We start from the raw sequence: 113,061 nt of genomic DNA on the forward strand, positions 1-113,061 counted from the left end.
TAAATCAAAGAAAAGGCTGAAATGAGAGGCAGTGTAAATTATAGCCCCACCGCCAGCCCTGAACACAGGTGTTTCTTTTCAGGGCCCAGAATAAAGATCTTGGGGTGCCAACCAAGAGCCAGGTGAGTGGCTTCACCTTCCTGTATGAGTGTCCTTTAGAGGCCTGGGTAGACTTAGCATTTCCCTACAGCCCTTACACCCTCCCCTCTCCCTACCATCTTGCCTGTATATATTGAGTTTCAAGCTTTTAAAAATAGCTACAAGCGCGGAGCTGTCTGTGAGCCTGGCTCCAAGCCCTGAAATGCAGACCTTGCTTGACCAAGAGCTGCCCTATGTGAGCGTAATTCTAGCTCCCGTTCTTACCTTTCACATGTCTCAGAACCTTCTCTCCAAAGTAGGCCTAGGTTGTCTGAAATACAGAGATGTGAGGCTCCTTCTTTGGCTAAGCCCTGACTCCCTTCACCTCCTTAATAATTCATCAGGCTTATCTCCAGGAAGAGTCTGATGGCATTGCTTTCACTTTCTTGCCAGACTCCCTTGAAACTACCCGAGGATGCCTGGACACCTCACTATGGAGGACCAGCCCAGCTCTCTGCAGTCTGTCTTGAGCCCCAGAGAGGAGGACGTGGCTGAAATGAGTCTCCAGAACTCCGAAGGCTGTCCTGGCCTGGGAAATAATGTGTTTGCTCCACAGAGCCCGCAAGGGGATGAAGACAGCAGGTCGGGAAGAAATTTCAGCACGTGTGAAAATACACAGGACCTGGAAACTGCCGAGCTCCCACCCCTGGTTCCCATGGCCCCTTGGGGCTCTCAGGTATGTCTGCATTCCTGGGGAGAGGGCTCCTGGTCCCTTCCCTGATCACCTGCATTGCCGCAAAGTAAAGATGTTGCGTTTTTGTTAATTCCTTTCTTTCCCTGAAGAGCCCTCCTCCCATGCCTGCCTATATTTACCTTCCCCCCACAACCCCCGCTCAAAAAAGCTGTTAACATCAACAGTGCTCTCTATGTGTCTGATACACTGCTAGGGAGGTATTAGTAGCTCCATTCGATGAAGAAACTGAGGCTCAGAGAGGTTAGGGAAATTTTCCAAGGTCACACAGCTAGGCAATGGGAGATCTGAGATAGAAGCTCTTTCCCTTAACATGATGTCGAGAAGTGTGAACAAGATCACACATTAAGGGACCTAGCAGAGCACTTGGCGTACAGCACCATCTTGCATAGTTGCATAGTCATAAGCATAATCACCTGCCACTCAGGTGTGTGGATGGAAGATACGATTTAGTCTTTGCCATGAGCCCCATCTGTTGGTCAGTGAAAAGAAAACCTTAATAAGCAAGTCTCATCTGGTCAACTTAGTGGGCTGCAAAAACTGAAGTGTCTTTAGGTGATTATCAGGCAATCCAGGGTCTGCCTCCCCAGCCTTCTGTAGCCTCCCAGCAATTAGGGGAGGGAGGGGGCAGTGTTCTGGTGCCCCCCAACCCCCCGGCTGCTATGGGCTCAGCAGCAATGCCAGGTAGAGCTCTGCAGGTGGTGAGCCTCACTTGCAGGATGTACTGGCCATGTTTCCTTGCCTCCTGGACCCCACACCCCTGTAGACTCCTCTGTCTGGCCCCTGACTTGGTGGGCCCACCCTAAGCCCTGACCAGGGGGTCACCTTGCCTGGGCCCAGTGGGCCCCATTTCATACCTGCAGCTCTCAGCATAGCCTCAACCACAGAAGGATACCGAGGGCCACTCAGGGGTCACTTTGAGGACTAAGGTGCCCCTGACCCAAGCCGTGGTATTTTCAATCACCTCATATGCATGTGAAAGCCGGACAATGAATAAGGAATACTAAAAAAGAATTGATGCCTTTGAATTGTGGTGTTGGCGAAGAATATTGAATATACCATGGACTGCAGGAGGAATGAATAAACCTGTCTTAGAAAAAGTACAACCAAAATGCTCCTTAGAAGCAAGGATGGCAAGACTCTGTCTCACATACTCTGGACATGTTATCAGGAGGGACTAGTCCCTGGAGAAGGACATCATGCCTGGTAAAGCAGAGGGTCAGAGAAAAAGAGAAGACCCTCAACGAGATGGATTGACACAGTGGCTGCAACAATGGGCTCAAACATAGCAATGATTGTGAGGTTGGTGCAGTACCGGGCAGGCAGTGTTTTGTTCTGTTGTGTACAGGGGCTCTGAGTCAGAATCAAACTTGACCGCACCTAACAACAACAATTCAGTGACACCAATTTCCAATTTTCCCATCACCATTAACAGATATTTACTACTTCCTAAACAATGATTGCCCTTCTCTCCCACCCCTGGGAGTCACTAATAAACTTTAGTCTCTACACATTTGCTTATTCTAGATATTCCACATAAGTGGGATCATACGGTATTTGTCCTTTTGTGACTGACTGACTTCACTCAGCATATTGTCAAGATTCATCCATGTTGTGGAGTATATCAGGACTTCATATCTCTTTATGGCTGAGTAATATTCCATTCTATGAAAGTTCCACATTTTGTTTATCCATTCATCTGTTGATGGCTGCTTTCTTGTTTGTTCTTGATATGCTGAAGGCGGAGATGGGAACGGAGACAACTTCTCCTGTCCACACTCTGCTTTCCTGCTCATTGCCTTGCTAAAGAGGTCAAGGGCCTGCCCATGCCTGCCTCGCATCGTAAACCTCCTGACTCACACTTAGAAGTGGCTAGCTGAAAAGGTACGGAAGCAGTAAAAACCTAATGGTTTGGTATCTGTAAAAGTGTTGTCTGCGTTAAAGTGGTAAAGATTGTGGACTTTGGAATCAGACCTGGGGGTGATACCTTGCTTGGTCATTTGACAGATATGTTCCTTATCACGTTAAACTTCAGTTTCTTCATCTGTGGAAAAACGCTGATGTGAGGATTAAATACCATGCTTACTTAGTGCAGTTCCTGGAACATGCTGGTCAATTGTTGTTGTTATTGTGACATTGTTATTATTTCCTCCTTCTAGACCCTCATCTTCAAGCCTGTCAGGGGGCAGGAATAAGGCTGTGTCCATAGCTCCTTGTCTCCAACTGCTTGAGGGGAGAACAGAAAGGATACATGGCTGGGGCATAAACAATCACAAAAAGACATCATATTTAATTTTCAGACAATTTTTTGTGGTAAAATACATATAAATAAAAGTTTGCTATTTTAACCATTTTTAATTATACAATTACCCAACACCTGACTTGTTGGTTAGCAGCCAAGCTCTTAACCACCCTGCCATCAAGGCACCAAGTGCAAAATTAAGTGGCATAAATTAAATTCATCACGTTGTGCAATCATCACCACTTTCCATTTCCACACATTTTTCGTCAAGGTTGGCAGTTCGAATCCACCGGCAGCTCCTTGGCAGCCTTATGGGGCAGTTCTACTCTGTCCTATGAGTCGGAATCGACTCGACGACAACAGATTTTTTTAAACAGAAACTCAGTACTCCTTAAGCAATAACTCCCCAACATTGTACTTAATTTTAATATTTTCATTATTATAGATGTAAAAGTAATTTCCAAATATGTTTGGAAAATAACAAGGGGGTGTCTACCATAATTTCATTAACCTACTGTATTTTCATTCAAATAACGCATGCCTTCTATGTTTGTGTGCTACCCTTCTCCTGGAGGTATTTTCCTGTGCACTGCTATGCAAATTTTTTTTACATGTTGCTATAAAAAAAATCAGGACACCTATGAAAATACCTCAAGTGGGAGGGTGATGTTGGCAAACAAACACAAGGTATGCATTATTTTTGTAAAAATACAGCAATTATTCCCTTTCAGCCTTTTTTCTCCTTAACGTTTATGTGTGTGTGCTGGTAATATTTATACCATATCTATGATCTAAAATTATAGTCATGGATGTTTTCCAGATTGCTATCTAAATTTCATAATTATCATTTCAGGGGTTGAACAATTTTTCATCTTGTGTATGTGCCATAATTTATTAAGATTTAATGACGAAATGTCATAGTTTTTTTTTTTTTTGGCTTTAACAAAGAGAAGTTTATTTTCTCACAGTGAAGTAGTCTAAAAGTCCAAATTTACAGTGTCAGTTCCAGGGGAAGGCTTTTCCTTTCTGTTGGCCTTTTCATCAATCTTACCCCGGCCTAGGAGCTTCTCTACACAGGGACCCCAGGTCCAAAGGATGCACCCTTCTCCCAGCACTGCTTTCTTGGTGGTAGGAGGTCCTTCTGTCTCTCTGCTCACTTTTCTCTTTTATATCTCAAAAGAAATTGCATCAAGACACAATCCAGTCTTGTAGATTGAGTCCTGCCTCTCTAATACAACTCCCACCTGTCCCCTCTCATTAACATCATAGAGGCGGGATTTACAACATATAGGAAAATCACACACTACTGGGAATCATGCCGAGCCAAATTGATACACACATTTTTGGGGGGACATAATTCAATGCATGATACCACATATCTGAAAAATATGAATTATAAGAGAAAGACAAGAAACTGAATAAATTATGCTTCAGAAAGCAGAAAGAACAGTACAAATAAATTTTTAAAAATTAATGAGCATAATAAACATCTTCAAGAAGATAAAGGAGGGTATCAATAAGATGAAGCAGGAGTAAGAAGTTATGAAAAAGAACCAAGTGAAAATATTGAGTATGAAATAAAGGACACAATGAACGGGATGATTAGCAGAATGGAGCTGGCTGAAAACTGCATTTGTGAGCTGGAAGATCATTTAAGAAACTCTGCCAGAAGATAGCAGAAAAGGATAAAGAGGTTAATATTTATAAAAGTTAAGTGTATATAGGTTAGAACTGGAAGTGCCATCCTTTAGATAATGGAAATACAACCCCCTCGAAGAAAAAAAAAAAAGAGGAGAGAGGTTTTGGGGGGGAAAAAACACTGATGAATTTCTTAGAATTAAAGAAAGGTGAAAAAACTTAGATTGAAAGAGCTAACCAGGAAAACAGGTTAGGTAAGGGAAGACCCATACCTACACAAACTGTGGCAAATTTTTAAAATTCTAAAAGTTTTCAGAGAGAAAAATCAGGTCACCTGAAACAAGAATCAGAGTGATACCAGACTTCCCTATAGCTACACTGATTATAAGAAGACAATGGAGAAATCTTTTTCATGTATTGCAGGAAAAGAAGTTGGAACCTATATATATTTTTTGCTGTAGGGATTTTTTTTTATATAATTTTTATTATGCTTTAAGTGAAAGTTTACAAATCAAGTCAGTCTCTCACATAAAAACACATATACACCTTGCTACATACTCCCAATTACTCTCCCCCCAATGAGACAGCCCACTCCCTCCTTCCACTCTCTCTTTTCATGTCCACTTTGCCAGCTTCTAACCCCCTCTACCCTCCCATCTCCCCTCCAGACAGGAGATGCCAATATAGTCTCAAGTGTCCATCTGATCCAAGTAGCTCACTCCTCACCAGCATCCCTCTCCAACCCATTGTCCAGTCCAATCCATGTCTGACAAGTTGGCTTTGGGAATGGTTCCTGTCCTGGGCCAATAGAAGGTCTGGGGTCCATGACCACCAGGGTTCTTCTAGTCTCAGTCACACCATTAAGTCTGGTCTTTTTATAGGAATTTGGGGTCTGCATCCCACTGTTCTCCTGCTCCCTTAGGGGTTCTCTGTTGTGTTCCCTGTCAGGGCATTCATCGGTTGTGGCCAGGCACCGTCTATTCCTTCTGGTCTCAGGATGATGTAATTTCTGGTTCACGTGGCACTTTCTGTCTCTTGGGCTTGTAATTACCTTGTGTCCTTGGTGTTCTTCATTCTCCTTTGATCCAGGTGGGTTGAGACTCATTGATGCATCTTAGATGGCTGCTTGCTAGCGTTTAAGACCCCAGACACCACTCTTCAAAGTTGGATGCAGAATGTTTTCTTAATAGATTTTATTATGCCAATTGACTTAGCTGTCCTCTGAAACCATGGTCCCCAAACCCCTGCCCCTGCTATGCTGGCCTTCGAAGCATTCAGTTTATTCAGGAAACTTCTTTGCTTTTTGTTTAGTCCAGTTGTGCTGATCTCCCTTGTATTGAGTGTTGTCCTTCCCTTCACCTGAAGTAGTTCTTATCTACTATCTAATTAGTGAATACCCCTCTCCCACCCTTCCTTCCTCCTTCCTCTCGTAACCACAAAAGAATGTGTTCTAAAATGTCATAGTTTTTATAGATGCTTTATTTTTCCAAATTTCCATGGAATTTTTCAGAAACTGGCCCATTGGACATTTCCCGAGACCTTTGTGAAGTATCTGAGCAAGCTAAAAGAATGACAGTCAGCTCTGCAGGAGGGTGTGTGATGTTGGGGAGTGTATGTATGGTGACATACATGATTGGGAGGATGTGTGCACATTTGGTGACAGCGGAGTCCACAGTTACTTACATCAAAAATTCTCAGCAAACCACAATGACCCACCAATCTTCTAATAGTTCTCATCTACCCACCATTTTGATCCTTGATGGGTTCTTCTCCAAGACCACCCCATTGGTTATGCCTTTGTCTTTCTAGGGCCCAATTAGAGGCTCCCCTTGGTGGGTAGCATAGTGCCATTCAGCAACATCTCTGCAAATATTGGCTTATCAGGTTAGCAGTGAGTCAGCTCTTGGAGTTACTGTTTCCTGCCCTGTGTTCTTATGTAACTCTTCATGTGGCTGGTCATGCCACATAAGAAGACCAGAAACACATCTAAAGCATATATTCACTCACTGAACAAATATTTACTGAGCTCCACTGGGTGCCTGGTACTACTCTAGGAGTAGGAGATAGAGCAGTGAGCAGGACAGACAAGATCCAGCTCTCTCAAAACTTGCATTTCAGTGGAGGAGACAATAAATATGACTAAAATGAGTAATAAATGAAAAATGAATACGTAAGTAACATAAAATGAATAAACAAATATATTTATTCTATTTAATCAAATGAATAAATAAATATGCCTGTTTCTGATATACATGAGTGCTATGAACAAAATCTGCGCTAGAGAGTGATTGGCAGTGGGGAGGGGACATCCGATAGGGTGGTAACATTTGAACTAAGATCTGCATGATGAGAAGATTCATGGAAGAGTGTTCCAGAGAGAGCAAATTCTACATGTGAAGGCACTAAGGTGGGCACAAGGTTGGTCTGTTCTAGAAACAGAGAAAACCAACGTGTCCAAAGAGCAGTCATTGGGGGTAGAGAGGAAGAAGTTAGTTGTAGAAGATGAGGTGAGAGCCATGCGCTAGGCAAGATGCTGCAGAAAGCAGCTTTGATTTTATTCTGAAGCACAGTGGACAGCCACTGGAGGGTTTTAACCAGCTTTAACAAATTTGTGGCTTACACAGATCACAGTGGCTGGTCTGTGGAGAATTGGATTGCCTGGGAACCGGGAAGATAAGTGAAGAGGCTTTTGATATAGTCCAGAAAGAGATAGGGAGGGCTTGATTGGGGTGGTGGTGGTAGTGGATGGTAGAAGTCAATGGATTCTGGATTTGTCTGGGGATAGAACTGACAGTGCTTGCTGATAGATTGGATATGGAATGAGAAATCAAAGATGCCTCCTAGGTGTTTGCCGTGGTAACTGGGAGGTATTCCTCACTCAGCTGGCAAAAGAGAAGAAATGAGTTGGGGTGAAGGGGACTGGAGATTTTTGTCTTGAACATGTTAAATTTCAGATGCCTGTAACGTAACTTCCTTGGAAACTCTATGGGGCGGTTCTATTCTGTCCTATAGGGTCGTTATCAGTTGGGATCGACTCGACGGCTCAAGTGGAGTTGTCAGGTGGGAAGCTGAAAATACAAGTCTGGAACTCAGGAAATAGGCTAGGGAGATAATACATTTTAATAAATAGGACTGCATATAGATGGTTTTTTAAAGCCATGGAGCTGCTGAGGCTACCAAAAGAAAGAGTGAAGGGGGAGAAGAGAAGGGGCTGAAGTCTGAGCTCTCCTGCTCTCATCTTTTAGATGCCCATCAAAGCCTAAGAACCATCAAAGGAGACAGAAGGAATAGCCAATGAAGTTGGAAGAAACCAAGAAGAAAGTAGTCCTTGAAGCCGCAAGACTTTATAAACATCCCAAATTACTATTATCTTGCTGAGCACAGAGTGGGTGGTCAGTAAATATTTTAAGGGAGCACATGTTTTGTGGTTGCTTATTCATGTTTTCCCAGCTCCTGGCACAGTACTGGAACTTTGAAAGTGGTTGACTGGACGGCTGCTGGCCCAAGAAGCTATAGGGTTTTCTACCCTCTCTGACATCAGACTGATACCCCTGCCTAGCTCCAGAGGCCCCAGGTCATTGGGCCCCACCCCAGCTCCTGCCCTACTCCTGTTTCACACTCTATGGCCCAACACACACCCTTCTCTCCTGGTAGATCTTGCCCTACTCTGAGCCACCTACATAGCATGAGGCAAGCTCATTCCTACCTCTTCACCTGGATTCTGATAATTCCTTCCTGGAATGCTCTCCCTTCCGTCTTCCCTGCTGCCTTTCCAAACCTTGCCCAAGTTGAAAGACCAGCTCAAGGCTCAGCTCCCCAGTTTCTCCCCATCTCTGTAAGTGGCACCTCCATCCACCAGGTTGCTGAAGTCCCCTGGACTCCTTCCACCTCGCGCTTCATGTCTATTCCATCACCAGATTGTATAGGCTGTACCTCAACATAACTCTTGAATCTGATCATTTCTCTCCATCTCTGCCCCTCACCCTGACCCAAGGCACCTTTTGTTTCCTGTCTGAACTACAACTATCTTCCCACCTCCAGTCTTGCCCAACCCATTCCCCACAAAACAGCCAGAGTGATCTTAAAAAAACAATCTACTCACATCATTTCTCAACTTAATACCCATCGATGACATCCAGCCCCTTAAGATAAAAGACTGATTCCTTACCATGGTTTCCAGCCCCTGTCCACATTCCCCGACATTTTTACTATTTACTCACCATGCCCCAGACACACTGGTCTTCTTTCAGTTCCTAAACATGCCAGCATTTCCCACCTCTCAGAGCCTTGCACATCCTGTACCCTTAGCCTGGAAGGCTCTTCCCTATAGCTAACTCCCATTCTTCCTTTAGGCTTTAGCTTAGAGGCTACTTCTTCTGAGAGGTTTCCCTGACTCCTCACCCAGTCTAAATCAGGTACCTTCTGTAGTTGTCTTTATAGCACCTTGTTCTTTCTCTTGATAGAACTTATCACAGTTTATGATTATAAATTGCTCTTTGTTTATTTGTTCATTATCTATCAACTCTACTCCACTGTAAGCTCCACTAGAGCAGGTACACATCTGTTTTGATACCCAGCACTATAGCATAGTGCCTAGCAGTTAGTAAGCGCTCAGAGGTCTTTGTCATGAATGAATGAAGCTTCCCCACACTAATATTTAGGCTCTTTGCCTTTCAAGTTCACTTACAGTTGCTTCTTCCCAAGTTATTTGTTCTGTAGCAAAAATAACTGGTTCTACAGCAATAGCTGCAATTTATTAAGGTTTATTTTATGCCAGACTCTGCACCAGTCATTTTATATATATATTATCTTTAGTTTCTACAGCAATCTTGTGAAACAGGTCTTATCGACCTCATTTTACAGATGAGGAAAATGAGTATCAGATAGATAAAGTAGTTGCCTAATAACTGCCTAGCTAGTAAGTGCCAGAGACAGGATATGAATCAGGTCACTCTGACACCCAAGCTCCTATTCTTTCCCCTACATTTATCTGCATGGGTCTCATCTCATCAGCTAGCCTGTAAGATCTTGTTGTTGTAAACTTTTTTGTTGCTGTATTTTTTGTTCATGTTTTGTTTTTTGATATCCTCCCCCTCCACACTGCAAAACCAAAAGAGCTAAACCCGTTGCCAGTGAGTCAATTCTGACTCATAGTGACCCTACAGGACAGAGTAGAACTGCCACATAGGCTTTCCAAGGAGCACCTGGTAGATTTGAACTGCTGACCTTTTGGTTAGCAGCTGTAGCTCTTAACCACTACACGTCAGGGTTTCCACATACAAACATCTGCCATTTGTGAGGGTGTATCAGTGGGCAGGTGACAGCCACACAGGACAAAATGTCCCGTGTTTCCATCAAAGTTGCCCTGTGAGATGAGTTCTAGGGTAGGTTCTAAGAAAGGCAGAGTGGATGGCCACTCATAGAAACTGACTTCTTGTTGTTAGCTGCCACTGAATTGATTCCAACTCGCGGAGACCTTATATACGATAGAGCCAAATGTTCCCAGGTCCTGCATCATCCTCATAATCACAGGCATGTTTGAGTCCATCATTGTGGCCATTGTGCTTTTAATCCATGTCACCCAGGGTCTCCCTCACCCTCGATGGCCCTCTACTTCACCAAACACCATGTCCTCCTCTAGCAGTTGATCCCTCCTGATGATGTTCCTAAAGCTAGCAAGTCAGACAATGTTCTGTTGTGATCCACAAGGTTTTCATCGGCTAGTTTTTGGAAGTAGATCATCAGGCCTTTCCTTCTAGTCTCTCTTAGTCTGAAAGCTCTGCTAAAACTTGTCCACCATGGGTGGACCCTGCCGGTATTTGAAGTATCTGTGACATAGCTTCCAGCATCACAGCAACACACAAGCCACCAAAGTATGGACTTGAAGTATGGATAGTGGGAACCCAACTTACGGGGTCCAAAGGCCCACCTTCCCCAAGTATCTCCCTTATCAGGCCAGGCTGGCCCTACTCTGACCACTCCCCCTTCCTGCTCAGTAAAATTTCCACTATTAGAGTCACATATTAGGCAACAAAGTTTGGCCTGGCTTCCAGGAGGCCACTCCCACAGGTGTCTCAATCAGCTGAAGGGATTAACAACTTCTCCTCCAGATCCAGGGGGCAGTGGGATAGAGAGTAATAGGAGCTCAGAGGTCACCTGGATTCTACAACAAACTCCTGCCCAGTGTGGGAACCTCCTTTGAACCTCCCGGGTAGTTACCTCTTGCATAATTCCAGCAATGGAAGCTCATTACTTCCCATGTGACCAAGTTCTTTCTCATACTGAGGTCCAATCTCATCACCCACGAAGGCCCTATTTCTACCATCAAGTGTGACACATATCGTCTAACTCCTTTCTACGTTTACAGCCCTTTTCATACTTGAATTTAGCTTCTGTACTTATCAGAGTTTTAAGACTGTATTGACGTGGGCTCCACTATCTCCTTCAGTCAAGTTTTCAATAGTCCATGGCTTTGTCCCCTTGCCCACTGGGTCGCTATTTCAGTGCAAGGGAAGAGGAGGATCCAGATGGTGGACAGTGATCCATCTGCTTGGTGGGAGGCAGGAAAGGCCTCCCAGCGCTCAAGAAGAAATTATTCCCCTGCTGGACCTGCCTGACCCCATCGTTGCACGATGCTTCCTGCTGCTCTCAGAGAAGAGGCACGAAGAATATGCTTATTTATAAACTTTCTAGAGTTGATGTATGCAAATACCTGGCCTGGTGGCCTGATACATGGGAGGCATGATATAGATGCTAGTTTTCTTTCCCTGTCTCAAAATACATTTTTTGCTTTGTTTATCTAAACCAAAAAAAAAAAAAAAAAAAAACCCACTGCCGTCGAGTCGATTCCGACTCATAGTGACTTTATAGGACAGAGTAGAACTGCCCCATATAACATATAATAAATACTTTTGTTCATTTTTTAAGAAACAGCATATAACATATAATGTGTTCAGTATAGATATTTTAGAAAAATTAAAAAATGTAGTAAAATAAACATCCCCAATAATCTCATCACATAGAGACGTCGTAAACACTTGATATATTTCATTCTGGTCTTTTTTCTAAGCACTTTTATCCATAGAAATCAATTTCTTTTATATGTCGTTGTTGTTAGGTGCTGTTGAGTTGGCTCTGACTCGTGGCCGCTCTATGTCCTGTGCCGTCCTCACAGTTGTTGCTATGTTTGGGATCATTGTTGCAGCACTGTGTCAATCCATCTCATTGAAGGTCTTCCTTTTTTTCTCTGACCCTCTACTTTACCAAGCATGATGTCCTTCTCCAGGGACTGGTCCCTCCTTATCACATGTCCAAAGTATATGAGACGTGGTCTCGCCATCCTCACTTCTAAGGAGCGCTCTGGCTGTACTTCTTCTAAGACAGATTTATTCATTCTTCTGGCAGGCCATAGTATATTCAGTATTCTTCGCCAACACCATAACTCAAAGGCATCAATTCTCCTTTGGTCTTCATTATTCATTGCCCAGCTTTCGCATGCATAGGAGGCAATTGAAAATATCATAGCTTAGGTCAGGTGCACCTTCTTCCTCCAAGTGACATTTTTGCTTTTTAACACTTTAAAGAGGTCTTTCGCAGCAGATTTGCCCAATGCAATTCATCATTTGATTTCTTGACTGCTGCTTCCACGTGTGTTCATATACACATATATTTATATATGTAGATTGAGCTCATATTGTAAAACTTCTCTCTTCCACCTAATAGTAAATAGTGATCATTTTCCCTTGCCATTTAAAAAGAAAGAAAGAAAGAAAGAAGGCTACATAATGTACCATCATACCATCTAGGTTGTTTCCAATTTTCGATACTCTTAATATTACCCAAAAGCCTAGAAAACATGTCATTAATACCCAAATTGCAATGCGTCTTGACAAATTGGCAGAGAATTCAGTATTTCCCAAGATTTCCCTCCAAATAGTCCAGAGGACTCACAAGACTGTTGCTCCTGTCCTTGGGGCAGTTCCCCTCACTTGTCTGTTGACTCTAAACTTCTCTGAAGCATCTGTGCTGATTTGTCCAGGCTAAGGAATGCACTGCCTTGTCGGGACCAATGAGAAGAGAGTCCTCCAGCAAAGCTACCAAGTTACCAACTATCACTCTTGGTAATCACATAGCTCTCTCAGTCCACACACACAGGGAGCCAGAATAGACCCATGGTAGAAAGACGAATGAGTGTAAAAGAGTTTCAGCATTATCCCTGTGCCTTAGCTTCCAATAAGCTTGTCGTTAGCTTCCACCCAGTTGGCAATTCCATTGTGATCTATAGGTTTTCCTTGGTTCATTTCCAGAAGGAGGCCACCAGGCCTTTCTTCCTAGTCTGCCTTAGTCTGGAAGCGCCACTGAAACCTGTTCAGCATCATAGCCGCACCTAAGCCTCCACTGACAGAGGGGTGGTGACTGCCCATTGGCAGGAAATGAAACCTGGGTCTTCCTGCATGGAAGCTGAGAATTCTACCACATAGCCAGCACTGCCCCTACAATAAGCTAACCCCTAACCATCCAGATTCCCTCTTCCTTATGGCAGATTTCTGCTCTGGGACTTCCTTGCCACTCGACCTCAGTCAGGGTCTCCTTAGCCTATCATACACAGTTTCAATAACTTGAATTCCCAATGGGAAGAAGTCAATGTCCCAAACTCTTTTTCTCCAGCCTCTTTGCTCTGCTCCTACACAATTTATGGATGCAGCTACATCCCTCAGGGAGAGTGCTGTCCAGCCCCAGTCAGCAAAGTCCAAGGCCCAAACATCATATCTTATTAGGAGAAGGGGTGACAGCTACCTCCATCCATCAACAGCTTCTAAGCCTTAGCCTTTGCTAAGCAAACAAAAAGCAACGACAAAGGAATAATGCCAAAGTGAATATTTTTGAATACGTATCTTTGAGAATTTGTGTAAGAGTATGTATGATCAATCCCTAGAAGTAGAATTGCTGGGTCAAAGGCCATGAAAGTTTTGCATATTAATAAAGATTACCAAGTTGCCTTCCATAAAGTTTGTTCCAGTTTGCATCCTACCTATGGTGTTCTGATGATGCCCACACCCTCACCAGCACCGAGTCATATCAATTTTTTTTCATCTGTGCCAATCTGATAAGTAAAAAATGGCATCTCTTTGTTTTAATTTATGTTCTTCTAATTATTAGTGCTAATCTTTTGTGGATCCCTGGTGGTGTATTGGTTAAGCATTTGGGTGCTAACCAAAAGGTCGGCAGTTTAAATCCACCAGCTGCTCTTTAGGGTAAGAGGCTGTTATATTAATGAGGAAGGACACAATCTAGGTTGTATCTTGAGTCAATCTCTTTTGAGATGTAATAGAGAGAAGCAAGCAAAGATGAGAGGGAACTCCTACCACCAAGAAAGAAGAACCAGGAACAGAGCACATCCTTTGCACCTGGGGTCCCTGCACTGAGAAACTCCTAGACCGGGGAAGATTGATGACAAGGGCCTTCCCCCAGAGCTGACAGAGAGGGAAAGCCTTCCCCTGATGCTGGGATCCTGAATTCAGACTTCTAGCCTCCTAGACTGTGAGAGAATAAATTTCTGTTAAAGCCATCCACTTGTGGTATTTCTGTTATAGGAGCACTAGATAATTAAGAAGGCAAGAAAGCAATCTCCTAGCCCTCAAGCTGTCTCCACCTCTCTTTTCCCTTCTCCCCGGCCATTCCGTGCCATGCTGGATACCTTTGGGCTAAAAGAATTTCCCAAAGGCCAAGTGTTGCTCTTGTTTGCGAATTCTTATCCAGACTTGCATAGGACATGAATTCCATTTCCTTATGGTCAGTTCCGTCACCTGCCTCTTCCTAAACTTCATCTCCTGTGCCTGCTCCATCCTGCCTGTGGTTCCCATCATCCACTGTTTGTGCATATTCATTCTATTCCATTGATCAGCCTTTACTCACTGGGAAAGGATGACTGCCCCTCCCCACCCCCTACAGGAAGGCAGGGGTGAATTTTCCCTCACCAGGCTCCAGGCAAGGACAGTAGCCAATCCACTTTACCTACCCCAGTTTATCAGGTATTAAATGGGGTAACTCAGGGGTTGGTTAGTCCTTCCATGACTGGAAGAGGGTTTCCCCATGCTGGGGAAGTCACAAGGGCAGTAAGCTATGTGTGCTGGCAGTGAAGGTATTATACTGTTGACTTCCAGAGTCAAGGACAAAGGAGAGACCTGAGCGGATCTTTGAAACAAGGGGAGGGATTGGGCCAGATGAACTAAAGGACTTGGGAGAGCTCTTACCTGACTCATCCCTTTGCCGTATCTTCTCCAAAAGAGGACCCCTGAAGGCAAGAGTGTAGGCACGTGCTCCCTCTCTAGATGTGCCCTGGAGGAGGCTCAGTTCAGGGGACAGGGTAAATCCACCACCCCCTGTCATCCTCCCTCCTTCCCTCTCCCCACCAGAGGGCCCAGAGTGGAGGCTCCTTCAGCCACAAGTGACAAAGTAATTAAGCCCAACTCGAATAAGCTCAAAAACCAAACAAAACCAAACCTGTTGCCTTTGAGTCGATTTCAACTCAAGCAAATAAGAAGTGTCTTCGTTGTCTCACGTAACTGGGAAATCCAAGGGGTATGTGGGCTTCAGACATAGCTGGATCCAGTGGGCCAGACCATGTCTCAGAACTTTCTTTTTTTCTCACCAACTTTCAGTTTTGCTTTTCTCTATGTCAGCTTCATTCTTTAGACTGAGTTCTCCTACATGGTGACAAAGATGGCAACCAATAACACAAAGCTTACACCTTTCGTAGAGTTCATAATCTAGAGAAAAGAGGATGCTCTCTTTCTCTCTCAACACCCATATAATGCTAAAAGAAGGAGGAAGGGGAGTGAGGGGGAAAGAGAAAGAAAAAAAAAATCTGTTATGAACCAATCAATGAGTCTAAGAGTGTGGGAATGCTGATTGGCCAGATGAGTCAGGGCCTTCTTTTGAGGGGAGAGGAAGATCCCCATGACTGACAGCTCCACAAGATCACAAAGGAAACGTCTATTTTCAGAGGAAGGAGAATGGGACACTGGGAGCCATGTATCCACTATGCTGAGACTCTACAAAGAGAATCAATCACCCTTCAGCCTCAGAATTGGCCTACATACTGGGAATTATCCTACATAGATTTTCCACATATTCACCAAAGTAAAATCAGAAAAATGTTACACTATCTTGCCTCAAATAATTATCTTCTTGGGGGCTATTGTAAATTGTACTGATTTCGTGATTTCCTCTTCGACGTTCTCCTTGTTGGTGTAGAGGAATCCAACTGATTTTTATATGTTTGCCTTGTATCCTGATACTCTGCTGAACTCTTCTATTAGTTTCAGTAGTTTTCTTGAGGATTCTTTAGTGTTTTCTGTGTATAGGACCATATCATCTGCAAATAGAGATACTTTTACTTCTTCCTTGCCAATCTGGATGCGCTTTATTTCCTTATCTAGCCTAATTGCTCTGGCTAGGACTTCCAGCACAATGTTGAATAAGAGAGTGATAAAGGGCATCCTTGTCTGGTTCCTGATCTCAAGGGGAATGCTTTCAGGTTCTGTCCATTTAGGATGATGCTGGTTGTTGGCTTTGTATAAATGCCCTTTATTATATTGAGGAATCTTCCTTCTATTCATATTTTGCTGAGAGTTTTTATCATGAATAAGAGTAAAAAAAAAAAAAGTGTTAGACTTTGTCAAATGCCTTTTCTGCATCAGTTGATAAGATCATGTGGTTCTTGTCTTTTGTTTTATTTGTGTGATAGATTACATTAATTGTTTTTCTAATGTTGAACCATCCCTGCATACCTGGTATGAATCCCACTTGGTCATGGTGAATTTTTTTTTTTTTTTTTGATATGTTGTTGAATTCTATTGGCTAGAATTTTGTTGAGGTTTTTTGCATCTAAGCTCGTGAGGGTATAGGCCTGTAATTTACTTTTTTCGTGGTGTCTTTACCTGATTTTGGTATCAGGCATATGCTGGCTTCATAGAATAAGTTTGGGAGCATTCCATTCTTTTCTATGCCCTGAAATACCTTTAGTAGTAGTGGTGTTAACTCTTCTCTGGGACTCTGACTGATCTAGCTCAACTTTTCATTAGCAAGCCCCAGAGAGGGGAAGCCACTGGTTATACCACAGAGCAGGGCTGAAACTGGAGCTCACAACTCCTCGCTCCCAGTCCAGTGCTCCGCCCACCACACCACACTGCTTTCCTGAACACAAATGAACTGCGGACCTTAAAACTTATAGGAAGCCAAGGCTTTCCTTGGCTCTGCTGGTCCCTATCAAACCCAGGACTTGGTACGAAGGTATTATCTGTGCACAAACCTTCCCAAGCCTGACGGCACCCTGTCCCATCTCCCCTGCCCTGTGAGATAGTAGGAAGGGGTCCTCAGGAAGTAACCTCAGAGCCATGGCTCTTGGTTTGGACCAAGTAGAAACAGTGGGAAATTATGTTCTTTTGCTAGAACGTAGCCAGATTCAAATTCGGTCAAAAGGCAGAGCACCAGTGAATGGGATAGACTAGAACCAATCTGATTTTTTAAGGAAACCAAGACAAACTCAGCTTTGTCAAATTACCTCAGAGTCAAACTTTCTAAAGACCTCCTCGACCCTCTCCCTGTGGAGTCTGGAAGTCTTCCAGCGGCACCCTGGTAGTGAGCAGATGTGAGGACTTTTGGCAGAATATGGTTGGGGTGATTGGTGAACTGGCCTTGGACCAAGCAGGCACGAGGGTTTGTGGGGGAACCCAGGAGCCTGCCCCCTTTGCCTTCCCTTTGGGTTCCCTCAAGCTTGGCAGGAGATGCCCGTGGGGTGGGAAAGGCAGAAAGGAAGCCAAAGAGAGAAAGAGGAGGATAAGAGAAGAAGAAGAAAGGAAAACAAAAGAAAGGAGGGAGTGTGGGGAAGTGGTGAGGAGAGAAGGTGCTGTCCAAGGGGCTGGGGTTGTCAGATGAGAGCGGATATGGTGTCACACTCAGCTCTGGGCCACTTTGTCATAAATCAAGCAGACAAAGCCATTCCTAGTTATCTACTCCAGAGAAATGAAGACATATGCCCACACAAACATCTGTGCAAGAGTGGTCATAACAGCTTTATTCTCAGTAGCCTCGAACTGGATACAACCCTAGTATCCTTCAATAGGTGAGTGGATAAACAAATTGTAATATTTGTACTATGAAACACTATACAGTAATGAAAAAGAATGAACTCTTGATACACACAACAACGTGGATGAATCTCAACGTTTTGCTAAGCAGAAGAAGCCAGACACAGAAGACCAACTGCTGTACGATTCTATTTATAGAAAAGTCTAGAAAAGACACGTTTCGTCTACAGCACCAGAGAGCTGCTCAGTGGTTCCCCAGGGCCCATGGAAGAAGGGGGTTGACTGAAAAACCCTATGAGGTAAATTTTTTTTTGTTGTTTAAAAATCAATATTTGGAGGAGTTTTAATGTAAGTTGTATATAACCTAATCTTAATAATTAAACATTAATTTAGAAAACTTTTTTGGCTTATTTTATAATCCACAAAAGGTACTGGCACACGCACTTGAGTTCCTCGGAAGCACGATTCTGCTGAGCTTTACTGCCCTGAAACTTTTGTTATAATTTATATCATCAGACTGGATTCAGGACCTGGTATTTGTGGGCATAAGCTCTTTAGCAGTACTCCTTAAACTATTTCTTACCCATTGATGTATACAGACAGATCTTTTTAATGGTTGTTTATTTCATGTGTATTACAAAAAGGTAACTCATCAAAATCCTTGTGCTTAGGGTAAATCTAACATAACAAAAATTATGACAGCTCAAATAATGAGGAATTTACAGTAGTGTGTTCTGTAGACCAAAAGTATAGGACTCACCTGAAATGCTTATTTAAATGTAGATTCTTCTCAGATCCACAGAATCAGGATTTCTGGGATATTTCTCTGCATCTTTAACAAGATCCCCAGGTGATCCTTATGCACACTAAAGTTTGAGAACTGTTACTTGTCATCTTAGTTACCTAGTGCTGCCGTAACAGAAATACCACAAGTGAGTGGCTGAACAAACAGAAGTTTATTCTCTCACAGTCTAGTGGGCTAGAAGTTCAAATTCAGGGCATCAGCCCCAGGGGAGGCTTACTCTCTCTGTTGACTCTGGAGGAAGGTCCTTGTCATCAATCTTGCCCTGGTTTAGGAGCTTCTCAGCACAGGGATCCCGGGCCCAGAGGATATGCTCGGCTCCCAGCACTGCTTTATGGTGGCATGAGGTCCCTCTGCCTCTCCACTTGCTTCTATCTTTTATGTCTCAAAAGAGATTGACCATGAGGTAAATTTTGAGGTGAGGAAAAAGATCTATGTCTTGATTGCGGTGGTGGCTACACAATTGTATATATTTGTCAGCACTTATATCTCAATGAAATTGATTTTTAAAGTTAAAAAAAAAAAAATCAGTTCACCAAATGACCAGTTTGCCCAGAGTACAATCGTTCTACTGTGCTCATTAGTAACGCCCCCTCAAGTGCCGTTCACTGAGTTAGAGCCTCATCTTCCAGCCACCTCCAGCTGAGCAGCTGTCACTATCGGCTTGCCCAGCCGGGATCTGCCGCAGACCCACAGCTCTCTTAAATTCATGACCCCTCAAGGCAGCCTGGGAGAGTCTCAGATGTATCCCAAGACAATCTTGGCCTCGCAGGCCTCTGTGATGCAGCTGCCTAGGCCTTTTCCCTCTACTCTCTGACGGCATCTCTGTGAGGCAGCGTCCATCTCCCAGAATGCAGTGGGAAGCAGAACATGAGTGCACTTGGCTCTGGGATCCCTAGAGTCTCCATTATACCACTGTTGTTTGATGGTGGAGGTAGAGGCACACAATAGGTTCAGTGACTAGCTAAGGATTTTTCCAAATCTATCATTTACAGGAAAACTGAGGTCCAGGGGAGCTCAGAAGCCACGATTTAACTGCTGCCTCTCTTTGTATTCTAAAGACTACATCCTCCCTTGGGACAGTAGAGGTCAAGGGCCAGTTGAAGACAGAAAGTACCCAAGGGACTGCAGGAACAAAAGCGCAGACAGAAACCCAAAAAACTGTGTAGGTTAACACGTTCACGTTTCATCTCTCTCTCTCTCTTCTTTTTTTTTTTTAATTTTTTGGTAACTCTTTGATTCCCAGAGAGAATATTTCCTAACTAAAGGGTCCCACACTTACAAGAAATCTCTGTTCAGAAACAGAGCCCAGTGCTTGGCACAGAGCGAGTGCTCAGCAAACGTTCTCCACTCATGTTACTGTTGGCCCCGTGCTGTTGTCAGCTGCCACTTAGCAAGGCCATCTGTTGCTGTCATCTGGCTCCCTGTGGGCCCTGTGGCCAGGTAACTCCTGCCCAGCCCAGCCTCTGTAGAAATCAAGCCTTGTGTACAGCAAGAAGCTCTTCCATCCCCTTAAAGAAGCCAGATGGAAAGGCAGTGCCTGTAGTGTAGACTTAGTCGAAACTGGACACTGATCAATCAGGGGCTGCTCTGGCATGGCCTGAGCTGGCTGGCGACAAAGTGAAGAAACTGATGAAGCCTGCCATCCTGGCCTCCCACCATCTCCCTCTGACACAGGCCCTGCACCACATTCCTCCTCCTCCTCCTCCACATACTGTAGATTTCTCTTTCCTGAGTCCCATCTTCTCGGGGCCCTGAGTGACAGCTGCATAGTCTGAGCAAAGCCTGCCCTGCGTTGGGAGACTATGTACGCAGAGAGGACTAGACCCCACTGGCCAAGCCTTGGGCTTAGAAGAGAAACGCCTTTTTCAGAGGCCTTCTGCAGGCCATGGTTTGCCCAAAGAAGTGGCTCTAATGAGGGATATTGCTGGATCCACACTGGGCTGACGAAGGAGGCACAGCTGCTCCCAGCTCACTCAAACCACACAGGGCTGATGGTCAGTCACCTGCCCTACCCGTAGAAGTAAGATTTGCTCTCTTTCTTAAACACTCATTGCTCAAAAACCTTCCACAACTACCAACAAAAGAAAGACCAAGTTTCTGTCACTTGATATGCCTGACCCTCTGTAATCTCCTTTGCTCACACTGTCCTTCCTGACGAAAATGTCCTTTATTCGAATCTTCATTGTCTGGTCCTGCTTCCTTCAAGGAGCCCTGGTGGTGCAGTGGTGAAGCTCACTTGGCTGCTAACCAAAAGCTTGGCAGCTAAACCCACCAGCCGCTCTGCAGGAAAAAGACCTAGCAATCGGCTCTGGTAAAGATTAAAAAAGGAAACCCTACAGGGCAGCTCCATTTGTCGTATTAGGTTGCTATCAGTCTGAATCGACTCTACAGCACGCAATCACAACAACCCTTCCTTCAAGGGCAAGTTCAAGTTCCTCCTACTCCAGATGACCTCTTCTAACCTTCCCAGCCTTGGGTGACTATGCTTTCTGAGCACTTTTTATGTCTCTTTCCTCATACTCACGTATGATCAACCTAAAACTATTTGTGCAGCCTTCCTGTCTCACCCAACTAGGTTGTCAATCTTTGGGGAGGAGATTGTGCTTTTGTGTCCCTGGTGTTACTATACTGTGGCTCACAGCACTTATAGTGGGTCTTCCTAACTAGGAGCCTTGGTGCATAGGGGTTAAGAGTTCGGCTGCTATCCAAAAGGCAGTTCAAACCTACCAGCTGCGCTTGAAAACCGTATGGGGCAGTTCTACTCTGTCCTATAAGGTCACTATGAGTTGGAACCAACTCAATGGCACCTAACAACAACAATGAACTAGATTAAGTGTTTGACTACTAGCCAAAAGGTTTAAACCCACCCAGAGGTACGTAGGAAGACAGATTACAGTCTTGAAAACCCTATGGAGTAGTTCTACTCTGCATACATGGGGTCACCATGAGTTGGAATAGACTTGACAGCAACTAACAGCAACAACTAAAAGGGTTGGCCATGCACCAGGCACTGTACTAAGCGTTTTATCTCGAGTCTTCACAACCATTCTATGAGGTAGAAACTATTATGCTTCCATTTAATAGATGGAGAAACTCATGTTTTGAGAGGTCCACCTGCCAAAGTTCATGCAGCTAATATGTAGCAGAACCAGGGTTTGAGCCAGGTCTGTTAAACTTCGAAGTCTTAGATCCATAGCCACTACACCGCTCAATCAGGTTTGAGACAATGACAATGTTGTCCCCAACTATGTCCTCACCAAAGTGACTGGTGACAAAGAGCAAATCCGGTGTTCGAAACTTCCTGACAATCTTATTATGTGAGCAAGAAAGTCAGGAGCTCTACCATCCCACAGAAACCAGAGATCACAAGATTTTTTTTTTTAATTGTACTTTAGATGAAGGTTTACAGAGCAAACTAGTTTCTCATTAAACAATTAATACACACATGTTTTGTGACATTGGTTGCCAACTCCACAACATGTCAACACTCTCCCCTTCTCAACCTTAGTTCCCCATTACCAGCTTTCCTGTCCCTTCCTGCCTTCTCGTCCTTGCCCCTGGACTGGTGTGCCCATTTAGTCTAGTTTTGTTTTATGGGCCCGTCTAATCTTTGGCTGAATGGTGAATGTCAGGAGTGACTTCAGTCCTGAGCTATAAGGGCATCGAGGGGCCATACTCAGGGATTCTCCAGTCTCTGTTAGTCCAGTAAGTCTTGGGTTTTTTTCGTGAGTTGGAATTTTGTTCTACATTCTTCTCCAGCTCTGCCTGGGACTCTCTATTATGATCCCTGTCAGAGCAGTCAGTGGTGGTAGCCAGGCACCATCTCGTTGGGCTGGACTCAGTCTGGTGGAGGCTGTGGTAGTTGTGGTCCATTTGTCCTTTGGTCTAATCTTTTCCTTATGACTTTGCGTTTCTTCATTTTCCCTTGCTCCAGATAGGGTGAGACCAGTGGAGTATCTTAGATGGCTGCTCACAAGCTTTTAAGGCCCCAGACACTACTCACCAAAGTAGAATCTAGAACAGTTTCTTTATAAACTGTGTTATGCCAGTTGAGCTAGATGTTCCTTGAGACTATGGTCCTCACAGCCCTCAGCCCAGTAATTTGGTCCCTCAGGGAGTTTGGACATATCTATGGAGCTTCTGTGACCTTGCCTTGGACAAGTTGGAAGTCGCAAGTTTTAACAGCTGGAACTTCATGAGATTGAGAAATTTTGAGCTGTGGATACAAGGGTGCTGAGAATGCAAAACACTGAGCTGACCCTTAACATCTTGTTATAAAGATAAAGGAGGACAGAAAATATTCAAGAACCAGATCCATTGATGACATTGAGAATACAAAAATTACCTAGGTTAAGATGAAGGTCCTTCCTTGTCAGATTTACACATATTTTGAACTAGTCATGAAACAGTCATGTCTAATTTGTTGGCCAGAAGTCCTGAGACATCTTGACATATTAACTTCAATGGTTGATTTTTTTATTTCCCCTGACCTAGCAACTATAATGTTTGTTTTACTTTATGCTATGGCAATTATATTTACTTAACGTAGATTCATTTTTGGAAATCAAAATTTATTTATCTATAGAGAAGCATGGGAGCATAAAAGAAGCCTTCTAAAAACATACTGCAGTTTTTCAGTATGAGAGTTTTTATGTTGTGTCTGTGCTTCTCCCGTGAGGCAGTGTGTCTAGTGGCTAAAGGGAGAAGTTCTGTGGCCAGACTGACTTTCCTCCTAGCTCTGGCACTTACCAACATGCAACCCTGAGCAAGTTGCTTATCCTCTCTCTGTTTCAATTCTTCTTCTTTAAAATGAGATAATAATAGTACGTGCTTCATGGGCAATGTAAAGCACTTAGTCCTTGCCCCTTTGTAAACATTTATTAAATGCTGGCCACTTCTTTCTTGTAATATTCCAGCGTGTGAAGGGGCCATAACTCATTTGACTATCCCTGACTGACAGCCATTAGTTGTGACCAGTTGGTGAACAAAACGAGCCATGTTCCTGCCCTAAAGAGGGTTACAATTCATTGGAAAGAGTCAAAAAGAGTAAATACACAAGAAAACTCATGTTGTGATACATTACATTAAATAACCAGAGTGGCACAAAAACATAGGCAGGCTAAAGGTACACGTGTTATGAAGGATAGCCAGCGAAGGTCTCTTGAAGAAAGGGACATCTGAGCAGCACCACGATGGATGAGAAAGAGCCAGCCATGTGAAGAGTGGGGCCAAGAACTTTAGGTAAGTGCAAAATCCCTGAAGTGGGATAGAATTTGGTGTGCTTATGGCACGGAAGGGCCAGAGTAGCCAGAACCTCTGTGTGTTGGAAGGAGTAGACCCGTTGTGATGAGCCAGACCATGTAAGACCTTTTAGAGCCATGGTAAGAAGCAAGAGCAACAAGAAACCACAGAAGGCTATGAATCAGGGCAGCCCCATAATCTAGCTTATGTTTTTAGGAGTTCACCCTTGCTCTTCTACAGAGAATGATTTATAGGAAGGCAAAAGTGGAAGCTGGGAGACCAGTTAGGCTAATGCAGGTGAGATAAGATGATGGTTTGGACTAGAGCAGTGGCAGTGAAGCTGGGGAAAAGCTGGAAGGAAGAAAACCTTAACCTCAGGTGCAGAGGGTTGAGTTAATCATATGTTTCAGGTCATCATTAATATCATCACCGGTCCTTGTAAAGCCTCTCTCTTGTTTTTTTTGATTGATAGCTATTTCCCTGTATCCACATAACCTTCCCTAAACTCTACTCCCAGAAAGGCAACCATTTTATTGTGTTCAATACAGATTTTATTTGAATGCATGATAATAACTATATTTTAATGTATGTAAAGGTATTGGGATAGAGATATTGTGTTTCTTACTTTTTCTTAATTAACACAGCTTTTCAGATCCATTATATTACTATGTGTACATCTCTCTCTTCACTTCCTGTCTTCCCATCCTACTTCCCTTATCCTAGATGGTTCCCTCCTAGCCTCCTAACTGTTGCTTTAAACTACTATGTAACACTCCATGTTGTGCATCCTTCACATTTTCCTGCCTACTCTCCCAGTGACGGGCACATAGTTTCTTTCAAATTTCTGGTACCACGAGTGATGTGGAGTGTATTCCTTCACACACGCCTTTTTATGAACTTCTGAGAGACTTTGCCTGGAATTTATGTACCCAAACCAGAATTGCTGTATGAACATTCTTACTTTGAGTAAGTAGTGCCAGATTGCCCTCCATGACTATATTAATCTCCCCTTCCACAGCAGAGCATGATCCTGTCTCTGTGCCCACTGACATTTGTCATTATCTAAATTTGTCATTATCTAAATTTGTCATTATTTTCCACTTTAAATAGGTGTAGTGAAATCTCATTGTTGTTTAATTTCATTTCTTATAAATTGGCACTTCTTATCATTGCTATATTTTTATATTAGCATGGCCATCTTTTTCTAGTGGCTTATGTAGGAATTCTTTATATATACTAGATATTAATCCTTTGGTGGTTTGCAAATGCAAAAACTGTCATTCTGTCAGCTATCTATTAACCTCTTCCACTGTGTTCTTTGTTGACAGAAATCTTTAATTTTTATGCAATCAAACTTATAAATATTTTGCCTGTGGTTTGTGGCTTCAAAATGTTGCTTAAATTTTTTTTCCCCAGCCCTAGATCACAAACATATCCTTCTATACTCTCTTCTATTAACTTTACAGTTTTCCCTTTCATGTGTTGATTTTTAATTCCTTTATAGCCCACCTTTTTATATGGCGTTAAGTGGGGATACTGCCTTATTTTATTCTATACAGCAAGCTGCTTTTACCCATATCATCTATTATACAGTTAGTTCTTTTCCTATTGATTTGTGGTATCAGTTCTATCATATATCAAGTTCCTTTAAATATCAGGGGCCTTTCTCTAATCTTTCTGTTTTATTCCATTGGTCTATGTATCTATTCTTGTGGCCAAAAATACACAGTTTGTATACTGTAGCTTTGTAGCATGTCTTAGTATCTGGTAGGTCAAGATCTCCCTCTTAACCATTATTTTTTAAAAGTGATTTTGCTATCCATTGATACTTAGTAAGAGGAGGAAATCTGAGAAATATTTTGGAGGTAGAACTGTGCTTATTGTCTTTAGCTTTACTTAAGCTTTTAATTTCTATGTATTCAAATTTGGCAATAATTTTCCATATGGCTTCTAGACTATGCCTTTTTTAGAAAGAGCCTCCTCACCCGGAACATTATGTAAATAGTCTCTAGTATTTTATTTTAAATCTTCTATAGCTTTATTTTAATGGTTGGTTATATATTTGATCTGTCTGGGATGTATTTTTGTGTAGTTATGAAGTTAGGATCTAGCTTCCACTCGCCGCCAAATGATAAGCCAATTTTTCCAGTGTGAATAGCCAACGCTTTTACCACTGATTTGTTTCTGGGCTCTACTTCATTATGGAAGGAGGTGGAATCCAGTTTGTTGGAAAGAGTGGAAAAGCATTGGATGCATTTGAGCAGAAAATACAGGCTGAAGGGAGGGGGCAATTACAAAGCCAGGTGAATCTGTGAGAGGCAGAAATGAGGCTGCAAGAGACAGACACAGCTGACAGAAGGTGTGGGAAGAAAGGAAGGGCAGCTGAGGCATCTTGAAAGAGGAAAGGTGAGGAATTCAACCCTGCTGGATCCTCAGAGGATGATGGTTGAGCCGCTGAAAGGAATGTCATTTTCAATGCTGGGTTACTTGAGGCCAAGCAGCTACTGGCAAGAGACAGGTAGTAGCCCTGATGGGGGTCAGTTAACAAGCCTCGGAGACCCAACTGGGGACAGAGTCCGCTCGGAAGGTACAGAGGAGGAATCCCCTACCTCACCTTCCGTTTGCCTTCTCTTCATTTTTTGTTTCATTCAACTAAAACGAGTAAGTTGAGGCCCAGCTCTTTGTGAGAAAAATACATGGGTTGGAGACCTAGATTTTTGTGCACCACCTAGACTAGATGGGGCAGCATGGTTGGGTGGGGGGTGGGGACTATAGCTGACCTAGAAGAGGACCAGAAATGCCAGGCCTTGAGGAATGCTCTGGAGCTTTTGGCTTGCCCTGGGTCTCTCTGATGGGGTGTTGGGTAGGGGGAGTGAAGAGGATGGGAAAACAGGTGGGTTCCTCAGGGAGATGATCTCCTGAGCTTCCAATCACCACACCCCTCTACCTGTCATCACTCTCAGGATGGTGTAGCACTGTGGGTTGCATTACTGCAACAATTCCTGGACTCATCTCTTACTGCTCTCACCGCCGTCTCTTCCTTCACTTCCTATCTTCTCATCCTACTTCCCTATCCTGGATGGTTCCCTCCTCACCTCCTAACTGATTCACTGCTCGAACATCAGTTGGCATTGTGTTCTTAAGTTTAGTTTTGATCATGTCACTCCCCTGGTCAAAAAGCTTCAATGGCTCCCCATTGGTTAGAGACTACATCTGAATGTACAAGCATGGCCTTTGCAACCTAATCTATCTTTCTAGGTTTAGTCCTTTACAAAGCCTTCCTTCTCCCTGCCCAACTTCCCCTCCCCCTTGTGCCCCTTTTTCTGTCCCCGCATATCTTCTCCCATATAATTCACTACTCAGGGACCAACAACTTGCTGTTCCCTGAGGAGCATACCCTGATTTTTGACCTCCCTGCCCTTGCTCATGCTGTTCCTACCTCCTAAGATACCTTTGCCTCCCATCATTAGCTGTTGAAATTCTATCCACCAGCCAAAGCTCATTTCAAGTGCCACCTCCTCCATGAAGCCTTCTCAGATCCACTCCTTCCCTCCCCTGCTGAAATCCACTTCCCATCGTCCGTGCTCCCTGGCTTGTTATTAGTTGTGTGACAAAGCCCAATAAACCACTTATAAATGGGAAGGATTTTTCTTGAGCTTGCAGGACACCCCTTTCCCCCTGTAACAACAGAGAGACTTAGGGCTCTGAGTCTCCGAGGGGTTGGATGCATTTCTCTCCCCATCTAGAACGTCAGCAACTTTAAGACCAGGATCTTCTCTCTTAGTAGCATGTATACAGTAGATGCTCACTAACTACTATGTGAGCTAAGTTGGACTTAGTTGAGTCCACTCAGGGTGTGAGTGTGGAGTGTGGCAATGGTGTAGATGGCAAAGGAGGAAAAGATCCCAGCTGGGAGGTGCCAGGCCAATCTTCTCTCTGGAGGATCAGGCAGGCAAAGAGGAGTGGACTAGGGACGTCCTCTCCCTGGAGCGTGACAAGGCCCCACAGGTTCCACCCCTGCATTCGGGCCCAGACAGCCCTGTGTTCAGATCTCACCCTCAATTTCATAAAATCACTTCCATCTACGGGCCAGAAAAGCCGGTTGTGGGGCTCAGGCAGGAAACTCCCAGTGCACCCAGCCAGGCAGCTGGGTAGGCGTGGGGCCTGACGAGGGCCTGACTGGTGAGCCAGCTGCAGGCCTGAGATAGGGATCAGCTGGGTGGGTGTGCATCCTCTAAGCTGTCCTGAGACTGGCAGGGGCTGGGCACACCCTCTCTCCACCTGGCCTCCCAGGACGGAAGGCAGGGGGCAGTTGCCCTTAATCCTCTTCTCAGCGAAGATTGGGACAGTTATTTCCTTTCTTCACCCTCTAATTCTGGGGGCCCCTAACCATACCCCTTGCCTCCTTTGAGGTCCCTGCCCATAGCACCTGGGGCACCAAACCGTAGGGCTGAAGTGAAGTTAAAAGGGAGGGCACCATGCCCCCAGAGGGGCATCTATGGGCCATGATATCTATAAGCTGAAGAGATAAGTCTTCCCAAATCTTACCGAGATATTCCTAAGGCCGTGAGGGTCTAGCGTCCTCTCCTGCCACCCCCGTTCCCTCGGAGGTCCTGGTCCTTCTGAGCTGCTGGGGGCTGCAGACCACTATGCCAAAGGCCAGAGCCCCTGCTGGTCCCTGCACTTGCAAGGCCAAGACATGAACACCTGAGGTCCTCTTAATCCTGAGGGGCCTAGGCCTGGACACCCCATCTGTTCTCCCATCTTAACCACTCCTTGGGCAATCCCAGCCACTGCCAAGAGGCAGCCAAGAGGGCGGAGCTCTGAGTCAGAGTATAAGTTCCTAATCTTGCCACCCAGCTGGAAAACCACCAAGATGCTCCAGAGGAAGATGCCCGCCTGGGTCTCCCATGACCTGCCAGACCCATGCACAGCAAAAGACAGCAGACCCTCAACCACCTGTGCCCCAGAGGTGAACGAGCAGGGCTGGATGGTGGGGCTGGGGGGCATGGTGAGAGGCTGGCCCTGAGAGCTGAGGCAGGAGACAAGCCTGGGGGGAGGAGGGCATTGTAGATGCAGACACTAAGCCCCTCAGCTCAGAAAGTCTCTACCTAGCACCTGAGAAGGGAAATGGTCTAGGCCCAGCTGGGGCCAGGTTCCCTGGCTGGCTGCCCAGCTGATGGTCCCTATGAGCTTGACAAGGTCCAGTGGCTCAGGGCCGTCCTGGGCTAGTCCAGCACCAGGGCAGAAAATACTTGATACTGCATGGGTGGGTCCACGTTAGGCCTACCTTAGTGTCGAGTGGGGTTTACTCTGCAGTTATCCTAACCCTCGAGCTACGTGGGCACGTGCTGTAGTGTGGGCGCGTGCTGTAGTGTGGGCGCGTGCTGTAGTGTGGGCGCGTGCTGTAGTGTGGGCGCGTGCTGTAGTGTGGGCGCGCACTGTAGCGTGTATTGAGAATTGTGGCATTGCTAGCCTGTCACCTTCAGCTGAGAAGCTGCCCACCTGGGTTTGTGGTCAGGGCCCTTGGGTTCGTCCAGCTCCTTGAAGCCTGGCTTTGCAGGTCAGGGGGCCAGTGTTCTAGACCACCCCAGACTTGGTATCCCCAACTAGGTAAGAAAGAGGGGAACTCAATCCTCCAATGTGCTGTGGGGATGCCATGGGGAGGATTGTTCGCTAGCTCCTCAAGGGCAGCAACTTCTTTCTCACCACCCTCTGCAGCACTCCCTCCTCCTGTCCACACTAACTTGCTAAACGAGATGGGTGATGCCCTGAAAGTGGGGTGCCCAGGATATGGGACATCTGTTTTCTCTCTGAAGAGTCTGAGGAGAGGGGTGCTCTGGTGAATGGGAACTGGTCCCCTGTGGCCTGGCCAGGTTAGAAATTGCCTTTTGGGGTGCACCCGGGTCTCCCCACAGTGCTTGAATGGGTGGAGGGGCTGCAGATAGCACTCAGTCTTGCCTCTCTGGTTTCAGGGAGCTGCCAGGAACCTAGGCTGGGAGACAGCTTCCACAGAGGGGATCCAGTTTACTTTGCAGAGGGAGTTAAGCAGCTGGGAGCTGAGACCCAGAGTGGGGGCTTCCAGAGCCCCTCCATAAGCTGCACCCCCTGTCCCTCCCAGGTCCTGGAGGGTCCATGTGACTCAGGGCTGGGACTTGTTGCCCTGACTGCTCACTCAGCCTGAGCAATAAAAAGGAAACCAGCTGTGGTGGCTCCTCCCAGGTGGCCCCTAGACCGGGGGCATTCCTCGGGCTGGCTGGGAAATGCCCTGGGTGCCATAAAGTTCCCACTCTAATGGCCTCCTGTTAGGCGGGGCCCATGTATCCTGGTGGTATCACTGGGCTGTCCTAAGCTCTGACACTGATGTTGCAAGGATCTGGTGGCTACACCCAGCTCTCCAGAGAGGAGGAGGTGGCATCACCAGCCAGGCCTGCCTGAGAAGCCCTGGGCAGGGGAGTTCCCACCAGGCCCCCTGGGGCTGTCTTCCCTCTCCAGGTATCTGGTCTGGGGCTGGTCATCAGACCACCCCCCGTAGAAGCCTGACCCTGGGAGCCTATCTGTACCCAGGTATTCTTCTGACTTAATTTGTGGTGACAACTAGACTCTTGCGTAGAGAGAGCCCTGAGTTGGGAGCAGATGGCTTACTCCTGCGTCTGCTGTTAACATCCTAGTACATGACCTGCAGCCCATCTCACAGGTGCTTTTGTTCATCCACGTGGGGTCAGCCTCCAGCTATGATAGAAAGTGCAATAGGTCTGGAGGAAGGTGGGTCTGCATCTGAGCCCTGGTGCTGCCCCTTCGGGGTTATGTGACCTGTGTGAGATGTAATCTCTCTAAACTCAGCCTTCTTCTCTGTAAAGAAGGGGCAGTAATACCTTCCTTGGAGGGTGGTTGGAGGGCCAGGTAAGAGAGTATGTAACCTACAGAGCACAGTTCTGCTCTGATGCATATGGAGTCACCATGAGTCGGATTCAGCTCAATGGCAACTGGATGGTTCAGTGTACACAACACAAAGCCAGTGCGGGGCACATAAGAGGACGGTGATACATTTTGTTCCCTAGCCACCCGCCCAAAAGGTCCTCTCCATAAAACTGGAGGGTAAAAGGGATGGTATTGAATTACACCATAGCTAATCCTGAGATTCAGAGACTGCATCTTTTCCACATGAGCTGGCAAGGTCCCCCATCCTGAGAAGGTCTCAAGGGGAAAGTGAAGTCCTGACTTAGAAAGGGAGCTAGAACCCACAGGGCATTCCTCCTGGGGACACGGTGAGGCTCACGAGGTTGTCCTGACAAGACTAACCCCTGGGACAGAGGCGGAGGAGGCACACTGGAGCTGAGTGTGTCTGTAGCCTGAGCAACACAGTCTCCCAAAAACTGCCATTCGGCCTGTCCCCGCTGGGACAGCTGTACTAGTAAAATATCTAAATCTACTTCTATAAAAAGCTTGGCAAATAGTTCCTGCCCTGGGCCCTGACCCCGAGTATTCCCCAGAACCCTCCCAATGCCCCCGCAAACTAGTATCTGAAAGATTCAAGCCTGTCCCTGGCCCAGGACTACAGCCCAGCAGGCATGGTGCCTATCTATGTCTGCTGTTAAATATTTTGATTTTCACCCCGATAGCCCCAGCCAGGGCACCCTCTCATAAGGATGGCCTTGTCCAACTCCCCAATGTTTTGACCCTTTCCATGACATAAGCTAGCCCATGAACTTGAGTTCCATAATCTCACTGGTTTCTGGTTACCATTGCATAGTTGTATGCTTTTTTTCTATTATGTTTCCTACTCTATGTCAGTCACCTCCAGGACCATGACATTTACTAATCTCTAGCAGCGCTGCAATTGAGCTGATTATATTGGGAGCAAACTATGTGCATTCATTGTAATCCAAGAAGGCCATTTTTCACGGACCTGGTTCCTGGGTCCCATGTGCCTGCTATCTTCCTCCCACTGGGTCCCTCTGTGGTATCTCTCAAACCCCCTTCCAGGTTCTATCTTCCTTCTGGCAAAATGTAGGAGCACTTTGGGATTGAAGCTGTCCTGGAAACTCCTGAGCTAGTAGGTATGATCTGAGGCTGAAGGTAGACCACAAAGGAGGCCCCTGTAGCTACTAGAAAATGGGAACTTCTCCAAAGACCCTCACAGCTCTGATGTGTTGTGAAGTTATAACGTGCTGACTGTCAAAAAAGGAAAAGAAAGTGTTTGTGGAGTGTATCAATAGAAATGTATCTAGTAAAAGTGCTACAGGTAGAAGGACTGCCAGAGTTTGGGGGTTACTTCTGAGCTTTGGGAAGAATTCAGGGTGAAAAGAAGAGGAATCTGTCAGGAAAACGTGTTCTCAGTAAAGAAGTCCAAGGAAGAGGAGATGAGGGCAAACAACACCTGTCTTCATGTTGGCCAAGGATTATTTTCAACTAAGGCAAGGTCATAGACATGATCATGAACACAGGTTTGAGAATTAGAATGGATTCAAGCTTGGGCTCCTGTGATTCTAGTTGAGTGACTCAGGAAAAGGACTTAGCGTCAGATTCTCCATCTGCAAAGCAAGGCTAATAACAACTGCTTCAGGTGTTGTTGTAAGGTCTAAGCAAGACAATAGAGAATGTGGACACAGCCCCTAGCACATGGCAAGCACTCAGCAGATGGCAATGTCATGTTATCAATGCTGAGTAGGAAGAAATAGTCAACATCACCAGAAGGTATCAGAGTTAGATGACAGGAGAGAGGACAGGAAGATCTCGAGTGAGGTCCTACAAGAAGTTGGACCTTCCCTGGAAAACTTCTGGAATAGATACTAAGGGAACCGGGCTGGTAAACGGCAGCCCCTCCTACAGGCAGGAGAAGGGCTGTGATGACCTGAGAGGACTGCAGGTCCTGGTTTCAAAGCCCTTGTTGTTAGCTACCATCCAGTTGCCCCTGGCTCCTGGTGACCTCATACATAACAGAAGGAAATGCTGCCCAGCCCTGTGCCATCCACGTGATCAGTTGTGGATTGAACCATTTTCATCAGCTGGTTTTTTGCAAGTAGATCACCAGGCCTTCCTTTCTAGTCCATCTTAGTCTAGGAAAAAAAAAAAAAGTCTAGAAGCTCCGCTAAAATCTGCTTATCGTCATAGCAACACTGACAGACGACAGACATGGCTGCATACGAGGTGCACTGTCTGGAAATCGAATCCAGGCCTCCCTCGTGGAAAGCTGGAATTCTACCACCGAAACGCTAATGGCCCCCCTCCCCATGCTAGAGCCGTTAACTAAACTCCATGAAATATCCCTAAGGAGCCCAGCCCCGTCCAGGCAAAGACCTCTAGGCACTCCCCCACTTAGACTCTAATTGTTCTCTGAGAAAGTGGAACAAGTGAGAACAGGACTTTGCCACATCTGCTCTCCTGGGTGTGAAACCTGACTCCTGCCTCCTCACCAGGTCAGACCAGGACACCTGCTCTGCCCAGGGAATGGGCAACAAGGAGCCCGCCATACCCAGAAGGGGGTCTGGCCAAAGATCACAGCCATATTTCTAGAACCAAGTAGGGGAGCAGTGTATGCCATTTTTTGGCCTAAGTTACAAATACCAAAACAGAATGTTGTTACAGCAAGTCATTGGCCAAGTAAATATTTGATTTTTCAGAGTTAGTCTTACAAAAGTAATTATCAGACCTAGTTTAGATTTTCGTTTTGATTTCAAGGCAGTTGTTGGGGAGAAGGGAAGAAGAGACTCTAAAATTTACTTACATGTCTGTCTCAGAGAATAAGCAGCTTAGCCTTCCCATAGTTGTCGTTCTGTTACTGCTGGTTAGAATAAAGCCCCAGAAAAGGCTGAAGGACCTGCGTCACAAAGATTACAGCGTTGTCTCTGAGTGGTAGGACTATGGGTACGGTTATTATTGTTTTTCCATTCTCTCATTCCCCCCCCCAAAACCCCAATATTGTTTTAAGGAATGAAGAACTGCATACTTTAAAAAAGGTATAATGTGATTTTAGCAGCATTATAGTGCACGTGCAACACGTGCAACATTATAGCAGCATTGTAGTGATGTGTGCAACATTATAGCAGCATTGTAGTGGTGTGCAACATTGTAGCAGCATTGTAGTGGTGTGCAACATTGTAATAGCATTGTGGTGATGTGTGCAACATTGTAGTAGCATTGTAGTGATGTGTGGAACATTATAGCAGCATTGTAGTGATGTGTGCAACATTATAGCAACATTGTGGTGATGTGTGCAACATTATGGCAACATTGTGGTGATGTGTGCAACATTATGGCAACATTGTACTGGTATGTGCAGCATTGTAGTGATATGTGCAACATTGTGGCAATACACGCACACATTGTAGCGATACGTGCAACATTATAGCAACATGTGGGGTGATGTGAAAAGGGTTCTAGTTCAAAAGCCTCTTATACATGTAGAAGTTTGGTGGGTTCAAGGAGTCTGATGGCACCTGCCATGGGAATGAGCTGGGAGTGGACGATAACAAAGGTTCAGCTAATCTTGGGTAAAACCCTCATGGAAGGGGCTTCAAATTCTGGGATTCAAACAGGAAAGGCCTCAAGGGCTGAGCAGACACAAAACTGCTCTCTCCCAGAGTGTGCTGGCTCACAGTGGTGTGGGGAAAGGGCTCTCACCCAGCCTGCCTTGGGTCCCCTAGGGACCGAAAGAGTCCTCCAGAGCTCCATAATCTACACAGACTGGCTATGAGGAGGCTTCTCCAGCCAGGGAGAGCCCTACAGCTTGGCAGTGGGAGCCCGTGGCCAGCTTGAGTGGCTCCGCCTGTCAAGGCCACCTGGCATCATTGCCTTCAGCCTCTCCTCCGTCATGTGTGCACTCCTGACTCCCAGCATCTAGCGTAGGGCCTGGCACGTAATAGGTGCTCAGAATTTACAGCTGGCAGGCAAGGTAAGTGCTGGATGTCCTGGGCTGGAGCTAAGTCACTCAGTAGAGAGTGGAGGGGACCTGATATAAGGACTCCCAGTGACTAGGCATCCCAGCTTCATCAGTATCCGTCACTCCCTGAGCCACACAGTGCCTGCCTCCTGAGAAAGCTTGGGTGGGTGAGGGAAATTTCTCGGCATGTGGGGTGGGTGGACGGGAGTGCCAATAAAAAATTATTCAGTGAAGAAAGGAGAAGGGAAACATCTCAGAACTCCCTTGTCATGAGCATTTCTTCTGCACTTGGGCCTAGAACACCCATTCATTCATTCACTCAGTTAACAAGCATTTATTGAGCAGTTTCTATATACCAGCATGCTGTAGGTACTGGGAATATAAAGATGAAAAGTCAGACAGGGTCCCAGGTTCCCAGGGCTTTCTAGGACCTTCCAGGCTGGAGGGAGACAGATACCCAAGCAAACAGAGAACAACATGCGGGTTGCTGTAATGCAAGTCAGCAGGTTTGGGAGGGTGGTGGAAAAGTCTCTCCAGGTCCACTGGCTTTGCGGTAATGCTGGAAAGTTGAGTCCACTGTTCTCTCAATCCACAGGAGGGACTGTCTCCATGTCACCTGCTGACAGTGAGGGTCATCCGGATGAAAAATGTCCGTCAGGCTGACGTGTGTGAGTATCCTCCCCCTTCCTTCCTTCTATTAATGGGGCCGGAATGGAGACCCTGGCTGGAGAAATGGTCAGAGGGGTGCGTGTGCATGTGTGCACATATGTGTGTGCCTGTGTGCATACGTGTGTGTGTTCTACACCGAGGTTGTATTTTGGCCTTCAGTAACTTGGGGTTTATACACATTTTTCCAGGCTCGTACTCCCTACCCCCACTCTAGGTGTAGTCAGGGCACTACCAGTCCCTCTGCGTATGACAGCCTGGCTCACCCCACTCTCTCCTCCCCCTTCCCTCCCTAGTACCCATTTCCAGGATCACCAGCCTCTCCCACACTGGGAATCCCTTGCTCCTCTGTGATTTTAGGGGCTACTAGGGATTTTAGGGGAAACCCTGATGGCGTAGTGGTTAAGCACTACAGCTGCTAACCAAAAGGCTGGCTGTTCAAATACACCAGGTGCTCCTTCGAAACTCTATGAGGCAGTTCTACTCTGTCTTATAGGGTCACTATGAGTCAGAATTGACTCAACAGCAATGGGTTTTTTTTTTTTTTTTAGGGGTAAAGGGGAAGGAGAGGCCCTTAGGCATCATGGAGCCAGCAGGCAGCCAATCCCAGAGCCCCTTTTCATGACATTGGTCGCAAATTGGGCTCTGGGCTCCCTACCAGGTATCTATAGCACCCTGCTCCCCAGTTCAGCCTCACAGAGTTACTAGGGTTGTTTGTGGTGTTTGCTTCTCGCCCTAACTTCCCCTTCATCTCAGCTCCTGCTGTATTCTCAAGCTGCTAGGGCCAGGAAGCCTCTGGCTTCAGGCAAAAATGGTGGCACTGGGTGGGAGGAATATCCTCCGTGCCTGCCTATATTTGGGGTGGCATGTCTAAAGGTCAGGAGACCCAAAAGCCCCTCCCCATGCTGTCCACACCTTCTTGTCCCCCAAGTAGGAGAAAGCTATGTGGTTCTTGTCCCTTCTTGGGGTCCATGCCCTATGGCTATGTGGGTGTCTCCATTCATAGGTGGCTACACAGGAATGGCCCAGCAGCCACCAGGGTTCCCCAAAGCTCTGCTATAGTCCCATTGCTGTCATCATGGAATTCAAAAAGATCTCCAGGTGGCACAAAGGGTTTGCACTCACCTATTAACCTAAAGGTGGGTGGTTTGAACCTCCCCAGCAGTGCCATGGTAGAAGGGCCTGGCAATCTGCTTCTGTAAAGATTACAGCCAAGAAAACTCTACGGAACAGTTCTACTCTTTAACACATGGGGTCACCATGAGTTGGAATTGACTCTGCAGCAATGGGTAGAGCCTAAGTGGGGCAGAGAAGACACGGAAGCTGCGAGACTGAGTGCACATTCTAATGAGGAGACACCTATGTCCAAAGTGGGCATTGAGCATCAGAAGATGGCATACTAAGCTTGCCACAACAGAGTTTAGAGCTGGGGAAGACACTGAGTGCTGGGAGAGGCCAAGGAAGGCCCCACTGAACGCTGGGGTCTGAGAGGGTAGAATGTGAGCCTACTCTAGGGGGGTGCCCTGAGGAAGGGAGGGTCCCCCATCTCCTGATACCTGCTGTGGGTCAGCCTGGGGTCCAAATACCATTAGGTCCTCCCACCAGCCTGAGGGATAGTACTATGAGGCCCATCTGACAGATGAGGGTCAGTGGTTGCCAAGGCAGAAGTAATGTTTGATCCCAGCTCTGGTGAACTAGGACGGAGACTGGACAAGCCAGGAGAAGGAGGTTGGGCCACTGGTGGCAAGCTGGGTAGCTGGACAGAGGAGGTACCGGGCGCCTATGTGCTGGGCGGGACTGGACTGCTCAACTTCCTGAGAGCGTGTGCAGACTGTGCTCCAGCAGAGGTGGGGAGAGGCTGAGAAATTGCTCGGAAGCAGTTGCTGCAACCCAGGGATGAGTGTGGTGGGCCGGAGGAGGGCAAGGCCCTGGAGCACCAGCAAAAGCAAAGGGATTGGTCAGGATTCAGACCTCTACCCCCCAGGAGCCCAGGTGTGGTGCCCAGAGTCCAGGCCGGTGGGAGTACTCCCAGCAAGCCCCAAATTTGGGCTTGTGTCTGCCCAGAGACCAGCAAGAGGGCCGGGGACTTCTCCTCGGACTTCTCGGGGCCTTCCCAGCCCACCAGTGCCCGGGAGGAAGTAGCTGATCTGAGGAGTCTGGAGTTTCCCCTGTTCCTGGGAACATGCCACGGTGGGTCACTCAGATGCCTCACCCTCTCTTAGGCAGAGTTCACCTCATTCCCCTTGGGGATGATGACACCCGCCTGCAGCAGGACTTGCCCTCCTCTGACTCCTCTTAGGTGTGTCTATCCCCAGCCCTCAAATCACCGGGCCGCACACTCCCACACGCTCTGCGTGCCTGCACCTGCTGCTCAGATCTTCCCATTGTCTAGGCCTTTCTTCTGTCTTCTCTCTGCTACACCTGTCATCTAGGATCCAGGCAGAAGGGAGGGGAGGGCAAGCAGCTCGAGAAACGGACTCAGGGCTGGTTCTATTACCCTCTCCCTCCCCTTCCCCACACGCCCCTCTGGCACATAGACTACCTTTTGGGGTTGCTGGGTCCTCTTCAGGGACCTCCTTGTTGTTAATGTTTTCCTCCCAACCCCAGTCCTCAACACCAGCCAAATTGTGCCTGGACTCCACAGTCCTCAAGGGCTAGACCTGACTGCTGATCCTTTTGGGTCCCGGATTACCCTCACCCCAACTTGTTCCCTTCTAGTTTGAGTAAAAAAATGAACCCCTCTCTGAGTTAGTCCTCTACCAGGACCTAAGGTTCCTGAGGTTTTACAGAGGCTGCAGGGCTGTGACTACAGGGACTCCCCAGCCGAGAACTAAAGGTGTGCTCTGCCTAGCCCTAGGTGAGTACTGGGAGGGAGGCCCAGGAACCCAGAAACCTCCCTGCCATTGGGAGCTTATATTCCTCTTGGGGAAAACAAATTAAAACCCAAACCAGCACCCCAAGGGATGTCAGGCAGGTGTCTCCAGAGGTATTAGGGAGATAATGTCCTATCATCTGTAGAGATAATTGTGTCATCTTTGCCACCCATGCTCCAGGAAAGGAGACGTGTCATTTGGATGACCAAGCCCTCTGTCACCTCACCAGGAACAAGGACTAGGAGCTAGCTATGCCAAGGAAATCCCCTTTAGTGCATGAAATTCTCAAAATTGGGCCATCGTTGCTTAACCACTTTTCATTGTCAACCATGGCAGTCACTATCCTTATGGCCAGCTAATGATACCTGCCTCAGATTGTCACTTAGGTCCCGCTTGACCTTCTTCCAGCATCCCCCTCGCGAGAACCACCCCCTTGGGCTGCAGTCTCCTTCTTCCCAGCCTTTGGCAAACAAAGAAACCCATTTCTGTAAAGGAACTGAAAAACAAACAAACATTTGAAGTGTGGGTGGTGTCTGATTAATCCTGTCACTTCCAGGAGTATTTTTATCTTAGCCAGAGACTTAAGTCAGAGGTCAAATATACTGAGATTTTATTTAATGGGAGAATTCAGGCATGGACCGATGACAGGAAAGCTATTTTAGAGGGAAAAGAGCTTTCACAGGGTCCATCAAATCATGCTAACCAAGTGTTGCTGAGCCAGCGGGCGTCGAGTCGGAGGGCGCGGGTCCCTGTCTGCAGGCTCCTAGAATACAGGAGACACACCTGAGGAGAATGTTCCAGGCCCAGGAGGAGGAAAGGCCTAGGGAGGGGTCCAAGAGGACTGAGGAGGCACCTGGTGAGCCTTCCTATCAGTATAGCAACTAGACACGCCACCCAGCTTAACTACATCTGCAGTGACTCAGCCCAGAATTTCTGGGGCTACTGATACAGACTAGAGTGGAAAGTCAGGATTTTCCAGTCATTCATTTATTCAGCAAGTATCTAGTGAGTACCTGCTATGCATCACCCAGCCCCCACAGTGCTCGCAGAGTGTTGGCAGAGACAGACAAGTCACCCTGCCGTGGGTACAGTGTAGTGCTGCTCAGCTACAAGAGCAGAGTGCTCTGGGATGAGGGCACCTGATCTAGACTTAGGAGTTCAGGGAAGGCTTCCCAGAGAAAGTTCCTTCCGAAACCTGAAGGAGTCAGCCAGGAGAAGGGTGGGGTGAAAGAAAAGAAGGGTCTTCCAGGCCGAAGGATGGCACATGCAAAGGCCTGAAGGCAAGACAGCATGGCACCTCCTAAGACCTACAAGTGATTGAGTTGGGCTGGGATATAGAGTGTTGGGTTCTGGTCATTCTTTTGTTTGAATTAAATGACCATGCCCCCTGGTGCCCCGGAGTCAAGGACAATGCCCTGGCCCTTCACCTCCTACCTCCTGCTCTCCACTGTAACCAGACAGTCATGGCATCTCTCCCTGCGTCCTTTCTCCTTTCTCCATCTTGGGAGGCACTTTTAGGGACAAAGCCCTTGTTTCTCCTGCAGAATACATCCTGCGACATCACATTTGGGCTGTTCACTTAAAATTTTAAAAAAGTACTTAGCCACATATGTGAGGGCTTTTGGCCCCCAGAGTTCATGCTAGGAGTCCAGGATAGGTATGAAGAGCTCGGCAGTGCATTGAGGCATTAAGATGTATGTAGATGGTGGTCCCTGCTTCTGGACTCTGCTGAGTAGCTTGTTCCCCCCACCCTCAAGCTCTTTTCCACTGGGGTTGTTCTTAGCCAACTCACAGAAGACTGTACTCCCTTCCTAATCCCTTTTTCTCCTCAGCCCAGAGGAAGAGCTTGGCCCTATTTTGACTTTCCTGGCACCCTGAGCTGATCCTCCTAGGTCTTCACCTGGCAGAAGGGAAACTGGCCATACCTTGTCCAAAACCAGCAGATGTTTGCTTTAAGAACCAGGGTGCCTCTAATAAGAGCCAGCATCTGTGTCCAAAAGAATGTTCAGTGGGACCTGGGTCCCCTTCTGTGAACATATAACCTGCAGTACAAGACCTTCTCAAAGGTCTCTGGAGAGTCAGATCCATGAGTTGGGAGAGAACCTGGAGATGAGCTGTGGTCTTGCTCTGGAGGTGACTTATCTGAAGTTCCCTTTAATGCCACACTCTCTCCTCTCTGGACATGGACTGGTTCCTCACCTTTCCCTTCCCACCTTGTATTCCTTGGACAGTGAGCCAGACAGACTGCTTTGTGACCCTCTGGCTGCCCACAGCCTCTTGTGAAAAGCTGAGGACTAAGACGATCTCCAACTGCTCAAACCCGGAGTGGAATGAAACCTTCAACTTCCAGATCCAGAGCCAAGTGAAGGTAAGCTATGGAGGACTCCATTTGTCTGTCCACCCTGCATTCCTATTTGCCTCCTTGCCTGCTTGTCCTTCTCTTTGCTTATTTGTCCTTCTTATGCCTATTTGGCATTCTATCTGCCTACTTCTGATCCTTCTATCCTCCCACTCACTCACTACTTCCTTTTGCCTGTCTCATGTTTGCCGCTTTCTGCATCTACTTATCTTCTATCTTCCTTTCTGTCTCTCTTGTTCTTCTGTCTAAATTGTTGCTGGAACTGGGTGTCTCTTGATCAAAACAGAGTGTGTCTCCAGTATCTTCCAGAACACGCTCCAAGCAAGAGAATGCATGGAGCGGAAGAGCAATTCTATTCACCAGGTCCAAGGCCAGTCTTATTCCAGCCAGAGAATTTCTCTATCTTAAATCCTTTTTGGTTTGCTTTATCATTTCTATTTCCTTGGGTGTGTGCTCCTTCATTTGTTGAGTGGTTTTATGGTGATCGCCTCATTCAGCTGTATGGTGACTCTTGGCCAAGTTCTCACCTACTTCAGGAGAATTCTCCTTTGAGCATCCTGAGTTTTGACAGCCTGAGCAGAGTGGCCTTAGAACAAATTTGGCCTCATCATGGAGGTATTAGCCCCAGTCTTGGGGCACTGAGCTCTAGCTAACTGCTTCCATGTTTTAAGGATGCTTCATTTCTGGTTTACAAGGAGTGTTTTTTGTTTTCATGAAGGGCTTTATATTTATAATTTTAAAAAATACCTTTTCTATCATATATAGGGCTTGGGGATGGAGGGAGTACTTCAGTGTGGATTTAGTCTTAAAACCAGGAATTCGGGCTTCCTTTGTCTTAAGGACTGTGGGGCTATTGGGTTTGTTCTGAGACACACCTGATTTTCTAGTAATTATACAAGGTCAACAGGCCTCATTCAGTTGGGAACCCCAGAACCACTTTATGTCCACTAGATAGGGATCTAAGAGGCAAACCTAGCCTCAACCCACATCTCCGAGGATCCTTGGAATGAGAGGCCTTAGAAGCTAGTCCATTTCACCTGAGATCATTGACCTCATAAACTCTTGACATTCTGCTTTTAGGACAGAGTTCAAGCTCCTTTCCTCCAAGTATCAGAGCCCTTCTGATCTCTGCCATGTCACTGCCCTGCAGTGTTAAGACTTTAATCTACCTGATCTGGGTTTTCCAAAGAGGCATCCTTCAGCTCTGGGGCCCCAGTAATGGACACATTCTCTATCTTGGCAGAAGCCTTGCCTGTTCTGCCCTTTCCATCCTTCCTCAGGTGAAATGAAATCCCCCACACTTCATAGGCCCCTGCCAAGCTTGTAAAAGGGCAAAATTATGAGTAGGAGAGTCGGAGCAAAAGGGCAGGAGGGCTGAAAGTTGTTGGAAAGGAAGGAATAGACACTCATTTCTGGATAAATACCTTTCACACCTGAGCAGGGTCCTCTGTCCTAGTCCCTGAGCCCTCAGACCCACCTCCTCCCTAGGGCTGAGGTCAGGCTACTGCTCCTGGGAATGGGCCAGTGCAGCCATGGTAACCAGACTTGCACTCTCCCTTTCTCCCAGAACATTTTAGAGCTGAGCGTCTGTGATGAAGACACAGTGACGCCAGACGACCATCTCTTGACAGTTCTCTATGACCTCACCAAGCTCTGCTTCCGAAAGAAAACCCACGTGAAATTCCCACTTAACCCTGAGGTGGGTGCTGGTACCCAGGCCCTCAGCAGGCCCCAAGGAGCAGCTCGTTATTCCTCTGATGCCATTCAGCAGGCTCTTCTCTGTATATACAGCCACGTCGGGAAAAGATGGTGCTTCTGGTTCAAATCCCAGCACTACTGCCTACTGGGAACCCTGGTGGCATAGTGGTTAAGTGCTACGGCTGCTAACCAAAAGGTGGGCAGTTCGAATCCACCAGGCACTCCTTGGTAACTATGGGGCAGTTCTACTCTGTCCTATAGAGTCGCTATGAGTCGGAATCAACTCAATGGGAATGGGTTTTTTTTTTTTTTAATCACCTACTAGCTGTATGACCTTGTAAAAATTACTTAACTCCTCGGAGTTTTTGTTTTCTCATCTGTACAATGGGGATAATACTGCCTACCACACAGGGTGGTTGTCAGGCTTAAGTGGGAAATCGTAATTAAGGCACCTAGCACCATTCATGGTACAAAATGAAGATGCAGTGCACATTGGTTCCTTTTCCCCTTTTTCTCTCCTCAGACTCCTGCTGTTGGGGTGGTCCCTGGGGACAGAGGATAATGAGGGTAAAAGAAGGCAAATCTGCAAATCAGAGAAAGTCAGAGATGGAAAGGACCAGAATGTTATCTAGTCATAAATATATTCATTCAACAAATATTTGTGTACCTACTGTGAACCAGAGTCCTTGGGTAGTGCAAAAGTTGGTGGTTCAAGTCCACCCAGAGCCACCTCAGAAGAAAGGCCTGGCAATCTACTTACAAAAAATTAGCCGTCGAAAACCCTGTGGAGCACAGTTCTACTCCGACACACATGAGGTTGCTATGAGTCAGAGCCAACGTGTAGGCCCCTGGTTTTCTTTTTACTATGGACCAGGTACTGTTTAGGTCCTGGGGACACCATGGGGAGCAAACGTTCCTGCCCTTGTGTAGCTTACATTGCTGCGCAGAAATCAAGGTCCAGTAAGGTCCTGACTTGCTTAAAGTTACAAAGCAAGAGATGTGAAGGAATAGGGAAGGGAAGGGGTCTACCTTTTGGAGTTGAGCTTTCTGGAGGCAATGCCTCATTTCACCCTTGCCCCAGTCACTGAGCCCTTGGGAAGGTAGGAGAGCAGTGGAGGCTGGGGTGGAGGACAAAAAGAAAATGCCCCAGCACAGAGGAAGCTGCATGCTGGGCCTGGGGCTGGGGCTCAACTCCACATGCTCACCCTCCCCTGGGTTGTCACTGATGTTGCTGGAGACAAAGACTTGGGACCAGAGGGAGGCAGAGGGAGCAACAGGAGCCTGGAGTGGCTGCCGCGACTCCAGGACAGCAGAGTGACCTTGTGGGAAGGGCAGGGCCAGGTCCACAGGGTCTCCAGGGGTGGCAGGGGTGCTGGTCTGCAGAGACCTGCAGACACAGCTCTCAGCTGCCTTCCCTTCCTCCCCCTGCCAGGGCATGGAGGAGCTGGAGGTAGAGTTCCTGCTGGAGGAGAGGTGAGTAGGCCCCAGCCCCAAAGGGCTCGACCGAGGCCCTGACCTGTGAGTAGCTTCTGGGAACAGGCATTTCCAAGCTGGGCCTGCCCATTTGCTGTCCTCTCTCTTCTGCTTGCTCCCGGCACTAAGCCTGGACTCCTCACAGTACGTCTGAATCAGCTGGGAGCCTCTAAATTCTGCAGGTACTCAGCCACACCATAGGCTGTCCAGCTCCACTGACAGCAGTGTTGCTTTAAAAGGCCCCCAGGGGACTATAATGTGCAGCCAGGAGGAGGACTGCTGCTCAGGCTAGTCAGCCTGCCTCAGTTCCCCTGTACTCCCCAGGTGGCCTCTGAGAAGAATTCCTGCCACCATGATGTTGGGGACCTTGTTGAGGCCCAGCTGAGAAAAGAGGTCAGGACCAAGTGGTTTCCACCCTGACCCAGAACTGTTAGAAAAAACATCCCCAAACTTTGATCTAAAGCAGAGGCTGCCCCCTCAGTATTGGTTCTGGACCAAGTCAGGCCCACCCACCGGGTTATTTCTCATCATTTAAAGTTAGGGTCCTGGAGGTATGGCCATGCTGGGAACTGGAGAACTGGGTCACAGAGCCGGAGGATGCGAAGGAGAAGAGGACAAAGAGAAAAGGAAGGGAAAGTGTGGGCAGTGTGGGGAGGAGCCCCGCCCCAGAAGGGCAGTGTGCCTTGCGAGTGGGCCACCAGCTTCTCCCTCATCTTATCCATGGCAGGGCCCCGCTGTACTCTGATGGCCTGGGGCTGGGAGGTGGAGAGGCAAGAGATAGAACAAGAGGGCTGTCACATCCCATTGGAGAATCCTGTGCCAAGAAGTTCTTGAAACTATTTCAGGTGCCTCATTCCCCATCAACAGCTGATTGACACATTAAGGTCAACTTTATTTGTTTCACAGGGAAACAAACCTGGGGCTCTCTCCTCCAGTTCTTGGTTTGACAGAACTTTCAGGAGAGAAAATTCCTTGGCTGAATTAGAACGTGGCTTGCAAAATGAAATATGTCAGAATTGGTAATTAATCTGGGGACACAGTCACCTTGGGTTTGACTTTGGTGAGGGAGGCTCTGGACTTCCTGAGGCTAATTTCAACTTTGAAGTCCTATTTACTTGGCTTTATAACACAAGAACAGTTACCTCCAATACCCACCAGGCCCTTCTCTGCCTCTCTGGCTGGATCAGAACTGTTGGTAAATAAAGGGCAGAACGGGCCGTTTTTGTTATCAGAGCTGTTGCAGTCTGCTCTAATTGGTGGGCTCCATCCATTTCTTGTAACCTGCTTAGTTACACCTGGTTGGACTTAAAGAGAAAGAGAGAGAGTGAGAAATGAATAAAGAAATAGAGAAATCTCTACCCCTGCCACCCATAAATGTATTTTTTTCTGGACAGCCTATTTTAAATGTATGCCAGTTTCCTCCTTGACAACCCACAAGTCTATAAGCCAGTAGTTTTCATGAGGAGCAAGAAGGCATAGGCACTGCTATTGCACTATTGACTCTACTTTTACTCTTTATCACCTTCATGAGAATCAAGCGAAGAACAATATCACTGACCGGGAGTTCTCATTTTGTTTTTCAGTCCCTCTGCACCTGAGACCCTCATCACCAACGGTGTCCTGGTGGTAACTGTCCTTCTGGGTTCTTACAGCTCCAGAGGACACATCTGGCTGCTGTTCTCAGGGGAAACGGAACTGTGGGAGAGGACGTTGGGCCCAGCTGGACCCTTGTCAGACTCACTGAAGCTAGCCAAGTGGGGTGCAGTCAGGGGTGGGGCAGCAGCCTGGGCTGCTGCACCTGGGGAGGAGGTGGCTGAGACATCCCCTGGGCCCAGCACCCCATGCCCCACAAAGATGGCTCCCCTGCTTGGGAAACTCCGCGTTAACAGTGCCCACTAGAGGCAGCTTCCTCCCATACTCAGTCCTGTCGCCACAACCTCAGCCCTTCTTCACACACACTTCCAGTGTAAAACGATTTTTTAATTCAGCTGTTCATACAGCTACTTCAATTAAATGCATTCGATGCCCCAGGGTCCAAGGAGACTCTTCCCCAAAAATCAGAGTCTTTGGGAGTTTGTGGTGATGGACTGCGACCTGCCTCTGCGTCTTGAGAAGTTATTTCATTGGAAGTTCCCACTTTCCCAGCCCAGAGCTGAACATTCCTTCTTTTTGTTTTAGACTAAACCACTATGGCTCAAGTTTAAAGCCCTGACCTGCCCTGAAAACAGGACCCCCAGCAAATGAGGGCAGTCCTCTGGTGGTGCAAAGGTTTAACGTACTTGGCTGCTAACTGAAAAGTTGGGGGTTTGAGTCCACCCAGAGGCACTTTGGAAGAAAGGCCTGATGACTTACTTCTGAAAAATCAGCCCTTGAAAACCCTATGCAGCACAGCTCTACTCTGACACACATGGGGTCCCCAGAAGTCAGAGTTAACGTAACGGCTAATAGCAAATGGTGACTGTACATCCTAAATTTTACAGGGCAGCTTCATTTTCAAATATTCTATCTCTGAGTGAGATGGCGTGCCTTAGTTGGGTTCATAAAATGCGGTCAGGACCACCAGAGTCCCCTGGAGTCAACCCAAAGTCAGACCATGGCTGTATTTATCCTCCCGTGTTTCCTCACCTCTCTTTGTTCTGGAAGAACAAGGGGCCAGCTTGTGCTCAGAGTCTCAGTGCCCCTCCTTCCTTTGTTACAGTCCCGGCAAATCTCCCGTTTGGAGGTACACGCAGAAGCCAGGCGTCAGAGGAAGAGCAGGAAAAGTGAGCCGTTTACCGCCTGCTGGGGAGGAGGGGAGAGCTCCGTCCAAACCCTCCAACATAGTCAGCTGGCCCAGGGGTGCCAAAGCTTGAGGTTCCCCTGCATCTCCTCACCCTCAGGCACATAGCTCCTGGCCTCAGCTGTCTACTTCCCCCGTCTAGTTCCTCCAGGCACTAGAGCCCCCGGGCTCCCCAGGCCTGACAAGTGCCCAGAGGAGCACTGCCTAGGGTCTGTGCCCAGCCTCCAGCTGGGCTCAGAGGATCACAGGACCTAGTGCATGGGGATGGGTGGGCACTGACAACACTCAGGTTCCCTCTGGCTCTGTGCCTTCTTCTAGCCAGGTTATAATGCATAGAAATCACAGCATTTTCTAGCTGGAGCAACCTAAGCGATCCACACTTATGGGCCTCCCCGTCTCACGGCTGCCCAGCCCTCCCATGTGAGGTTTCCCGCCTTGTCCCTGGAGGGGAGCAGCACCCCCTGCAGAGACAGGGGTGGGTGAGGCCTCTACCCAAACTGGTGGTGTGGGAGGCCTGCTTTCTCTGCAGTGGGGGTAACTTTGGGCTGTCTCCTGGCAAAGCAGAACCAAGGAGCCCAGCCCAGAGGACCCCTCAGCGCCTCAGAAGGTTTTCTAGAGACCACATTTGTCAGCTCACACACAGCCCTTGGTAAAATGCAGACTTCTGGTCCCAGTCCTGACCTACAGAATGAGACTCACTAGGGGTAGGCCCTGGTCATCAGCATTTTAACCAGTGACCAGGTGGCTCTAAGCCCCTGTCCTGGGCACCTCCAGCTAGGCTTTTTGCTGGGCTAAGTTGGGGGTGGGGAGAGAGGCTACCTGGGCCCGGCCCCTAGGGTCTCAGCCCTCTTGCCCTCTCTTCCAGAGGAGGGCCTCTTGGTGACGGTGCACGAGTCCTTTGAACACACCCAGCACCTCTTGCCCTGCCTGGAGCCCTGCCACCCAGACCCTGCCTGCTTCCACTACCCCAAGTACTTCCAGCCCCGGATATGCGTGGAGGTGCCCAAGAGCCACTGGAGCTGTGGGGTAAGAGGTGGGGCAGTGGGGAGTGTGGGGACCATGGCAGGCAGGCCTGCCCAAGGGGCTCCTCACCCCTCTAACGGAGCCGGCCCCCCCCTTCCAGCTTTGCTGCTGCAGCGCCCGCAAGAGCAGCCCTGTCTGCCAGCCCCTGGACTGCCTTCCTGATGGCCATACCGTGACCCTGCCTGTGGTGAGGCCCAGGACTGGGAAGGGGCCCCTGAGCAGTTTCGTCTGGAGCTCCTGGGGCAGAGAGATAGGGAGACCCTGGGGGGTTCATGGGGGTCTCTCAGGCAGGATAGAGGAGTCTTGTGTGGGGCAGGAGGCCGAGGAGCTGCAGTATGGAGCCAAAGAGTGTGAGTGGAGGCTGAGTAGACAATGGTGGGGCAGATAACGTACAGGAAAGGGAAGTGTGTGCATGTGTGTGTGGGTATGTTTGTATGTATGTGCAACCATGCGTGCGTGTGTACGTGTGTGCACATGTATGTGCCTGTGTGTATGGGTAGATGTATGTGCAACCATGCCTGCATGTGTACACGTGTGCATATGAGAGTGTGTGCATGTTTACTTGCACATGTGTGAGCATGCAGGTGTGCAGAGTGAAACCAGAGGGTGGGCAGTGTGGTGAGTCTCTGTATCTTTGGTTGGGATCACTTGGGTCTGAGTGATCATCCCTGACAAGCCTTTCATGTCTCCGTCCCCAGGGTGAGAACTGTGAATTACACATGAAGTCTACAGACTGGTAAGGTAACCTCTAGCCTGCTGGTGCCTACAGATGGGCTAGAAAAGGAACCATAACTTTCCCATAACCTTCTTCCCTCTATATCCCTGCCCAGCTGCTGAAACTCACCTTCTCACAGCTGGGCCCCTAGTTCCTCCCCAATCACGGATTATGAGGAGAGGAAGGTGTAGAAGCCTTAGCGAGTTTTCTCCACCCTTCTCCATCCCATCTCAAACTTGCATCCGCTGGTAAGGCTCATGCTCCTGGGCCGAGCCCACAGGTAGTCATGTGTCAGAGTCTGGGTAGAAGGAGAAAGAAGCAGCTGGGTGACAAAGCACCACCATCCCTGCCAAGTCGAGCTCCCTCTGCATCCTTCCTTTCGCACCCTGCCTGGGTACCTCCTCTTGGATCCCAAGCAGTGACTCCTGCTGGTGCTGCTTCTACTCCACTTCCTTTCCAGACAAAGGCCAGGGATGAGGGCTTCTGGCTAAGAAGTGACATTAAGCAACGTGTTTTATTTCCTGTGTGGCCCTGAGCATAGACCAGCAGAACTGGCCCGAAATCAGGCCCCCTCCATATGCATCTTTGTTGCCCTTACCACTGGCCACTTTGGGGCCTGACCTAGGCTTGAGGTCTGCCACTTCTAATTTTTTTAAATAACAGCTTTATTGAGATATAATTCACATACCATAAATTCATCCTTTTATAGTGTATACTTCAGTGGCTTTTAGTACATTCACAGAGTCATGTAACCTTCACCACTCCCTAATCTGAGAACATTTTCTTCACCCCAGGATGAAATCCCATACCCATTACAGTCATTCCCCATTTTCCCCTTACTCCCCAGTCCTAAACCAAACCAAACCTGTTGCCATCGAGTCAATTTTGACTCACAATGACCCTATAGGACAGAGTAGAACTGCCCCACAGGGTTTCCAAGGAGCAGCTGGTGAATTCAAACTGCTGACCTTTTGGTTAGCAGCCAAGCTCTTAACCACTGCGCCACCAGGGCTCCCCCTACCCCAGTCCTAGGCAACCACTGATCTATTTTCTGTCTCTATGGATTTGCCTATTCAGGACATTTCATTTAAATGGAGTTGTACTATAGATGGTCTTTTGTGACTGGCTTAGGTCTGGGTGGTCCAACAGTTTGCATTCATCTATGAATCTAAAGGTTGGCAGTTCAAATCCACCCACTGGCACCATGGAAGAAAGGCCTGGCGATCTGCCTCCATAAACATTACAGCCAAGAAAATCCTATGAATCAGTCCTACTCTGTAACGCATGGGGTCACTGTGAGTTGGAATCAACTCAATGGTGATGAGTTTTGTTTTTGTTTTTCCTTTCATTCAGCCATAACGGTTTTAAAGTTCATCCATGTTGGCGTGTGTATCAGCACCTTGTTCTTCTTTATGAATGAATAATATTCCATTGTGTGGATATACCACATTTTATTTATCTTTTCACCATTGATCTACATTTGAGTTGTTTCTACTTTTTGACTCCATAAGTAATGCTTCTACGAACATTTGTGTACAGGTTTTTGTGCGGACATACGTTTTCAATTCCCTTGGGTACTAAGAAGTCGAATTGCTGGGTCATATGATACCTCTATGTTTAATTTTTGTGAAACTGCCAGACTGTGTGCAAAGAGATTGTACCATTTTGTATTCCCACCAGCAACGTATGAGGGTTCCAACTTCTCCGCATCGTCACCCACACTTGTTATTGTCTGTTTTGTTTGGTTTTTTATAGCCATCCTAGTGGGTGTGAAATGGTATCTCGCTGTGGTTTTGGTTTGCATTTCCCCGATGGCTAATGATGATGAGCATCTTTTTATGTGCATATTGGCCACTGGTGTGTGTTCTTTGGAGAAATGTCTATCCAAATCCTTGGCCCAATTTTAAATTGAGTTATAAGCATTCTCTGGATATTCTGGGTATAAGTCCCTTATCAGATACAGGCGTTGTAAATATTTTCTTCCATTTTGTGGGCTGTCTTTTCATTTTCTTGATGGTGTCCTTTGAAGGACAAAAGTTTGTGATTTTAATGAAGTCCAATTTATCTATTTTCTTTTGTCACTTGTGCTTTTAGTGTTTTGTCTAAGAAAGCTTTGCCTAACCCAAGGCATTTACTCCTTATTTTTTCTGTGAGTTTTATGGGTTTAGCTCTCACACTTATGTCTATGATCAACTCTGAGTTAATTTTTATATACAGCGTGAGGTAGGGGTCCAACTTCATTCTTTTGCATGTGGTTGTTCAATTGTCCCGTTATTTGTTGAAAAGATCATTCTTTCCCCCATTGTTTGGCACCCTTGTCAAAAACCAATGGACTGTAACTTCCACTTATTATTTGATTAGCTATTGGTCCTTGGACCAGTTATTAAACCTAAGTTCCAGGTTCCCTCATCCGTAAATTGGGATCAGTAACAAGAATACCACAGATTGCTGAGTTGCCTTAAGGAGCCAGAGAGATAACACATGGAAAGTACTCAGTATTCTGTCAGCAAGTGGGATGCTCAGCAAATGTCAGCTAATGTTATTATTATTGTTGTATGATTATTCATTCCTCGTTGAGGCCACAGAAAGAGTTATATGCCCTCAGCCTTGTCTGCAGTTCAGTGCTAGATGTATTGGAGACATGATGGGAGGAGCCCCAGGCCCCCCGTCAAGGAGACATGCCCTTGTTAGTGAGCCAAGACTACAGAAACCGTCCTGGTTGGTTGACCTGGAGTCACTGGGGAGCTGGGCCTTGGAGGATATGAGATGAGGGTGAGCAGAGGGAGAATGCTTCCGGGGAAGGCCACCCTGTGGGAAGCCCAGAGATGGAACTGCTCCTGGGGGCTCTGAGAGCCTGACAGGCCCTTCCAGAAGTAGTCAGAGGTGGGGTTGCACAGGTCAGGCAGGGTCTTGGAGGCCAGCCAGGAGTCTGGAAGTCTTCAGGGCAGGGATGTGATGGAAGGATGGTAAGTGTTGGTCATGTTGCGACAGCTCCTGCCCCACCTGCCTCACAGGTCCATGGGGATGGACAGGGATCTCAGGGATGTGAAGGGTTTTTGTCAACTGAACAAACGTATAGGAGGATCCCTATTCTGGGAGCAAGAATGTGAGATCCACAGAACCTCATCTTTATAGCTCAGAGGAGCCACATCCAGAGAATTTCCCAGGGTCCCTTGCCCACGTCTGGCCTCCGGCTGTAGAAGATGCCTAGGGGAAGACTTTCTGGACTTTCCAGAACTTACAGAGGAGGCAGAGGTTTCTATGAGCCCCTAACATAAGTACCAGCAGCATCTTTGGTTGAGTGCCTGCTTATAGTGTGCTGGTAAGCATTGTGGGCTTTGTTAGCTCATGCAGTGCTGAAGACGGTGCTGGAAGCTGGGCATGATTAGCCCCATTTTACAGGTAGAAAGCACAGACCCAAAGTCGCAGAGGTGGTACTTGGCAGAACCAGACCTCCAGCCTAGATCTAACCGACCCTAAAGCCATGTCTTCTCCATGGAGACGGCGTCCACAGGCACGATCAGCCAGGGTGTCTTCTCCCCACAGCCCCGACGTGCTGGACGTGCGGCTGGGCTACAGCCTGTGCCCGGCAGAGCTGGAGTTCCTGGAGAAGCGGAAGGTGGTGGTAGCTCGGGCGCTGAAGCAGGTGCTGCAGCTGGAGGAGGACCTGCAGGCAGATGAGGTGGGTGGGCAGAGCTCTGCCAGCCTGGGGTCAGTGCCCACTCGGAGCCAAGCTTGTCCTTCCAACGCCAGGCCCCGCTGGCCACCCCGAGCCCTTACCTGCCGCAGGGTGCCTCTGCACTGCTTTCAGGCTTGCCTTCACTGCTGAGGTTCCAGGTTCCTCGTGATTGAATGGCGACTCCGGGTTCCTCTCCCTACTAGGTGCTTTATCACTTCACACACGCAGACTACTCAAATAGCTTCTTTGCTCTTCTGTTTATTGCAAACATTTCAGAAAAACACAGAAAACATAAAGAAGGAAATAAGGCGAAGAATTACTTTAGCCCTACCCCTAAGAGCTAACCGTTGTTGGCATTTTGGTGACTATTCTTCCTGATTGAGATGTATTGACACAGTGGCTGCAACAATGGACTTGAGCATGACGATTATGAAGATGGCACAGGACCGGCCAGTGTTTCCTTCTATTGTACATAGGGTCACTATGAGTTAGAACTGACTCAATAGCACCCAACAACTATATATGTATACACAGAGAGAGAGAGCCCTGGTAGCGCAGCAGTGAGGTGCTCAGCTACTAACCTGGATTAATCACGGCTGGATTAACAGTGCTAAGTACTCTTCCAGCTGTGACAGTCTGTGATTTGCCAAACCCTGTGTAAGACTTTTTTTAGGCCCCTGGGTGGTACAAACAGTTTGCACTTGACTACAAATCTAAAGGTTGGCGGTTCAACCCAGGGGCACCATGGAAGAAAGTCGTGGCAATCTGCTTCTGTAAAGATTACAGCCAAAAAAACCCTATGGAGCAGTTCCACTCTGTAACACATGGGGTCGCCATGAGTCAGAGTCTGCTCGACAGAGGCAGGTTTGATTTTTTGGTTTGTCAGGCTTCAGAGCACCTTTGCTGACACCAGCCATTGGGTCTGGACTGAAAGGCTGACCCTAGACCAGCAGGTGGCCCACTGCGCTGCCAGTCTCTCATGGCCCACTCTTTGCTCTCTGTTCTAACCACTGTCTGTCATTCCAAGTCGTATGCCACCGCAGTCTCTGGAGCCCTCCCCAACAGCCTGCCTCTGTGTGCCCCAGGTACCGCTGATAGCCATCATGGCCACTGGGGGAGGGACAAGATCCATGACCTCCATGTACGGCCACCTGCTGGGGCTGCAGAAGCTGAACATCCTGAACTGTGCCACCTATATCGCCGGCCTGTCAGGGGCCACCTGGTAAGGAGCTAGGAGCCACCAACTGGTAGAGCCCAGAGCAAGCAGCAAACGGACTAGCCTGGGGTCTCTGGTGAGGTCCCCTCCCTCCCCCCACACCAGGCCCGGATTAAGGCATGTGAGGGCCCTAAACGCTAATCATGTGTGGTGCCCCCTCCTCTGCTTACTCACGCATTTGAACGGGGTGTGTGAGTTATATATATACATGTATATGTGTGTGTGTGTGTCTTAACTATCCATGATGTAACTTCTTTTTAAAAGGAACTATGTTATCAGCAATTTAAAGCAAAAGTGGCGTATGCCATTGTAGTGGAATGAGATGAACTGGATTATAAAATTTTTAGTGGGTGCGGGGTACTGAGATTTTTGCCATATACCACATTTTCTACAAAAAGAATATTCCACATATTCTACAACAAAGAAAATGGGTCAGTGAACTTGGTTGCTTCAACAATCAACGTAAAGTTTTGTTGATCACCGCCACCTTTGTTTAGTAGAAAGAAATAGTAAACTTCCAACAGACCGGCTAAAACAAAGAGTTGCAATTACATGGGAGGGACCGTAGGAGACAGATGGCAACGAAGGTGTTGAAGTGGTGGGGGCCTCATAGCTTAAATAACCATGTGTAGGGGCGTCCTCGTGACCCTGCGTGAAGTTTATCACCGGCTGGCACATTCTCACACGCTGAGCTGGTATCAGTTTTATTTAGCGCCTTGCCAGTTCCCTTCCACTGTGGCACTTGCTTTTCCTTGTGTCCTGTCTCCTTGGCATCGATGGGTCTTTGCTCTGGACAACAGGTGCCTCTGTTTTGTTGATGCCCTAAGCACATGTTTACCTTGCTCATTGTATAATCCATCCTTGCCCCGTATATTAGTTAGAGTGAGTCAGCCTGGGCAGCTCTGCCACTGACTGCTGTGTGACCTTGGGCTGAACTGCTCTGAGGCTTTGTTTCTGCACCTGTAAAGTGGGGCTAACAATAGCACTTACATCGTAGGGTTGTTGTGAAAGGCTCGCCTAGTACTGGGTAGGATACACTACACGTGGTGGCCATTACACATGTTACCATTTCTCTGGGGCTATGGCAGGAATGAAGGAGTGTGGTAGCCAACTAGGAGTGGACCTCTGGTGCCACTGACCCCAGCCTGCAGCCACCCACTCTCACAGCTGTACCAAGTCCTCCAGGATGGGTGGGGCTCTCCCAGCAGCTGCTCTGGCTGCCCACACTCTCATCATCCCTCTCCTGCCCACTCCCTGTGCCCTTCCAAGCTTCCTGGGCCAGCCTGCAGGAGAGGAGACAGGCCCCGCTGCTGGCACCAGCCTCCTCACTCTCCACTTCTGCCCCTGCTGGTGAGTCCAGGGTAAGGGTGTCTGACCACAGGAACACAGTGCCTATGGCCCTCAACACTGGTGTAGTAGGGACCCAAAAAATGTTTTAGTTTATTTTAAAATTGGAAGATAAAAGGAACCACTAGGTTGAAGAAAGGAAACCCTGATGACTTGGTGGTTAAGAGCTATAGCTGCTAACCAAAAGTTCAGCAGTTCAAACCCACCAAGTGCTCTACTCTGTCCTATAGCGTCGCTATGAATTGAAATCGACTAGACAGCAAGGGGTTTGGGTTTGTTTTTTTTTTTTTTTAGGTTGAAGAAAATGTTTTTGAATTGATTTATTTTTATTTGATGAAAATGTTTTAATAAATAGGACTAATATATTTGTCTTTATACCAATGCAGTACTAAAACGTTTTTCTTTTTTTTTAATTAATGAAGAATGGAGCTCATGAAGGCAAAGTGCCTAGGGCCCACGAAAGTCATAATGCGGGCCTGGTCCAGGATGGCTGGTGCCCAGAACCACTCAGGACCTCTCGGCCAAGGTTGAGCATTATTCTCTCCAGGGCTAATGGGCCTGTGAGCCCTCGAGGTCCCACGCTGTGCCCCTCCTGTGTCTCTCATCCTGGGTAACTGACTTGAGTAAGGGGATGGGAACTCACCCTAGGTAACCCAAGGGCTCCTGTTACCATGCCCACCTGTCAGGGGGCCGGGGGCTTCAGCCCAGGTGGGACAAACGGAGTGGCTGACAGTTATCATGCATTGACTCTGTGCCAAGCACAGTGGTGACTGCCGCCTACGAATCATCATTCTTCCTCACAACGACCTGTGAAGACAGTGTTAAGTTTATGCTTCTTTTATAGCTGAGGACACAAAGGTACAGAGAAGCAAACTAATGTGCCCAGAGTCACTCAGCTAATAAGTGGTAGAGCTGGGATTTGAACACAGGCCATTTGACACTAGGGCCCATGTTCATAATCTCCACATTAAACAGATGCCTATGGTGGGTAGGGCGTAACCTGCCTCCATCAGGGCCCAGGGGCATCTGCATCCTCCTGGCCTACTGCAGGGCCAGGCAGGAGATGGGGAGTGACTCAGGGCTGGCCAGGCTGAGGGTAGGAGGGTGGAGGGAAGCCCAGGGAAGTATTCTTTTTTTTTTTTTTTTTAATTAAACTTTAGATGAAGGTTTACAGAATGAACTAGCTTCTCATCAGTTAGTATACACATTGTTGTATGACATTGGTTAACAACCCCACGACATGTCAACATTCTCCCTTCTCAACCCTGGGTTCCCTATTACCAGCTTTTCTGTTCCCTCCTACCTGCCACAGGGCTAGTATGCCCCATTAGTCTTGTTTTGTTCCTTGGGACTGTTCAATCTTTGGCTGAAGAGTGAACCTCAGGAGTGGCCTCATTACTGAGGTAAAAAGGTGTCTGAGGGCCGTACTCTCAGGGTCTCTCCAGTCTCTGTCAGTCCAGCAAGCCTGGTCTTTCTTTTTGAGTTAGAATTTTGTTGTACATTTTTCTCCTTCTCTGTCTGGTACCCTCTATTGTGATCCCTGTCAGAGCAGTCAGTGGTGGTAGCCAGACACCATCTAGTTGTACTAGACTCAGTCTGGTGGAGGCCATGATAGATGTAGTCCATTAGTCCTTTGGACTAATCTTTCCCTTCTGTCTTTAGTTTTCTTCATTCTTCCTTGCTCCTGAAGTAGTGAGAACAATGGAATATCCTCACAGGCTTTTAAGACCCCAGGTACTACTCACCAAGGTAGAATGTAGAACATATTCTTTAGAAACTCTGTTATGATAATTGAGCTAGATATTCCATGAGACCATGGTCACCACAGTCCTCAGCCCAGCAACTTGGTCCCTCAGGGAGTTTGGATGTATCTATGGAGCTACCATGACCTTGCCTTGTACAGGTTGTGCTGGCTTCCCCAGTATTGTGTACTGTCTTATCCTTCACCAAAGTTACCACTTATCTATTGTCTATTAACTGTTTTTCCATCCCCACCCCTCCCCTCCATCATAACCATCAAATATTGGGGTTTTTTGTATTTAAATCTTTTCATGAGTTTTTACAGTAGTGGTCTCATACAATATTTGTCCCTTTGTGATTGACTTATTTCACTCAGCATAATGTCCTCCAGATGAATCCATGTTATGAGTTGCTTCACAGGTTCATTGTTGTTCTTTAGTGTTGTGTCTAACATTTTCTATGTTCCTCTTACTCTTCTGTGCTCAGTTCCTTTTGTTTGTGGATTTCTTTTTCATTTCTTTTGTTTTTGTAGATTCTGTTTTTATTGAGACTTTATGTTTTTTTGTCTTTATTTTGATGAGAGGTTTGTTAACTTTCTTTGTGGTTACCTTGAAATGTACCCTTATCTTCCTAGGTTTGAACCAGTCTCTTGTTACTTGGTATTGCCTCGCCTTCCTGTCCATCAGAAAGTTCTGCACTATATTGTTTATTCCCCCTTTTATTGTTCTGACATTGTTATCATTTACAGATTAAAGTACCTGTTCCCTGTTACAATTGTTTTGGTTTTGGATAGTCCTTGAGAGTTCATTTCCTAGGTTGGTATTTGGCTGGTATGATCTTGCACCCTAGATTCAGGCTGTGGTCTGATGTTGTTTGTTCTCAGACTGAAGGACTCCAGGGAAGTATTCTTACAGAAATAATAGCTTTTGAAGACTTCTGAAAGTATGAAAGTAACAAAGTGAACCTCATGAGAGCAGGGTGTTTTTTCTTGAAGGAATCTCTTGATTGTCCAAGCCCCACCTTCACCAACCAGAAATAAGTCCTGTTAAGGAAGAAGTAGCTGCTTAGGCAAATAGGTGGCCAAGACAAGTTATACTGTGGTGGGTGTTGGGGTTCTCAGGCACAGGTGCTGAATGAAAAGGGCCCCTTTCCTGTCCTGACATAAATGGAGAAAAGCCAAACCCAGGCAGAGGGGCAGAGAGAGGCAAACTCCCAGGGCTGGGGGCCCTCCATCTTCATTTCACTTTTTCCTACTCCCCACATATAATTAAGAAGAAGAAGGGAAAATAAACCTTTAGCCAGCATCCGTATTTATGGGAATTGGTGTGGCAAAGTAGGAAGAGTCCAGGATGTGGAATCAGGAATCCTGATATGGAATCATGTAAGCCTGGATTCAAATGCTCCACGACACAGCACTTATCTTGTGCCAGGCACTGTTCTAGCCACTTTACATTACATTAGCTCATTTAACCTTCTCAATAATGCCATGAGGTGGGTACTATTATCATAATTCCCCCCATTCCACAGATGTGGAAACTGAGGTGAAGAGAAGTTAAGTAACTTGCCCAAGATCACACAGCTAATGAGTAGCAGAGGCTAGTTTTGACCCTGGGAAGGTCTGGGTCCAGAATCCTCACACTTAACCAATATGCTATACCTGGCACACAGTAGGAATTCAAGAATTATAGCAATTGTTGTTATGAGTCATAACGTTCATTCCTCACCCACCAAGCCTCTGCCTCACTCCCTTTCCTCCCAGCTCCTCTCCTGCAACATCAGGGCTTCCACCGACCTGCCCACATTCTCTCCCAGCCCTATCAGCTGTGCCTTTTTCTCTCCAGGACCATGGCTACCTTGTACCAAGACCCCGAATGGTCCTCCAAAAACCTGGAGCCTGCTGTCTTCGAGGCCCGGAGGCATGTAGTCAAGGACAAGCTACCAGCTCTGTTCCCAGACCAGCTCCTTAAATACAAGGAGAAACTCCGGCAGCGTAGCCAGGAAGGCTACAGGGTCACCTTTAATGACTTCTGGGGCCTGCTGATCGAGGCCTGTCTGGGAGACAAGGTAGGTGCTCGGCTTCTTCAGGAAGGTCTGACTCAAATTGCAGCAGAAGGGAATTAGGTTAGACCTGCAGATGTGTCCTGAGTCTGAAAGCACCGTTAGGTGCCCAAATGCGTGATGGAGGAAGACGGCGGGATTGTCTTCCCGACCCTTCAGAGCACGTCTAGGGTCCTCATGTTGGGGGTAGCTTAAGTGCAAACCTGCATGGAGGAAGGGTGTCCCCTGAGAACAGATGCCAAAATGGCTTTAAACATGTAAAAATTCTGTTAGGGGAAACCTGCGAGAGAAAATGGGGCAGGATCTGGGGAAAGCTGCAGAGCCGTCAGACCAAGCGAGGGGAAAGTCTGACCCCAGGAGACCTCTGCTCTTCCCCTGCGGCCTAGGCCACAGCCTCTTGCTCAGGACCCTGGGCAGTAAGTGTGGGCTGGGCTCTTCCACAAGTCTGCAATTTCCTCCACTTTCAGGACCACCGGCTCCATGTAGCCCAGACCTCTGTGCCCTGTCATGACAGGCACCTCATTTGCCATTCAAAGGTGGCCCAAGGTTCAGCCCTCCACATGTGTTTACCATACTGCACAGGTCCCACGGCCTCGCACACTTGGGTAACCACGGGCAGTGGTCCAGCAGGCAGCTGTTTGGCCTGGGGTCGGAGCCTGGGCCTCTGAGAACTCAATTCTGCCTCATCTTCACTGGCTGCTTTGCTTTGGGAATGGCCTGTGGCCAGGCTGAGCTGCAGGGCTCCCCACTGTGACTACACAGCACAGTGCTCTAAAGCACAAGCAGTTAGAGGGACCTCGGATGCCATCTAGTGCTCTGGTTTCCAAGCCTTTTGTTAAAAAAATAAACTTTGAAGGAGTTTTATGAGGGAGTCCAACACGCCAAGCAGATAGAAATGGAGCTGATCCGGCTGACTGGGTAGAAGATATCGGGGATGAAGAGGGGCCTTCCCACCACAACCCCTTCATCTCTGCCCTCTGAGACCCCAAGGGGAGCCCTGGGACTCTGAAAGGCAGAGCCTATAGCCAGGGGACCAAGGCTGTGTGTCTGGGGTGGTGGATAGCCCAGCGATTCATTCTGTGGGTACATTTGAGTGTGAATTTGTACAGCCAAGGCTCACTTAGCACCCGAGTGGGCTCAGAGGCCAGGGTGGGGCTGCGGGGATCCAGACCATTCCCTTATCCTGAGCTGCCCCCCACCTCCACTGTTCGCCTGCTGCTTCTTGGTAACCATTTCCCTCCTCCACAGAGAAACGAATGCAAACTGTCAGAGCAGCGAGCCGCTCTGTGCCGAGGCCAGAACCCCCTGCCCATCTACCTCACCATCAATGTCAAGGATGATGTAAGCAACCAAGACTTCAGAGGTAACACTGCTGGCTAGTGACTAATGATGGGGTCCCTTCTCAGCAGGCAAAAGCACACAGTACCTCCAGATCTCCCGGGCCCTCCACGCCTTCACCAACCTCCACACCAAAAGGCAGTGGCCACAGCTGAAGAAGTCAGCAGCCCTGCCACATGGGGCAGGGCAGGGTCCAGGGACTTCCCTGAGCATGTGTTTCCCCATGCATGGGCTGGGGAAAACGAAAGTCATGAAGGGAACTCAAGCTGCATGAAGGGAAGGAGGGCTCTAGAGACCTGCCCTGCTTCAGGGTCAGTATTGGTCCCCATTTACTGGGCTTTGAGGAGCAAATTAGCCCTGCAAGGTACAAAGCTGTCATGCAGAGCAGACAATACTCTGTGAGCCCTGGGGGAGGGAGAAGAGGTAGTGCAGCCTTCCTGTCCCAGGCTCTCCAAGGCGGCAAGGAGGGAGGGCAGCTGTCCCTGGTTGGCACCCTGGATGGGGACTGACACCCTGACCTGCTGCTTCACACAGAGTGGTGTGAGTTCTCCCCCTACGAGGTGGGCCTGCAGAAGTACGGGGCCTTCGTCCCCACCGAGCTCTTCGGCTCCGAGTTCTTCATGGGGCGGCTGACGAAGAGGATCCCTGAGTCGCAAATGTGCTACATGCTAGGTGACTAATGGCTAGGGGACTCCCCTGGGCACCCTGTCCCATGCTGGGCAGGTGCCACCTTTGAGTTAGAGGACTGGCAGGGAGACACACTCAATTTCCCCAAGGTCTTGTCCCAGGTGCTGGGGCTGGTTTGGGGTTAGCCCTTGGGCATGGAACCCTCTAGACTTGCCACCATCAACTAATACCAGGTGAAGTTCCCAAACCCAGCCCCAGACAGGCCTCCAGAACTACCTCAATCTCCCTGCTTTGGGCCCAGAAGGACTTAGCAGGGGCTCCCAAGTCACTAGGAACCAGAGAAGACTTTCCCAACATCCTCGTCTCCAGTGGTCAGCCTGGGATAGGCTCAGAACTGGACTAGGAGTTGTAGGCTAAGATGGAAGCTTCTGTAACTCCCACCTCCACCCCCTCTGCCTCCAGGCAGCAGTGTGCTTATGTCCAGGGACCCACTCAGCCCCTGGGATCCAAGGAGCCAGAGGGGATCACTGGGTGAAGGGCAGAATCAATGGGGAAGCTGGGCCCAGCTCCCTGCCCCGTGCTCCCTGATCCTGAAGCCAGATCCCCTGAGTGTAGGGGCACGAACTATGTCTGTCAAAGGACAGCCTCAAAAAAGCAGACCCATCTCTACAGCCTTATTTAAACCTATGCCCTTATTTAAACTAGTTGTCCTGCACCCCTCACCCTCCATCTAAGGAGTCTTGGTGGCACAATGGTTAAGTGCTTGCCTACTAACTGAAAAGTCAGCAGTTCAAACCCACCAGCAGCTCCATGGGAGAAAAAACCTGGAGATCTGCTTTAGTAAAGATTACGGCCTTGGAAACCCTATGGGGCAGTTCTACTCTGTCCTATAGGGTCGCTATGAGTCAGAATCGACTTGACAGCACATAACATCAACCCTCCATCTATCTCACTCCAACCCATCCTAGGAAGTCCAGCTTAAACCCCACTTTCTCCATGAAGCCCACCTGAAAGCCCCCAGCCCACAGTGGCCCGTCCTTCCTCTGACCACCTCTGTATGCATCCCCTCCACTCACTGAGAGGTTAGTTCAGAGATCTGTAGTTAAGATACTTGGGCTTGACCCCTGGCTCCTAATTTATTAGCTGTGTGAGGTTGGCAAAACCTCAAGCCAATCTCTCTGAGCCTCAATTTTCTTACCTGTAAATTGAGCATAAGAGCAAACCCTACCTTTTAGAGGATCAAATGGGTCCATGTATGCCATAGCTCTTATATAAGGGTTATTATTAATGTTACCTTTTAAAATCATGATAATAAGAAGCCAAAAAAACTCCAAACGAGTTGCTATCAAGTCAATTCCGACTCACAGCGTCCCTATAGGACAGATTAGAACTGCCCAGTAGGGTTTCCAAGGAGCAAGTGATGAATTTGAACTGCTGACTTTTTGGTCAGCAGCCGAGTTCTTAACTGCTGCACCACCGGGGATCCATGATATAAGAGATAGCATTACTTTGTTGAGTGCTCACCATGTGTTTTGCCTTAAACGAGTGGTGGAGTCAGGACTTGAACTCAAAGCCCACTCTTTGTCCACATTAAGTCCCTGCTAAGGCTGTGCTTTATACATCTTTGTGTCCTCTCCCAACCATGGGCTGCCAAAAGAACAAACATATCTGTCTCGGAAGAAGTACAGACAGAATGCCTCTTAAAAGCAAGAATGGCAAGAGTGCGTCTCATGTACTTTGGACATGTTATCAGGAGGGATCAGTCCCTGGAGAAGGACATCATGCTTGGTAAAGTAGAGGGTCAGCAAAAAAGAGAAAGACCCGCAACGAGATGGACTGACACAGTGGCTGCAACAATGGGCTCAAACATAGTAGCAATTGTGAGGGTGGTGCAGGACCGGGCAGTGTTTCATTCTGTCCTATAGAGTGTCACCATGAGTCAGAGCCAGCTCAATGCCCCCTAACAACAACAACCCTCTCCCAGCACTGAGGAGAAGGAGGAGAAGTGCTGAGGCCAGGGATCAGCCGTCATCTGTGTGGAGCTGGCAGTCTCCGTCTCTCCCACCCTCTGAGCAGCCCGACTTGAAGGGGAAGCAAGGCTAAGACAGAACCAGTCAGTGTGCAGGTAGGGCCCGGGGCTCTTGGACAACTCCTGTCTCAGCTCTCACCCCTGGCCCACCTCCCTAGGTTTGTGGAGCAGCATCTTCTCCCTGAACCTGCTGGATGCCTGGAACCTGTCCCATACCTCGGAGGAGTTTTTCCACAGGTGGACGAGAGAGAGAGTGCACGATATAGGTGGGTGACCCACTGGCTGCCCCTCCTGGTTGGGCGATGGAGAAGTGGGGGGGGATCATGAACTGAGAGGACCAGTCCAACCTGCCGTATTTCAGCATAGACCCTGCAGCCCACAGAGATGGGAAGGCAGGTAGGGCTAGAGAGTCTTACCTGCCCAGAGGGGAGTGGTTGTAGGCAGAGACACCTGTCCCAGGGCTAACTGCAAGCCCGTGGGCCCAGCTCTGGTTTGATGGGGGAAGTGTGGAGCCAATGTGAAACAGAGGTGACAGAGCTGGCAGGGTGCCCAGGAGAGCTAAGAAGAGTGGGGATCAAAGAGCACAGTGGAAGGTCTCTCTTCTAGATGCCCCATCTTCCCTGGGACTCCTCCTTGCCTACCTCCCCTCTCTCCTCCTCCCCACTACTGGTCCCCTGTTCTGTGTCTCACACTTGGGTCCTGCCGGCTCCAAGGCCAGGAAAGGTGTGAACTAAACTCACAACTGGGATGCCACCCCATCCCCTAATCAGGACAGCCAGCTAGTGCTTTACTGGTCAGTCTGGGGACCCCAACTCTTGTGACCCATCCCTTCTCTCCCCTGCAGAAGATGAGCCGCTCCTGCCTGAAATCCCCAAATGTGACGCCAACGCCCTGGAGACCACGGTGGTGATCCCAGGGTCATGGCTGTCCAACACTTTCCGCGACATCCTCACCCATCGGTCCTTTGTGTCTGAGTTCCACAACTTCCTGAGGGGGCTGCAGCTGCACACCGACTACCTCCAGAACGGCCAGTTCTCCAAGTGGAAAGGTAACCTCACCCTGGGCTGCTCCCCCAGGGCTGCTCTGGTTGGAGGAGGGAGAAGGGGCTGTCCAGACTGCCAGAAAGAAAGGCCTAGAGCTCCTCAGACCACGGTAATTGGGTCGGGTGCAGACCGACCCAGTTAACATGGTCTGGGGAATGCACCACAGTGTATTCCACATTCGGTGGTGCCTGAACAGGGCATAGGTTTGGCGTCCGGAGCCATATAGGTACTTAATTAATTTGACTGTACAACAGCCCCGAGAGGTAGGGTAGGGATGGCCACATTTTACAGACGGCAGAACTGTCTCCATGCTCCAGGGGCACCGTTTCCATAGATTTAATGTGTATGGTGCCTCCTGGAGCTTGGCAGGATGACCCAGCTCAAGACCCGCAAGGGATAAGTACGAGAGCCAGGCCTTAAACCATGGTCTCACAGCTTCCGTTTAGCTCCTCGTCCCACCTCACTAACGCTCTGAGGTTCACTCCACCTTCTCTGGTATTTTATTGGCCACAGCCTGCAAAGGGCTGCTTGAGCCTGGCCTGGTAGCCCTCATCCTCACCATCTGGGGCAAACGTTTGTGCCCAGGGTTTGTACTAATTTATAAGACGTTCTTAAACCCACTAAGACTCTGTGACTGGTCATAGGGGGTTTTCTGTGCATATTCCATATAAGATTTGCTAAAGCCCCAAGATAATGTTATTCTTCATCTTCACACCCAGAGGGGCACCGGGACTCCCAGGAGTGTCCTGGCCAGAAGGGAGAGACCTGGCAGCCCAGGCTGAGGTGAAGGAGCTCTGTGGGGCACTTCATCCCTACCAGGTGCCTGTGACCCGCTGAGAGCAGGGCCTGGGGCATGTGGATAACTGGAAGTCTTGGCTTTCAGACACAGTTCTCGACGGCTTCCCAAACCAGCTGACGGAGTCCGTGAACCACTTGTGCCTGCTGGACACTGCGTTCTTTGTCAACTCCTGCTACCCACCCCTTCTACGGCCAGAGAGGAAAGCTGACCTCATCATCCACCTCAATTACTGTGCCGGGTCCCAGACCAAGGCAAGTGTGGCAAAGACAGGCTTTACCCTTAGTAAGAGCGCTAGGGGCCATGAGACTCGGGCGGTTTCAGCAGCTGTGACACAGGAGTGCTTGTGTGCGTGTGCTCCCACAGGCTCCAAGACTGCGCATCAGAGAAACCCCAGCCACGGCACTGACGTGCCATCATAACACCCAGACTTCAGAGGGGGCAGCCAGCTGGCCGTTACACAGTGGGGCCTGGGGTTTACGTACACTCAATCAGCACGTTCCAATTTTATTCTCGGAGCTGAGCTTCTACCACATTTAGCAATTCTTCAGAAAACTGCAAAAAAAAAAAAAAAAGTTTAAAAAAATAACCTTAACAGAGCCCAGTCATTTCTAATGCTTTCTACCAGTTCAAATAATCACACACTCACCCATACACATGCCCAGGGAGCACCATCCTCGTAATTTCTCTAATGAACCAGGACCAGAGGTTTTTATTTATTTTTTAATGTACTTTTGAAATGTTCTAGCCCCTTTTAAGGGAAAGAAACCATTTTTTTGGTCCAATTTAGAATAGTTCTACCCTGAAGCCCAGGAAAGGGGGTGTACAGACAGGTGATAAGGACCACAGCAGTGGTGATGATATAAGTTTGTAAGCCATTCTGACCCAGCGCACTTTCCCACACCATCATCTCATTTGATCATTGAGGTAAACAGCACAACAGCTATGACCCCATGTTACGTAGATGAGGAAACTGGCACAGAGAGGGTAAGTGGCCTGCAGAAGGTCACACAGCTAAGTGAGAAGTGCAATAGGGGCAGAACTAAGAGGCTTCTGACACTCTCAGTCCAGTGCTTTCTGTTAAATCAAATCTCTAAAGACACACTTTCAATGTCCTTTCCAGCCCTGTGCCACTTGAAGTCCATTTCAAAGTCCATGCATGTCTCACAGAGACAGCCAGCCATGGCTGTACACAGCCCGGCTCCAGCCACCCTCCCAGCCTGCTGTTTGTATCCACCCAGGTCTGTGTTTGCGTGAATGATTATGGAAAGGGCTTGTGCCCATTTCATTTGAGGAGGGAGCTTGAAGTAGGACCTGCACCAACCTGCTGCCTCAGACACTTTGTCCTGACCCGGCTTTATTCTAAAAAATACCGCAAATAGGCAAAATGTCTGGAGAGCTGAGCTGTTAGCTGGGGAAATCAGGAAGCTGGATCTAAGAGCCTATGTTTCTCCTCCCTCACCTGGATACTCACACACGTCCTCCTGTGTTTCTCTTCCCTCACCCGGCTACTCACACATGTTCTCCTGCATTTCTCCTCCCTCATCCAGATACTCACACATGCCCTCCTGTGTTTCTCCTCCCTCACCTGGATACTCCCACATGTCTTCCTGTGTTTCTCCTCCCTCATCCAGATACTCACACACTGTCCTCCTGTGTTTCTCCTTCCTCACCAGGATACTCACACATGCCCTCCTGTGTTTCTCCTCCCTCACCCAGATACTCATATATGTCCCCCTGTGTTTCTCCTTCCTTATCCGGATACTCACACATGTCCTCCTGTATTTCTCTTCCCTCACCCGGGTACTCACACATGTCCTCCTGTGTTTCTCCTCCCTCACCAGAACACTCCCACATGTCCTCCTGTGTTTCTCCTTCCTCACCCAGATACTCACACATCTCTTCCTGTGTTTCTCCCTCCTCACCCAGATACCCACACATGTCCACCTGTGTTTCTCCTCCCTCACCCGGATACTCACACATGTCCTCCTGTGTTTCTCCTCCCTCACCCGGATACTCACACATCTCCTCCTGTGTTTCTCCCTCCTCACCCAGATACTCACACATGTCCTCCTGTGTTTCTCCTCCCTCACCCGGATACTCACACATGTCCTCCTCCCTCACCCGGATACTCACACATGTCCCCTGTGATGTTCTAGCCCATGAAGCAAACCTGTGAGTACTGCACCGTGCAGAACATCCCCTTCCCCAGATATGAGCTGCAAGAAGACGACGACCATCTCAAGGAATGCTACCTGATGGAGAACCCCCAGAACCCCGAAGCCCCCATTGTGGCTTTCTTCCCGCTCATCAATGGCACCTTCCAAAAGTACAAGGCCCCAGGTAAGCTGCCTCCACCCAGGGTCCCCAGCACCTGCTGGCCTTGAAACAAGAGTCCTGTCTTTAGACTTGTGAAGTCTTCCCATAGCCTGCCTTCTAATAGCCTGCCTTGGCTCTAATAGCCTGCGTGCTAATAGCCTGCCTTAGTTCCAGTAGCTCACCTCAGCTCCAGTCCAGCCAGCCTTGGCTTTGGCAAGCAAAAGAAGACAGTCCTCATGTGGTGACAAATTGCACCCTACCCTTTTATTCATTCAACATTTATTGGCATCCAGCTACGTGCCAGGCACTGTGTTTGGCACTGGGGTAATCCTAAGAGGGATAAGATGCGTCCCTGCCCTGAAGAGCTTGGGGGTGTTGTGTGTGCACATGTGTGTGAGCGGGTGTGCAGCTATGTGTGTCTGTGTGTGCAGAGTGGGCCTCTGGGAGAGATACAGAAACAGGTCATTACAACCTAACATAGTCAGGATCTACAGCAAGTCCCTGTCACCTCCCAGGTGTGGAGCGAAGCCCTGAAGAGCTGGAGCATGGCCAGGTTGACATTTATGGTCCCAAAACTCCCTACGCCACCAAGGAGCTGACATACACAGAAGCCGCCTTTGACAAGCTGGTGAAGCTGTCTGAGTACAACATCCTGAACAACAGCGACAAGCTCCTTCAGGCCCTGCGACTGGCGGTGGAGAAGAAGAAACGCCTGAAGGGCCAGTGTCCCTCCTGAGCCCAGGGGAGCCTCGAGGATCCTGAGTCTGCTTCTGACGTCAGAGGCATGGGGCCCATCAGGGTCGGGCAGCCTGCAGCCCATCTGCTGTCTGGCAAACGGTGCGGATAGGCTGGCCTGGGCTTTTCATCAAAAAATTAAAACTTAAAATGAAATGTTGAGGGAGACAAAGACAGAGAGACAAAGGGAAAAACAAGGGGGAATGTATTGGGATTTTATATTCACTGGAGTTTTTTTTAACTCTTCCCTGCAGGGAAGGGAGTCTGATAGCCACCAAACCCACTGCTGTTGAGTCAATTCCGACTCATAGTGACCCTATAGGACAGAATAGAACTGCCCCACAGGGTTTCCAAGGCTGTAACCTTTACCAAAGCAGACTGCCCCATCTTTCTCCCCCAGAGTATCTGGTGGGTTCAAACCACCGACCTTTCGGTTAGCAGCCAAGCACCTTAACCAATGCACAACTAGAGCTCCTTCTGATAGCCACAGGCTCTCACAGATACTTAGGGTGAGGAGAGTTCAATCCTGGCCTGAGGAAGAGGCTGGTTCCCCAGAAACCTCGGACTCAGAGCTGGAGCGGGAGGCCCGCATGGCCCTCCTGTGTGCTTTCTCTCTGCCTCCTGACACGGAGCAATGCACTAGAGGGCCTGAGAAGCACTCTGGGTTTCTCTGGAAAAACAATTTTTTTTTTTTAATTTAAGGAGATTGTACTCCTGTGATTTTTATAGGCAATCATATTTTGTGGTTTTTATTTTTTATGAGTCAGGATATCAATAGGAAGCATGATGCTGGCAAATCTAGATGGAGCACTAGAGATACCCCGGTCTCTTCAACAATAAAGCCAGACAGGTGACCAGGTCTCAGAGACGCCCCTCCAGCTACTCACCCAGGACCAGTGATTCACATGATTCCCACCAAGTTGGATGCCAGTTCGAAGCATCCAGCTTCAATCGAATGCCCAAGTCTGCAGCTCAGGTTCACTGAACGAGCATCTGGGATGTAGCTCAGAGAGCTTTGGGTAAATGGACTCAGGCACCAGGGTATAGTGCGCAATGCTGCCAGGGCCAACCACTCCAAAAGGCCAATGTTCACTGACAAACCTGCTCCAGGAGCACTCCTCAGTTCTCTTACCTCTCTGGTTTCCAGATGAGATTATTTATTTTTAAATGTGATTCCTCTCATTTATCATGGAAACACTGTGGCCAGCATGCCCTAACTCTTGGTGAGTCACCCAGAGAGAAGGAGCAACCCAGAAAGGACTAAGTTAACCATCTGAGAAAGAAGCGCACCTTTGGAGATGATTTCCAAATGAATGGCTGGGAAAGACCTGGGTTACAGAGAATCAATGCATACAATAAAATCAGTACAATACTTTCCAAAACAATACACAATACATACAGACACAATACATACCATCAAGGTAACAGGTCTACCATCAGGCTGGAAAGTTAACTAAACAAAGTTGTAACCTAAGCTGTTGAGATGTCGAAGCTGGTGGAAGGCATAACCAGAAAGGCACGTGGTCCCTTTGAACCCAGTAAGCCTGGAAGTCCTGGCCCTCTGTGGAGAGCCACCATGCTCCTAAAGCAGTCCTTTGGTTGTTAGAAGATGAGTGGTGACAAGTGCCAAAAATATTTTTAAAAAATGAAATAAAATAAAAGGCCTCTGATTTACATTCTTGCTACCCAACGTATGGTGGGAAGCTGGTTACAAATGCAGAGACTCAGGCCCTCACCCCAGCCATACTGAATCAGAACCTGCATTTTAAGGAGAATGCCCATCTCTCTTACCCCTCCCAGGTGATTCCTATGCCCGTTAAGATTCGAGAGGTATAGATTTATGCTACTCTCCCCATGAGTTCAGTTAGCAGGAACCAATCAACTCGCTTGAGCCACTGTTAAACTATGCTTCAAAACTGCAAAACCGGTTCACATCCAGGTCATGCTCACCTGGGACACACACCCCCCACCCCCCCGAGAGCATCCAGCTGCCTCCACTTTGGCATCTTTCCAATAGCAACAGTCTCAAATTATCAGAGTAAGCCAAACAAGAAGAGCTGTTTGCTGTAAGGTATAGGCAGCTACACCTCGGATTCGTCAAAGTATGTAAAATGGCATTTATAAAACCATGGTATTATTATATGAGCATAGAATAAAATGGCTGGTCATATGGGTAAAACGCTTTTGACACTGCTTCTTTCATTATCAGATGTTGCAAAACACCTGCCCTCATCCATGTTCATCTTCCCACTCAGCTTCCTACTCGTCATTTCCAGAGGGTTACTTCTAAAGGATCACTATCACCCCATCCTTCCTCTCTGCAGAAGTCTTCATTTTTTACTGCAGGGGTCCCCACTTCTTGTGAGGAGACACTCCTCCTTTTTTTTTTTTTTTATTGTGGTGAAATACATATCACCCTTTACCATTTCAACCATGTTAGCATGTACAATTCAGTGATATTAATTAGATTCCCCATGTTATCTGACCATCACCACTATTCATTTCCAACTTTTTTCATAACTTTTAACAGAAACTCAGTTCCCCTTAAGCAATAACCTCCTCTTTCCCCTCCCAGCCACCCCTAGTAACCACTAATAAACTGTAGTCTCTATACATTTGCCTGTTCTTGACACTTTCTATAAAGGGGATCATACAATACTTATCTTTTTGTGACTGACTTATTTCACTCAGCATAATGTTGTCGAGTTTCATCCATGTCATAGCAAGTATTAGAACTTCATTTCTCTTTATGGCTGAACAACATTCCACTGTACATATATGTCACATTTTATACATTCATCTGTTGATGGATTCCACCTTTTGGCTATTGTGAATAACGCCACAATGAATATTGGTGTACAAATATCTGTTTGAGTCCCTGCTTTCAGTTCTTTTGGATATATACCTAGGAGCAGAATTGTTAGATTATATGGTAGTTCTGTGTTTAACTTTTTTAAGGAAGTGCTGTTCTCCACACTTACACCATTTTATAATCCCACTAGCAATGGATGACCAAAAAAAAAAAAAAACCGACATCAAAGAACCCATTGCCATCGAGTCAATTCTGACTCACAGTGATCCTATAGGAGAGGGTAAAACTGCCCCATAGGGTTTCCAAGGAGCAGTCGGTGGATTTGAAGTGCTGACATTTTGGTTAGCAGCCTGAGCTCTTAACCACTGTACCACCAGGGCTCCAGCAATGGAAATTCCAATTTCTCCAAATCCTTGTTAACACTGTTGTTTTCCATTTGTCAGACAGTAGTCATCCTTTTGGGGGTGAATGGTATCTCATTGTGGTTTTGATTTGCATTTCCCTAATCACTAATGACAATGAGCATTTTTTCACACACTTATTGGCCATTTATATATTTTCTTTGGAGAAATGTCTATTCAAGTTCTTTGCCCATTTTTTAATTGGATTCTTTCTTTTTGTTGTTGAGTTGTAGGAGTTCTTTATGTATTCTAGATATTAAGCTTTTATCAGATAAAATGGCTATCAAATATTTTCTCCAGCTCTGTAAGTTGTCTCTTTACTTTGCTGGTAAAGCCCTTTGGTGCACAAAAGTTTTAATTTTGATAAAATCTAATTTGTCTAGTTTGTCTTTTGTTGCTCATGATTTTGGTGTCATAGATAAGAATCCATGGCTGAAAATTAGGACCCAAAACATTGCTCCTATGTTTTGTTCTAAGAGTTTTGTAGTTTTAGTTCTTACGTGTAAGTCTTTGATCCATTTTGAGTTAATTTTTGTATATGGTGTGAGGTATGGGTCCAACTTCAGTCCTTTGCAGGTGTAGATACAGTTATCCCAGCACCACTTATTAAAGAGACTATTCTTTCCCCGTTGAATGGACTTAACAGCATTGTCAAAAATCAGCTATGGGTTTAATTTCTGGACTCTTGGTTCTATTCTATTGGCCTATGTGTCTGTTATTACACCAGCATCAGGCTGCTTTGATTCCTGTAGCCTTAGAGTATGTTTTGAAATCAGGAAGTGTGAGTTCTCCTACTTTGTTCTTCTTTTTCACTATCTCTTTGGCTATTCAGTGCCCCCTGCAATTCCATAGAAATTTGATGACTGGCTTATCTATTTATGAAAAGAAGGCTGCTAGAATTTTTGTAGGGATCGCATTGAATCTACAAATAATTTTGGGTATTATTGACTTTTTTAACAGTGTTAAATCTTCCAATCCATGAACACAGCTTGTCTTTCTATTTATTTAGATCTTCTTTCATTTCTTTCAGAAATGTTTTATGGTTTTTAGTGTGCAATTACCACCCTGCTTAAATTTATTCCTATAGCCTGCCTTCTAATAGCCTTTATTCTTTTTTTTTCATTTTATTCTTTTAGATGCTATTGTAAATGGAATTGTTTTCTTAATTTCCTTTTCAAATTCCTCGTTGCCAATGCACAGAAACTCAATTGATTTTTAGTTGTTGACCTTGTATACTGCAACTTTGCTGAATTAATTTATTAGCTCAAGTAGCTTTCTTGTGGAATCTTTGGGATTTCTATACAGAGGATCATGTCATCTGCAAATAGAGATAGTTTTAATTTTTCTTTCCTGATTTGGATACATTTTATATCTTTTGCTTGCCCTATTTTTTTATTGCTGCAGCTAGGACTTTCAGTACAATATTAAATAGTAGTGGTGATCGTGGGCATCCTTGTCTTATTCGCGATTTTTTTTTTTAACTTTTATTGTGCTTTAAGTGAAAGTTTACAAATCAGATCAGTCTCTCATACAAAAATTTATATACACCTTGCTATATACTCCTAATTGCTCTCCCCCTAATGAGACAGCACACTCCCTCCCACTACTCTCTATTTTGTGTCCATTCGGCCAGGTTTTAACCACCTCTGCCCTCTCATCTCTCCTCCAGACACCAAGTGCCAACATAGTCTCATGTGTCTACTTGATCCAAGAATCTCACTCTTAACCAGTATCATTTTCTATTCCATTGTCCACTCCAATCTCAGTCTGGAGAGTTGGCTTTGGGAATGGTTCCTGTCTTGGGCTAAGAGAAGGTCTGGGGACCATGACCACCAGGGTCCTTCCAGTCTCAGTCAGACATTAAGTCTGGTCTTTTTATGGAATTTGGGGTCTGCATCCCACTGCTCTTCTGCTCCCTCAGGTGTTCTCTGTTGTGTTTCCTGTCAGGGCAATCATAGGTTGTAGTTGGGCACCATCTGGTCCTTCTGGTCTCAGGCTGATGTAGTCTCTGGTTTCTGTGGCCCTTTCTGTCTCTTGGGCTCATAAGTACCTTGTGTCTTTGGTGTTCTTCTTTCTCCTTGGCTCTAGGTGGGTTGAGACCCACTGATGCATCTTAGATGGCCACTTGCTAGCATTTAAGACCCCAGACACCACCCCAAAGTGGGATGCAGAGTGTTTTCTTAATAGATTTTATTATGCCAATTGACTTAGATGTCCCCTGAAACCATGGTCCCCAAACCCCCACCCCTGCTACGCTGGCCTTCGAAGTGTTCAGTTTATTCAGGAAGCTTCTTTGCTTTTGGTTTAGTCCAGTTGTGCTGACCTCTCCTGTATTGTGTGTTGTCTTTCCCTTCACCTAAAATAGTTATTATCTACTATCCAATTAGTGAAAACCCCTTTCCCTCCCTCCCTCCCCCGGCTTGTAACCATCAAAGAATATTTTCTTCTCTGTTTAAACTATTTCTCGAGTTCTTATAATAGTGGTCTTATACAATATTTATGCCAAGAAATATGGAAGAGCTCTTCCTGACCAACTGACTGGAAAGAGATCCATATTTATGCCTAGTCCCAAGAAAGGTGATCCAACCGAATGTGGAAATTATAGAACAATATCATTAATATCACACGCAAGCAAAATTTTGCTGAAGATCATTCAAAAACGGCTGCAGCAGTATATCGACAGGGAACTGCCAGGAATTCTGGCTGGATTCAGAAGAGGACGTGGAACCAGGGATATCATTGCTGATGTCAGATGGATCCTGGCTGAAAGCAGAGAATACCAGAAGGGTGTTTACCTGTGTTTTATGGACTATGCAAAGGCATTCGACCCTGTGGATCATAACAAATTATGGATAACATTGCAAAGAATGGGAATTTCAGAACACTTAACTGTGCTCATGAGGAGCCTTTACATAGATCAAGAGGCAGTTGTTTGGACAGAACAAGGGAGTACTGATTGGTTTAAAGTCAGGAAAGGTGTGCATAAGGGTTGTATTCTTTCACCATACCTATTCAATCTGTATGCTGAGCAAATAATCCAAGAGGCTGGACTATATGAAGAGGAACGGAGCATCAGGATTGGAGGAAGACTCACTAACAACCTGCGTTATGCTGATGACACACCCTTGCTTGCTGAAAGTGAAGAGGACTTTAAGGACTTACTGATGAAGATCAAAGACCACAGCCTTCAGTATGGATTGCACCTCAACATAAAGAAAACAAAAATCCTCACAACTGGACCAATGAGCAACATCATGATAAACACAGAAAAGATTGAAGTTGTCAAGGGTTTCACTTTACTTGGATCCTCAATCAACAGCCATGGAAGCAGCAGTCAAGAAATCAAAAGAAATCAATCATTGCATTGGACAAATCTGCTGCAAAGGACCTCTTCAAAGTGTTGAAGAGCAAAGAAGTCACCTTGAAGACTAAGGTGCACCTGACCCAAGCCATGGTATTTTCAGTCACATCATATGCATGTGAAAGCTGGACAATGAATAAGGAAGACCGAAGGAGAATTGACGCCTTTGAATTGTGGTGTTGGCGAAGAATACTGAACATACCATGGACTGCCAAAAGAACGAACAAATCTGTCTTAGAAGTAGAACCAGAATGCTCCTTAGAAGCAAGGATGGTGAGACTGCGTCTTACATACTTTGGACATGCTGTCAGGAGGGATCAGTCCCTGGAGAAGGATATCATGCTTGGCAGAGTACAGGGTCAATGGAAAAGAGGAAGACCCGCAAGACGGTAGATTGACACAGTGGCTGTAACAATGAGCTCAAGCATAACAACTATTGTGAGGATGGCTCAGAACCAGGCAGTGTTTTGTTCTGTTGTGCATAGTGTTGCTATGAGTCGGAACCGACTCGGCGGCACCTAACAACAATGACAACATGAAATACTTGTCCTTTCACAACTGACTAATTTCACTCAGCATAATGCCTTCCAGATTGCTCCATGTTATGAAGTGATTCAGTTTCATCATTTTTCTTTATCGATGCATAGTATTCCATTGTGTGGATATACTAAAATTTATTTATTCATTCAACTGTTGATGATTCGTGTGTTGGTTGCTTCCATCTTTTGGCTATTGTAAACAATGCTGCAATGAACATGTGTGTGCATATATCTCTTCATGTAAAGGCTCTCATTTCTCTAGGATATATTCCAAGGAGTGGGATTGCTGAATCGTACTGTAGTTCTATTTCTAGGTTTTTTAGGAAGCAGCAAATCGATTTCCAAAGTGATTGTACCATTTTACATTCCCACCAGCAGCATGTAAGTATTCCAGAATGTCCACATCCTCTCCAATATTTATTATTTTGTGTTTTTTGGATTAATGCCAGCCTTGTTAGAGTGAGATGGAATCTCACTGTAGCTTTGATTTGCATTTCTGTAATGGCTAATGATGGTGAGCATTTCCTCATGTATCTGTTAGCTACCTGAATGTCTTCTTTAGTGAAGTGCCTGTTCATTTCTTTTGCCCATTTTTTAATTGGGTTGTTTGTCTTTTTGTAGTTGCGTTTTTGCAGTATCATGTAGATTTTGGAGGTCAGGCGCTGATCTGAAATGTCATAGCTACAAAACTTTTTCCCAGTCTGTAAGAAACCTTTTTACTCTTTTGGTGAAGTCTTTGGATGAGCATAGGTGTTTGATTTTTAGGAGAGCCCAGTTCCCTACTCTCTCTTCTGAATTGTTGGTAATGTTTTGTACACTGTTTATGTCATGTATTAGGGCTCCTAACATTGTCCCTATTTTTTCTTCCATGATCGTTATCATTTTAGATTTTATATTTCGGTCTTTGATCCATTTTGAGTTTGTTTTTGTGCATGGCGTGAGGTATGGGTCTTGTTTAATTTTTTTGCAGATGAATATCCAGTTACGCCAGCACCATTTGTTAAAAAGACTGTCTTTTCCCCATTTAACTGACTTTGGGCCTTTGTCAAGTATCAACTGCTCATATGTGGATGGATTTATGTCTGGATTCTCAATTCTGTTCCATTGGTCCATGTATCTGTTGTCATACCAGAACCAGGCTGTTTTGACTACTGTGGTGGTATAACAGGTTCTAAAATCAGGTAGAGTGAGGCCTCCCACTTTGTTCTTCTTTTTCAGTAATGCTTTACTTATCCAGGGCCTCTTTCCCTTCCATATGAAGTTGGTGATTTGTTTCTCCATCTCATTAAAAAATGTTGTTGGATTTTGGATCAGAATTGCATTGTATCTATAGATCACTTTTGGTAGAATAGACATTTTTTATAATGTTAAGTCTTCCTGTCCGTGAGCAAGCTGTGTTTTTCCACTTATGTAGGTCTGTTTTGGTTTCTTGCAGTAGTGTCCTGTGGTTTTCTTTGTATAGGTCTTTTACATCTCTGGTAAGATTTACTCCTAAGTATTTTATCTTCTTGGGGACGACTGTAAATGGCATTGATTTGGTGATTTCCTCTTTGATGTTCTTTTTGTTGGTGGAGAGGGATCCAACTGATTTTTTTTAAGTTTGTCTTATATCCTAATACTCTGCTGAACTCTTCTATTAGTTTCAGTAGTTTTCTGGAGGATTCCTTAGGGTTTTCTGTGTATAAGATCATGTCATCTGAAAATAGGGATACTTTGACTTCTTCCTTGCCAATCTGGATGCTCTTTATTTCCTTATTTAGCCTAATTGCTCTGAGTAGGACCTCCAGCACAATGCTGAATAAGAGTGATGATAAAAGGCATCCATGTCTGGTTCCCAATCTCAAGGGGATTGCTTTCAGGCTCTCTCCATTTAGGATGATGTTGGCTATTGGCTTTGTATAAATGCCCTTTATTATGATGAGGAATTTCCCTTCTATTCCTATCTTGCTGAGAGTTTTTATCATGAATGGGCATTGAACTTTGTCAAATGCCTTTTCTGCATCAATTGATAAAATCATGTGATTCTTGTCTCTTGTTTTATTTATATGATGGATTACAGTAATTGATTTTCTAATGTTGAAGCATCCCTGCATACCTGGTAGGAATCCCACTTGGTCATGGTGAATTATTTTTTTGATATGTTCTTGAATTCTATTGGTGAGAATTTTGTTGAGGATTTTTGCATCTAAGTTCATGAGGGATACAGGTCTGTAATTTTCTTTTTTTGTGGTGTCTTTACCTGGCTTTGGTATCAGGGATATGCTGGCTTCATAGAATGAGTTTGGGAATATTTCGTCCTTTTCTATGCTCTGAAATACCTTTAGTAGTAGTGGTGTTAATTCTTCTCTGAAAGTTTGGTAGAATTCTGCAGTGAAGCTGTCCAGGCTGGGCTTTTTTTTTCCTTGGGTGTTTTTTGATTATCTTTTCAATCTCTTCTTTTGTAATGGGTCTATTTAGTTGTTCTACCTCTGTTTGTGTTAGTTTAGGTAGGCAGTGTGTTTCTAGAAATTCATCCAATTCTTCTAGGTTTTTAAATTTGTTAGAGTACAGTTTTTCACAGTAATCTGATATGATTCTTTTAATTTCAGTTGGGTCTGTTGTAATATCGCCCATTTTGTTTCTTATTTGGGTTATTTGCTTCCTCTCCTGTTTTTCTTTTGTTGGTTTGGCCAATGGCTTATCAATTTTGTTAATTTTTCCAATGAACCAGACTTTGGTCTTGTTAATTCTTTCAATTGTTTTTCTGTTTTCTATTTCATTTAATTCTGCTCTAATTTTTATTATTTGTTTTCTTCTGGTGCCTAAGGGTTTCTTTTGTTGCTCTCTATTTGTTCAAGTTGTAGGGATAATTCTTTGATTTTGACCCTTCCTTCTTTTTGTATATGTGCACTTATTGATACAAATTGACCTCGGAGCACTGCCTTCGCTGTGTCCCAAAGGTTCTGACAGGAAGTGTTTTTATTGTCATTGCATTCAATGAATTTCTTTATTCCATCCTTCATGTCTTCTATAATCCAGTCTTTTGAGCAGGGTGTTGTTCAGTCTCCAAGTGTTTGATTTCTTTTCCCTGCTTCTTCTGTTATTGATTCCTACTTTTATGGCCTTATAGTCAGAGAAGATGCTTTGTAATATTTCAATGTTTTGGATTCTGCTAAGGCTTGCTTTATGGCCTAATATGTGGTCTATTCTAGAGAATGTTCCCTGTGCACTAGAAAAGAAAGTATACTTGGCTGCTGTTGGGTGGAGTGTTCTTTATATGTCTGTGAGGTCATGTTGGTTGGTTGTGGCATTTAGATCTTCCATTTCTTTATTGAGCTTCTTTCTGAATGTCCTGTCATTCACCGAAAGTGGTGCGTTGAACTGTGGAGCTATCTCACTTGTCAGTGCTGTTACAGTTTGTTTTATGTATCTTTCAGGCCCGTCACTGGGTGCAAAAAATTTATTATGGTTATATCCTCCTCTTGTCTATTGTCCCTTTAATCATTATATAGTGTCCTTCCTTACCCTTTGATTTAACTTTAGAGTCTATTCTGCCAGAAATAGATATTGTCACTTCTGCTCTTTTTTGATTGTTGTTTCCTTGATATATTTTTTCCATCCTTTGAGTTTTAGTTTGTTTGTATCTCTGAGTCTAAGGTGTGTCTCTCGTAGGCAACATATAGGCAGACCATGTTTTTTTTTTACCATTCTGTCACTCTCTGTCTCTTTATTGGTGCAATTAGTCCATTTACATTCAGCGTAATTATGGATAGGTATGAATTCAGTGCCGTCGTTTTGATGTCTTTTTTGTGTGTTGTTGACAGTTTCTTTTCCCACTTAATTTTTTGTGCTGAGTAGTTTATCTTTATATATTCTTTTCCTCTTTTTTGTTGTTGTTGATTTTGTTTCTACTGAGTCTCTATTTTTTTCTTGTATTTTATTTTGATATGTAGAATAACTAGCCTCCTTTGTGATTACCTTAATATTTACCCCTATTTTTCTAAGTTTAAAACTAACTTTTATTTCTTTATATCGCCTTGCCTTCCTCTCCATAGGAAGGATCTATGACTACATTTCTTAGTCCCTCTTTATTGTTTTAATGTTGTCTTCTTTTACATAATGACATCACTGTTTCCCTGTTTTGAGCTTTTTCTTATTTTGATTTATTTTTGTGATTTCCCTGTCTGGGTTGACATCTGACTGCTCTGTCCAGTGTTCTAGTCTTGATACCTGATATTATTGATTTTCTAACCAAAGAACTCCCTTCAGTATTTCTTGTAGTTTTGATTTGGTTTTTACGAATTCCCCAAACTTCTGTTTATCTGGAAATGTCCTAATTTCACCTTCATATTTGAGAGACAGTTTTGCTGGATATATGATTCTTGGCAGGCAATTTTTTTCCTTCAATGCTTTATATAAGTCATCCCATTGCCTTCTTGTCTGCATGATTTCTGCCGAGTAGTCTGAGCTTTTTCTTATTGACTCTCCTTTGTAGGTGACTTTTCATTTATCCCTGGCTGCTCTTAAAATTCTCTCTTTATCTTTGGCTTTGGAAAGTTTGATTTAATATGTCTTGGTGACTTTCTTTTAAAATCTACCTTATGTGGAGTTTGATGAGCATCTTAGATAGATATCTTCTCATCTTTCACTATATCAGGGAAGTTTTCTGTCAACAAAACTTCAACAATTCTCTCTGTGTTTTCTGTTATCCCTCCCTGTTCTGGTACTCCAATTACTCGTAGGTTATTACAGATTCCCACATGATTCTTAAGGTGTCTTCTTTTTTTTTTTTTTCACTCTTTTATCTGAGTTTTCTTTAAACATATTGGTGCCAAGTGCTTTATCTTCAAGCTCACCAATTCTGCCTTTCGCTTGCTCAGTTCTGCTTCTCTGACTTTCTATTGAGCTATTTCTGTAATTTTATTGTCAATCTTCTGAATTTCTGATTTCTGTCTTTCTATGGATTCTTGCAGCTTATTAAATTTTTCATGATGTTCTTGAAGAACATTTTTAATTTCTTCAACTGCTTTATCTTTGTGTTTCTTGGTTTGTTCTGCATATTGCCTGATCTCCTTCCTGATGTCTTGAAGCATTCTGTGTATTAATCTTTTGTATTCTGCCTCCAGTAATTCTAGGAAGGCTCTTTCATCTAGAAGATCCCTTGATTCTTTGTTTTGAGAGCGTGTTGAAGCAATCAGGGTCTGTTTCTTCATGTGATTTGATATTGACTGTTTTCTCTGAGCCATCTATAAGTTATTATATTAGTTTATTTTATGTTTGCTTACTGTATCCTAGCGTCTTGCTTTATTTTGTTTTGATATGCCCAAATAGGCTGCTTGAGTGAGCTAGCTTGATTATTTTCACCTTTGAAGCTCTGATGTCCTGTCACCAGATGGCTAGAGCTGTTATCAGGTATATCAGTCTAGGAGTCCATTCACTTTTCTTGTATGGATTCAGCTCAGGTATCCAGTTACCCAGTCATCAAGTGTGTGGTACAGGCTCTGCCCTGCAGTCTTAGAGGGGCAGGGGTGATTGGTGTAGGTGCCACTACCTGGTTGCAGCAGGGGCTCACACTCTGAACAAGGCAGGGGGCTGAGAATCATCCCCCAAGTGTCTCTGAGGAAAGCACATCACTCTTTCCTAGAGTGTACAGGTTGGTGGGTTCTGCAGGTGGACCATGGGCCCCCAATGCTTTTGGTTGTAAGGACTGGGAGGTACCAATTATCCTTGGACCCCTGTCGCAGGTGGCTGGGTGACCTGCGTGGAGCCACCAGTACTTAGGCCCCTGATGTGGGTAGGTGAGGACCCTGTTTAACAGGCAGAGCGGTGTCAAACACCAAACACCTACCTCTCCACTGCACAGCTGAAATAGTTTCAGACTGCCATCAGGGGCCTATTCTCCTGAACCAGGCCCTCACAGGTCCATGCAGGGAGGAAAAGTATTCAAAGTCTTTGGACTGTTTTATGCCCGGACAGGAACTACTTCTGTCCTGAGCTCCCCAGGTTAGCAGAGCTGGCAGTTTATCTTTTCCCCCAACTGCAAATTTATTCCTTCTCCAAGGCTGGGAGAATGGCTCCCAGTGCTCATCAGGACCTATCTCAGGCCCAGGGAAATCAACAGCCTCTGAAGCTGGCTTGGGGGTGGGGGACACAGTAAAATATATACAAGTACTTAGCTTTTGCCAAGAGAGCTGTTCTTCTCTGGATCCAGAGATGTGATGAGTAGGCTGTGTGGCTGGCTGCTTCTCCCTGAGGAAATAGTGGCCGAACACTATTACCAGCCCACTACAACTGCTCCCGGGAATGGTGCCTGAGGGATACTGACGATTCAGGTCTGGCACCTCCTCTCTGTTTCCGAACCATCTCTCCCTCCTCGTGCCGCTCAGTCCGTTTTCTAACTTTGCCTTTGATGTTCAGTGCTCCTAATTTGTCATAAACATAATCGTTTCACTTGTTTTTTCTGGTCTTTGTTGTAAGAGGGATTGCCAGAAGTGTCTGGCTATTCCACTATCTTGGCCCCACCTCTCCTTGTTCCTGGTCTTAAGGAGAAAGCCCTCCATCTTTCTGCACTGGGTATGGTGCTGTTGATGTTATTGTTAGGTGCCGTCAAGTCATTTCTGAACTCATAGCAACCCTATGCACAACAGAACAAAACACTGCCCGGTCCTGCGCCATCCTCACAATTGTTGCTACACTTGAGCCCATTGTTGCAGCCACTGTGTCAGTCCATCTTGTTGAGGGTCTTTCTCTGTTTCGCTGACCCTTTACTTTACCAAGCATGATGTCCATCTCCAGGGACCGATCCCTCCTGACAACATGTCCAAAGTACGTGAGATGCAGTCTCATCATCCTCACTTCTAAGGAGCATCCTGGCTGTACTTCTTCCAATATGGATTTGTTAGTTCTTTTGCAGTCTGTGATATATTCAATATTCTTCTCCAGCACCACAACTCAAAAGTGTCAACTCTTCTTCAGTCTTCCTTATTCATTGTCCAGCTTTTGCAGGCATATGAGATGACTGAAAACACCATGGCTTGCATCAGGGGCTCCTTAGTCCTCAAGGTGACATCTTTGGTTTTTAACACTTTAAAGGGATCTCTTGCAGCTGATTTGCCCAATGCAATGCATCTTTTGATTTCTTGACTGCTGCTTCCAGGGGTGTTGATTGAGGATACAAGTGAAATGAAACCCTTAACAACTTCAGTCTTTTCTCTGCTTATCATGATATTGCTTATTGATCCAGTTGTGAGGATTTTTGTTTCCTTTATGTTGAGGTGTAATCTCTACTGAAGGCTATGGTCTTTGATCTTCATCAGTAAGTCCTTAAAGTCCTCTTCACTTTCAACAAGCAAGGTTGTGTCATCTGCATATCACGGGTTGTTAATGAGACTTCGTCCAATTCTGATGCCCCATTCTTCTTCATATAGTCCAGCTTCTCAGATTATTTGCTCAGCGTACAGACTGAATAGGTATGGTGAACAGATACAACACTGACTCATACCTTTCCTGACTTTAAAACCTGCAGTACACCTTTTTTCTATTCGAACGACTGCCTCTTGATCCATGTACAGATTCCTCATAGGCACAATTAAGTGTTCTGGAATTCCCATTCTCTGAAATGTTATCCATCATTTGTTACGATCTGCACAGTCAAATGCTTTTGCATAGTTAATAAAACACAGGTAAACATATTTCTGGTATTCTCGGCTTTCTGCCAAGATCCATCTGACATCAGCAGTGATATTCGTGGTTCCACATCCTCTTTGAAATTCCGCTTGAATTTCTGGCAGTTCCCTGTCGATATACTGCTGCAGCCACTTTTGAATGATCTTCAGCAAAATTTTACTTGCATGTGATATTAATGATACTGTTCAATAATTCCCTCATTCGGTTGGATCATCTTTCTCGGAAATAGGCATAAATATGGATCTCTTCCATGTGGTTGGTAGCTTCTATTCAGTAGCTATCTTCCAAGTTTCTTAGCATAGATGAGTGAGCACTTCCAGAGGTGCATCTGTTTGTTGAAACATCTTAGTTGGTATTCCATCAATTACTGGAGCCTTGTTTTTCAATAGTGCCTTCAGTGCATCTTGGACTTCTTCCTTCAGTACCATCGGTTACTGAGCATATGTTACTTCTTGAAATGGTTGAACATTGACCTATTCTCTTTGGCATAGTGACTGTGTGTATTCCTTCTATCTTCTTCTGATGCTTCCTGCGTTGTTTGATATTTTCCATGTAGAACCCTTCAGTATTGCAACTCAAGGCTTGAATTTTTTTCTTCAGTTCTTTCAGCTTGAGAAATGCTGAGCATGTTCTTCCCTTTTGTTTTTCTATCTCCAGGTCTTTGCACATGTCATCATAATACTTTGTTTTCTCAAGCTGCTCTTTGAAATCTTCTGTTTATCTCTTTTACATCACCATTTTTCCTTTTGCTTTAGCTACTCGACATTCAAGAGCAAGTTTCAGAGTTACTTCTGAAATCCATTTAGGTCTTTTCTTTCTCTCCTGTCTTTATAATGGCCTCTTGCTTTCTTCGTGTATGATGTCCTCGATGTCATTCCATGACTCGTCCAGTTTTCAGTCATTAGTGTTCAACATGTCAAATCTATTCTTGAGACGGTCTCTAAATTCAGGTGGGATGTATCCAAAGTCGTACTTTGGTTCTCGTGGACTTGTTCTAATTTTCTTCAGTTTCTGCTTGAACTTGCATATGAGTAACTGATGTTCTGATCTGCAGTCAGCACCTGGCCTTGTTCTGACTGATGATATTGAGCTTTTCCATCATCTCTTTCCACAAATGTAGCCGATTTGATTCCCGTGTATTCCATCTGGCAAGGTCCATGTGTATAGTCGCTGTTCATGTTGGTGAAAAAAGGTATTTGCAGTGAAGAAGTTGTTTGGTCTTGCAAAATTCTGTCATGTGATCTCCAGCATCTTATTTCTATCACCAAGGCCATGTTTTCCAACTACCAGTTCTTTTTCTTTGTTTCCAACTTTCACATTCCAATCACCAGTAATTGTCAGTGCATCCTGATTGGCATGTTCGATCAATTTCAGACTGCAGAAGTTGGTAAAAATCTTCAATTTCTTCATCTTTTGCCTTACTGGTTGGTACTTAAATTTGAATAATAGTCTTAGTAACTGGTCTTCCTTGTAGGCGTATGGATATTATCCTATCACAGACAGCGTTGTACTGTCACGATGTTAGCATATGATGTTAGCAGTGAGTTTTTCATAAATGCCCTTTATCATATTGAGGAATTTCCCTTCTATTCCTAGTTTATTCAGTGTTCTATTTTTTATCATGAAAGGGCGTTGGATTTTCTCAAATGCTTTTTCTGCATTGACTGAGATAATCATGTGATTCTTTTCCTTTGTTCTATTAATGTGGCATATTACATTGACTGATTTGAACCATTTCTTGCTTTCCAGGGATAAATCTCCACTTGGCCAGGGTGTATATCTGTAGTATGTTTTGTGTGCTAGTATTTTGTTGAGGAATTTTGCATCTATATTCTTTACAGATATTGGTCTGTAGTTTTCTTTTTCTTTAGTGTCTTTTCTGGCATTGATATCAGGGTAATGCTGGCCTCAGAACGAGTTAGAAACTGTTCCCTCCTCTTCTATTTTTTTGAAATACTTTAGTAAAGGATTGGTGTAAATTCTTCTTTAAATGTTTGGTAGGATTCCCCAGTGAAGCCATTTGGTCCAGGTCTTTTTTTATGTTGGGAGGTTTTTGATTCCTGAACCAATCTCTTCACTTGTTATGGGTCTGTTGGGATTTTTCATTTCTTCTGGAGTCAGTGTAGGTAGTTTACATGTTTCTAGAAATTTGTCCTTTCATCTACCTTATCTAATTTATTGGCATACAACTGTTTTTAGGATTGCCTTCTGATTCTTTTTATTTCTGTAGGATTGGTTGTCACGTCCCCACTTTGATTTCTGATTTTAGTTATTTGCTAAGGAATGAGAGATAGTAACTGGTTGGTATACCTGGTTCACCTAGGAAAGATAAGCAGCTTGTACCTTCATCAAATGCTTCCCAGGTTGATTTAAGTGTTGGTTCCAGATTTCCAAAATAACTTGTTTCGATTGATCTTTCCAGTGCAATTATTTTGGTGGAGGAGCAGACCTCTAGAACTTCCTAATCCACCATTTTTCATACCTATGTGATGCTCTTCAAAGTTCTAAGTTTTGCAAGAAGCTCACACCAGCCCTTCTCCTCTGGCCCTTAGAAGCCTATTGTATGTTTCAATCATACTAATCTCAAATGATTCAGGGCAGCCACACAGTCTGTGGATGTTGCTCATTGCTTCCCCCCAGACCCGAAAGAGCATGGAGGGTGACTAAACTAGGAAGATGGCACCTTCTCAGTCCTTCAGGCAGCCCCCAGATGGATATGAGCAGTCACACACAGCAGTCCACCAGCAAAGGCTAAGTCTGTTCTGCACACCCTGGGAGCTCAGTTCACGGGTGCTGCTGGCACTGCCAGCACTGCCAAGCCCCTACTGCTGAGAAGGTGAAGAGCGGGAAGAGCATTTTCCTACCGCTTGAAAGTCAGCGTTATCTTCATTCGGCATTCACTTAGATGCTGAAACACTTTGGTTTCCAGAGATCTAAGACTGTTGGTTCCACCACTTTCCGCTTATTGTTTTCTAGTTTCGTTGTGGGGGACAGGACTGTGCAGGTGCTTAAGCCACCATCTTGCCTTTTTTCACTCCTGTTTTTATGAAGCCATGTAGAGCATCAGCTCATAATGATCCCTGCTGTTTCAAGCTCAGACCTTTTTCAGGAAACCTTGATTGGAGGAAGGAAAGGCAACTAGCACTCAACTGCATACCTCTTTGTGTGCAGCAGTATGTAAACAGTCTGCGTTTTCCAGAAACTTAGATCTCAGCTGGGAGAGAAAAACATGAAAAGGTTTTTGTACAGACATGAAAAATTAAATAGTAAATTAGCTACTAAAACAATGCTGGGGATGTTGTAGAGCAGGAGACAAGTTAGGGCCACACGGAGGATAAACATAAAAGTTTCATCAACTGCAAGAAAGGCAAGTACATGGTGTCCTACACAGGTCAGGAAGCTCTCTCTTAAGGTTCCCTGCTCTCTGCTTATAAAGTGATTAAACAGAAAAGATAAATAAAATGGCACCCTCTCTCTCTTTCTCCCCCTTTCCTTCCCAATACAGCAGCCAGCACACTACCCATAGCCACGCAGCCCAATAGTCTAGTCCAACAGCAGATGTTTTCTGACCCTACCTTTCCATGAAAACACTTCTCCCCAAGGTCACCAGTATCCCCATAATTGCCGAGTACACTGAGCCAAATGCAACTAGCCCTTTACAGGCCTTATCTTACTTGATCGTTCTCAGCATTTGGCACTACAGCCCACTCCCTCCTTCCTGAAACCCTCCCTTCCCACGACTTCCTTGCCAACAGCAGTTCAATTCTGTTCAGGTTATTTATTTCCTGCCCACTACATGCCAGTCACTGTTGTAAGCACTGGGACAACAAAGAGGAATAACAATTGGCCCCAAACTTCAAGGAGCTTCCTTCTGGCCCCATACTGGAGGACCATATGGAAACTGTGCCTTGAGATACAGACAGAAAGCGTCATGTTAGAGATGTACACAAGGGGCACACAGGAGAGGCTCATAACTCAACCACAGTGGACAAAGTCCAGACTCGCTATACTGCTTCTTTCCAGGATTTCTTCTCAACTTCTTAGCCTCTCATGTACAGGCCCCCTCCTCTGGCAACTTCCCAGCTCTTCTTTAACTGCTGGTATTCTTGGAGGTTCTTGCCTTAGCTTTTCCTTGTTATTACTCTATACTCTCTTCTTCCATCTTGTATCTGTCAGTTTGTTGTACTGTGGTGGCTTGTGTGTTGCTGTGATAATGGACCTTTGCCACTGGCATTTCAAATACCAGCAGGGTCACCCAATGGTGGACAGGTTTCAGCTGAGCTTCTAGACTAAGACAGACTAGGAAGAAGGATCTGACAGTCTACCTCTGAAAAGTTGGCTGGTGAACACCTTATGAATAGTAGCAGAATATTGTCTGATATAGTGTCAGAAGATGAGCCCCTCAGGTTGGAAGGCATTCAAAATACAACTAGGGAAGAGCTGTTTCCTCAAAGTAGAGTTGACCTTAATGACGTGAGTGGAGTCAAGTTTTCAGGACCTTCATTTGCTGATGTGGCATGACTCAAAATAAGAAGAAACATTTGCAAACATCCATTAATAATCAGAATGTGGAATGTACAAAGTATGAATCTAAGAAAATTGGAAGTTGTCAAAAATGAAATTGAATCCATAGCATCCATAAAAAAAAAAGAATATATCCTAGGCATAAAAACAAGTGAGTAGAAATGGACTGGTATTGGCCATTTTGAATCAGACAATCATATGGTCGACTATGCCAGGAATGACAAATTGAAGAGGAATGGTGTCACAAAAAGAACATTTCAAGATCTATCCTGAAGTACAAGGCTATCAGTGATAGGATAATATCCACACGCTTACAAGAAACAGCAGTTAATACTACTATTATTCAAATTTGCACACCAACCACTAAGGCCAAAGATGAAGATGAAGTTTTTACCAACTTCTGAAGTGTGAAGTTGATCAAACATCAGTCAAAATGCATTGGTAATTACTGGTGATTGGAATGCATAAGTTGGAAACAAAGAAGAAGGATTGGTAGTTAGAAAACATGGCCTTGGTGATAGAAATTACACCTGAGATCACATGACAGAACTATGCAAGATCAACAACTTCTTTATTGCAAATACCTTTTCTCAACAATATAAATGGTGACTATGCACATGGACCTCACCAGCTAGAATGCACAGGAATCAAATCAACTACAACTGTGGAAAAAAATTATGGAAAAGCTCAACATCATCAGTCAGAACAAGACCACGGGCCAACTGTAGAACAGACCATCAATTGCTCATATGCAAGTTCAAGTTGAAACTGAAGAAAATTAGAACAAGTGCCCAGAGCTAAAAGACAACCTTGGGTACATCCCACCTGAATTTAGAGACCATATCAAGAATAGATTTGACTTAAAGAAGACCGGACTTACCCTAGGGAAATAAGAGCCTTCACACTAACAGATATATGCACACCCATGTTTATTGCAGCACTGTTTACAATAGCAAAAAGCTGGAAGCAACCAAGATGTCCATTAAAGGATGAAAGGCTAAATAAATTGTGGTGTATTCACACAATGGAATACTACGCATAGATAAAGAACAGTGATGAATCTGTGAAACATTTCATGACATGGAGGAATCTGGAAGGCATTATGCTGAGCGAAATTAGTCAGAGGCAAAAGGACAAATATTGTATAAGACCACTATTATAAGATCTTGAGAAATAGTATAAACTGAGAAGAACACATACTTTTGTGGTTATGAGGTGGGGAGGGTGGGAGAGGGTTATTTACTGATTAGTTAGTAGATAAGAACTACTTTAGGTGAAGGGAAGGACAATACTCAATGCAGGGAAGGTCAGCTCAACTGGACTGGACCAAAAGCAAAGAAGTTTCCGGGATGAACTGAATTCTTCAAAGGTCAGCGGAGCAAGGGCTGGGGTTTGGGGACTATGGCTTAAGGGGACTTCTAAGTCAATTGGCAAAATAATTTTATTATGAAAACATTCTGCATCCCACTTTGAAATGTGGGGTCTGGGGACTTAAATGCTAACAAGCAGCCATCTAAGATGCATCAATTTGTCTCAATCCACCTGGATCAAAGGAGAATGAAGAACACCAAGGTCACATGATAACTATGAGCCCAAGAGACAGAGAGGGCCACATGAACCAGAGACTTACATCATCCTGAGACCAGAAGAACTAGATGGTGCCCAGCCACAGCCGATGATTGCCCTGACAGGGAGCACAACAGAGAACCCCTGAGGGAGCAGGAGATCAGTGGGATGCTGACCCCAAATTCTCATAAAAAGACCAGACTTAATGGTCTGACTGAGACTAGAGGAATCCCAGCAGTCAAGGTCCCCAGGCCTTCTGTTGGCCCAGGACAGGAACCATCCCCAAAGACAACTCATCAGACATGGAAGGGTCTGGACAATGGGCAGGAGAGAGATGATGATGAAGAGTGAGCTACTTGTATCAGGTGGACACTTGGGACTGTGCTGGCATCTCCTGTCTGGAGGGGAGATAGGAGGGTAGTGAGGGTTAGAAGCTGACAAAATTGTCATGAAAGGAGAGACTGGAAGGGCTGACTCATTAGGGGGAGAGTGAGTGGGAGTATGGAGTAAGGTGTACATAAGCTTATATGTGACAGACTGACTTGATTTGTAAACATTCACTTAAAGCTCAATAAAAATTATTATTTAAAAAAAAAAAGACCAGACTTACTGGCCTGACAGAGACTGGTGAAATCCCGAGAGTATGGCCCCCAGGCAGTCTTTTAGCTCAGTAATGAAGTCACTCCCAAGGCTCACCCTTCAGCCAAAGATTAGACAGGCCCGTAAAACAAAATGAGACTAAAGGAGCACACCAGCCCAGGGGCAAGGACTCGAAGGCAGGAGGGGACAGGAAAGCTTAATATGTGTACTAATTATTTAATAAGAAGCTAGTTTATTCTGTAAACCTTCATCTAAAGTATAATAATAAAAAAAAAATAGATTGAACACTTTGAACCCAAATGACCGGAGACCAGATGAGCTGTGAAATGACATCAAGGACACCATACATGCAGAAAGCAAGAGGTCATTAAAAACATAAGAAAGAAAGAAAAGACCAAAATGGATGTCGAAAGAAACTCTGAAAGTGTTCTTGAATGTACAGTAGCTAAAGCAAAAGAAAGAAACAATGAAGTTAAACAACTGAACAGAAGATTTGAAAGGGTGGCCCAAGAAGACAAAGTAAAGTATTATAATGACACGTGCAAAGACCCGGAGATATAAAACCAAAAGAGAAGAACATATTCGGCATTTCTCAAGCTGATAGAACTGAAGAAAAAATTCAGATATCAAGTTGCAATGTTGAAGGAAAATATCAAATGACGCAGGAAGCATCAAAAGAAAATGGAAGGAATACACAGAATCAATGTAACAAAAAGAATTGGTTGATGTTCAACCATTTCAGGAGGTAGCATGTGATCGAGAGCCAATGGTACTGAAGGAAGAGGTCCAAGCTGTACTGAAGGAAGAGGTCCAAGCTGTACTGAAGGCATTGGCAAAAAACAAGGCTCCAGGAATTGATAGAATACCAACTGAGATGTTTCAACAAACAGATGCAGTGCTAGAAGTACTCACTCACCTATGCCAAGAAATTTGCAAGACAGCTGCCTGGCCAACCAACTGGAAGAGATCCATATTTGCTCCAAAGAACGGAGATCCAAAAGAATGCAAAAATTATTGAACAGTATCATTAATATCACACACAGGTAAAATTTTGTTAAGGATCATTCAAAAAGGGTTGCAGCAGTACATTGACAGGGAACTGCCAGAAATTCGAGCTGGATTCCAAAGAGAACATGGAAAAAGAGATATTATTGCTGATGTCAGATGGATCCTTGCAGAAAGCAGAGAATATAAGAAAGGTGTTCACCTGTGTTTTTTGACTATGCTAAGGCATTCGACTGTGTGGATCATATCAAATTATGGATAATATTGTGAAAAAATGGGAATTCCAGAGCACTTAATTGTGCTCATGAGGAATCTGTACATACACCAAGAGGCACCCGTTTGAACAGAACAAGGGAATACTGCGTGATTTAAAGTCAGGAAAGGTGTGTGTCAGGGTTGTATCCTTTCACCGTACTTATTCAATCTGTATGCAGAGCAAATAATCTGAGAAGCTGAACTAGATGAAGAAGAATGAGGCATCAGGATTGGAGAAAATTCATTAATGACCTGTGATATGCAAATGACACAACCTTGCTTGCTGAAAGTAAAGAGGACTTGAAGTGCTTACTGATGAAAATCAATGACTACATACAGCCTTCATTATGGATGACCCCTCAACATACAGAAAACAAAAATCTCACAACTGCACCAACTAGTAACATCACAATAAACAGGAAAGATTGAAGCTATCAAGAGTTTCAAGTTGCTTGAATCCACAATCAATGCCCATGGAAGCAGCAATCAAAAAATCAGATGACAGATTGCTTTGGTCAAATCTGCTGCAAGAGCTCTGTTTAAAGTGTTAAACAGCAAAGATGTCACTTTAAGGACTAAGGTGCACCTGGCCCAAGCAATAGTATTTTCAATCATCTCATATTGTCAATGAATAAGGAAGACCGAAGAAGAATTGATGCCTTTGAATTATTGCGTTGGCGAAGAATATTGGCTATGCCATGGACTGCCAGAAGAATGAACAAATCTGTTTGGAAGAAGTACAGCCTGAATGCTCATTAGAAGCAAGGATGAAAAAATTTGTCTCACATACTTTGGCTATGTTATCAGGAGGGATCAGTCCCTGGGAAGGACATCATGCTTGGTGAAATAGAGGGTCGGCAAAAAAAGAGGAAGACCCTCAACGAGATGGATTGGCACAGTGGCTGCAACAATGGGCTCAAACATAGCAACAATTTCGTGGATGGTGCAGGACCAGACAGCGTTTCATACAGTCACTAGGAGTGAGAATCTACTCAACAGCACCTAACAACAACAGCTCTCCTCTTAGGCAATCTCATCTACACCCAGTACTTCAGCTCCTGCTTTTGTTTTGAAAAGGCCTCAAACTGTTAACTTTTGCTTAGCCGATCCCTTGAATTCCAGACTTATGTATTCAAATTTTACCAGTTAGCATGATTTTGGCTATATATTCAGAAAGATCTAAAGTTACAGTGGCTTAAACAAGAGAGAGGAAGCTTATTTCTCTATTTGTTGACCCAGGCTCCTTTCAGCTTTCTAACCATCTTTAAAATTGCCTTCTGGTCCAGCATTGCTGCTGGATCTCCACCCATCATGTCCACATTCCAGACAGCAGGGAAAAGAAAGGGTTATAGGGTCCTGCTGGCCATGAAGTCACTAAACCAACCTGTACTGCTTATTGCTGGACTTTTTTTCTAAGAAAGAGAGCTAAACTTTTATCTTAACAAGAGTCACTACCTGTCTTTACCTATTGTTGAGCAACAAAACTTCACAAAATTTAGTGGCATAAAATAACCACCATTTATTATGCCCACAGACCCTGTGGGTCAGGAATTTAGAAAAGACACAACAAGGATGACTCTTCTCCATGCCGTCATGTCTGGAGCCTCACCTGTGCTGACTCAAATGGCTGGAGTCTGGAACAGCTGAGACCAAAGACATCTTCTTCACTCACACTCGCATATCTGGTGCCTGGGCTGAGACGGTTGAAGGACGGCCTCAGCTGGGACAGTCAATCGGAACACTTTCATGTGGCCTTCTCCAGCAGGGAGTTCTTGGGGTAGTCAATCTTCTTAAATAGCAGCTCAGGGCTCTAACAGTGAGTGTTCCCAGACAATACAGTGGCAATTGCATGGCCTGTTATGACCTAGCCTCAGAAGTCACACAGCATCACTTCCATAGTACTCTTGGCCAAAGAAGTCACAGATTCAAGGAGAGGGGACCCAAACCCCACCTCTCATTGGGAGGCATGTCAAAAAATTTGTGACCATGTTTTAAATCCCAGCCTGTAATACCTGAATTTTTAATATTAACCTTCCTCTCTTCCCATGAAGCTAATGCCACATTTTAGATTCTCTTACTGAAAATCCCATTTCTGGTAATAAATTCAATGTTAGTTATGAATTCCTTTCATAACTGACTCTGGCAAACAAAGACTTGAAAAATAATGGGACAAACACACTCATGTAAAAGAATCCACACGGAGGTATTCCAAGTCTAGCAAAAGTGTTACATGGGAGGCGGGGCCAAGATGGCGGACTAGGTAGATGCTACCTCGGATCCCTCTTGCAACAAAGACTCAGAAAAACAAGTGAATCGATCACATACATAACAATCTACGAACCCTGAACAACAAACACAGATTTAGAGACAGAGAATGAACAAATACGGGGAAGCAGCAATTGTTTTCAGAGTATGGAGCCAGCGTACCAGTCAGGTAACCTGTGGCGCCTGATTTAGGGCAGAGCCCAGGGGAGCAGACGGCACAAACAAGGGGCCCAGCCCTAGCCCCCGAACTCACTCCGGGAGGGGGCCCAGCCGGTTTGCGCGGGCAGCGTGGCAACGCAGCCGGTGGGAGAAGTCCCCGGGAGGCAGTGACTGGTCTTGGAGTGGGGAGAGCAGCGTCCCACCTGGGGAACCGTCCAGCCGGGATTTTGACTGGGCGCAGGTACGGCATAAGCACAGAGAGCTGCTCCACCCCCCTGAACTAACCCTGGGAGGGGGCCCAGCCGGTTCGCGCCGGCGGCGTGGCGATGCAGCCGGTGGGAGAAGTCCCCGGGAGGAAGCGACTGGTCTTGGAGCGGAGAGAGCAGTGTCCCAGCCGGGACACGCGGTCACGGCACAAGCACGGGGAGCTGCTCCACTCACCAGAACTAACCCCGGGAGGTGGCCCAGCCGGTTCGCGGAGGCGGCACGGCGACGCTGCTGGTGGGACGAGAAGTCCCCGGGAGGCAGCAACTGATTTTGGAGTCGAGAGTGCACCGTCCCAGCAGGGGAACCTTGATGTTGGGCATGGGGCTGGCAGCGGAGGATCTGACCGTGACTTCAGCAGGCCAGACCCCCGGGGGCAATCTCCACACAGCCAGCACACATAGGCGACGTGCCCCGCGGGAATCTCAGATATAATAGTCATTCCAAGCAAGACAAGCAACTCTGACTATATTCTGAGGTGCTACTCTCCTATCTCTCTGATCCCTCCCCCACCCTCCCCAGGCGGCTTCATTAACATCCGAATTGCCTGAGCCAGAGGGAGAACTCTGATAGGGATCTGACTGCATTTTTTTTTTAGCGGATTTTCTGGAAAAACTAGTTTCCCAGTGATGGCTCGGAGACAGCAGTCCATATCAAACCACATAAAGAAGCAGACCATGACAGTTGCTCCAACCCTCCAAACAAAAGAATCAAAATCTTTCCCAAATGAAGATACAATCCTGGAATTATCAGATACAGAATATAAAAAACTAATTTACAGAATGCTTCAAGACATCACAAACGAAATAAGGCAAACTGAAGAAAAAGCCAAGGAACACACTGATAAAACTGTTGAAGAACTCAAAAAGATTATTCAAGAACATAGTGGAAAAATTAATAAGTTGCAAGAATCCATAAAGAGACAGCATGTAGAAATCCAAAAGATTAACAAAAAAATTACAGAATTAGACAACGCAATAGGAAGTCAGAGGAGCAGACTCGAGCAATTAGAATGCAGACTGGGACATCTGGAGGACCAGGGAATCAACACCAACATAGCTGAAAAAAAATCAGATAAAAGAATTTAAAAAAATGAAGAAACCCTAAGAATCATGTGGGACTCTATCAAGAAGGATAACTTGCGTGTGATTGGAGTCCCAGAACAGGGAGAGGGGACAGAAAACACAGAGAAAATAGTTGAAAAACTCCTGACATCATGAAAGATGAAAGGATATCTATCCAAGATGCTCATCGAACCCCATTTAAGATTGATCCAAAAAGAAAAACACCAAGACATATTATCATCAAACTCGCCAAAACCAAAGATAAACAGAAAATTTTAAAAGCAGCCAGGGAGAAAAGAAAGGTTTCCTTCAAGGGAGAATCAATAAGAATAAGTTCAGACTACTCAGCAGAAACCATGCAGGCAAGAAGGGAATGGGACGACATATACAGAGCACTGAAGGAGAAAAACTGCCAGCCAAGGATCATATATCCAGCAAAACTCTCTCTGAAATATGAAGGCGAAGTTAAGATATTTACAGATAAACACAAGTTTAGAGAATTTGCAAAAACCAAACCAAAGCTACGAGAAATACTAAAGGATATTGTTTGGTCAGAAAACCAATAATATCAGATACCAGCACAACACAAGGTCACAAAACAGAACGTCCTGATATTAACTCAAATAGGGAAATCACAAAAACAAACAAATTAAGATAAAAAAAAAATACACATAACAGGGAATCATGGAAGTCAATAGGTAAAAGATCACAATAATCAAAAAGAGGGACTAAACAGAGGAGGCATTGAACTGCCATATGGAGAGTGATACAAGGCGATATAGAACAATACAAGTTAGGTTTTTACTTAGAAAAATAGGGGTAAATAATAAGGTAACCACAAAAAGGTATAACAACTCCATAACTCAAGATAAAAGCCAAGAAAAACGTAACGACTCAACTAACATAAAGTCAAACACTATGAAAATGAGGATCTCACAATTTACTAAGAAAACGTCTCAGCACAAAAAAGTATGTGGAAAAATGAAATTGTCAACAACACACATAAAAAGGCATCAAAATGACAGCACTAAAAACTTATTTATCTATAATTACGCTGAATGTAAATGGACTAAATGCACCAATAAAGAGACAGAGAGTCACGGACTGGATAAAGACACACGATCCATCTATATGCTGCCTACAAGAGACACACCTTAGACTTGGAGACACAAACAAACTAAAACTCAAAGGATGGAAAAAAGTATATCAAGCAAACAATAAGCAAAAAAGAAGAGGAGTAGCAATATTAATTTCTGACAAAATAGACGTTAGACTTAAATCCACCACAAAGGATAAAGAAGGACACTATATAATGATAAAAGGGACAATTGATCAGGAAGACATAACCATATTAAATATTTATGCACCCAATGACAGGGCTGCAAGACACATAAATCAAATTTTAACAGAATTGAAAAGTGAGATAGACACTTCCACAATTACAGTAGGAGACTTCAACACACCACTTTCGGAGAAGGACAGGACATCCAGTAAGAAGCTCAATAGAGACACAGAAGACCTACTTACAACAATCAACCAACTTGACCTCATTGACTTATACAGAACTCTCCACCCAACTGCTGCAAAGTATACTTTTTTTTCTAGCACACATGGAACATTCTCTAGAATAGACCACATATTAGGTCATAAAACAAACCTTTGCAGAGTCCAAAACATCGAAATATTACAAAGCATCTTCTCAGACCACCAGGCAATAAAACTAGAAATCAATAACAGAAAAACTAGGAAAAAGAAATCAAATACTTGGAAAATGAACAATACCCTCCTGAAAAAAGACTGGGTTATAGAAGACATCAAGGAGGGAATAAGGAAATTCATAGAATGCAACGAGAATGAAAATACTTCCTATCAAAACCTCTGGGACACAGCAAAAGCAGTGCTCAGAGGCCAATTTATATCGGTAAATGCACACATACAAAAAGAAGAAAGAGCCAAAAGCAGAGAACTGTCCCGACAACTTGAACAAATAGAAAGTGAGCAACAAAAGAACCCATCAGGCACCAGAAGAAAACAAATAATAAAAATTAGAGCTGAACTAAATGAATTAGAGAACAGAAAAACAATTGAAAGAATTAAAGCCAAAAGCTGGTTCTTTGAAAAAATTAACAAAATTGATAAACCATTGGCTAGACTGACTAAAGAAATAGAGGAAAGGAAACAAATAACCCGAGTAAGAAACGAGAAGGACCACATCACAACAGAACCAAATGAAATTAAAAGAATCATTTCAGATTATTACGAAAAATTGTACTCTAACAAATTTGAAAACCTAGAAGAAATGGATGAATTCCTGGAAAAACACTACCTACCTAAACTAACACATTCAGAAGTAGAACAACTAAATAGACCCATAACAAAAAAAGAGATTGAAAAGGTAATCAAAAAACTCCCAACAAAAAAAAGCCCTGGCCCGGACGGCTTCACTGCAGAGTTCTACCAAACTTTCAGAGAAGAATTAACACCACTACTACTGAAGGTATTTCAAAGCATAGAAAATGACGGAATACTACCCAACTCATTCTATGAAGCCACCATCTCCCTGATACCAAAACCAGGTAAAGACATTACAAAAAAAGAAATTATAGACCTATATCCCTCATGAACATAGATGCAAAAATCCTCAACAAAATTCTAGCCAATAGAATCCAACAACACATCAAAAAAATAATTCACCATGATCAAGTGGGATTTATACCAGGTATGCAAGGCTGGTTTAATATCAGAAAAACCATTAATGTAATCCATCACATAAATAAAACAAAAGACAAAAACCACATGATCTTATCAATTGATGCAGAAAAGGCATTTGACAAAGTCCAACACCCATTTATGATAAAAACTCTTACCAAAATAGGAATTGAAGGAAAATTCCTCAACATAATAAAGGGCATCTATGCAAAGCCAACAGCCAATATCACTCTAAATGGAGAGAACCTGAAAGCATTTCCTTTGAGAACGGGAACCAGACAAGGATACCCTTTATCACCTCTCTTATTCAACATCGTGCTTGAAGTCCTAGCCAGGGCAATTAGGCTAGACAAAGAAATAAAAGGTATCCGGATTGGCAAGGAGGAAGTAAAGTTATCACTATCTGCAAATGACATGATCTTATATACGGAAAACCCTAAGGAATCCTCCAGAAAACTACTGAAACTAATAGAAGAGTTTGGCAGAGTCTCAGGTTATAAAATAAACATACAAAAATCACTTGGATTCCTCTACGTCAACAAAAAGAACACCGAAGAGGAAATAACCAAATCAATACCTTTCACAGTAGCCCCCAAGAAGATAAAATACTTAGGAATAAATCTTACCAAGGATGTAAAAGACCTATACAAAGAAAACTACAAAGCTCTACTACAAGAAATTCAAAAGGACATACTTAAGTGGGAAAACATACCTTGCTCATGGATAGGAAGACTTAACATAGTAAAAATGTCTATTCTACCAAAAGCCATCTATACATATAACGCACTTCCGATTCAAATTCCAATGTCCTATTTTAAGGGGATAGAGAAACAAATCACCAATTTCATATGGAAGGGAAAGAAGCCCCGGATAAGTAAAGCATTACTGAAAAAGAAGAAGAAAGTGGGAGGCCTCACTCTATCTGATTTCAGAAGCTATTATACAGCCACAGTAGTCAAAACAGCCTGGTACTGGTACAACAACAGGCACATAGATCAATGGAACAGAATTGAGAACCCAGATATAAATCCATCCACGTATGAACAGCTGATATTTGACAAAGGACCAGTGTCAGTTAATTGGGGAAAAGATAGTCTTTTTAACAAATGGTGCTGGCATAACTGGATATCCATTTGCAAAAAAATGAAACAGGACCCATACCTCACACCATGCACAAAAACTAACTCCAAGTGGGTCAAAGACCTAAACATAAAGACTAAAACGATAAAGATCATGGAAGAAAAAATTGGGAAAACCCTAGGAGCCCTAATACAAGGCATAAACAGAATACAAAACATTACCAAAAATGATGAAGAGAAACCCGATAACTGGGAGCTCCTAAAAATCAAACACCTATGCTCATCTAAAGACTTCACCAAAAGAGTAAAAAGACCACATACAGACTGGGAAAGAATTTTCAGCTATGACATCTCCGACCAGCGCCTGATCTCCAAAATCTATATAATTCTGTCAAAACTCAACCACAAAAAGACAAACAACCCAATCAAGAAGTGGGCAAAGGATATGAACACACATTTCACTAAAGAAGATATTCAGGCAGCCAACAGATACATGAGAAAATGCTCTCGATCATTAGCCATTAGAGAAATGCAAATTAAAACTACCATGAGATTCCATCTCACTCCAACAAGGCTGGCATTAATCCAAAAAACACAAAACAATAAATGTTGGAGAGGCTGCGGAGAGATTGGAACTCTTATACACTGCTGGTAGGAATGTAAAATGGTACAACCACTTTGGAAATATATCTGGCGTTATCTTAAACAGTTAGAAATAGATCTACCATACAACCCAGAAATCCCACTCCTCGGAATATACCCTAGAGAAACAAGAGCCTTCACACAAACAGATATATGCACACCCATGTTTATTGCAGCTCTGTTTACAATAGCAAAAAGCTGGAAGCAACCAAGGTGTCCATCAACGGATGAATGGGTAAATAAATTGTGGTATATTCACACAATGGAATACTACGCATCGATAAAGAACAGTGACGAATCTGTGAAACATTTCATAACATGGAGGAACCTGGAAGGCATTATGCTGAGTGAAATTAGTCAGAGGCAAAAGGACAAATATTGTATAAGACCACTATTATAAGATCTTGAGAAATAGTAAAAACTGAGAAGAACACATACTTTTGTGGTTACGAGGGGGGGAGGGAGGGAAGGAGGGAGAGGGTTTTTTATTGATTAATCAGTAAATAAGAACTACTTTAGGTGAAGGGAAGGAAAACACTCAATACATGGAAGGTCAGCTCAATTGGACTGGACCAAAAGCAAAGAAGTTTCTGGGATAAAATGAATGCTTCAAAGGTCAGCGGAGCAAGGGCGGGGGTCTGGGGACCAAGGTTTGAGGGGACTTCTAAGTCAATTGGCAAAATAATTTTATTATGAAAACATTCTGCATCCCACTTTGAAATGTGGCGTCTGGGGTCTTAAATGCTAACAAGCGGCCATCTAAGATGCATCAATTGGTCTCAACCCACCTGGAGCAAAGGAAAATGAAGAACACCAAGGTCACACGACAACTAAGAGCCCAAGAGACAGAAAGGGCCCCATGAACCAGAGACCTACATCATCCTGAGACCAGAAGAACTAGTTGGTGCCCGGCCACAACCGATGACTGCCCTGACAGGGAGCACAACAGAGAACCCCCGAGGGAGCAGGAGATCAGTGGGATGCAGACCCCAAATTCTCATAAAAAGACCATACTTAATGGTCTGACTGAGACTAGAGGAATCCTGGCGGCCATGGTCCCCAGACCTTCTGTTGGCACAGGACAGGAACCATCCCCGAAGACAACTCATCAGACATGAAAGGGACTGGACAGTGGGTGGGAGAGAGATGCTGATGAAGAGTGAGCTAATTATATCAGGTGGACACTTGAGACTGTGTTGGCATCTCCTGTCTGGAGGGGGGATGGGAGGATAGAGAGAGTTGGAAGCTGGCAAAATTGTCATGAAAGGAGAGACTGAAAGGGCTGACTCAATGGGGGAGAGCAAGTGGGAGTACGGAGTAAGATGTATGTAAACTTATATGTGACAGACTGGATTTGTAAACGTTCACTTGAAGCTTAATAAAAGTTAATAAAAAAAAAAAGAAAATATTCTGCATCCCCCCCCCCCAAAAAAAGTGTTACATGGTTCATCAAGGACTCTACTCCTTCCAGCTCTCTGCTTTATTATAGCTTGTGTGGTGCAAACAGTTTGCACTTGACTACTAACCTAAAGGTTGGCAGCTCAAACCCATCCAGCAGTGCTGTGGAAGAAAATCCTGGTGATCTGCTTACAGCCAAAGAAGCCCTATGGAGCAGTTCTACTCTGTAACACATGGGGTCACCGTAAGTCAGAATCGATTCCATAACAATGGGTTTGGTTTTTTGTGTGTGTGTTCCTTGGCCTCGTGGTCCAAGATGAGCCCTGGAGCTCCAGCCATCACATCCATATTCCAGGCCACAGGAGAGAAGAAAGGGAGAAAAGGACTGAAATCCCCTTTTTTTCTAAGGAGGCTTCTTGTAAGATCCACACATCCTTCAGCTAACATACCAGCAACAAGACCTTAGTCTCATGGTCACACTTAACTGCAGGGAGCCTGGGAAATTTGATTTTTATCTGGGTGGCAAGGCGTTGTTGTTGTTAGGTGCCATCGAGTCAGCTCTGACTCATAGCGACCCTATGTACAAAAGAATGAAACACTGCCTGGTCCTGCTCCATTCTCAAAATTGTGGTTATGCTTGAGTCCATTGTTGCAGCCACAGGGTCTTCCTCTTTTTTGATGACCCTCTACTTTACCAAGCATGATGTCCTTCTCTAGGGACAGATCCCTCCTGATAACATGTCCAAAGTATGTGAGACTAAGTCTCACCATCCTTGCTTCTAAGGAGCATTCTGGCTGTACTTCTTCCTAGACAGATTTGCTCATTCTTCAGGAAGTCCATGGTATATTCAATATTCTTCACCAATACCATAATTCGGAGGCATCAATTCTTCTTCAGTCTTCCTTATTTATTGTCCAGCTTTCACATGCATATGAGATGATTGAAAACACCGTGCCTTGGGTCAGGCATACCTTAGTCCTTAAAGTGACGTTGTTGCTTTTTAACACTTTTAAGAGTTCTTTTGCTGTGGATTTGACCAATGCAATGCATCTTCTGATTTCTTGACTGGTACTTCCATGGATGTTGATTGTGGATCCAAGTCAAATGAAGTCCTTGGCTTATTGGCCCAGTTGTGAGGATTTTTGTTATCTTTATGCTGAGGTGTAATCCATACAGAAGGCTGTAGTCTTTGATCTTCATCAGTAAATGCTTCAAGTCCTCTTAACTTTCAGCAAGCAAGGTTGTGTCATCTGCATATCGCAGGTTGTTAATTAGTCTTCCTCCAATCCTAATGCCGCATTCTTCTTCGAAGAGCTCAGTTTCTCGAATTATTTGCTCAGCATACAGATTAAATATGGTGAAAGGATACAAGCCAGACACACACCTTTCCTGACTTTAAATCACGCAGTATTCCCTTGTTCTGTTCAACAACTGCCTCTTGGACTATGTACGGGTTCCTCATGAGCACAATTAAGTGTTCTGGAATTCCCATTTTTTCGCAATGTTATCTGTAATTTGTTATGATCCACACAATCGAATATCTTAGCATAGTCAATAAAACATAGGTAAACATCTTTCTTGTGTCCTCTGCTTTCTGCCATGATCCATCTGACATCAGCAATGATATCCTTCATTCCACATCCTCTTCTGAATCTGGCTTGAATTTCTGGCAGTTCCCTGTCAACGTACTGTTGCAACCACCTTTGAATGATCTTCAGCAAAGTTTTACTTGTGTGTGATATTAATGATACTGTTCAATAATTTCCACATTCAATTGGATCACCTTTCTTTGGAATTGGCATAAAGATGGATCTCTTCCGGTCACTTGGCCAGGTAGTTGTCCTCCAAATTTCTTGGCATAGAGGAGTGAGCACTTCCAGTGCTCCATCTGTTGAAACATCTAAATTGATATTCCATCAATTCCTAAAAAATTCCTAGAGCCTGGTTTTTTCCCAATGCCTTCAGTGCAGCTTGGACCTCTTCCTTCAATACCATTGGTTCTTGTTCATATGCTACCTCCTGAAACGATTGAACATCAACCAATTCTTTTTGTTACATTGACCCTGTGTATTCCTTCCATCTTCTTTAACGCTTCCTGTGTCAGTCAATATTTTCCCTGTAGAGTCCTTCAATATTGCAACTCAAGGCTTATGCATAGATAAAAATCAAACTTCTGTTACTGAAGAAGAAAAATTTATATGGAACTAGCAGTTTTGCTGCAAGTACCTACTAGACATCTCCATTTGCAAGTCCTAAAAGCCATACCTCCATGTTGTAGCAGGGACCTGGTGTGATCACTGGGGTGGTGTGTCAACTTGGCTGGGTCATGATTCTCAGTGGCTTGGAAGTTATGATGTAGTATGGCTGTCATATAAGGATATAATCACTTCTATAGTGAGATCTGATATAATGTAATCACCTCCAGAGATCTGCTATGAGTAGCCAATCAGTTGAAAGGGAGTTTCCTGCTTCCAAGACATGTAGACTTTCTGGCAAAGCCCACTGGCATTTGTTCTGCTCTGGATCCTGCATTCAGTTCATCAGGATCTGACCTCTGGTTCTTGGAACTTGGGCTGGTGGACTGCCCTCTTACCTGCCAATCTTGGATTCATCAGCCTTTGCAGCCGTGAGCCAGTAGCCTGTCATCCAACCTCTGGATCTTGGATTCGTCAGCCCCTGCAGCTATGTGAGTCAGGAGAAGCCTCCAGCCTGATTCCTGATGCCTGAAACACAAACGTCAGACTTGCCAGCCTCTACAACCATGTGAGCCATTTCCTTGCGATAAATCTCTCTCTTTTCATATATGTATAAACAAGAAAGGAGAGGACTGTCTGAGAGTGAAGGGTTGCAATGTCACTATATTCACAAGTTCTTAGTGAAAGAGCATTTGGAGCAGACACTTCTAATGATGTGATCAACAGGCATTTATTACTTACAGAATAAACCGGACAGGGAAGGGTAGAACAGCACATGTCATTAGCCCATGTTCACTGAAGTTAGGCTCCCATCCATAGGATCAGATCCCATCCAAGCATGTCCCAGTTCACATCTTGGAAGGAGAACACCAAAGCCCCTCTTCCCCAGGATTAAATACTAATTGAACAGCCATGTCTATGTGCCCAATAACATGTAGAGAGAATAGGTAGGACAAGGGGCAATACGGGGAAGTAATAAAAGGTAAAAAGTGGTAATAAAATTGGAAGACCCCCTGTAGGCAATGGATATCACTTACTGCCCCTGTTGAGAGTGGGCTAGATTTACTGGTGCCAGAGAAAAATCCCTTTCTCTTTTACCCCACTAAGATAGAGTTCTGGGATTCTTCAAAAAGGCAATCATCTATCCCTAAGGCACATACTTTACTTTATGTCCATTAGCAGCTATTATGTCCCTTATCAGTTAGGAAGAAGGTGAGGGGCAATTATAATATAGCACACCTGTGCATTCAGCAAAGTGGCTCTTCCCAAGTCAAAGTACCTCCTTTAATCTCCTCAGTACACATCTCCCAAGACTTTAGTCACTCTGGAATTTAAGGTCTTCAGAGTAAGATTTTGAGCTTGATAGGTGTCTAGGGCAGACCACTGAACATGTTCTAGGGCAAACCTTGTGACTATCAGATTACCAAAGAGGGGGAATGCTTCCACAAGAATTAAAATAAAATTTCCGTATAGCAAAGACAGTCACACGTCTTATTTCCAGGGTACTTCTTTCAAGAAGTATTCAATATCACACATTTACAGGCAACTAATGGCACTCCCTTTGGAACTGCCTGTAATATGATTTTACCTGAAAAAAGCTGTTGGATTGAGATGAAGAGGTGACCAAAATTGGGATTGTTTAGTCTGAAGGAAGAAAATCAAAACAATATCACGACCTGCAAACAGGTGCAAGATCACTGTTCTGGGTAGGCTCTATCACTCTCCCACTCCACAGAACAAGACCAAGAAAGCTGATGTGGCAGATGTGTGAAGACAGAGAAGGGAGGATATAAGAAGTGAAGAGCACCTCCTCTGGGCCAGGCACTTTCAGAGCATCCATTTCATTTTAAGGATTAAAGGCAATATGTTTTTTTTTCCTTCCTTAAAATTTTTTTCTCTGATTTTGAAACAAGAATGTGATTATTGTGTAAAATTTAAACAATGCTGAAGCATGTAAAAAGAAACTAACATCATTTATCTTTCCAAAATTCAGAGATTATTACTATTTTAGGGTTTATGCTTTCCATCTTTTCCTTGAATACTTTTTTTAAGTACAAAAATCCTGTACATTCACTTTTGTAATCTGATTTTTTTCCACTTAACAATATATTCTGAGCATTTTTCCAGGCCATTAATATTCTCATATAACACAATTTTAAGTGGTCGCATAGGAATTCATCATTTACTTAACTAATTTCTCAAGGGTGGGCCTCTGGTTACAGCTTTTCACTATTATAAATAACACTCAGATAAACATCCTTTTAGATAAAGCTTTATATTCATTATTACCTCAGGATAAATTCTGAAAGTAGAATGGACTTCTGGGTCAAAAGTATTAACATTTTTAATACTAATAAAGGCATAATCTATATACACTAAACTGCACATACATAAAGTGTACAATTTGATGAGTTTTTCCATATGTACTGTCCTATAATAACTACAAGGATTAGGAGAAGGAGACTGGCTAGCAGAAAGGAGTGTATCCCAGACCTGATGGCTTGGAGTAACCAGCTAAAAATATCATGGAAGGAAGGAATGGTCATGGGTGGAATGGTATGTAACCAAGAGGCCTTTTGGCATGTTTTAGAGATGTCTTGTTTTACTTCTCCAGAGATATTTATCCATGAACAGCAAGAAGTATTGGTGACAGCACAAACCCCAGCTTGCAGAGCTAAAATAAAGTGTAAGACAATTCTATGGTCCAGTACAACATTTGCAAGGGATTCTAATCATTTTTATTGTGCAGCCATTCTATCAACGACACTGCCATTAATTTGAGTCATTGTGGCAGAGAGATTTTGAATGAGCTTTTCTAATTGCCCAATCTCAAACCATAGTATAGTAGCATGTAAGAAGGATCATCCCCTTCCTGAGTAATCAGCTATGGGATTGCCTGAAAGGACAAGTTCTCTCTTCTGTATGGATATTAATTTCAAGTCACTTTTCAATAGTAGTTTACTAAGCTGCCATTGTATGAATGGGTATTCATGGGAACTTCTAGGGTCCCTAAGTACAAAGGCCTACCATATTCCAACTATCTAAACACAGTAAAGTCCAAGAATAGGGTAAGTCATCAGACTTATTTCTTAAATAAGCTGATCTTCCACGTAAAAAGACATATCCAGATGGGACACATAACATACCTTTTCTAGTTTGAATATCAGGCAAAGGAATGGACTGACTGGCTTTTTCAAGTCAGTTTGGAATTAACGAATTATCACAAATGGATAAATCTCCAAAATTTAGGTTATCTTGGAGTCAGGCACAAATACAGAGATTTGGATTAATTCTAATACAGTTATCTTTTATTAAGTGATAATATTCAGCATCATTAACAAAAACTTCACATAGTGTGGACAGAGTAGAACATTCTATTCAGGCTCAGTAAGATTGAAACAGGGAGCTTATGGGTAAGTGGACAACCCTAGGGGTAGTCATAGTTTGACTCATGGCTTTTTTAAACAGTTTTTCAAAATCAGTAGTAAAATTAGGTATGAACTTACAATCTAGGACTTGGTACAGTGAGGACAGTGTAGTCCTTTGTGGATCACAGGGCCGAGTAACATATCCAACATTCTGTTAAATTGCTGGTGCTGGCAACTGATTGAGCTAACTTAATAAAAGCATTTTCTTTCCAGGCATCAGTGGTGGTTATAACAAGAAGAAAGAAGAAACTTATAAACTTAATAATGGAGGAAAAAACTGACTAAAATAATAATATAGTAAAGAGAAATTAATGAGTACAAAACACATCCTTTTTTTTTTCCCCTAGTAATTCATTAGGAGATAAATCCAAGTAGATAAAATAAAACTATTTCAAAAAGTTATAAGCTTTAAACAATTTCAGCTGCTGATAACAAAACCAAAACCAAACCCAGTGCCATCGAGTCAATTCCGACTCATAGCGACCCTATAGAACAGAATAGAACTGCCCCATAGAGTTTCCAAGGAGCGCCTGGCAGATTCAAACTGCCAACCCTTTGGTTAGCAGCCGTAGCGCTTAACCACTATGCCACCAGGGTTTCTCAGCTGCTGATATGAAGAATAAAAAAGGTTTAACTTCTGGGTTTAGAGTTAAAGAAATTAGATGATTATATAAGCTACTTAAAAAATAATAATTCCACTAGTGAGCAAAAAGGTCATGACTATTAAAATACCAACAGTTAAGAACCAGAGTTCATAGATTTCAGCCACTTGCATGTGATCTTGTTCTGTGATTTTGGAGTCAGTGGCTTGTCTTTGCAGTTGTTTGCTTCTGGTGGCTGGGGTGCTCTTTCAGTCTGATTTTCAAATCTCAAGCTGGATAAAAGGTTCAAATAGGCATTTTAGCTTTCTCCAACAGTGGCAAATGAATCTAAGGGTAATTTTTTTCCAATTTAGCTGCACAAAGGTTGGTTAAAATAACTAGATAAGGCCCCTTCCGGTGGGGTTCCAAGGAACTTTTTAGTTGGTGCCTTTTCCAATAGACATAATCTCCTGGGGGAATATTAATTAGGGGAGAAGCAGATTTCCGTTCCTCAAGTACCTCTTTAATCTGTGAAAAATATCTCCTAGAGTACTGCATCAAAGATTGACAATATTTTAGTAATCCAAGTTGTACCAAGTTAGGATCAGTAGAGGCAATGTAAGGAATAATCATAGGCCTTCCAGTAACTGTTTCATAAGAAGTAAGTTTATGTGATACAAAAGGAGTGCTTCTCAAGTTTGACAGGACTAAAGGGAGAACTTAAGCCCGAGACAAACCTAGAGACTCAGAAAGCTTAGCAAGCTGAGTTTTTATTATACCTCAGTTCTGTTAGTCTAGAGCACCGTGGTCGATAAAGGCAATGTAATCTCTGGTATATGGGGAAAACTCAGCATGATTCCTGAATAACTTGTCCAGTGAAATAAGCTCCCCAATCATGGCAAAGAATTTTTGGTGCTCCCCAAGTAGGTATTATGTTTTAAAGAGCTTCTTTGCCACAAAAGAAGCAATGGCTCATCGCCAGGGAAAAGCCTCTACCCGTTGTAAAAATCTACAAGTCCTTACTAAGACACATTTATAAGCACTCGAAGGTGGAAGCTGGGTAAGATCCAACTGCCATTCGAGTAGAGGCCCAGAAGGCAAAAGGTATTGCCCAGGGGAAGTCTTAAGGTGTTTCTCAGGATTATAACAAGGGCAGATAGAGTAGTGGGCAGCCACATACTCTGCTGCCACAGAAAATTTTCCCCACCAGTATTTCTTTAAAACTTCAGTCATTTTCTCTCTCCCTAGATGAGCGTTCTCACATACAGTCTTCATCATAAAAAAAAAAAAAATCATCATAGCGACGTGTAAAAGTTTAGGAAGGGGAATTTTGGCATTAGGTCCTAACTATAGCTTCAGGATCTTGATAACAGCCTGACTTTTTCCGTGTTTCAATTTTATTATTTTGAGCCAATTCCTGATGTTTTAAAAGCTTCTCTTCAGTAGGTGCAAACACACTAGTTGTTTCATGAGAATAATTTTCTATAGGTTCTTCCAAGGCCCCTCTATGTAGCTTTTTGCTAAAATAGGGGCAACAATAACTTGGGAAGCAGCTTGTTTAGCAGCTGCATCAGCAAGATTATTTCCCCCAATTTTTTCAATTTGGGGCACTCCCTTCAGCTGGTGTGCTTGTATTTTAATTCCAGCAATTTCAGAAAGGAGTGGCAAGGCATCTAATAGATCTACTACCAAAGCTCTGTTTTTAATAGCATTACCAGAGGAAGTTAAAAAATGTCTTTGTTTCCAAATATCCCAAAATAATGAACAACTCCAAATACATATTTCTAATCTGTAAATATGCTTATGAACTTTCCTTTACCAAGTTTGCATGTTTTGTTAGGAGCAGTAGGTTCAGCTTGTCGAGATGAGGTGGCCTTAGGGAGAGGCTGGCTTCCAAGAACTTGGGTAGAGGTTATAGTGTAACTAGCCTGATAGTGAGAGCTAAGGGTTGGTTTCAAATAAGAGCCATCTACGAATAATATATCCGAGTTTGTTAAAGGAGTTTCTTTTAAATCACTACAGGGATTCAGAAGCTTCTCTGTTAAGTCCAAACAATCATGGGAAGGATAAGAATAATCACCCTTATCAGCTTCAGGGAGAACAGTAGCCAGGTTTAAAGGAGCTACCATATGTAGTCTAATATTAGAGGCTTCCAGGAGACACACTTCATAAGAAGTGAGCCTGCTGGCAGAGAAATGTTGAACTAAAGCAGAACTTAATAACGCAGACACAGCATGCAGTACATACATACCTAGGAAGTTTCCTAAAACTAAATCAGCAGTGGATTCTACTAATTTTGCTGTAATGGCTACCACTTAAGACGAGGTGGATATGCTTCAGCCACAGCATCCAGCTGCAGGCTATGATAACCTATAGGCCTACTTTTGCCCTGTGCTTCTGTATAAGAACACTTAATGCATTACCAGAAACTTCACTCACAAAAAGTGCAAAGTCCAAATGATAGTTAGGGAATCCTAGAGAAGGTGTGTTAATCAAGGCTTCTTTTAACTTAGTTATCATCTGTCTTAGTTATCTAGTGCTGCTATAACAGAAATACCACAAGTGGATGGCTTAACAAAGAAAAATTTATTCTTTCACAGTTTAGGAGACTGTAAGTCCAAATTCAGGATGCTAACTCCAGGAAAAGGCTTTCTCTATCAATTCTGGGGGAAGGTCCTTGTCATCAATCTTCCTCTGGTCTAGGATCTTCTCAGTGCAGGAACCTTCGATCCAAAGGGCTTGTTCTGCCTCTGGTATTGCTTTCTTGGAGGTATGAAGTCCCCATGTCTCTCTGCTGGCTTCTCTCTTTTATATCTCAGGAGAGACTGGCTTAATGCACAACCTAATCTTGTAGATTGGACCCTGCCTCATTAGCATAACTGCCTCTAATCCTGCCTTACTAACATCATAGAGGTAGGATTTACAACACATGAGAAAGACCACCTCAGATGACAAAATGGTGGAAAATCATACAATATTGGGAATCATGGCCTAGCCAAGTTGACACATATTTTGGGGAGACACAATTCAACCTATGACCTCATCCCTTGATCTTCCGGGGTAAGATAAAATGGATCATGGTCAGAGGTTTTCAAATATTTATATTAAAGCTATGCCATGAGAGAATAATTAGGAATCCACGCTCGACAATAACTGCAAAGTTCTAGAAATTCACCTCTTGTTTTTTGTTCGCTTTAGGCAGAGGAAAAGCTGCAATAGCTTTTTTCCTCTTGGAGTCAATAGAAATGGCTTCTGCAGAATTTAAGTAACCTAAATATTTGACAGAAGGCTGAGCTATTTGTAACTTTTCTTTAGAAGCTTCATTTGCACCAACAGCCAAATGTTTTACCAAGGCTGTCTTAGTCATCTAGCGCTGCTATAACAGAAATACCACAAGTGGATGGCTTTAACAAAGAGAAGATTATTATCTCACAGTCTAGTAGGATAAAAGTCCAAATTCAGGACGTCAGCTCCAGTGGAATTCTTTCTCTCTCTGTTGGCTCTGGAGGAAGGTCCTTCTCATCAATCTTCCCCTGGACTAGGAGATTTTCTGCATAGGAACCCTGGGTCCAAAGGACACGCTGTGCTCCCAGCACTGCTTTCTTGGTGGTATGAGGTCCCCACTCTCTGCTTACTTCCCTTTCCTTTTATCTCTTGCAAGATAAAATGTGGTGCAGGCCACACCCCAAGGAAACTTCCTTTATGTTGGAACAGTGATGTGACCTGAGCAAGGCTGTTACATCCCGCCCTAATCCTCTTTAACTACAGGCAGAGATTATGATTTATAACACACAGGAAAATTACAAAATGGAGGACAACCACACACTACTGGGAATTATCACCTAACCGAGTTGACGCTGATTTTGGGGGGACACAATTCAATCCATGACAAAGGCTATGCTGTCCTCCAGGTAAGCCTGCCGAGATGTGGAGCATACACAATTTCATCTTTGCCTCGTGCACAAGAATGGACTTTTGTCCAGTAAATCATTGGGGGAAAGGCCTTAAGAATCACGTCGTGTAGCTTTTTGTCTGTCTCGAGCATCTGCGAGAACAGCATCAGCCGTTTTGCCTCTATCCTAAATCATCTTGGAGATGTTTCTATTCAGCACATTCTAACCATAATTTGGCCTCCCCAGGGCTAAATAGTATATGGACTAATTGAAACAAATCAGATAATCTGGATTGATAAACATTAACAAAGACCTTGAATTCTTTGGCAAATCTATAATGGTCCTCATGTAAATTTGGAAAATCTTTGGCAATGCTATGTAATTCTATATAAGCCTGTGGATGAAAAAAAATGACAGTGTTCTTTGAATTTTCTGTAGTGCCCACTCCAGGTTTCTGGTTTTGGACTCTCTGCTTCTGGACTCTTTTTTGGTCTTTCTAGTTTTGAGCTTTTTGCTTTGAATCTTTAGCAGATTCTCCTTCTGGCTTGAATCTTTAGTAGCTTCTTCTGAGAAGAAATCAAGTTCAGACAGTTTCCAGATGGATGAAGACACAGAGAATGATACAGAGAAGAGGCTATAATTAATTCAGAAACTGAATTCTGCAATTCTTTATTCTGTTCAGTCAATTAGAAACAGAAGTCCTCAAAGAGGTTATTTTACTTTGTTGATGCCATTTAGAGACCTTAAAATGCCATTCAAAAAAAATGTCCCATTGAAAATTTTAATCCAGGACCCCTTTGCTCTGATTCACTGTGCAGGAAAATTGACTTAGAAAGTTCAAATGTCCCATACAGTGGCCACTCATCCAAAATGTCTTTCGTTATATCATGCCAAACAGAAGAATTATAATGCATATTCATATAATGAATGGGAGTTCTCAGAAGATGCTCAACACCACTTTTATATTTGTCATTTCCCATATTTCCAAAGGCAGTGTAAGGTTAGTTTCAGAAGCTTTTCAAACACAAGGTCAAAGCTTTCCGTTTCTCAGAACCAGCTAATATCCCTAATAAAGGAGTGCCTCAGTGCTTGGAAATGCAGTTTCTTGTGGTTTTGAGATACCTAAGCAATGACCATAAGGTATCCAAAAACAAAGGAACTGAAGTTCTCTTTAAAAAACCAGAGACAAAAGAGGAAGACAAATCTTTCAACAGAAGTTGGGGAGCTTTTCGTGTAAAGAAAATGTGGATGCTAGTAACCTGAGAGGAATTTTACCTTTCTGCAACTCCTGGGATCCCGCCTTCTTAGTCTTCTAGGCCTGCTATAACAGAAATACCACAAGTGGATGGCTTCAAGACACGGAACTTTATTCTCTCACAGTCTAGTAGGCTAGAAGTCTAAATTCGGGCATCAGCTCCAGGGAAATGCTTTCTCTCTCTGTTGGCTCTGGAGGAAGGTCCTTGTAATCAATTTTCCCCTGGCCTAGGAGCTTCTCTGGACAGGAACCCCAAGTCCAAAGGACATGTTCTTCTCCTGGCACTGCTTTTTTGGTGGTATGAAGTCCCCATGTCTCTCTGCTCGCTTCTCTCTCATATCTCAAAAGAGATTGGCTTAAGACACAATCCAGTCTTGTAGTTCCATCAACATAACTGCTGCTAATCCATCTGATTAACATCATAGTGTAGGATTTACAACACATAGGAAAATCACATCGGATGACAAAATGGTGGACAATCACACAATACTGGGAATCGTGGCCTACCCAAATTGATATACATTTTTGGGGGGCATGATTCAGTTCATAACACTTGTGGATGCTGCAGAGGTAAAATTTCCTTCAGGTCCCTTTATGGTCGACAAGAAATGTCCTAGGGAAAATATTAGACTGACGCCGTTAGAAATTAAAATAAGAATTTTATTGAAGGAAAAAGGAAATTAAAATCATTTCATGAAATGGAGCAACACAGGAGCACTCAAACAAGAGGCTGCAGCATGTGCTCTAGCTTGCAGGGAGAGTAGTGCGGTATTTATCAGGCACAGCAACAAAGACAAATGATTTTACATCAAGGAGGGTACAAGGGAAGGGAGAAAATTTACAAGGGATTGTCAAGTTACAAACTTCCCTAACTTCAATTTCTAGTCTAAAATCAATCTCTTGTTTCACAATACAAATTGACTAAAGCAAATTTCTAATGTAAGCCATGTAAACATTCCTGATGTAGTGATTTAGTGATGGGTCATAGACCAGATCAATGCTAGTTGGAGTCCTTGAAATGTAAAAGTCGACCATTTGATCAGAAAAGAGATTAGATGGGCTGCAACTTGAAGCATTTTGAAATGCAAACATTGCCCATCTGATTAAGAGGGAGTGAGTTTGGGTCAAGGCATTCACTAACAGCAGTTAAGATAGCAAGATTATTTACATAAGTTAAGGCCCAGATCGCTACACTCTTTGTGTCACAAGCAATCAAAACTTTCACAGGAAGCCAACCTGTCTTTTGTAGAAGGCAGAGGCAGGCTTCAAAGCCTGTTGCAGCTTAATTTAAAATAGAATTTCAAATTGGGTCTGGGATTAACCATTTCAATCATGCCAGCCAGCCTGTTTTAAGGTTTGCTTATTCAGTGTACAACTGTGAAACCAAGGTAATGAATAAATGTTTTATCCCCCAAAGTTTTCAAACACCCTTTGTAATCCTTCCCTCTGCACTTCCCCTGATGGGTAACATGGTAAGTTTAATTTTTAAAGAAACTGCCAAACTGTTTTCCAAATGGTTGTACTATTTTACATTCCCACAAAAAATGGTTGAAAGTTTCAGTTGCTCCACATCCTCACCAACACTTGGTGTGATCAGTCTTCTTAATTTTAGACATCTAATAGGAATGTGGTGATATCTCTTTCTTGTTTTAATCTTCATTTTCCTAATGATTAACAGAAACTCTGGTGGTGTAGTGGTTAAGACCTATGGCTGTTAACCAAAACGTCAGCAGTCCAAATCCACCAGGCGCTCCTTGGAAACTGTATGGGGCAGTTCTACTCTGTCCTATAGGGTCACTATTAGTTAGAAATGACTCGATGACAATGGGGTTTTTTTTTTGTTTTTTTTTTTAAGGACTAATGATACTGAGCATCTTCTCATGTGCTTGTCATCTACATATCTTCCTTGGTAAGTTATCTATTCAAATCTTTTTTCCATTTTTTAAAAATTGAGTTGTTTGTTTTCTTATTACTGAATTTTGAGAAGTCTTCACATATTCTAGAGCCGTGGTGGTGAAGTGGTTAAAAGCTCAGCTGCTAACCAAAAGGTCAGGAGTTTGAATCCACCAGTCACTCCTTGGAAACTCTATGGGGTAGTTCTACTCTGTCCTATAGGTTTGCTATGAATCAGAATGGACTCGAAGGCGATAGACTTGGTC

General features: G+C 44.8%; 1 protein-coding gene across 2 annotated transcripts; it reads left to right on the top strand.

Annotated features, from left to right (window-relative positions):
- The first annotated feature begins 634 nt into the window (after positions 1–634).
- On the top strand, positions 635–67,332 carry PLA2G4E (phospholipase A2 group IVE). 2 transcript variants are annotated; one of them, XM_049898096.1, is made up of 20 exons: positions 635–814; positions 35,324–35,396; positions 40,499–40,635; positions 42,194–42,325; positions 43,757–43,797; positions 45,381–45,423; positions 46,496–46,559; positions 47,442–47,602; positions 47,700–47,786; positions 48,298–48,335; positions 51,861–51,996; positions 53,079–53,215; positions 58,138–58,360; positions 59,603–59,717; positions 60,227–60,364; positions 62,507–62,614; positions 63,193–63,396; positions 64,275–64,441; positions 66,347–66,530; positions 67,022–67,332. In XM_049898096.1, exons 1-20 carry the CDS (start codon positions 635–637, stop codon positions 67,240–67,242), a joined length of 2,589 nt encoding a protein of 862 aa, XP_049754053.1. In that variant the 3' UTR covers positions 67,243–67,332. The 2 variants fall into 2 exon arrangements, with proteins under 2 accessions (XP_049754053.1, XP_049754054.1); XM_049898097.1 differs by lacking the exon at positions 635–814 and adding an exon at positions 28,723–28,818.
- The last annotated feature ends 45,729 nt before the right edge of the window (positions 67,333–113,061 follow it).

The sequence above is a fragment of the Elephas maximus genome, chromosome 10 (genome assembly GCF_024166365.1).
Source record: "Elephas maximus indicus isolate mEleMax1 chromosome 10, mEleMax1 primary haplotype, whole genome shotgun sequence".
NCBI classification, from domain to species: Eukaryota; Metazoa; Chordata; class Mammalia; order Proboscidea; family Elephantidae; genus Elephas; species Elephas maximus.

Excerpts from the sequence above, each read along its gene's own strand:
- PLA2G4E (XM_049898096.1), top strand. The coding sequence starts at position 635 with ATGAGTCTCCAGAACTCCGAAGGCTGTCCTGGCCTGGGAAATAATGTG. Across the intron at positions 47,603-47,699 it reads AGAGCCACTGGAGCTGTGGG|CTTTGCTGCTGCAGCGCCCG; the intron begins GTAAGAGGTGGG and ends CCCCCCTTCCAG. Across the intron at positions 48,336-51,860 it reads CACATGAAGTCTACAGACTG|CCCCGACGTGCTGGACGTGC; the intron begins GTAAGGTAACCT and ends TTCTCCCCACAG.